At 36.4% G+C, this 128536-nt stretch overlaps 1 protein-coding gene across 7 annotated transcripts; it reads right to left on the bottom strand.

Annotated features, from left to right (window-relative positions):
* Nucleotides 1–14799: 14799 nt before the first annotated feature.
* Nucleotides 14800–97936, bottom strand: LOC132430955 (platelet glycoprotein 4). Of its 7 annotated transcripts, none has more exons than XM_060020329.1 (15): nt 97918–97936; nt 46728–46816; nt 46034–46242; nt 35131–35291; nt 30877–31024; nt 29932–30111; nt 28401–28492; nt 26264–26310; nt 23059–23128; nt 21998–22185; nt 20857–20975; nt 19823–19896; nt 19200–19254; nt 18219–18383; nt 14800–15726 (listed from the first exon to the last, which is right to left on the bottom strand). In XM_060020329.1, exons 3-14 carry the CDS (start codon nt 46151–46153, stop codon nt 18219–18221), a joined length of 1419 nt encoding a protein of 472 aa, XP_059876312.1. In that variant the 5' UTR covers nt 46154–46242; nt 46728–46816; nt 97918–97936; the 3' UTR covers nt 14800–15726. The 7 variants fall into 7 exon arrangements, with proteins under 7 accessions (XP_059876312.1, XP_059876311.1, XP_059876313.1 ...); XM_060020328.1 differs by lacking the exon at nt 97918–97936 and adding an exon at nt 76411–76435; XM_060020330.1 differs by lacking the exon at nt 97918–97936 and adding an exon at nt 76406–76424.
* Nucleotides 97937–128536: the final 30600 nt, after the last annotated feature.

The following is a 128536-nucleotide window of genomic DNA, read 5'->3' as shown; positions in this document are numbered from 1 at the left end:
GAGGGAGGGCAACTGTTTCAAATACTGAGCACTTTACATGTACCTCTTTCTGCCCTAGGTGCTTTATATTCCTGCACAGATTAAGGGTATTATAGTGATTTTTCTTAAACGACCAGGAAATAAATTGTGTGAAGCAAGCAACATAGCAATGTCCAGCAGTACTTTTGAAAAATGCACTTTGTATTCGTAAGTAATTATTCTTAAGTGAAAGGAATCCATGGTCATAAAACTTTGGGAAACAGTGTACAGTAAATTTTACCTCCTGGAATCTGAAAAATAATATATGTGTATAACTGAATCACTTTGCTATACACATGAAACTAACACAACATTATAAGTCAACCATAAGTCAATTAAAAAGAACTTAAAAAATTTTTTTTCCTCTTGGAGATTTACAGCACATTAATCACTCTGAAAATCCTCCCCAGAAGAAGTTAGTTTAATGTTATTAAACCCAAGTTTACCAAATTTTTTTATCATAGAGCTAAAAAGAGTAAAGAAAAATTAACCTATCACACACTGCTGGGCCTGGTGTAGAACTGAAAGAAGTAGTAGCCATGGGGCTTCTTGTTTTCCTACGTGTCTTGCTGGGTATGCCAAGAAGGAAAGGCGCTAACTGCTCGTTACATGAGCCTTTACCTGGGCTTATGTTTGCAGTGGTGAACCTGGAGGAATGATGTAATGTCTCACTCCTGCCCCCAAACCATAAGAGGCCTTGCTCACTGCTTGCTCTCAAAGTGGTGGATCCCTGAAACTCAGTCTTCCTGAGCTGCAGTACAATCTCACGATGTGCACAGCATCCCTTTGACCTTGTTGCATCTCCCCTGTGAGACTTGAGGTCCAGGGGAACTGACACGTGCTTTTTACTGAACTGTAATAAAGTCTTTTGCCAACATCCATGAACAATTTAGGCTAATTTATTAGCTTGTAAGTAGGGTAACTTCAAATCCAGGATGTAACAGTACAAAGTGGTAATAATAAACTTTCAGCTCTTTCCATAAATTGATTAATTTGAATAATCTTTCCAGGGCTACTAATTTTGACAGAGGAGAAGTATGAGTTACGAGATAATCAACTCACAGATGCTATGATCTACCAAAGTTACAAGGTCTTAATTAACATTTGAGTGCTTACTCTTTTATTCACTGTGGAAAGAACTTTATATGCATTAACTTGTTTAATCCTCTAAGCCACTGTATGATGGAGGTATCAGTACCTTCATTTTACAGATGAGGAAACTAAGACACAGAGGGCTTAATTATTTCATAAGGTCACACAGTAAGTTGTGGGCCTGGAATTCAAACCCCAGGCACCAGAACCAAATTTCTATCCATCACATTTAGAGAGAGGAGATATAGGAATTTTAAATTTATTCACAATAGAAACAAAGAACAATTGTCACAAAAAATAATAAAAACCCAATTAAAGAAGGATTTTTTTAAATATTAAAAACCTGAGTTTGCAAATGTCTACCCATAAAAAAAGCAAATCAAGATTTTATTGTCCAACAAGTGTAAAGAACACATGCGAAGAGAGCAAGTGAGTTTTGAGCTAGAAGGGAGGGCCTCACAAGTCAAGATACGGTTAATACTCCTTATTTAATCATTCAGATCGTATCAAGCAGAACAGCCCCATTCAGATGGTAACATGGGCCTCTAATCTCCAAAGTCCAGAGTTCATTGTTGGTGTGGCAAAGCAGTTCAGTCAGTTGAAGAATATCTATTTTGTGTAGCTCCAATTTTGCATAACATATACTTTACATAGCTGTGATAGCTTAGTATAATTGTAGTGTTATAGGAAACTCTCAGGTTAACCAAGCCACTCAAAATGATTACTCATGATACCAAGATTAAGCACCTTCAGCTACAGGGATCAACAAACTGTGGCACGTGGGCCAACTGTAGTCCACCCTCTGTTTTGTAAATTGATGTTCTTTGGAACACAGTCATACCCATTTGTTGGGTACCGTCTACGACTGCTTTGTGCTGCAACGACAGAGCTGAGTAGGGGCAACTGCTACAGAGGCCCTGTGAGCTGCAAAGCCTGCAATATTTCCTATCTGGTCCTTTACAGAAAAAGTTTGCTGATTTCTGTTTTAGTACCTTAAGCACATTTTCATCAGTGGTACATATCTTTGTTTTGTTTTTAATTTTTATTGGAGTATAGTTGATTTACCATGTTGTGTTAGTTTCAGGTGTACAGCATAGTGAATCAGTTATACACATACTACATATATCCACTCTTTTTTAGATTCTTTTCCCAAATAGGCCAGTACAGAGAATTGAGTAGAGTTCCCTGTGCTATACAGTAGGTCGTTATTAGTTATCTATTTTATATATAGTAGTGTTTATGTGTTAATCCCAACCTCCTAATTTATCTCTCCCCAACCCTCTTAACTCCTGGTAACCGTAAGTTTGTTTTCTTCATCTGTAACTCTATTTCTGTTTTGTAGATAAGTTCATTTGTACCCTTTTTTTTAGATTCCACATATTAGCAATATCATATGATATTTAAATACTTTATTCAGCATGTATATCAAAGTGAGTGAAACATGGAGCTTTAATGTTTCGAAGTGAACCCTACTATCAATATACTCTGAACTTTGAGTGTTTTTGTTTGTATTTCTACAATGTGACAGTGAATTAAACTAGTTGACCATAAATATTTATTCCATTTAACAGTGTTAGTGGTTAAAGCCAGACATCAAGTTGCCCATTTCATAGTTACCTTTAGGGATATTTTCCTTCCCCTAGGGATCCATGAATTTTCTCACTTAACTTTCTCATAATAGACCTTACTAAGTGTTCATGGCCTTTGGTCTACACAGATCTGGGCTGTTTAACTTTCTCAGTTTCAGTCTTTCTCCACCAAATGATTTCAGGTAACTACTATCAAATAGATGTTGAAAGAAACTTATTTGCCATCTGTGCCTTATACTGCATACACTATTTGTAACTTTTTGTTTATTTAGCAAGCCTGTTGAACATTTTCTTCACATTTTGCATGCTAAATTATTCCAAATAAACAGACACTTGTTTTTGATCCCAACGTAAGAACTATAGAGTTGTGTAGAAAATTACCTTGAGGCAATAGTGTCCTCCAAGTACACGTCCCGGCACTTTCCCAGAGGTCTTAGAACAAACAATCTCAGAGAACTTTAGATGCTCGAATTCTATAATTTTAAAATCAATTTAAAATACACAGTGAGAAGTTAGGAGAGAGAGGTGGGGTAGGTTTACAAATGTAGGACAGGTTGCAAGCAGGGTGAAAGCCTCACTGTACCTGAATCCTGAGGTACATGATTCAGGAGCAAGGGAGTCCAAAATACAGAAGGTGCTTGGTGTCAAATGCTACCCTTGTTGTATTGGAGAGACACAAGGACAAGTATAGCCCCAGCTCTAGACAATTAGTGACCTGATGGACAGCATAGTTTTTGTTTCTGTTTTTTACTTGCTACTGACAGGGGACAAATGGGATATCTTTATGCCTCCTATAAATGTAATGTCTTACACATTGACTGACTCATGTATATTTGGTATTTCCACCCTTCTGTTTTCAGCAAATGCTCTACTTTGTATCTAATGAGTCACACTAGCTTTTACACTTAGTTTCATCTGTCCTTGTTATTTGTTCTCTGATTAGCAGAGCTGAGTACACTTTTTAAAAAATTGTATAATTGACACACAGTCATCTCTCCATATCCAGGGGTTCCCCATCCACAGATTGAACCAAACTTGGAGTTTAGTCTGTGGTTGGTTGAATCTGGGAATGTGGATGGTCAACATGGAGGACCGATGGCCCTATGCCACTTTATATAAGGGACTTGAGCATCCCTGGATGTTGGTATCCGAGGAGGTCCTGGACCAATCCCCTGCAGATACCTAGGGATGACTGTATCACATTACCTTAGTTTCAGGTGTACAACATAATGATTCGATGTTTTTATACACTGTGCACTGATCACCACAATAAGTAGAGTGAACAACTATCACTGTAAATAGTTACAATTTATTTCTTGTTATAAAGACTCTTGAGATGTACTGTCTCAGCAGCTTTCAAATGTGCAATAGAGTGTTACTAACTAGAGTCATCATTGCTGTACAATACATGCCCAAGACTTACTTACTTTATAACTGGAGGTTTGTACTTTTTGATTCCCCTACTGACTTCACCTACCTCCACCCCTTGCCGCTGGCAACACCAATCTATTTTCTGTATTTATGACCTTGATTTTTCTTTTTTCTTTTGGATTCTGTGTATAAATGAGATCATACTGTGTTTGTATTTCTCTGTTTGACTTATTTCACTTAGCATAATGCCCTCAAGATTCGTTCATGTTGTCACAAATGGCAAGAATTCACTTTTCATGGTTGAATAATATTCCATTGTATGTCTGCTTGTCTATCTATCACAATTTCTCTATCCATCCATTTCTTAATCAACACTTAGGTTGTTTTGAGATCTTGGCTATTGTCAGTAATGCTGCAGCAATATGGGGAATGTATATATCTTTCAAAATTAGTGTTTTTGTTTTCTTCAAAAAATGCCCAGAAGTGTAATTGCTGGATCTTAAGGCATTTTTATTTTTAATTTTTTGAGGAACCTCCAGCTGTTTTTCCATGGTGGATGTTCCAATTTACATTTCCAACAACAGTGCACAATGGTTTCCTTTTCTCCATATCCTAGCCAAAACTTGTTATTTCTTGTCTTTTTGATAACAGCCATTCTAACAGGTGTGGTAAGATCTCAATGTGGTTTTGATTTGCATTTTCCTGATGATTAGTGATGTTGAGCATCTCTGAATGTACCTATTAGGCCATTTGTATCTCTTCTTTTGAAAAATATCTATTCAGATCTTCTGCCACTTTTGTAATAAGATTTTTTTTTCTTTTTTTTTTTTGCTATTCAATGTTATGAGTTTTTTATTCTTTACATATTTCACATATTAACCCATTATCACATATATGATTTGCAAATATTTTCTCTTATTCCATAATTTGCCTTTTTATTTTATTGGTTTCCTTTGCTGTGCAGAAACTTTTGAGTTTGATGTAGTTCTATTTGCTCATTTTTACTTTTGTTGTAAAATTTGAAAAATTATCACCAAGATTGATGTCAAAGAGTTTACTGCATATCTTTGCTTCCAAGAGTTTTATGGTTTCAGGCCTAACATTCAAGTCTTTAATGCATGTTGAGTTAATTTTTGTGTATGGACCAAGATAGTGGTCTAGTTTCATTCATTTGCATGTGGCTGTCCAGTTTTTGTAGCAACATTTGTTGTAGAGACTGTTCTTTCCTAATTGTATATTCTGAGCTACTTTCTTGTAAATTAATTGATCATATATGCATAGGTTTATTGCTGCACTCTCTTATTCTGTTCCATTAATATGTGTCTGTTTTACACTAATAACATCCTGTTTTGCTTTATATTACTTTGTAATATAGTTTGAAATCAGGGTGCATGATGCCTCCAGCTTTGCTCTTATTTCTCAAAATTGCTTTCGGTATTCAGGGTCTTTTATGGTTCAATAGAAATTTTAGGACGATTTGCTCTATTTCTGTGAAAAATACCATTGGAAGAATCTGTAATTTGCTTGGGGTAGTATGGACATTTTTACAATATTAATTCTTCCAACTCATGAGCATGGAAGTTCTTTTTTTGTGACGTCTTCAATTTATTTCATCAGTGTCTCATATTTTTCAGTGTACAGGTCTTTCACCTCCTTGGTTAAATTATTCCTAGGTATTTGGTTCATCTTGATGGAATTGCAAATAGGATTCTTTTCTTAATTTCTCTTTCTGAGAGTTCTTTATTAGCATGCAGAAACACAACATTTTTGTATTTTGATTTTGTATCATGCCACTTTACTGAATTTATTTATTAGTTCCAACAGCTTTTTTAATAAAAGTCTTTAGGGTTTTTATACATAATATCATGTCATCTACAAACAGTGACAGTTTTACTTCTTCATTTCCAACTTAGATATCTTTCATTTCTTTTTCTTTTATGACTGCTATGGCCAGTGCTTCCAATACTATGTTGAATAAAAGTGGAGAGAGTAGACACTCTTGATCTTGGAGGAAATGCATTCAGCTTTTCACCATTGAGTATGATGATAGCTGTGGGTTTGTCATAAATGGCCTTTATTATATTGAGATACATTCCCTCTAACTTTGTTGAGAGTTTTTATCATAAATGGATGTTGAATTTTAAAATACTTTTTCTGTATCTATTGAGATGATCACATGATTTTTTAATCTTTCATTTTGTTAATTTGCTGTCTAACATGGATTGATTTGCACATGTTGAACCATCCTTGTGTCCTTGGAATAAATTCCACTTGATCATGGTGTATGATCCTTTTAAAGTGTTGTTGAATTTCATTTGCTAATATTTTGTTGAGATTTTTGTGTCTATGTTCACCAGGGATATTGACCTGTAATTTTTTTTCCTGTGACTTCCTTGTCTACTGTTGGTATCATGGTTTTACAGGCCTCATAAAGTGAGTTTGAAGTGTTTCCTCCTCTTCTGTTTTTTGAAAGAGTTCGAGAAGCATTGGTTTCAATTCTCTTTGAATGTTTAGTGGAAAACAACAATGAAGTTGTCAGGTCCTGAACTTCTGTTTGGTGAGAGGTCTTAGATTACTAATTCAATCTCTTTACAAGTAATTGATTTATTCAGTTTTTCTGTTTCTTCATGATTCAGTCTTGGTAGGTTGTATGTTTCCAGGAATTTATCCTTTTCTTCTAGGTTGTCAAATTTGTTGATGTGTATTTGTCAATAGTAGTCTCTTATGAACCTTAAACCTTTGTACTTCTGTGGTATCAGTTCTAATGTTTTCTCTTTCTCTTGTGATTTTATTTATTTGAGTCCTCTTTTTTCTTGGTGCGTGTAGCTAGAAGTTTGTCAATTTTATTTCTCTTTTCAAAGAATCAGCGCTTAGTTTCGCTGATCTTTTCTACTGTCTTCTAGCCTCCATTTATTTCTGCTCTGTTTTTATTTCCTTCCTTCTGCTAACTTTAGACCTCATTTGTTTTTTCTTTTTCTAGTTCCTTGAAGTGTGAAGGTAGGTTGTTTGAGATTTTTCTTGTTTCTTGAGGTGGAATTTATCATTATGAACTCCCTCTTAAAACTGCTTTTGCTGCATCCAATAACTTTTGGTATTTTGTATTTCCATTCTCATTTGTCTCAAAATGTCTTTTGATTTCTCTTTTGTTTTACTTTCTGACCCATTGGCTATTCAGTAGCACAGTAGCATGTTGTGGAATTGGCACATATTTGTGAATTTTCCAGTTTTCTTCTTGAAATTGACCTCTAGATTCAGAGCATTGTGGTTGTAATAGTTGCTTGATATGATTTTAGTCTTTGTAAAGCTATTAAAACTTGTTATTTGGTTTAACATATAATCTATTCTGGAGATCCATGTGCACTTCAAACGAATGTGAATTCTGTTGCTTTGGGATGGAATGGTGTATATATATCTCTTAAGTCCATCTGGCCTAATTTATCATTTAAGGCCAAAGTTTCCCTATTGATTTTCTGTCTGGATGATATATCCATTGATATAACTGGGGCATTTAAGTCTTCTTGTAGTATTGTATTCCTATTTCTCCCTTTAGGTCTGTTAATATTTGCTTTATATATTTTGTGCTCCTGTGTTGGGTACATAAATATGTACAAATGTTACATCCTTTTATTAGATTGACTCTTACCATTTTGCAATGCTCTCCTCTTTCTCTTATTACAGTCTTTGTTTAAAGTCTTTTTGTCTGATGTAAGTATAGCTACCCCAGCTTTCTTTTGGTTTCCATTTCCATGAAATATAATTTTCTATCCCTTAACTTTCAGTGTGTATGCGTTCTTACATCTGAAATGAGTCTTTTGTTGGCAGCAGATAGATGCATCTTTAAAAAAAAGTCCATTCAGCCAATCTTTGTCTTTTGATTGGAGAATTTAATCCATTTACATTTAATGTAGTTATTGACATATATGTTCTTATTACCATTTTGTTAATTGTTATTTGTCTGTTTTATAGTTTCTCTCTGTTCCTTTCTTCTCTTCCTTTTTGGTTTCATAACATTTTTTGTGGTGTGCTTAGATTCCTTTCTCTCTATCTTTTGTGCATCTATTACAGGTTTCTGCTTTGTGGTTCTCATGAATCTTATATATAATAACATTATAACATGCACATAAAGGCTTACATATAACAGCGCATTTATAACAGTCTATTAGTTCATAACTACTTAAGTTTGAATACATTTTAAAGCTCTACATTTTTACTCTCCCACATGTTTTATGTTTTTGATGTCAAATTTACATGTTTTTATGTTGTAAATCCCTTAAGTAATTATTGTAGTTAGTTGTTTTTACTACATTTTTTTTTTTTTTTTTTTTGCAGTATGCGGGCCTCTCACTGTTGTGGCCTCTCCCATTGTGGACCACAGGCTCCGGACACGCAGGCTCAGTGGCCATGGCTCACGGGCCTAGCTGCTCCATGGCATGCGGGATCCTCCTGGACCGGGGCAGGAACCCATGTCCCCTGCATCGGCAGGCGGACTCTCAACCACTGCACCACCAGGTAAGCCCCTGTTTTTACTACTTTTGACTTTTAACCTTCATACTACCTTTAGTATATTTCGTTTTACCAGTGAGATTTATATTTTCATATTTTTTTTGTTACTGATTAGAACCCTTTTTTCATTTTATAAAAAAAACCCTTTAACATTTCTTGTAAGGCTGGTTTAGTGGTAATTTATTCTTTTAGCTTTTTTAGCATCTATTTTCTTTTTTTCTGATTTTTACTTATTTTTTTATTGAAGTATAGTTGATTTACAATGTTTCAGGTGTACAGCAAAGTGATTTAATTATACACACACACACATATATTATTTTTTCAGATGCTTTGCCATTATAGTTTATTACAAGATATTGAATATAGTTCCCTGTGCTATAAACTAGGACCTTGTTGTTTATTTTATATATAGTAGTGTGTATCTGTTAATCCCAAATTCCCAGTTATTCCTCCGCCCTTTCCCCTTTGGTAATCATAAATTTGTTTTCTATGTCTGTGAGTCTATTTCTCTTTTGTAAATAAGTTCATTTGTATCTTTTTTTTAGATTCCCCATATAAGTAATATTGTATGACATTTGTTTTTGTCTGACTTACTTCTCTTAGTATGATAATCTCTAGGTCCATCCATTTTCCTTCAAATAGAATTATTTCATTCTTTTTGTATGGCTGAGTAATACTCCATTATAAATATATATATATATATTTCTGTAACATCTTACAGAAAAATCAAAATGAACTTTTTGGCCAACACAATACATATATATATACACACACACCACATCTTCTTTATCCATTCATCTGGCAATGGACATTTAGGTTGCTTCCATGCCTTGGCTATAGTAAATAGTACTGCTATGAACACTGGGGTGCATATATCTTTTCTAATTAGAGTTTTCATCTTTTCTTGATATATGTCCAAGAGTGGGAATGGTAACTCTAGTTTTAGTTTTAAAAGCAACCTCCAGACAGCTTTTCCATAGTGGCTGCACCAATTTACATTCCTACCAACAGTGTAGGATGGTTCCCTTTTCTCCACACCCTCTCCAATATTTCTTATTTGTAGACTTTTTGATGATGGCCATTCTACCTGGTGTGAGGTGGTGCCTCATTGTAGTTTTGATTTGCATTTCTCCAATAATTAATGATGTTTAACATCTTTTCATGTGGCTGTTGGTCATCTGTATGTCTTCTTTGGAGGAATGTCTATTTAGATCTCCCGCCCATTTTTAATTGGGTTATTTGTCTTTTAGATGTTAAACTGTATAAGTTATTTGTATAATTTGGAAATTAAGAGCTTGTCGGTTGCATCATTTGCATATTTTCTCCCAGTTCCTAGGTTTTTTCTTTTTATTTATGGTTTCTTTTGCTGTGCAAAAGCTTTTAAGTTTAATTAGGTCCCATTTGTTTATTTTTGCTTTTGTTTCCACTACTCTAGGAGACAGATCCAAAAACATATTGCTGCAATTTATGTGAAAGCATGTTGTGCCTATGTCTTCCTCTAGGCGCTTTATATTTTCCAGTCTTACATTTAGGTCTTTAATCCATTTTGAGTTTATTTTTGTATATGGTGTTAGAGAATGATGTAATTTCATTCTTTTACATGTAGCTGTTCAGTTTTCCTAGCACCACTTATTGAAGAGACTGTCTTTTCTCCATTGCATATTCTTGCCTCTGTTGTTGTAGATTATTTGACCATTTGGGGGTGGGTTTATTTCTGGGCTTCCTATCCTGTTCCGTTGAGCTATGTGTCTGTTTTTGTGCCAGCACTATACTCTTTTGATTACTGTAGCTTCATATTACAGTGTAAAGTCAGGGCATGTGATTCCCCAGCTCCATTCTTCTTAAGATTGTTTTGACTATTTGGGGTCTTTGGTTTTACCATACAAATTTCAAAATTTTTGTTCCACTTCTGTGAAAAAGGCCACTGGTAATTTGATAGGGATTGCAATGAACCTGTAGATTGCCTTGGGTAGTATGATCATTTTAACAATACTGATTCTTCCAATCAAAAAACATGATATATCTTTGCATCTGTTTGTGTGGTATTCAGTTTCTTTCATCAGTGTTTATGTTTTCTGAGTGCAGCTCTTTTGCCTCATTATGAAGTTTTATTCGTAGGTAGGTCACTCTTTTTGATGTGATGGTAAATGGGATTGTTTCTTTAATTTTTCTTCCTGATATTTCATTGTTAGTGTACAGAAATGCAACAGATTCCTATACATTAATTTTTATCCTGAAACTTTACTGAATTCATTGATGAGCTCTAGTAGTTTTCCAGTTGCATCGTTAGGATTTTCAATGATGACTTTTCCAGGTAGAACATTCTTGGTTGAAAGTATTTTGTTTTCATTTCTGTTTTTGTTTTTTTCCAGCATTTTGAATGTATCATGCCTCCCCCTTCAGGCCTGCAAAATTTCTGCTGCAAATTCTGCTGGTAGTCATATGGAGTTTCTTCGTATAGACCAAGTTATTTCTCTCTTGCTGCTTTTAAGATTCTGTCCTCTTTTACTTTTGATTTTTTAATTATAATATCTCTTGATGTGGAAATCTTTGGGTTCGTCTTATTTTGCACTCTCCGTACTCCTGGAGCTGGATGTCTGTGTGCTTCCCCAAGTTAGGGAAGTTTTCAGCCATTATTCCTTTGAATAAGTTCTCTTTTCCTTCCTTTCTCTCTTCTCCTTCTAGGACCACTGTAATGAGAATGTTACTCCACTTGATGTTGTCTCATAATTCCGTTAAATTATCTTCACTTTTTCTCATTCTTTTTGATGTTCTGGTTGGGTGAGTTCTACTGCCTTGTCTTTGAGTTCATTGACTTTTTCTTTTGCTTCATCTGCTCTGATGTTAAACCCCTCTTAGTGTATTTTTCAGTCCAATTATTGTATTCTTCAGCTCTGTGACTTTTTTTCTACAAAGTATTTAATTTATTTTTTGGGAAGGGGCCTTCATTTTATTTTATTTTATTTATTTATTTTTAACACCTTTATTGGGGTATAATTGCTTTACAATGGTGTGTTAGTTTCTGCTTTATAACAAAGTTAATCAGCTAAACATATATCCCCATATCTCCACCCTCTTGTGTCTCCCTCCCCCCCTCCCTATCCCACCCCTCTACATGGTCACAAAGCACCGAGCTGATCTCCCTGTGCTATGCAGCTGCTTCCCACTAGCTATCTATTTTACATTTGGTAGTATATATAAGTCCATGCCAATCTCTCACTTTGTCCCAGCTTACCCTTCCCAGTCCCCGTGTCCTCAAGTGCATTCTCTGCATCTGCATCTTTATTCCTGTCCTGCCCCTAGGTTCTTCATAACCAACTTTTTTCTTTAGATTCCGTAAATATATATGTGTTAGCATATGGTATTTGTTTTCTTCTTTCTGACTTACTTCACTCTTTATGACAGACTCTGGGTCCATCCACCTCACTACAAATAACTCAATTTTGTTTCTATTTATGGCTGAGTAATATTCCATTATATATATGTGCCACATCTTCTTTATCCATTCATCTGTAGATGGACACTTAGGTTGCTTCCATGTCCCGGCTATTGTTAGTAGTGCTGAAATGAACATTATGGTACATGACTCTTTTTAAATTACGGTTTTCTCAGGGTATATGCCCAGTAGTGGGATTGCTGGGTCATGTGGTAGTTCTATTTTTAGTTTTTTAAGGAGCCTCCATACTGTTCTCCATAGTGGCTGTATCAATTTACATTCCCACGAACACTGCAAGAGGGTTCCCTTGTCTCCACACCCTCTCCAGCATTTATTGTTTCTAGATTTTTTGATGATGGCCATTCTGACTGGTGTGAGGTGATACATCATTGTAGTTTTGATTTGCATTTCTCTAACGATTAGTGATGTTGAGCGTCCTTTCATGTGTTTGTTGGCAATCTGTATATCTTCTTTGAAGAAATGTCTATTTAGGTCTTCTGCCCATTTTTGGATTGGGTTGTTTGTTTCTTTAATATTGAGCTGCATGAGCTGCTTGTAAATTTTGGAGATTAATCCTTTGTCAGTTGCTTCATTTGCAAATATTTTCTCCCATTCTGAGGGTTGTCTTTTGGTCTTGTTTATGGTTTCCTTTGTTGTGCAAAAAGTTTCATTAGGTCTCATTTGTTTATTTTTGTTTTTATTTCCATTTTTCTAGGTGGTGGGTCCAAAAGGATCTTGCTGTGATTGATGACATAGCGTGTTCGGCCTATGTTTTCCTCTAACAGTTTTACAGTGTCTGGTCTTACATTTAGGTCTTTAATCCATTTTGAGGTTTTTTTTGTGTATGGTGTTAGGGAGTGTTCTAATTTAATTCTTTTACATGTAGCTGTCCAGTTTTCCCAGCATCAATTATTGAAGAGACTGTCTTTTCTCCATTGTATATTCTTGCCTCCTTTATCAAAAATAAGGTGACCATATATACCCGGGTTTGTCTCTGGGCTTTCTGTCCTGTTCCATTGATCTATATTTCTGTTTTTGTGCCAGTACCGTACTGTCTTGATTACTGTAGCTTTGTAGCATAGTCTGAAGTCCAGTGATTCTTTAAGTGGAGTTGTAGACGGGCCAGAAAAGGCAGATGAAGAGAGAGCAGCCACCGTGTCTCTAATACATAGAACTTCAACCAGAAACACTGAAGTAAGAGGTGGAACACACCTGCAACAAATTCCAGCTCCAAAGATAATTATTGTGTAGCTCAGACATTGATAATGGGTTAAGATTGACAGATTATTGCATATGTAAAAATCTAATGTATAGCTAGGTTTTTTTTTCCTGAAATGATACCCCCTTTACCTCTTTCTGAGAACTAAAAGCTTTATAGATTGTTCTCTTTCTTCATGTACTTGTCAGCAACAATAAGCCTCAACCCATTTTAAGATGCTGTAGACTCTAATTTATGTTAACCCGTTTGTAGATGCTATACATTTTCAAACTTAAGTTTTGAACACCAATAGTTTTGTGGTGATTAAACAATTTTGAATGAATATATGCCTGTCTAAAATATGGGGTAGTTTTTCTACAAAACAAATTCATCCTTGTGTACAATTACACTTTCTCTGGGGCAATCAGCAGGTCAACGTTTAATGCATTCCCAAAAAGTGCTCCACTCCCACCTCAGCATGTGCACATGGGCACACACACACATATCCAAACCCATTTTTCACATAAATAAATCTATCTCCCATTTTTTTAAAGCAAGTATTATACTTTCTACTGGGCAGTTTTAATGTGTTTCACTTATCTCTGTGTATGGATATTTTTCCTCTGCATAATTTATAGAATTCAGGGAAAATACGGTGAGGAATGATAATGATTAGAATATACATGTATTTAGTTGAACGGTACTAAAGACATATAAGTCAAAACTTTTTTACTGATACCCAAATACTATGGAGGTGCATTCCTTTATGAAGAGTTAAAATCTGAGTCACTGACTGGTTATGCAATTCTACCATGAGGTGGATATGTAATTTCTCAACCAATTCTTTTGAACAGTTTCTACTTTACATCGTTCAGCCCTACTTAGTTTAAGATTTAAAGAAGTATCCTTTATATTCCTCCTTGATCAACATGTCCACAAATACCCTAATGCAGCAAGAGTAGTCTCAAGTATCAGAAGAGGATGTTTAGGATCTCATCTGTCTATATCTTAGGGGGATACTTTTTTCTGTTGCCAATAAATGAGAGGACATTATTACATCAGTATGTTTTGAGTAGCTTCAGATTTTCAAAAGATCCTTGGTTTGGGGTTTTCAGTATTTACCCTGGCAGCTAACATGAGGAGATTAATTATTCTTGATTTTAGTATCTCAACAAACGAATTACTAATAATTTATCCTAGAAACCTCTGTGTATAAAACACAAACAGAATGTGGTCCACCTTTCCTTTCTATGGGGAGCCTTTTTAGGGGGCCTAGTGCTCTCTGCCATAAGTGAACCCCTGCTAACGAAAGGGGTTACGTAACAATATATCTTCTAATAAAAAGGAAAGATCCTTCATAGTCTAGACTTTAAGTACTACAACTCTAAAGCATGACCAAGTATCTTTTTATTTCCTTTTCCCCCAACTAGCTCAAAAAATTACCTAAGGAAAAAATAGTCAAGGTTGAATTTAGAAATGTTTCAGAAGGAAATGTAGATGCATAAAGAATTAAAAATTCAGATAGAATGCATCAGTCAGAAAACTAGAGTAAATATTTTGTGACACAACAGGAACTAGGCAAAGCACAGGAATTTAAGGAAGAACATCTTTTAATGTTTGAAACCAGTCTTTCTGTGGTGACTATAAAAGCAAGAAATACTACAACAAATAACTATGAATGGACATTCTACTCTTTGTAATCTCCCACACAATAATTTCTGTATTATCATTTACATCTCTTAATACTAGCACAGCATTCTGAAGTTGCCAAGCATAAGTTGTATACAACTGAGTGAAAAGATCAAAATCTACTCAGATTTCCAAAAGAACTGCAGAACATGGAAAATGACAGTCCCAAAAATGTCCATTTGTATGATCATTGATAAAAATATACGCCCATATTGTTATAAACAGCATGGTTATAGTGCCTACTGATGCTGTACAAAGGATTCCATAGAGAAAGAAACTTAAGTAATGTATAATAAATGGTTCATAGGCCAGTCATTTAGTTTCCATTTTTAAACGTCTTTCAAAATGGCTCATGCTCATGAAATGCAATGTCCTGGCAGTTCTGGGGTCTGTGTATTGCAGGGACACTGATGAGGGTAGTGATGTTTTTCCCTTTGATGAGGACGACAAGAGTTCAGGGTCCAGGATTTGTTTAGAACATCCACCCCTTTGCTGAATTTAGCAAAAGGGAACCAATCAGTGAATCAGTACCAAATAAAAATAACTGGATCATGCTGAAGCCACATCTGTAGAAACTGAAATCCATTCCATTGTGAACATGTTGAATTTTAAAAGTTACTGCTTTTTGTTCAAAGTGTGGATTTTAATGACATCTTAATCCTTTAGAAACGTGCTTCTGCTCAGTGCAGAGAACAAAAGTGCCGCCAGTTCTTCAACTGTAAGATAAGGTGTGTTTTGCAAACATAAAGCACATTAAATCCTCATTTTGTAGGTCGATATTAAGAAAGGTCCTCATGTAGCTGGTGCATAAATGTCGACTCATTTGCTTCCTGGAAAGCAGAAGAAAGGTAAGTAAGTACTTACCAGAAAGTCGTGGAAAAATAAAACAGGTAATATTCAAATTCTAAATACTGAGGATGTCATGTTTTCTAGTAATTAGCCCAATTTCTCAAGCTGCAGAGAAAAATTCTCTGATGAACTTCATGGATAAGGCAGTTATTTTCCCATTCCAGGATACAAGGAAGGCTGCTTCCCAGCTCTCAAGAGCTGCGCGTGGCCAGATAAGGAGGGGTAGCTCGTTAAATCTGCTCTGGATGAGCATTTCCACTCTTTGCTGTCCCTTCAGACCATCCTCCATTTAGCGGTGTATATACTGCTACTTTCGAAAGGACTATTGGCTTACTCTCTTTGTGATGCATCGAGCAAAATCACACCTTAGCTCCACCATCTTTGCTTTACTCCCTCTTGTACATCCATCTCCTTATTTTTCAATTGTTTATAAATCTTCCCAGAGGCATAATTATTATAATATTCGAAACTGAAGCTTCTTTAAGGAAATCTATATCTGTGATTCTTCTAAACCTAGTAAATCAGGTAATCTACAGAGAACAGTGTTCTTCTGTATTTGTATAGAAAAGAAAACAGACATATCATTGTGTAAAGAGCAGTAACTTTTCCTTGTAACAGTCAAATGTTTAAGCCAAGTCAATATACTTGTTGATCAAGACACTCTAGAAAGTTTTCAATCTTTCACCTTAATTTAGCCACATAGAGACCCAAGATATTGGACATTCAGGGCTCATTAAGCACTGATGAAATAGATCATATAATTTTAATAATAGAGAATAGTATCAGAAAATTTTTACAACTACTGTATACTTCATTTTGAAAAGCATATTCTCCCACTACAACAAGGTTTTGTTGTAAATTGGCTTTTCAGTGAATGATCTCTTCTATCTGTTACTGGACTGATGACAGGTCTTAATGGTGATACCGTATTTCCTTTATTTATTATAATGTGAATGTATTAAGTCAGCATTTGGAATACATTCTGTCCAAAATGATTGTAGGCAGAATTGTTCAGTCTTCTTTTCAGGGAATAAATATAGGCTGAAAACATCAGAACAAAAGATAGAGTTGCCTTCCTAGGCCCAAGCTCTCAATCTCACACACAAAAAATATTGGTCCCAAAATGCCACTTCATTTTTTTTAATGTTCAATTTGACTGATTCCCATTTTGAAAATGGATAATTTTGCAGTTAAAATTTACAATTTTCTGGAACGTCTCCAAAAGACAGAAGTATGATGATGGATCCATGGCGATTGGAAACTCATAAAATTTTATTAGGGATTAGTTGTGATATTCATGTAAAATATTTAGCATGATTTTGGCACATTAAGAAGGTCAATAATTATCAGTGGCAGCTCCAGAATTTCTATATAAGACAGCTTACGGTCAACAACCTGATTGAAAGTAGAGTAAGAAGACTTGTTTTGAAATTGTAATTTTTCATAGTAAGTATATTGCTTTTATTTAGATTCCACATTTTTTTTTGATGTTCCCGGAAAGGAAGGGTGGATGGAAGCTATGGGTAAGTGGAAAATCACCCCCGCCCCCCGCTCAGGCCATACCAACGCCACGTATGATCATTAAAGAAAGGCTTCCATTTAGGAAAGATAGGGTCAGACATTCATTCCTCTATGTACAAGGGGGCACAGGCACTAATGTCTAAAACACAGAGGCCTGAACCGTCTCTTCAGTTTTGCTAAAACTCCTATCTGTCCACATTTACCTGATTTTTCCTGTAAACTCTGAGTAATTTGGTTTTACTATGTTGAACATTTTTTGTCTCTATTTTCTTGTACTGTTGTATTCAGTTCTAGCTCCCGAATTGTAAGCTCCCAAATTGTAATCATTCATCAGGGCTTCCACATCATGATTTTGGACAGCATATCTATACGCAGCAACTCTGTTTTAATATGCTATCTTCATTTTAAAACAGCATATTTTTATCTTATCTATATCATTTATTGAGTTTTTAATTCTCATTAATTTTTAGCTTAGCTAATCTAAATTTTCCCTTTTATTTTCTTTTCCTTTGTAAATTTCAGTCTCCCCTAATATCTACCATTTTCAGTTTCACATACCCTTTCCTAGTCAGAGAGATATTTAATTATTTGTGATTTTTTAAAATAACTAGCTAGAAATAATCAAGAAATAAAATTTAGTATATGTATAGCTTTTGTGCAACATTCTAACTTTTCAAAGGTGACAATTTCATAATTTAGCCCAGTCCTCCCAGAATAAAGATGAAATGTAGTGATCTGCTTAATATTAATAGGCCTTATTACTCATTCAGGCTTTGTTTATAATTTACATTAAGCATCTCAAAACTTCAAGGATGTGCTAAAAATGCTAGATGACTAGACATATCCAGAAATATTTGAAGCCTAGTTTATAACCTCTTTTTGATAAAATGAAAACAAGTAATATATAAACTAATGTTATTAAAGCCGTATATAATTTTTGTTATATACTTACTTAATTTACTCTCTTTGATCTGCATGCACAGTATGAAATCATAAAAAAAATAAACATCACCACACCAACACTGAGTAAGGTAATTTCTACCAGGCCAAGGAGGTTTATTTTTCCAGTCACTTGATTTCTGAACATTTCTGCCTTCTCATCACCAATGGTACCAGTCTGTAATCAAGTTAATAAATAACGTTATTTGGTTAGATTTGGGAACAAAATACTCAACTCTCCACTTAAGTGTATCACTTTTTTTTTTGAAACACCGCATAGATGTTAGTCATCTTTATCTGTAAGACAAGCCAATGGAATTCCCTTTGCATGCATGTCAAAGAAGGCAATAAATGCCAAGGTAGAATATTTAGAGAGAGAAATATAATCTTCCTCCCTTGAAACATGTCAGCTAGCATTCTTCAATATACTGATTTCATTGATAAATACAATGGTTTTACTGGAATGTTCTCCAGTTTTCTGAAGGTTGTTTCCTAGTGGCAGAGGAAAATGCCAAGGGTCAACAGTTTTCTTCCTCTAAAGGCTTATACAGTTCATTTCCTAATCCTGTGGCTAATCAGTTCCCTGATTTGTACTAAAAGATCTTGTCAGGCACTAGATAGACTGCCTACGTCTACTCTAACCTGGTTTTTGTAAGTTTGGTTGGCTTTTATTGGCACTACAACATTCACATGGAGTTATTTGGAGTTACACGTTTACATGACTCTTTCCTAACATATGCATTATGACAGGAAAAACTGTTTAATAAACATTATGAAAATAACACTGAAATCTAACATAAGCGTGATACTTCTGTGTGATTTGGTACTCTCAAAATAATTATTATATAATTAATAATATATAAATCTCCCATATATGCAATGGAAACACAAGTTCAAATACTATATATGTGTATTCAGTTTTCAAACAGCAAAAACTTTTTCTATCTACCAAGAAGTTTACTGTTTTTAGTGACTAAGAAATAAAAATACTAACCTCATTAAGCCAAAGAATAGGCACAAAATAGTTCTGCTTCAGACCCTTTAATGCTCTGTAATAAACATTGAAAATAATTATGAATATATATAATAATATACTACCCATATATGACAGAAATGTTAATAATTATTAGTGAAAATAAATTTTCAGAAATTAGCTGCTCTTGAAACTTGGTTAATAAGTACCTTGATGTTTGTTCCCTGTAGTGAATCATTTAAATTTTAATATGGCTGTTTCTCAGACATCTTTCACTCTTATAAATCTAATACACATTTCTAATTAGACTGACTTTTTCTAAGCACATGTTTTGTCCTTTCAAAAAATTATATGCAGGAAACTAAAATATGAATGCTAGAAACTATTCTCTTGAAAATATTTGGACAGCTAGCAAAATGAGCAGTGCCACAAATATTCCAAAATATGTGTAAATACCATTACAATACACACTAGATATAATTCTAAATTACAAATGAAAGTTATAAGCATTTAGTAATCATTTAATGACGTAAAGCCAAATAGAAGGTGAAAGTTTTATTATTTCCACTTCCTGTCATAGATATACCCACATTCTTACAAGGAGGTAGTAAAAATCATAATGAAACTTTTTCCAAGGGACTCACTCAATTTTTCTTGCTGGCTTGACCAATATGTTGATCTGCAGCCGTTTTGCAAATCGTAAGGTAAATCCAGTTATCTAAAAAGAGAACAAACTAAAAAATTACCAACTTATTTTAAAAACATTCTTTTATAATATCCAAAACTTATTTTTACTGTTATATAGAACCTAAGGTGAAACTGTTGTACTTAAAACTTGTGAAATTTATTAAAAAATTAATTGGACTTATTAAATATTACATACAAAACTGTCCATAATTACATTTTATGTGTATATGCCTGTATGTATACAGATGTATACACACATGCATATATATGTGCACGCGCACACAATTTTTTGCCCAAACTACTGTCAAGGTTTTAGTTAGATTTTTGATTTTTATCTGAACTGGTTTTGGCGAATCAACAACAACAACAGTAGTGAAACGTAGAACTCATGTAGTCAGTTTAAATCCTGAACTATATATTGTCAAATATATATTCAGTCAGAATCCATGTATCATCCGTATAATTATAATGCTACTTCTGTCATTATTTAAACTGAAACATGACTACTAAAATCCTGGCATTTCATTTAACTGTTGACAAGGGAATATTAAAATAAAAGTTAAAACTGTTACACTATAGGAAATTTAGTAGATTTTTTTTACACTAAGTATATCATAGATCTTGCCTCAAATGCACATATACCCATAAAACTTTTTAAATCCCTCATAGTCTAGTGTCCCTTCATGTAAGCAATACTTGCAGATAAGTATGAAAGAAGCCTAAGAGAGTACCTTATACCAAATTGTTTTAAACTGATTAGAATCATTTCCATCATTGCTATTCCTGACCTTTGCTGAAAAACTAAAATTGAATTACCTTGACATTTCATAAGCAACAATAGGAAGAAATCAACATAATTTTCATTGAAATAAAAGTAATTTATCAAGATTGTGATACAATAAATATCAATAAATGTGACTGACAAAAGGAGAGAATTTAATTTTTCCTTCATTTTAAAAAAACAAATGAGATAAATAATGTATTTGCTTACAGGTTCAACATCTAAGTACGTGCTGTGTTCTTCTTCATTTGGACTTAAGCCTTCAATAGGTTGTGAAATATCAGGACTTGCATATAGAAAATGAGGAAGTGAAATATACACAGGTTTTCCTGAAAACAAGGTTTAAGAGACAATTGGGATAAATTGTTTTCCTCATTTCATATACCACTTAGGAAAGACTTCCTTGAAAATAAAGCTTTTTAAGTTAGAAAGAGAAATGCATAAAGTTGGCTTTGAATACTAACTGGGGGATGAGGGTGAGGGAAAATTATTATATCTCATTGCTTTTTGATCAAAAATAAAATATAAATTTCTGCATCATCCTACTAACCATTCAGTTGATGTCTGTCGTTTATCCCTTAGGTGTTTATTTTCAATATGTAATGCTTAGCTGCTGAACGCAAAGTTACAACCATATACCTTCATGTTTCAGGCAGTAGTATGTCTATGGACTGAGAATTTATTTAAGAGGCTTTTGTTTCTTTATTCTCACCCATTCCAATATGAAGAAGGTGAGCAAAATAAGATAGACTCCAAATTTCATGTTTGAATCAATTCTTGTCTCAGACACCCTGAAATATACTTATTTTAATTTACCATTTTCTAGGGTAGAAAAGGTTAGAAAAACGTCAGATGGGTAAGTTACGATGCTCAGAATATTCTGGGAACTATTTTCATTTTACCCTAAATCTATAAGGAGCAACAGGGATTCTGCACAGCAAAGAAAACCATCAAAAAATGAAAAGGGTATCTATGGGATGGGAAAAAAATATTTGAAAAATGCATATCCCGTAAGTGATTAACATCCAAAATATATAAAAAATTCACACCACTCAAAAAAATAAATAACCCAATTAAAAAATGAGCAAAGGGCCTGAAGAGACATTTTCCAAAGTAGCACTCGGAAATATCAGTAGGGCTTTATCTAATAATAACTAAGTTTTGCAACACTGAAACGACTGGGACCTTGACAGCGGTACAAAAATCAAAACAAAAATATCCTACCACCACCTTTACTTTCTGCCCTCATTGCTTTCACACTTTAAATTTTTGCTGGAAAGGATTCCTGGGTGAAGTTTAAAGAAAACTACAGATTATGGCATGGATTGTGCCGTTGAGAACTTTTACTCACCGTCTTTGCATTTGCCAATATCTAGCACACCATATGAAGTACAATTTTTGGAGATAATTTTTTCTGTGCAGAAACAGTGATTGTCTGGATTTAGAACTGGAGATGCGAAAGCCAAGGATGGAAGACTAAATCTATACACAGGTATTCCTTTCAGATTAATTTCGGCTCCAAACACAGCATAGATTGACCTAAACACAGATAAAGATCTTCATTTATACTGAGGACATTTCTCAGAGTTTCCTTTATAGATTAAATATTTATATGACTCCCTCAAGTCCTCTATTTGTGCCCAATTTAAATTAAAGAAAAATAACATTTCAATCTTCTACAACTTAATCCTGGAGAGAAAGGCTGCTCACATGCTGGGGTGTGTGCCTATGGGTTTTGATATATGTCTCCTACACTCCTGCATTTACCAAGTGTCCACCATAACCCCGGCAACATACCGGGACTCAATACATGTTTTCTAATCCCCTGTTAATTCTAGTTGAAGAAATGCTGCTCTTTTCAGTTTTACAGATAAGGAAAAATTCAGAGATATTAAATGCTTACCCACACCACAAGCGTTTAGAAACAGGGCTAGGATTCAAGGATATCCGTGTGTGTGTGCCAATGCTTTTGTAATAGCTGCTAGGCCCCATCAATTTGAAAAGATGCTATACTGTCTGTAGAGCACATTAACATAGCCCTGTGACTGTGGTATCATCCTCTTTGGACATCTTTACAAAGACTGAACATGCCTTTCTAGAGTTGACTGTTACTACACATACTACTAGTTTAGTAAAAGAATGAAAATATAGTTCTCGCTTAGAAATAACAAAGAAGAAAATGATTTGCATTATGCAAAATATCCTCCTACATCTTTCAATTTTTTAAAGACTTATGAACACATTATGAATTCCATATTGTATTTCTTCTTAATACATCAAGAAAAGACTTCCCTAAATGTACTTTATTTTTCTCAAATAACATGATTATTAAGTATGAGCTTCTTGGTCTGTGTTTTATCTCTTAGGTAAAGAACTGTGACTTCGAGAAATACATCAATGTCTTTGTCTTACCTGCAAATGTCAGAGGAGAAGAACTGCAATACCTGGGTCTTCTCAATGAAAGGTGGAAATGATGCTGCGTCTGTTTAAAAACCAAGCCAGTGGCAAGGGATTAGGTGTAATGTGTGTCCTAGACAAATCTAGAAATCTCGATTCCAGCAGGGTTAAGAGAAATAAAATGCAAACTGTATATATAATATTAAAATTCTCCGGTAGCCACATTTTAAAAATGAAAAAAGTATCTGGTATATTTTATTTAACCCAATATATCCAAAATACCATTTTAAATACAATCAATATAAAAATTAACAAAAATCTCAAAATCCAGTGTGTACTGTATACTTACAGCACATTTCAGTTCGTACTAGCTGCATTTCAAGTGCCGAATTGTGGCATGTGCTAGCAGCTACCACATTGAACCAGTCTGTACACCGTACACAATCACTGGTATTCAATTTCATACTAAATTTTCCCACTCCTTAAAAATTAATGAAAGTTAAAAAACAATGGCAAAATCGCACGTTGTTAAAACTGTGATTGTGTGTTTTGAAATCCTCCACCTATCAGTAGAGTAGCACTTTTCTTACCTTGAGGTTCCTTTAGAACTCATTTTGGTAAATGTTGTTCTTACTTTTAGTAACGATTCATTCACCTACCCTAACGTCTGATTAATATTTTTTAAGTCACTTATTGAAGTTCTCTCACTAAACAGAATTTCATGCAAATGGTTGGAAAATGTACACATCAAAATAAAAAGGGCATTTGTTGAGTTTATTGAATCTCTCCTATGGTTATGACCCATGGCACACACTGGATATAAGCAGGAAAAATGAGATTATTCCTCCATTTGCTCCACAAATGAATATCACCAAAATGAGCCACCACTGAATGTGTCTGTTCAAAACAGTAAGACCTATCCTTCAACTATGAATACCACGCTCTTCTTCTGGTAACTGCACTAACCTTGTGATCTTATTACATTTCATTTATATTTTTGTGATAAGTGAAATGTAACAGAAGATCTCAATGAACTTGATACTGCCATTGAGAGAATGTTGGGACAACTGCTGTCCCAACATCGTAGCCATAAAAGGAAAAGAATACCTTGCAAAGCTTTAAAAATGATCTGAAATATCATCGAAAATTGTGTCATAATGACACCAGCAATTACCATGGGCCATGACCATAAGATAGCTGATATTAGCAGGGCTCTTTTTTGTAATACATTCAACTGTAAATCAATATTTTCATTTTCTGTCTCTTTAAACTTACTGAAGAAGGTAGAAGAGGTACATCTAAATCACGATAAAAAAACACCTTGGAACACTTTCCATTTCATTAGTCTCTTTTCCCTAGTGCCATAACTAAGAATCTCTCTCACAGGGATTCCATCAGAGTCCTCTGGCCTGTTCAGTCTACCTTTGCTCCTAGTTTGTTTCACTGCTTTTTCATTCTTAGATGATACTTTTAGCTTCATGCCCGATACACATGTATTTATATTATAGTCATTAACGAACCCTCTAATTCCTTTTTTTTTTTTTGAGGTACGCAGGCCTCTCACTCTTGTGGCCTCTCCCGTTGCGGAGCACAAGCTCCGGACGCACAGGCTCAGCAGCCATGGCTCACGGGCCCAGCCGCTCTGCGGTGTGTGGGATCTTCCAGGACCGGGGCACGAACCCGTGTCCCCTGCCTTGGCAGGAGGACTCTCAACCACTGCGCCACCAGGGAAGCCCTCTAATTCCTCTTTTAAAACTTCTCTGCTTCTCTGTTTTGGAAAAAATTTTAAAATATATTTTTAAGCCCATAAACAGTAGTTTACTAGAAGAAGCACAGTATATTTTTCTCTGTGTCTAAGGACTGAAGTTTATGCTTACGAAATTACTAGAGTTAGTGGTATTGGGACACTTGACTATTTGCAGAAATGAACTGCTGAGAAAGGACCTCCTTACCGATCCCCATGACTCAAAGCACTACAAAGCAAACTCAACGTTTGGTTTTGCTCTTTTCTTCTAGAAGAGTGTTAACAAAATTAAATAAACATGGAAAACTCAGCAATACGTTTGTGAAAATGAATATTCTGTTTCCTTTTTATTCCCTGCCTTTTACATAACTTTGTATTTAACATTTTTCATCTTCATTATATTACCGTCCTATAAAGCACTGTCTCACTGGCTTTGTAAACATTATACTCTGCTTCTGCTTCTTAGCAGCTGAAAGTTCACCTCTGATTTTAATTACCTCATGGGATTCGATTCCCATTGCTTTTTACAATCAATTCTTTTTTTATGCTATTTTTATTTTTTTATTATTTTTTATTTATTTTTTTTGCGGTACGCGGGCCTCTCACTGTTGTGGCCTCTCCCGTTGTGGAGCACAGGCTCCGGACGCGCAGGCTCAGCGGCCATGGCTCATGGGCCCTGCCGCTCCATGGCATGTGGGATCTTCCCCCACCAGGGCACGAACCTGCGTCCCCTGCATTGGCAGGCGGATTCCCAACCACTGCGCCACCAGGGAAGCCCTACAATCTTAATTCTTAAAATAATAGGCATATGTGTACTTTGCCTTTTTTTAAGGAGAATAATAAGCTGGATCTACCACACACTAAATCTAAATTCATAGTACCTTCTTTCTTCACAACTCTAATTCAGAATGTGCATTTCTGCATACATTTTTCATGGTTAGTACACGTATAACCTTGTTTTGTTGCTGTTTTCTCTCTCATTTCTGATCACCTCATTCAAAAATCCGTGGCTCTGTCTTAACAGCTTCACTGATTCTACCTCATATTGAAACCTCAATTTGGATGCATGTTTTACTTTTGTACTTATCTTGATTTTTTAATTCTTTCAGTTTTAAACCATTATGTACACAGTACTTACAAAAGGTGCAGACAGTGACGACTACGCTAAAACTTTCTAACCCCTGACTTCTGTGGCCAGGGAGGGAGTTCAATTAAGTAAAGCTTTTATGAAGCAAACATTTCCCCAGGAATGCAGTAAAGGCTCATCTTCAATGGTTGATCTTCAGAAATCCCATCACATTAGACAGACATTTACTAAGCCTACGTAAGAACAGAGACTCTGAATTATGTTGCAGGGATACAAAGATAGGTAAACGCATACCCTCAAACTCCAGAACACTGTAGGTACCCTGGTGGATTTGTGGGAGAAAGGAGTTGGTTTCACTGTGATTATTACCACAAAACAAATGCCCTTACCTGTACCATTAATCATGTCACAATAACTTGGCCAATAGGAGAGATTCCTTAGGAATAAAAAAAAAAAAAAGAAAATGATCAGTCTCATTTCAAGAGCACGTTTTCACATTACATTGTCTATTATGAGTCAGTACTCCTGCAAAAATAATATTGATTAGACTAGATGTATCAAATGCTAGGTTTAAGAAATGTTCTAAGTCATTTGGTCTATGTTTTGTTTGAAGTTTGCATCTTGTTGAGATAAGTGAAGCGCCTGATGCCATTAAGTGGCCAGATTATACAATAAAAGCTGCCAGAAGTTGGTAGTTAGAAACAACTTGGAACAGAGTTCTGCAAAAAGGAAATTGAGAAGCACTTATCAGAAATTTAGCTGTCTACTTAGGGGAAAGTTTTTTTTGTTTTGTGTGTTCAGCTGAATAGGAGGAAAATATTAACCAGATAACTGGTATAAACTCAGTATGAGGGAAGAGGGAAGTGTGGAGGAGGACAGAAAGAAGCAGATGTTTGATCAGTAGAGATTAGAAACATGTAGATAATCAATTTAAACTTTTCCTCTCTTTTACCTCTTACGTGAGTGGGCATTAAAGTAGGATGGAGTTTATTAATTTGTACTCTGGTATCTACATAAGATATATGTATCAACATATATATCTGGAAACAATAAAAACAACAGTAGTGATAGTTTCTCTGCACACTCAGCCACTTTTTGGTGATGGAAAGTGGGTTTTTCACACTCCCAACATACCATCCAATAAGATGTCAAGGCAAGCTGTTGATTCTTTGTTGTCGTTGTTGTTTTTAATTTAATTAATTTATTTTTATACAGCAGGTTCTTATTAGTTATCTGTTTTATACATATTAGTGTATATATGTCAATCCCAATCTCCCAATTCATCCAACCACCATCACCTCCACTGCTCCTGCTTTTTTAAACAGAGTAAACTTAATCATGCTCAGTCTTGCCATGGTCAGTTAAATTAACCTTGTCATAATCTTAAACTCATGGGAAATTCTTACTCCAATTTGGAGCATTTAGTAACACTCCTCAAAAACTCTCTGTAATATTGAAATAGAGGAAATGCTCACTTGCCTCAATATATAGTGATTTCCCCTAAAATGAGCATTTAGATGTGTTCATTTTCCTCCATTAGAATTTTCAACAAAAATACGTGACTATGAACTCTGTAGAAGAAAAAGGACTACACGAGTGTTTAACTGTTTTAAGCAACTTTTAGATAGGAATGCAGTGTGAGGTAATGCTTACTTAATAAAAATATTTCACCTCTTTTGATTTTGACTATTCTTTGTCAGAAAATCACTGACTTAAAAGTCATTTTAACTTTGAGGAGAAAAGGCTTTTCCCTTGATATTTATTGGGGTTCGTCCTATTTTAGACATATGATGAATAAATCAGGTGTACTCCAGATAAACAGGCACAAGCTAGGGGAAAGTAGGAAATCATGGCTATATGAACATATCTCATTCTACTACTGCTTCCCAGGAGGCATGCTCCTTATTTTCAAGTTTAATATGTCAGTTTTAGCACTTGAAATACTACTTCCCTTATTGCATTGATAAAGTTTTTAAAAGCTAAGTTACCAATATAGAAAATATTTCAAGAAAATTTTGAAGGGGAAAGTCATGAAAGTGTTGGCATGGATTCATTAAGCTTCCACCTTTATAGGCACATTTAGTCATGTCCTTGGAATGAACAATTTTTATTTGACATGCTCGGTTAAAATAAAAAAAGCAGAAAGATGTATTTTCCTACTTACTAGATGAGTTAATGTATTGATTTTCTTCCTTTTCATTTGTGGTTATGTAATTGTATGAGTGCACGATAACGCTGGTTATGCAGCAGAGATGGAAGTAGTTTCTTTAGATTTCTTTATGTAAGAGAACCTATGTATAAAGGTCAGCCCTCAGTGGGTCTGACACTCAGCACCTATGCACTAGTGTGACCAGTCGTCACAACTAAAGGGTTAACGCCTGGCAGAACAGGAGTTTCTAGGGCTGAGATACAGGCAGGTCTGTTCCACAGGTTGGTGTCTATGCATTACCAGTTGTTAAATAAGTTTCTTGCCTGCCTTAGAGTACCTTAGTGACACACACACACACACTTTGTGTGAATACTTACTTTTTGCCTTTATATGTGTCGATTATGGCAACTTTGCTTATGTCGTCCTTTCCGCTGAAAACTTTATAAACTCCATCTGCAGTATTGTTGTACTGAAAAGATGCGTACAAAGAAAAAATTACTTCTACAACAAGCCACATTTTCTAAGTTATAAAATATGTAATTAACTTACACATTTCTCAGTGGTTGTTCATAATTTTTTAATATGATTTGAAATATATATATGCAATAAAGTTTTTAAATTTTTGGTCTTTAACATTTTAAAAAGATATAATATAAAAGGTGCCTAGAAGTAAGCGCTAGATCCTCAGACAGAAGGAAACAAATAGCAAAGCTGACATCCCACTCTAGCACACTTTTCATAATTAAGCCAGAAAGGCCATCTTAATCACTACTCCTATTTTATTGAGGTGAGGGGATAATGAACAAAACCTATGAGAACTGTGACAGATTTCTAGAAGTATTCTCCATGTTATGATCTTTAATAAGAAAATAAGTGCTTACAAAATTTAAAGCAGAATTAGCCAAGGAAAGAATTAAGAATATTTGTGTTAAATAATAGTAACTGAATTTATTATCCCTTAAGGCTTTCTATATTCATATTTGATTGATCTATGAACTTGCAATCCTAAAAACCATCTAAAGTAAAATAACAACCACGAACTGGAGAATATAACTAATACGTCATATAGTGCCAAATGAAATCACCGTCATATTTTCAATGCAATAGTCACCTTGTCCTATTTATAATTCAAAACATTATGCTATAACTAAGTACATAACCAAGTTCACATTTTTCTTTATCTCCAAACTGCCATTTCATGACATTTGTAGATTCCTAGAAGTTCTTATCAACTAATTCTGTGAAAATATGACATTGCTGACTTATCAATCTGCTGTGCAATTTCTGGTGACTTTTAAATTTACATTGAAATAAATTTGTAACAGGTCTAGAAAAGGAAGAATGATATGATGAATACAATTAACAAAAATAAAAATATGGTATTAAACTTGATTTTTTTTTTTTTCGGTACGCGGGCCTCACTGTTGTGGCCTCTCCCATTGCAGAGCACAGGCTCCGGACACGCAGGCTCAGTGGCCATGGCTCACAGGCCTAGCCGCTCTGAGGCATGTGGGATCTTCCCAGACCGGGGCATGAACCTGTGTCCCCTGCATCAGCAGGCGGACTCTCAACCTACTGCGCCACCAGGGAAGCCCCTAAACTTGATTTATCAGACAGGAAATCAAAACCAAAAACAATGCTCAAAGTCTTACCAGCTTATAACCTTATTTTTGACAATTGTATATTTATCTAAGAGTGGAAACTTGATTAAGTGTGCTAAATTCAGATAAGTAAATTCTCCCAACTAGGAAAACTAAATCCATGTAGGTACTTTTTAAAAACTTAGAACATTTATTCCCATATCAGAAATAGGGTTAACACACTAAATGATAAAATTATGAATCGTCAGTGCCAGTATATTTATCCAATTAAAGTCTAACAGTATCAACATTCATACTTCGTACTCACAGGATAAAACACACCAACTGTAGTGGGAATAGGGTATGGAACCAAACTCAAGAATGGATCCTTATAGCCCCACAATAGTTCTTTCAAAGTTCTCTTTTGAAACATAGAAGATTTTGACTTTTTGATAAGTGAATTGAGTACTCCTTGAATAAATACGTTTGGGTAGAGGTGGGGTGCAGCCTGCAAAAAAAAAATCACCGTTTAAGACACCAATTGTAGTATCAGATTTTAAACAAATAAATGGAAAATACTAGAATTAAGCTTGATAAAAGTTTTCAACTGTATCTTTAAAATGACTGCCAAATCTTGCCAAGACTAAAAGTGTATTTTTTCTTCATCTCTGAATGATTACATTTCTCTGCCTCAGTGTGAGCCACAGGAAGAAGACTGTCAAAGTTAAATCCTACTTTTTAAGAAATAAAATTTTATTTATTTATTTATTTTTGGCTGTGTTGGGTCTTTTTTGCCGCACGTGGGCTTTCTCTAGTTACAGAGAGCGGGGGCTAGTCTTCTTTGCTGTGTGTGGGCTTCTCATTGTGGTGGCTTCTCTTGTTGTGGAGTATGGGCTCTAGGCGCATGGGCTTCAGTAGTTGTGGCTCACAGGCTCAGTAGTTGTGGCATACAGGCTTAGTTGCTCCGTAGCATGTGGGATCTTCTCTGACCAGGACTCGAACCCGTGTCCCCTGCATTAGCAGGTGGATTATTAACTACTGCGCCACCAGGGAAGTCCTAAATAATACACTTTAAATAGTTTTCTAATTCAGTTGATTATTCTATAATCTTGTTATCTTTCCAAATGAGTGTAATTCAAAATAATGCCGTAAGAACACATTTTCATAAACATAACAAAATAAATGATATCTAATAGTAGTTCTAATCATGAGATTAATTACAGAGGATTCTAGAGTATTTCAAAACCAGTAATTTCGCTGTTTGTCTACTCACTGCTACAGCCAGATTGAGAACAGTGAAAGTGTCATTCTCGGTTCCAACTGATAGTGAGGGTTCAAAGATGGCACCGTTGGGCTGTAGGAAAGAGACCGTGTGGGTCTCAGAGTCATGGGTTATATTTTCCTTGGCTAGATAACGAACTCTGGAAAAAAAAAGTAAATAAAATTCAAAATAATTGTTGCAAGTGAACATTAAGTCTCAAGTGCCGTTCATTCATGCAACAAATAATTTTTGAGTGCACAGACTATGTCAGAAATTAGGCTAAACAGGTGGGTTAAAATGATATATAAGCAAATGCTGAGTTTCTAGCAAATCAGAGAAGGTGGGGAGGGGTGGGTGGGGAGGTGTCTTAGAGGTGCAGAGCAGGGGAGAAGGAGTACGCGTTATTATAGGAGTTTACACAGTGTCTGTGGGAAAACACAGAACAGGTACAAACCCAGGCTTGGGATGGTTATGGGGGGATAATGGACAAGATACAATTCCACACAAGTGGTCTGAATGACAAGGAGAAATTTAGTTAGGTAAAATAGGGTAGAAAATAACATGTAGAAGGTTAAGGAGTAAGAACATGGTGTAATTTTAGATACGCAAACTTTTCACTATGGTTGGTTTACAGAGTTAGAGTAAGGAGAGTGGTGGAAATAAAGCCACTAAAATAAACAAGATCTCAAACATAAAAGGGTTGTGTCCTGTACTCAGATATTTAGCTTTTTATCCTGAGGGTCGGGAGGAGACAGCAGAGAGGCTGAAGGAAAGGAACAGTAAAAGCACGTTTCCGTACATTAGAAAGAATGTTCAAAGTACACAGCCTTTCCAGTACTGGCTTTTTCATAATCTCTGGTATTTTAATCAGAATTAAAATAACTAATGGAATATAATTTCCACTTTAGAGACCATTCCCCTCCATCTCTGCCTCATGTATTGTATACTTACGAGTTCTAAGCTCCTGGCTCTAAAATCTCTAGGCAAAGTACCAACTACTTTTTAGGAATGTGGTGAAGGGTTATATATGGAAAAAAATCTTTTGCAAGTATAAGATATTTACTGAGATGCAATAAGGTAGACATTATTCATTGCTCTATCATATATCTGAATGTCTATTATGTGAGGTTCTAATAGTTATCTGTTGTTATCTAACTAAGGTAAAGACTGAAAAAGCATGGGACTGAAATGGAAAAAATAAAATAAACCAAAAACACCTGACCTGATTTCAATCAGGTATAATAAAAATGTAAATTGCTATAACATAGGTAGTATGTGTGTTTTGTATCCCCAAGCAGTGTCTGGTACATGGTAAGTTCTTCGTAAATATTTTTGAATGAATAAATTTATTGTTCACATTCTTTAAAAAGAGAATTCACAAAAAATTGAAATAGATTTTATTTCTAATGTAATTTCATCAAGCTTTATTATTTATTCTTCTTGGAGTACTGTAGACATGCAAAGAATATAAAAATCTGGAACATCTCCCTGGAGAGTCTATTACTAGTCAATTACTCTTTTCTATTAGATAACTGTATATTAAAATTAGATTACATATTAACTTTTAAAATGAAAATACTTTAATTTTCAGGATTATATATATATATGTATATATATATATATAAAATAATTGAAATAGAAAAATAATTGTGACCCAAATTCTAGTTTACTTAGTTGTACTTACATTGTACCAGTAGATGGCACTGACTAACAGAAAAATCCTTTCAACTGAGGCCTGTGTTTAGAACGTACTTTTAAAAAGAGAACATGAATCACTAAAGTTTTTGTTTAAAAATTAGAATGTATACAGGTTTCAGAAAGTGTTGGTTAATAAGGCCAAAGGGAGGAATTTGCCTCCGATTTTGCTATGTACTCCTGCCAAAACAAAGTAATTAAAAAAAAAAAAAGATTGGATCTGAGAATATTCTGAAGGAGTTACCAGGTCTTCATAGAGATGGTGTAGGTTGGAACATATATCATTCAGATCTCTATCCAGGCAATTTCATGCTTTGACCCATGTCACATCTTGTCAAAGTTTCATCAAGCTCACTTTAGCAGCCGAAAGCCAAATAAGCCTGTGGTTTGAGGAGAGACATCCTCCTCCACTTAGAATTTCAACTGAGTTCAGGGTGTAATTGATGGGGAGGCAGGATCACCTCAACACGTGGAAGACTCTCAAACTATTAACTTTTTCGGAAAGGTAAATGTCATTTTCCCATCATTTAAGGCATCCAAGCAGACACTAAGGACCGTTTTGTTGACATCATGAGACAAGATGACTTGTAGTTAATCACAAATTCGTTTAACATTGTTATATAAATAGGAGTTTATTGTTTATGTACTTTAGCTGCAAATCCAACTTCTCTTCTCCAGGTAAATCAATTATATCTAACCCACCCCCTTTCATCCCTTCAAGAGCAAGGTTTAAGCCTCTAAGAATAAAATATGTATTAACTATCAACTATCAGAGCAGGACTAGGGCAGGATTCAATATTATGTTTATGTTTTCCACACCCCAATTAATATCTTTAAAAGTAAAAACCCCTCCAAACAAACAAAAAATTAAAAACTGTGATGAGTTCCCAAATTCTAAGTATTCTCTTTTATCACATGTATTCGGTTCTCTCAGGGTATGATTTTTAATCAGTTATGCATAGATTCTTACTAGGTCATATGTGAATTCTACATTTTCATAGGTACACATCACAGCTAACAACAGTTTTTGGGCGAAGGTATTCATACAGCTTTTCATAACAACATAAGAACTATAAGACCATGAAAAAATAAAAATATTTTCCAAGGTGAGGTGTTGTTTTGTTTTGTTTTGTTTTCTGGGTGTTTTTTTTTTTGTAACAATGAAAACCATGTCTTCTTTGACAGAGCTGTGAATAGTCACAGACCTGTGCCGGGAGACAGGAGACGTGGGGATAATTATTAGGACAGAATAGGCACCAAGGTGCTCTGCAGCTTACGTATCATGTGCTGCGGCAGCAGGCGTCACCCTCCCAACTACTGTTATTTCATTATATTTGCGTGTGAGCTGTCAATCTAGAAATATATTAATGCACGGAAAGGAAAGAAATTATATAATCATAGACTACCTGAAACAGAAAAGAAAGTAAAACTATGAATTAGAAGAAATCATTACAAATATGAAATTTTGTAATAATACTTGATCATGGCATATGAGTAGTTGTATTATTCTTGAGGAAAAACCACTCATGTGTATAACAAATGATACAGCAGGATTAGCTCTCTTCACATATGGGCACCATAAATATATTCCTGATACCTGGATAAGGTTAGTGTTTTTAGCACCTCAATCTCCCCTTTTCCTACTTTGATAGTTAGAAAATACACATAGTCTATAATTTACATAGGAGAAAATGTACACAAATATCTAAGAGTTACCTGTTCGTAGGTTTGTGTGAACAGGGACAAATCATTTCACTTACCCTGGTATCAGTTTGTTTTTAAATTTACAAAATGAAAAGTTCTGGCTAATTATTTCCCCCTACTTCCAATAGGCTATGATTCTATTCCAAAGTATGTTAAGGCATGTAGATAAAGGTATAGCTTATTCAGTCTCAGTACTGAAGAAAACATAAGAATGAAACTACTGAATAAATACAAACACCCACATGACCTGGAAATTAGTTTGAATAGAAGTCCTTAGCAGGTATTGTAGTTAGGTAGAAACAGTTTAATGCTGCGGTTCTCAGAATTGAGTGTGTATTGCAGTCCCCCAGAGTACTTGTAAAACTCATTACTGGGGTCTAAACCAAGTGTCTCTGATTCATTTGGTCTAAGGTGGGGCCTGAGAATTCACATTTCTACTTAGTTCCCAGGAGATGCTGATGTGGCTGGTTCAGGAGCCACCCTTGGAGAACCACTCATATAACCTACACTTTCAATTTTAGGATTTCAAAGTGCTCTGGTTTTAAAATTGTGATAGATGGTTTTTTATTTAGCATGCATATTTTAGACTTGTTGAAAATATATGCCACAAGTGTAAAACTCCTGTAACTTCCTAAATGTAGGGCAGTTAATTGGTGCTGGTAAATTCATAATAAAATATATATTTCTTATCATCATTAAATCCTTAGATTAGGGTTTTGTATAGGCAGAAACAGAATATTTCAATGTATGTTAATGGCAAGAAAATAATAAGTACATTTCAATACGATGGGAGTTGTCAAGTGGAAGCTTTTTCAGAAACACATATGGTCAAGGAAAGAGTGCCACTTTTTATGGGGACTCGCTCACCTGTACGTGTAAGGACCTCTTTGCTTAACTTTAATTTTGCTGCTGTTCACTGCCACCTCCTCTGGATTCTGCACATCAAAGATCCAAAACTGTCTGTAAACTGTGGTGCCTGTTTTAACCCAATTTTTAAAAGCAATTGTACCTTCCTCAAGGACAGTTTCCTATGAAAAAGAAAACAAGTTTGGGTTATTTCTTTGTAGTAAATACGGGCACTTGTGGGAGTTTAAAACCATTAATGAGTTAGTGAAAGAACCAAGCTCAAGTATCTTGTTTGTGAGAACCTCTGCAACCTGCCACAGGTTGCGGCAGAAATGTTTTCAACACATTTGATAGCAATCTCTTTTCGTCAACCCTTTACAAAGAGAATCAGTGTCTAATATTGCAGACCATGTCTGTCGATTGTAAGGCCAACCAGTAGCAAGCTTTAGAGTGACCTTATGGCAACATGCAACAGTTTATAACACAATTTATTAAGCTAATTAAAAGCTTTCCAAAAATTTATTATCAGGTCAAATATTAACTTCTCTTCTGCCCTCAGTGAGATGGATTGAAGAGGCAAAACAGAAAAACTGAGAGAAAATTCTAGTGGTATTGGAAGCTTTTTCACTTTCTTCAAAAGTTGGATACTTCAGGGGAACATCACTTAATATCTTTTAAATTAAGAAAAACACAAATTTGACTTCTCCCCTTCAAAACCCTGCTAAATGAGGCTTTCCCAACTCTCAGTACATTTGCAGAAACCTGCTAGTACATGTTTCCAAAAATTACAAGTTTAATTCATTATTATTAGGTTAATACTTTTTTTAATAAAAGGATGAAATAAGGAAGTTTTCATGTTATCCTTTTGTGAAATCCATTAAAAATCTTTGATGATCCTTGTAATAAAGATGGACAGATAGGAAAAATACCAATGACAGAATCAGAAAACCCTACATTAGAAATCTCTCTTGTGCTTCAGGAGTTGGGACTGAGTAGAAAGTCACCAAACCCCTTGGGTCAATTTCAGTATCTGTAAAACGAGGGAATTATCATAGATGCTCTCCTGGATTCCTTCCAAGGCTTTCACTCTCTGGGCAGGAAGCCTCTGGAGCTCTAGTAGCTAACGCAGACAAAGGTGACTTTGTAGCGGGCAGTGTTTCCAAGTAAGCACCTTGGGAGGAATGCCCAGGTGTCAAGTTCCAACTTACCTTGCTGCCAGAGGAAGAGGAAGGAAAGTATTTCACACAAAATGAGCCTAATAAGACCTAGGAATACAGGGACAATCTGACTTCTTTGTTTCTGTCACCTGGAAGCATCAATTCATAGAATGATGGATCAGGAAAGGACACTGGACATTAGCACATTTTCTAGGAGAGCGTGCTGAGACTCTGAGAAACCAGGTGTCTGGCTCAAGGGTAACTGAGGCAAATACCTAGAAGTAGAATCATGACGAGGATCCTAGTCTCTGACCCTTAGGCTGGTCCTCTTTTACACCGTGTTTTTACTATTTTTTGTTCCTGTCACCTCTGCACTTAGTTGGTAGAAGTCAAGTTAAGTTTCATATCTTCAGGAAACTTTACTTATTACTTAGTGGAGAGAATAAGGGAATTCCTTAGAGAAGAACAGGACATCAGCTAAAATGCCTTTACAAAACCCTGTGCTGTTGCAATCATTGCTGTTGCAATGCAATTGGAGCTGCTAAAGCGATGTTAGATCTTCTTACTTTTTACAAGCAATTATCCTTGAAAATCTTTTTATTTGCTCCTAAAAAGTCTATTTCCATAGCAAGCTCAAAATTAAGACAAAATTGTGTACAGATAAAGTATTAATGCTATTCTTTTAAATGTTAAGGTGTTTACCGTAAATGATGGGGCTTTTGAAGCTGAAATCTATATGGAAGCTGAAAGCTATGTTAATTTACCCATTTCAAGAGACTTTAGGAGGGGAAAACACACACGAACATACACACATACACATAATTACTCTCACCCTATAGAATGTTAAGGACTAATATATATAGTATCAATTGTTTATCATGTACCTCTCAAGGCACATACTTTATTTCAGTTCTTAATGAAAGGAACTCAATAATGTACTTGGCAGGACAGAAAACTCCCTAACTCTGATGCTTGTACATTTCATATCAAAAGACATTGTAACTGTATCGTGCCTTTCTTCTAACGCCATGAATTACTTTGTCTTATTTGTTGACCTAGAGATTTTTTTTAATGGGGAAATTGAAACACAAAGAGTTGAAATGAATGCATTGAATTACTAGCTTTAGAATTAGGGTCATCTAAACCCATCCAGTTTTTAGAAATAGAAGTGGGTCCTAGAGAAGCAGATGTCTGATTCATGTTGTAAGACAATTTAGTAATAGATAATGGAGAATCTGGCGTTTCACTCCAGTCTTGTGTGGTTTCCGTAACACCATGGTTTGTTCAGAGACACAGAGAAAAATATTGAAGCAGTCACAATAGGAACGAATTTCTTCTGATCCTAACATTATCAAATGTACTAAAAAATTGTAGAGGCCTCTTTGACTACCAAGGCTAAATATATCATAAGTTCCTGTAAAAGGAGCAAAAGTTTTTATGTTCTTTGTGAATTTAGGAGGCCTTGATTTTAAGTTGACTTTGGACTCTCTACCCCATTTTGCAGATCTTTTACTAAATTTGAAGTACAAAGGTGATAATTATGTGTACAGAAAAAGTAATATAATTTAACATCCTCTCACTTGGCTAATATGTACATCAGTATCTGTCCCTGACTTTAAGTGTTCAGACTATCCAGTCCTAGTAATGAGTGGATACCAGCCTGATGACTGCCACATGACAGGGTCTCCAGCTGGGTTTAAAGCCACTTACCTTGAAACTTCTATTTTGCTACATTAATTTAAAGGTAGATATATGGGACTGTAATGCCCTCTATGTAGTCACCTGGTCACTTGATTATTGCTGTTACGGGAAAATAGTACTCATCAACTTTAGTGTAACTATTAAAATGTCCTTGATATCTTCCTATGCCTGAAGTATATAGAATACATATGTAGAAAGCATATTGTCCCATTTCTCAGGGCTCTTACAGAGTACCAAGAGACGGAATCGTATATAGCAGATCTTTTTTTTTTTTTTGGCCACGTCACGTGGCACGCAGATCCCAGTTCCCTGACCAGGAATCAAACCTGCGCCCCCTGCAGTGGAAGCGCGCAGAGTCCTAACCACTGGACCACTGGGGAAGTCCAAGAGATTTTAATCTATGAGTAGATTTCCTTAGCCTACTCCCAGCCTGACCAAGTATATTGGCTTCTTCACTCAAAGCCTAGAGTGAAGTGGTTAACAATGAAATAGATGCTATGAGTTTGATTCCCAGTTTGGTCACATGCTAACCAGTTAAACCTGGGCAGGTTATTTAATTTCTTTGTACCTCAGTTTCCTTATCTGTAAAATAGGGATACTAATAATAACATTAGATTGAACTATATGAAATTAGTATTTTTTAAAGTCAAAATAAGTGGAATATTAAATATTTAATATTTAATTAATTATTTATCCTCATAGGTTAATTAAATATTTATCCTCATAGGTTATTGTAAGAATGAATAAATGTGAGCACTCAGAACAGTGTTAGCACATTCAGTAAACATTGACTATTATTATTATACAAATATTCTCCACCCCTTAGAGGGAGAACTCTCATCTCACTTACTTTCCAGATTGCTTTAACTACTTCGTTCATAGGATTCCTGTCTAAACCAGTCATCTGGCAAGAACTCATGTAAAATCCTGTGACACTACTTCTTCTATTTAATCACTCTTCTATTTATTCTCCATCCAGTGAAATCAAAACTTCCCTAGAAAGCAGAAACATGCTGAAAAGAGTCTTTATCCTCTCCACTCACTACTACAATTTGTTCTGTTTAGGACCAGTTACAAGCAGTCTTCCCATTTCAAAAAATATTCTCCTATGTGTGTACATGATGCATATGTGTGTGTGTGCGTGCTGAGAGAGAATGAATTAGAATATTAGTACCAGTTGTGTTGAGAGTCAAAAAGTGGTTTCAGTCTCAGGTTATCAAGTCAACAGTTAAACCACAGAATAATATTTGGTGAAATGGATCAGATCTAATGTGTTTCTGAAACTCAGAAATCAGCTGTCAAGAGTTTATGGAAGAACCTAAAATGGGAGATTTTGTATTTGGCATGAAAAGTAAACTATGTTGATATTAAATTGGGCTAGAGGAAGAAAATTACACATGCTGATCTGCTTTTTCTTAAAACATTTTAAAGTGATTTTATTATTGGAGCTAATAGGCAAATATATGTGTTTAAACCATGTTATTCTGCTCTTTAAATTTATAATTTGTTTTAGAGTATTTCATGTTCTCATATATTATCATTAAATTTAAAACAAATGCTACCATCTTTAACAACCTATACTTCTGGCACTTTTTTTTAGCTTTTTAGATACTATAATAATGTAAAAACTATTTTATCATATCTGGAAATGCTCTAAGCATATATTATGAAATTAATTTTACTATTAAATATGTACTGTTGATTTGAAATTCTAGTCATTTTAATGAACATAAATAATTGTTATTTCAATTTATTTTATCTGGAAGCACTTTTTTGGCTACTGAAGGATCATTCTTTTCAAGAATGGGGGAAGGAAATGATGGTATAATTGAATGATGGTATAATTGAACATTAGTTTTTAATTGGAAATAAAGGTATCTTTAATTTCCTTCTTGGTGTTCTACAGTTAATATCATAGGGAAATTAAATTGAAATTATTTTAAATTGCCTGTTATATAATATTCACCAAACATATATCAAGTGACATTAACAGTGTCAAGTGATAAGTTAATCTTTGTAAATGGTGGCAGAACTTTGACCTTTTTCTGAAGTCCTCTGGTAATTTCTACTTTCCACATTCGTGGCAGCTCATGCCATTGACTTTTAGTGTGTCTAGCAAGAGTGCATAAACCTGCTGGGCCCACACAAATCTATTAGGAATCAAAGTCTAAAATACTGGTAAAAAAAGTTTCCAGTTATAATGCATAAAAAGCACAAAGTCCCTAAAAAATATCCCTTGGAAATAACGAGTAAAGAAATACATATATATATACATATACACACACACACATATACACATGAAGTAAAATGTATGGACTAGTTTAGGCCATTTCAAAGGCTGGTGTCTGGTGCCATCTTTTAGAACTGGAAGGCATCATAGAGTCCCAATTCTATATTTAAAACTTAGGTAACAACAGGATATGATTTTCTGATCTTTTTAAATTAAGCACTTCTTTTTTTTTATGGTGCTTGTATACAGGTAATAACTTTGCCAAGTTGCTACTAGTCCATTAAATACAGCAAGTAATCTGCAATGAGTTTCAATTGTAGACAAAACTGACCAGTAGTAAAACTTGTATATATTTGTAAAATAACAGAATTAACCTAAGTGCTCTGAGTCAGTGGTAAGATACTTGGCTCTCTGGGATTACACATAATTCAAAGATTTGACTTATATTGCATGCCGAACAGATACATATGCCAATCTCATTTAAAAAATAATTTTTTAGGGCTTCCCTGGTGGCGCAGTGGTTGAGAGTCCGCCTGCCGATGCGGGGGACACGGGTTCGTGCCCCGGTCTGGGAAGATCCCACATGCCGCGGAGTGGCTGGGCCCGTGAGCTGTGGCCGCTGAGCCTGCGAGTCCGGAGCCTGTGCTCCGCAATGGGAGAGGCCACAGTGGTGAGAGGCCCGTGTACCGCAAAAAAAAAAAAAAAAAAAAATTAATAATAATAATTTTTCAAACTAAATAAAAAAGAAACAGTTTTATTTAAATAAAGAAAAAGTCCCAGCATCTTTACATGATTCAAATGGACAAGATCATCATGGATATATGAACATCCGAGAGCAAACTCAGGCTTAGTCTTAAATGTACCACACAGCCCCTAACCATTGAAGGTATTCTGATGATGTCTTAGTCTGTGGATATTGAGCTGGGTTACAATGTAAATCAAAGATTGCAGATAACCCTCATTTCAAAAACAAGAAGGGAAAACACTCTATTTATTTATTTTATCCCTGCTTTGTTACCCTGCCCTAGTGAAATTATACTTTCAAAGTCATTACTGACGATGTTCTAACCATTATTTCCTTAATTTTCATCTGCCTGAGATCATTTTATTCTTTCCCTGAAAATTGGCTTCCTATTAACTTCCCAAAAAATGCACTCTATTGTTTTCATTGCTCCATATAAAATAATTTTACCCTTTTCTGTTTTTGTCTTCCTACCTACCTCAGAATGCACATATCCTATAGTAATTTCTCTGCCCTTTTGTCTCTATATTCAAATTCTCCTTAAGCAAATCTACTGTTTAGTTTTATCTGTATTCCCTATAATAATGATCAAATCTCTTGAGCTCTGACCTCTGAAATATACACTGATGTTCATATCAAATCGCTTATAAAATGTCTGTTTTTTATTCTTCTAAGGTATACAGTTCTATCAATAACAACTGGACATCTTGCAGTTTGTTCTTTTTACTCCTCTCTCTCCCTGTTTAGTCCCTCTATCCCATTGTATCCCATCACCCATCAGTTCTAGGTACTCCACCACACTAAACCAGAGTGCCTTTTGTTATGTGCAGACTCTGCAAAGATCTTTCTAAAGGGAGTCTTAAATTCTCCTTGAAAGTGGTCATGTCCTACATAGCGCTTCCTGTTTTCGGTCTCCTCACTTTCCAGTACATTCTATTGTAGAATTATAGAGTACAAAACTGTGTAAATCATCTAGTCTCTCCCTTTAGATTGCCTAGGTATGGAAACTAACTCGTCCTCCTTTTGGCTAGGTGAGTTGGCAAGTTGATTTAGGGTCTTGTGACTGTAAAATGGGTAAAATAGTAATACCTTCTCATAGATATTTCTGAAGATTAAATGAATTAGTATATATGCAGCTCTTAGTAGGACTAAATAAATGCTTTATTAGTATATAGTATGGTATATTAGTATGTATGGTATATAGCATATTAGTATATAGTATATTTGATATCAATCTCTGAATGCAGATTTTGTTATATCTAACACCTACCAGAAAACATAAACCATCTACTATTGCCTATCATTTCATTAATTAGTCTTCTAACTGATGTTCAAAGCTTCCTAAATCTTACCCCATGTTATTATTTTTCTAATTGTCTCTCCTGTTAATCCTATATTTTTGGCACATTTTTTAATATTCCTCCTTCCCTCGTCACAACATTTACTTGCATTTCCACAACTTTTCCCATAGTATTAAACAGTCCTTTGACACTTTTATTGGAGCCTTCTTTGGACTTTCAAAATTTTGTACTTCAAAATCCAATTCAAATCTCACCTTCTTCCTGAAGTTATTGAACACTCTGAGAAAGTTCTCTTTCTAAATAATATTTATTTTCTACAGTATATGCTTTAGAATTCAATTATAGAGTTTCACAGGTCTCTGTAGTTTTTACAATATGCTTTCCCCAGTTAAAACTTATATTTCTTGAGATAAATATTTATTTTATTCTCTCTTGGCCTCTATACAAAAGCAAATTTCTGATGTCTGAAAACTCTTATTTCCTCAGGATTAGCCATTGTGAACTTAGAGATAAACAGTAAACAATTAAAATAGATGCTGGCACCCCTCATGCCATCTAACAGGGTCTAAATGAATAATACTGTTGAATAATAAGAAAGAACAGATGACCACTATTAAGCTACAGATGATCAATTATGTATCAAAAAAGTCTTAGTCTAAAATGCTGTGCACTGGAAGATTATTGTCACTTTTCTATTCTGAAGATTTTTCCACAAAATAAGTTATAGTCTCTGTGTTAGAACTGATCCTGTTCTCTCGCCCCAGAATATACAGAAGAGAAGAAAGTTTATAGAGCAGAAAGGGTGTTGAACAATGGCAATTCCCTCTCGCACTATTAGATTCTCCCCACCTCACCATCACCTGTCTGTCTCTATTGAACTGTATTAAAAATAGGGCTTCCCTCGTGGCACAGTGGTTAAGAATCCACCTGCCCATGTAGGGGACATGGGTTCGAGCCCTGGTCCAGGAAGATCCCACGTGCCGCAGAGCAACTAAACCCGTGCGCCACAACTACTGAGCCTGTGCTCGAGAGCCCGCGAGCCACAACTACTGAAGCCGATGCGCCTAGAGCCCGTGCTCCACAGCAAGAGAAGCCACCACAATGAGAAGCCCGTGCACCGCAACGAAGTGTAGCCCCTGCTCACCACAGCTAGAGAAAGCCCACGTGCAGCAACAAAGACCCAATACAGCCAAAAATAAATAAATATATAAAATATAATAATAATAATATCAAGAAAACTGGGAATTCCAAGGAAGGAGATGGAATTTAATGTATATTTTCAGTTAAATGCATGAGGTTGAAATTTTTGCAGTCTGTTAGCAAGAGAAAGGATAGAAATGACTATACTGTTATTAAGCAAATATAGCATGCAAGTATAGAAACTGTACCTAAAAATGTCCTATTTTTTAAAAATCTGTTATATTAAGACAAGAGCTATAATGGTACAGTGAGAAAAGTTTTTAAATTTAAAGACTAAGCATTTTAGCTAAACCGAAAAAACACTGGAAAATAGTAACTTCTTGTCCGGGGTAACTAGATTTGAAATTAAATCTTCATATTTATTTGTCAATTAGGTCAGTGCTTTAGTGAAATATAATTGTATATGTTTATACTCCTAGTAAGAGTAAGATGTTAAACATGGATGAATGGATGAGACAGATCAAGGTCTTAGCAGGAACAGAAACTTCAGTATGAGTTGGTAGTCTAGCCCATTTTCAGATTCAGTTCTTGTTGTTCTCCATGTGCACTGTGCTTACTAACGTCTAGACCGCTGACATCTGAATCAGGCTGAGAGCTGAGGCCAGCATTCAGATATGTTTTATTTGGCTAGCACTATATTTTATTTATTTATTTATTTATTTTTAGTGAATGAAATAATACTTTATAATTTTGATTAAGAGGTAAAGGAATAGAGAACAATTGAATTTGAGATATTCGAGAGAATAATTTGGAAATTAATCTTTCAGTGTTTACTTTCAATGTTCATACAATGAACTAGGCTTCTATTCAGCCTCACTATACATGATATGATGCATCACATAACTTTGTGTAAGTTGCCACAAATACAGGATACCTAATATACAATGAATGAAAGAAATTTTGTCAGCAAGACTGCCCTCATAGCTCCATTTCACTTTATATTTGTTTTTCAGTTTTCTTAGATTTTCAATGTATTTATACACAAACTCATTTTGTCTATAGCATTGAAATAGTAAAAAAAAAAAAACAAAAAAAAACAAACCAAAAGAATCAAACTTTTTTTTTTTTTTTTTTTTTTTGCAGTACACGAGCCTCTCACTGTTGTGGCCTCTCCCGTTGTGGAGCACGGGCTCCGGACGCGCAGGCTCAGCGGCCATGGCTCACGGGCGCAGCCGCTCCGCGGCATGTGGGATCTTCCCGGACTGGGGCACGAACCCGTGTCCCCTGCATTGGCAGGCGGACTCTCAACCACTGCACCACCAGGGAAGCCCCAAACCTTTTAATAAGAATATCAAAATTTCATCTTTTTTTTTTCTTTCACATATGTACTTCATTTTTCATCAATGGTAAAAAAAAAAGCCTAACCTGCTTCACCTTGTAAGATTTTACAAAAAGGGTATATACTTCCAAACATATGTACAACAGATTTTTTTTTACACAATCAGAGGAACCAACAAAATATCCACAAATGTTGCATGCTAATTGCTCATCAACTAGCTCCACACACTTTTTCATGGTTTTGCTTCACTGTCTCCATCTTCTCTTTGTGTAAAAGCAGTGTAGCATTGTATTTTAAAAATGAACATACATGCCTTTGGGCAGAGCACACACTTTTAAATTCACAATAGTCCTTGTCTTGTTTTTACCTTGTTCTTGGTAGTTCCCCATTTTTTTTTTTTTTTTTTTTTTAAACCTTGTCTCCAAACCCCTGAAGCCATTTGAATTTGCCATCCCTGATTTAGGACTTCAGCAGATCTACTTTCCTTTATTCTAGTCTTCCTTCTCTTTATCAATTAAAGTTGGTGAGTATGAAAGTGAATTAGAAGGAACTAGGGTGGGAGATAAATTCTAGTTTGTTGTACAAAGCCTATATATTAAGTCACTTTATTTTTAGTGACTTAACACATAGGTGACTAAATATATTTTAGTCACTTTTATTTTTAGTTTTGTTAAAACTATAGTCAACTTGTTACATATATACTAGGATATGTTCTAAATTACATTTCTGGAAGTATCTTCTAAAAGTCAATTATCAAACTTCATCAATAAGAAATGTTCATAAGACAATCATATATTATTACACATATCATATAGAGCAGTTTACCAAACAGAAATAATTTTTACCAGTTTTACCAAATATTCCTACATCAATATTAAACACAATTTTGTTTAAGTTATATATATATTAAATATGATTTTACTTTTCTCAACATTAATCAAACTGCACCCATTTTATAAATGTACCCTCACAAAATAACACTCATTTCTCATTCAAAAGCTTATCAGCATACTCTATTGACATAATTAAATGTAATTATTTCTACTTACCTGCATACCTATAATAGTTTTTTATCAGAAATTAAATATTTAGACCTAAGATGACAGTGCATTCATATAGAATATGAATGGTAGAATATACATCATACTGTGACCACTTCTCTATCATGTAGTTTCAGTAGTTCACAATCACGTTTGTGTTGGAGACACATTATTGCCAGTTACAATGAAATATCAAACAGCCACCCTAAGCCAAAAAGGGATGGAAGATAGAATGAATCAGGACAGCAAGAAATATTCTTGAAATTACTTGTACCTTTTTAATTGTCTTCTCAATAAGCATGTCTCCAACTGGCATTAGAATACCTCCAAACACAGCCAGGGCTGCACCAATGACAGCACCAGCGATGAGCCCACAGTTTCGATCGCAGCCCATTTTTCTTGTTCTGGGAAAAAACTAAGGTTCAGCACCTGCTTCCTTCAAACTCCCAGGTCTGATGAAGGTGGTTTCCAAGAGGTCTGGTTCTATCATTAGAAGGAGATCATAAAACAGAAGCATAAGTATCAAACAAAAAGATCAAAGTACAAGGAAAACACGCAACTGAAACAGATCATTCTGCCAGTTATAAACAGATGCTTTTTTTAAAAAAAAAAATAAAACTTTCTAGGTCTTGTCCTTTCTTGATTTGACCTACCTACCAGTGGTAGAAGTAATAAATAATGTCACATAGAGCAGTTCTTCGAAGTTCTCCTCTTTAAAATTTTCTTTCTATGGATGATTAACATTCTGAAATCTTATCTAAGGAGAATATGCTTACTGTACTCTCGCCCTCTGCTTACCTTGCATCAGCCTGGGACACTTACGGGCATCTTCACCCTCTATCTGGCTTCTCCACCCCAACACAACCATCTGCACCCTAACTGGAGTTCTCCTGCAAACTGAATGTGGGTGGACTGATGTCTATCACATCTAAATGCTAAGCAAGTTTGGTGACAGATGTTTTCTTTACCTTTTTCACAAATAGAGAGATACGGATTTTACAGGAAATGATCTGATGAGTCTCAGAGGAATCAATTCTTGTAATCAATTGTAAGCTATCTGTTAAAACAAAAAAGCATGAGTAAATTGGGAAAATACATTGCCAGAAAATTAGCACTAGACTACTCCCTAATAACATCAAAATTATAATTATTAAAAGAAAATTCCACTTTCATCAATATTGAGTTCATGCCTGCATTCTTTCTTATACACGGTGTTGAAAACATTGAAATATTTTAAAGAAGAGTACTTCATTTCTTTTTTTTTTAACATCTTTATTGGAACATAATTGCTTTACAATGGTGTGTTAGTTTCTGCTTTATAACAAAGTGAATCAGTTATACATATACACGTTCCCATATCTCTTCCCTCCTGCATCTTCCTCCCTCCCACCCTCCCTATCCCACCCCTCTAGGTGGTCACAAAGCACCGAGCTGATCTCCCTGTTTTATGCGGCTGCTTCTCACTAGCTATCCACTTTACGCTTGGTAGTGTATATATGTCCATGCCACTCTCTCACCTCGTCACAACCTCCCCCTCCCCCTCCCCATATCCTCAAGGAAGTCCATGCTCTAGTAGGTCTGTGTCTTTATTCCCGTCTTGCCCCTAGGTTCTTCATGACCTTTTTTTTTTTTCTTAGATTCCATATGTATGTCCATCGACAGATGAATGGATAAAGAAGATGTGGCGCATATATACAATGGAATATTACTCAGCCATAAAAAGAAACAAAATTTAGTCAATTTCTTTTTTTAATAACTGATTTTTAGGTAGTCTAAAGGTGAAAAGACTTTAAAGAAAATATGTAGAGGATGTCTAGTTTCTGTGATAGTCATTGCTTTCTTGCTGGTCTCACATATATATTTTTTAACATATTCAAGGGCAATATTGTTCATTCTGTCATGGGCAACTGACTCATGCCAGTTCTGTTAAAAGCAACTAGATTGTGTCAATATGTATTTCACTTAGTCAGTCTTATCTTTGCAAGAAAACTCTTAGTGGAATAAGTAGATCCTATTGTAACAAGGTTAATAAGACTTTATTATTCAAATATTGAAAACATACTCATTTGAGCTATTTTGGTTGCAATCGCATTTTTTATAATGGGGTTGACCTGACATCAATAAACAGAATGTGCTTTGTAGCTTATAAACAAATATTCCCTACTTCAAAATGCCCCTGGCCAAGGAAAACAAAAATGCCAACAGAATGGAGGCTACAGACAAAAAAGAGGCACACATAATATTTTTCTCAACCTTGTAAGTAGAATAATAATTATATTTTGTTATGGTCTCAGATTTTCCCTCCATAGCTTTGTTGTGGTTGAAGTACCACTCTGATGATTTTATTAGTAGTTCTTTCCACTTGAGGAAACATTTAGTTTTTTTAAAATATTCATTGCATAGCTAAGAAAATAGTGTTAAGACTAATGTTAAGAAAATAAGACTTTTCCCCAAAATGGAAAAAGATGTTATAAAATTTTTTCATGGCAATTTATTTATTTTTCATCCTTTAGGATTTCCCTTTACCAATGCCTTATAGCTAGGATACTTCCACTGTAAATCAGGATGAGCAAACTGATTCACACTGAGGTCCTCATGGCTAAGAAGCTTGAATAGTCATGAGTGTCACATGTTTTTTTCCAATGTAAACAAAACACACAAGCCTAAACAAGTGATTTATTTTTCCTGTGGAATTTTATGTGTCCCTGAGCAAGTAGAGTCGGCTTTTTATTAATTGCTTGGGGGTGGAGGGGGAAGAATATACGCTACCTCCTATGGCTTTGGCCAGGATTGTCATAATGCAATGGAACAAATTATTTAAACCTGATAATAATGACTAGATATTCACAAGTAGAATCTCCTTTGCAAAGGATAATTGTATAGCACCTTAAAATTTTTGTGAAGCATCATCCTTTTTGTTTTTGTTTTTTTCTGTTTTTTTTATTTTTGCAGTACGCGGGCCTCTCACTCTTTTGGCCTCTCCCGCCGCGGAGCACAGGCTCCAGACGCGCAGGCTCAGCGGCCATGGCTCACGGGCCCAGCCGCTCCGCGGCATGTGGGATCTTCCCGGGCCGGGGCACGAACCCGTGTTCCCTGCATCGGCAGGCAGACTCTCAACCACTGCGCCACCAGGGAAGCCCTGAAACATCATCTTTTAAACGATCATTGTAATTGCTGAGTAGAGAATGTCACCCAGGTGTTCTGTACTGTATACAAGTGATCATATTCAGGGGAGCTTATCAAGTAATATTTTACTGAATGCCTATTTCATAGACCATTCCCCAGTTCAAAATCTGCAAGTTATACTTAAGGTAGTCATCAAAATACAGGGATCGAGCCTGCTGTAACTGAGAGACTGGAGAATAAACTGAAGCGTGATGGGCTACTCTCTTGCCAGCTGACCTTGGGCAAGTCACTTAATAGCTCTATTCCTCAGTTTCCTCATGTGTAAAATAAGATGCTAAGATGAGATCCCCAGTTTTTAATTTAGGCAGCTGAACTGGTTCTTCACTCAAATTCTTACATGGAAGACCAGGCAGAGTGACTTTGATTACAGCAGTGGCAGCAGTGGTGGGAACCCCAAGACCCTGATTCCCAACTTGGTCTCCCCACTCCCAACTAACACTATCCTATCCCATGTTTAGGAAACTTGAGGAGAATCTCTGTAGAAACAAATGGACTGCAATTCATTAAAAAATTGGGACACGAAATCCCGAGGGTCAAATTCTAGTTTTGTTTCTATAACATCATGAATCTATTAAAAAATACAACTCAAAGATAAAATCATCTCTTTCCGAAAGATATTGTATTTTCTATAGAAACACCACTAAAAATTATTCAATATTAATGTTATTTGCAATTCTGACAGATGGAATATAAAATGAGTTAAACATTACAATTCTATGGTTTCTGAGATGGACAGAGGTGTGTATTATTTGCCCCTTTCCAGATCTATGCCATCACCTAGTTAAGAATCTACCTGACCTTTCCCAGAATCATTCTCCTTTATTCAAGCAGCCCCACGGACTACAGGAAAGAGTTTCTGCAAGGGGCAAAGAGTCTCAAGAAAGTCCACTGGACGACCCAGGGGGCAACAGGTTATTCAGTGCCTCTCTAAACATGAAAACTCATTATTATGACTTCCAAGGACCCTGAGCCCAGAGATGTGAAGTCATGGGCAGACCTGGGTACTGCCTAGGCTCTGTCTGCTTTGAATTTAAAACTGAAGTGAGATAGTATACACAGCCCACTGCTGTTGAGTCAAGTTCATCAGAAAACAAAAGTGTCAATAATTTTTGGGGTTGAATTGCATGGTTAGACAGTTCCTAGTCTGACACTGTCTGGATGATGCATAAGCAAAGATACAAGAGTTACTCTAACATTCCTGCATATGTGTACTGATATTTTCAACAGAAAAAGATTGAGTTTATCTAATTTTTCACATTTTCTATTGGCCGACATACTTTTGTTACCCTGATGTAAGTTTCCTTTTTTTTTTTCTCTCTAAGAATAGGCAAGGTATTTCACATGTGTAGTGTAGTCCTCCTTTATCAATGGCTTTGCTTTCCACAGTTTCACTTACCCATGGTCAAAAGTGGTCAGGTGAAGGTAACTGAACCTGTAGAAAGCAAAATCTTGGCTACAGGGGGACTACTTAGGGTTTGGTGCTATCTCTGGGTTCAGGCACCCAATGAGGGTCTTAGAAGGTATCCTCCACACCCGTGAATATGGGGGAACTACTTACTTGCATTCATTTATTATGCGTCAGTGCCCTGTCACCATAAGTTAAGTATTGCTATTATAATTATACTTTAACCTTATGCTTCATACTACAAAATTACAAATACAAGGTGACCCTTGAACAACGCAGAGGGGTTATGGACCCTGCGGGCAGTGGAAAATCCACATATAACTATACAGTCAGCCCTCCTTATCTGTAGTTCTGCATCTGTGGATCCAACCAACTACACACTGTGGATCAGGTAGTACTGTAGTATCTACTGAAAAAATTCTGTGTCAAAGTGGACCCACAAAGTTCAAACCTGTTCTGTTCAAGGGTCAACTGTAGTTTTATTCACCTGAAGCAAAGGAGGGACTACCAAATTAAGTAGGACATGAATTGAATACACAAAAGTTCAGGTTACTCAGGACATTCTATTCAAGAGCTTCATAAAAAAAGTGTAGTTATTCCCCACTCTCCTCTCACATGTAGCCATTTAGAGCACATAAAATTTGTGTTTTGCACACATGGTTTTCTCAGTAGTACAGCTTCTTACATAATAAAATTTATTTTACTTGCTAATATTAGATTAAGTTTTATTCTTTACTGTTATTTCTTCTTCATAATAAGACATTGAGGAGAGGACTGGCGGTGTTAACACAGCCTGCAGGGGGTTAGTGCACCACGGCTAGCCGGGAGGGAGTCCGGGAAAAGGTCTGGAGCTGCCGAAGAGGCAAGAGACTTTTCCTTCCCTCTTTGTTTCCGGGTGCGCCAGGAGAGGGGATTAAGAGCGCCGCTTAAAGGAGCTCCAGAGACGGGCGCGAGTCGCGGCTAAAAACGCGGACGCCAGAGACGGACATGAGACGCTAAGGCTGCTGCTGCTGCCACCAAGAAGCCTGTGTTCAAGCACAGGTCACTATCCATACCTCCCTTCCGGGGAGCCTGTGCAGCCCGCCACTGCCAGGGTCCCACTGCCAGGGACAACTTCCCCGGGAGAACACACGGTGCGCCTCAGGCTGGTGCAACGTCACACCGGCCTCTGCCACCACAGGCTCGCCCCGCATCCATATCCCTCCCTCCCCCCAGCCTGAGTGCGCCAGAGCCCCCGAATCAGCGGCTCCTTTAACCCCGTCCTGTCTGAGCGAAGAACACACGCCCTCCGGCGACCTACATGCAGAGGCGGGTCCAGATCCAAAGCTGAGCCCTTGGGAGCTGTGCGAACAAAGAATAGAAAGGGAAATCTCTCCTAGCAGCCTCAGGAGCAGCGGATTAAATCTCCACAATCAACTTGATGTACCCTGCATCTGTGGAATACCTGAATAGACAACGAATCATCCCAAATTGAGGAGGTGGACTTTGAGAGCAAGATTTATGATTTTTCCCCCTTTTCCTCTTTTTGTGAGTGTCTATGTGTATGCTTCTGTGTGAGATTTTGTCTGTACAGCATTGCTTTCACCTTTTGTCCTAGCGTTCTGTCCGTCCCTTTTTTTTTTTTAACTTAAAAAGTTTTTTTTTCTTAATAATTATTTTTTATTTTTATAACTTTATTTTATCTTACATTATTTTATTTTCTCTTCTTTCTTTTTCTTTCTTTCTACTTTTTCTCCCTTTTATTCTGAGCCGTGTGGATGAAAGGTTCTTGGCGCTGCAGCCAGGAGTCAGTGCTGTGCCTCTGAGGTGGGAGAGCCAACTTCAGGACACTGGTCCACAAGAGACCCCCCCAGCTCCACATAATATCAAACGGCGAAAATTTCCCAGAGATCTCCATCTCAACACCAACACCCAGCTTCACTTAATGACCAGCAAGCTACAGTGCTGGAAACCCTATTCCAAACAACTAGCAAAACAGGAACACAACCCCACCCATTAGCAGAGAGGCTGACTAAAATCATAATAAGGCCACAGACACCCCAAAACACACCACCAGACGTGGACCTGCCCACCAGAAAGACAAAATCCACCTTCATCCACCAGAACACAGGCACTAGTCCCCTCCACCAGGAAGCCTACACAACCCACTGAACCAACTTTAGCCACTGGGGACAGATACCAAAAACAATGGGAACTACGAACCTGCAGCCTGCGAAAAGGAGACCCCAAACACAGTCAGAGAAGCAAAATGAGAAGACAGAAAAACACACAGCAGATGAAGGAGCAAGATAAAAACCCACCAGACCTAACAAATGAAGAGGAAATAGGCAGTCTACCTGAAAAAGAATTCAGAATAATGATAGTAAAGTAGATCCAAAATCTTGGAAATAGAATAGAGAAAATGCAAGAAACATTTAGCAAGGACCTAGAAGAACTAAAGAGGAAACAAGCAATGATGAACAACACAATAAATGAAATGAAAAATACTCTAGATGGGATCAATAGCAGAATAACTGAGGCAGAAGAACGGATAAGTGACCTGGAAGAATAAATAGTGGAAATAACTACTGCAGATCAGAATAAAGAAAAAAGAATGAAAAGAACTGAGGACAGTCTCAGAGACCTCTGGGACAACATTAAATGCACCAACATTCGAAGTATAGGGGTCCCAGAAGAAGAAGAGAAAAAGAAAGGGACTGAGAAAATATTTGAAGAGATTATAGTTGAAAACGTACCTAATATGGGAAAGGAAATTGTTAATCAAGTCCAGGAAGCACAGAGAGTCCCATACAGGATAAATCCAAGGAGAAACATGGCAAGACACATATTAATCAAACTGTCAAAAATTAAATATAAAGAAAACATATTAAAAGTAGCAAGGGAAAAACAACAAATAACACACAAGGGCATCCCCATAAGGTTAACAGCTGATCTTTCAGCAGAAACTCTGCAAGCCAGAAGGGACTGGCAGGACATATTTAAAGTGATGAAGGAAAAAACCCTGCAACCAAGATTACTCTACACAGCAAGGATCTCATTCGGATTTGATGGAGAAATTAAAACCTTTACAGACAAGCTAAAGCTGAGAGAGTTCAGCACCACCAAACCAGCTTTACAACAAATGCTAAAGGAACTTCTCTAGGCAAAAAACACAAGAGAAGGAAAAGACCTACAATAACGAACCCAAAACAATTAAGAAAATGGGAATAGGAACATACATATCGATAATTACCTTAAATGCAAATGGATTAAATGCTCCCACCAAAAGACACAGATTGGCTGAATGGATACAAAAACAAGACACATATATATGCTGTCAACAAGAGACCCACTTCAGACCTAGGGACACATACAGACTGAAAGTGAGGGGATGGAAAAAGATATTCCATGCAAATGGAAACCAAAAGAAAGCTGGAGTAGCAATTCTCATATCAGACACAATAGACTTTAAAATATAGACTATTACAAGAGACAAAGAAGGACACTACATATGAGCAAGGGATCAATCCAAGAAGAAGATATAACAATTGTAAATATTTATGCACCCAACATAGGAGCACCTCAATACATAAGGCAAATACTAACAACCATAAAAGGGGAAATCGACAGTAACACATTCATAGTAGGGGACTTTAACACCCCACTTTCACCAATGGACAGATCATCCAAAATGAAAATAAATAAGGAAACACGAGCTTTAAATGATACATTAAACAAGATGGACTTAATTGATATTTATAGGACATTCCATCCAAAAACAACAGAATACACATTTTTCTCAGGTGCTCATGGAACATTCTCCAGGATAGATCATATCTTGGGTCACAAATCAAGCCTTGGTAAATTTAAGAAAATTGAAATTGTATCAAGTATCTTTTCCGAGCACAACGCTATGAGACTAGATATCAATTACAGGAAAAGATCTGTAAGAAATACAAACACATGGAGGCTAAACAATAGACTACTTAATAACCAAGAGATCACTGAAGAAATCAAAGAGGAAATCAAAAAGTACCTAGAAACAAATGACAATGGAGACACGACGACCCAAATCCTATGGGATGCAGCAAAAGCAGTTCTAAGAGGGAAGTTTATAGCAATAAAATCCTACCTTAAGAAACAAGAAACATCTCGAATAAACAACCTAATCTTGCACCTAAAGCAATTAGAGAAAGAAGAACAAAAAAACCCCAAAGTTAGCAGAAGGAAAGAAATCATAACGATCAGACCAGAAATAAATGAATAAGAAATGAAGGAAATGACAGCAAAGAACTATAAAAGTAAAAGCTGGTTGCTGGAGAAGATAAACAAAATTGATAAACCATTAGCCAGACTCATCAAGAAAAAAAGGGAGAAGACTCAAATCAATAGAATTAGAAATGAAAAAGGAGAAGTAACAACTGACACTGCAGAAATACAAAAGATCATGAGAGATTACTATAAGCAACTCTATGCCAATAAAATGGACAACCTGGAAGAAATGGACAAATTCTTAGAAATGCACAACCTGCCAAGACTGAATCAGGAAGAAATAGAAAATATGAACAGGCCAATCACAAGCACTGAAATTGAGACTGTGATTGAAAATTTTACAACAAACAAAAGCCCAGGACCAGATGGCTTCACAGGTGAATTCTATCAAACATTTAGAGAAGAGATAACACCTATCCTTCTCAAACTCTTCCAAAATATAACAGAGGGAGGAACACTCCCAAACTCATTCTACGAGGCCACAGTCACCCTGATACCAAAACCAGACAAGGATGCCACAAAGAAAGAAAACTACAGGCCACTATCACTGATGAACATAGATGCAAAAATCCTCAACAAAATACTAGCAAACAGAATCCAACAGCACATTAAAAGGATCATACACCATGATCAAGTTGGGTTTATTCCAGGAATGCAAGGATTCTTCAATATACGCAAACTGAACAACGTGATACACCATATTAACAAACTGAAGGAGAAAAACCATATGATCATCTCAACAGATGCAGAGAAAGCTTTCGACAAAATTCAACACCCATTTATGATAAAAACCCTGCAGAAAGTAGGCATAGAGGGAACTTTCCTCAACATAATAAAGGCCATATATGACAAACCTACAGCCAACATCATCCTCAATGGTGAAAAACTGAAAGAATTTCCACTAACATCAGGAACAAAACAAGGTTGCCCACTCTCACCACTCTTATTCAACATAGTTTTGGAAGTTTTAGCCACAGCAATCAGAGAAGAAAAGGAAAAAAAAGGAATCCAAATCAGAAAAGAAGAAGTAAAGCTGTCACTCTTTGCAGATGACATGATACTATACATAGAGAATCCTAAAGATGCTACCAGAAAACTACTAGAGCTAATCAATGAATTTGGTAAAGTTGCAGGATACAAAATTAATGCACAGAAATCTCTTGCATTCCTATACACTAATGATGAAAAATCTGAAAGAGAAATTAAGGAAACACTCCCATTTACCATTGCAACAAAAAGAATAAAATATCTAGGAATAAAGCTACCTAAGGAGACCAAAGACCTATATGCAGAAAATTATAAGACACTGATGAAAGAAATTAAAGATGATACAAATAGATGGAGAGATATACCATGTTCTTATATAGGAAGAATTAACATTGTGAAAATGACTCTACTACCCAAAGCAATGTACAGATTCAGTGCAATCCCTATCAACCTACCACTGGCATTTTTCACAGAACTAGAACAAAAAATTTCACAATTTGTATGGAAACACAAAAGACCCCGAATAGCCAAAGCAATCTTGAGAACGAAAAACGGAGCTGGAGGTATTAGGCTCCCTGACTTCAGACTATACTGCAAAGCTACTGCAATCAAGATAGTATGGTACGGGCACAAAAACAGAAATGTAGATCAATGGAGAAGGATAGAAAGCCCAATGATAAACCCACACACATATGGTCACCTTATCTTTGATAAAGGAGGCAGGAATGTACAGTGGAGAAAGGACAGCCTCTCCAATAAGTGGTGCTGGGAAAACTGGACAGCTACATGTAAAAGTATGAGATTAGAACACTCCCTAACACCATACACAAAAATAAGCTCAAAATGGATTAAAGATCTAAATGTAAGGCCAGAAACTATCAAACTCTTAGAGGAAAACATAGGCAGAACACTCTGTGACATAAATCACAGCAAGATCCTTTTTGACCCATCTCCTAGAGAAATGGAAATAAAAACAAAAATAAATGGGACCTAATGAAACTTCAAAGCTTTTGCACAGCAAAGGAAACCATAAACAAGACCAAAAGACAACCCTCAGAATGGGAGAAAATATTTGCAAATGAAGCAACTGACAAAGGATTAATCTCCAAATTTACAAGCAGCTCATGCAGCTCAATAACAAAACAACAAACAACCCAATCCAAAAATGGGCAGAAGACCTACATAGACATTTCTCCAAAGAAGATATACAGATTGCCAACAAACACATGAAAGAATGCTCAACATCATTAATCATTAGAGAAATGCAAATCAAAACTACAATGAGATAGCATCTCACACTGGTCAGAATGGCCATCATCAAAAAACCTAGAAACAATAAATGATGGAGAGGGTGTGGAGAAAAGGGAACACTCTTGCACTGCTGGTGGGAATGTGAATTGGTACAGCCACTGTGGAGAACAGAATGGAGGTTCCTTAAAAACCTGCAAATAGAACTACCATACGACCCAGCAAACCCACTCCTGGGCATATACCCTGAGAAAACCATAATTCAAACAGAGTCATGTACCAAAATGTTCATTGCAGCTCTATTTACAATAGCCTGGAGATGGAAGCAACCTACATGTCCATCATTAGATGAATGGATAAAGAAGATGTGGCATATATATACAATGGAATATTACTCAACCATAAAAAGAAACGAAATTGAGGTGGATGGACCTAGAGTCTGTCATACAGAGTGAAGTCAGTCAGAAAGAGAAAGACAAATACCGTATGCTAACACATATATATGGAATCTAAGAAACAATAACAATGTCATGAAGAACCTATGGGTAAGACAGGAATAAAGATACAGACCTACTAGAGAATGGACTTGAGGATATGGCAAGGGGGAAGGGTAAGCTGTGACAAAGTGAGAGAGTGGTATGCACATATACACACTACCGAACGTAGAATAGATAGCTGGTGGGAAGCAGCTGCATAGCACAGGGAGATCAGCTCGGTGCTTTGTGACCACCTCGAGGGGTGGGATACGGAGGGTGGGAGGGAGGGAGACACAAGAGGGAAGAGATATGGGAACACATGTATATGTATAACTGATTCACCTTGTTGTAAAGTGGAAACTAACACACCATTGTAAAGCAATTATACTCCAATAAAGATGTAGAAAAAGAAAAAAAGAAAGCACATTTTACTCAAACATAAACAAAAACTAAGATATTGATATCTGTAATAACTTATTGCTTGCTTAAAGTACTTAAATTTGGAAAACCAAAAATAATCAAAGGTACAGGGAAGAAAACATATTTTTGAGACCAATAAGAAGAAGGAAGAGAAAATAAAAAGAAATGTTTTAAGATATCACTAATCCCATAACTTTCTTCAGTCTCTATGGAGATCAGCTGTATCCTATCAGTTCACAGACATTAAGTCCTATTCCTTTTGTAGAATTCATGAGTATATGTACACGTGGCTGTTTCTTTTTTTGCTGTCATATCTACGAAATGTTTCCAGATGAACTTATGAGATTTATGGCATTCTACTATGTTGGAAACCTGGTGATAGGAACTGAGACTGAGCTATAAGAAGCGTCTCCATTAGTAGGTCAGAAAAATAAAGTTCCCAGAGAATCTGTAATTATTCCCATGTGCAGATAGAGCTGTGTTTCCTGGGAAACTCCACTCAGAAGAGGCATGGCCCAGAGGTACAGTTTCCTGGGACGTGAACTACGAAACTTTTTCAGATTATAAGAGTATGTACTTGTACCATAAATGAGTGCCAGGACCTGGATGACATTTTCTAACTCATGAGTGAGTTAGAAATTTCCTATTCTCTCCATAAGCCTTCCTTCCACTTTTCCTTGGAATAGGAAACCAGATCACACACCTCTGTTTTCCACTAGACACACACTGTGATTCTTTTGATACACAGTCTTCCTCACCTAATAAATACAGTATCTGCCCACAAAACGCAGTTTTAGAGTTCTGGGGGTGATTAATTCAACAACAGGTTGAATATGAATGATGAATATTAGCTTTCCAAATTAAGTTCCTGTTCACACTCTTACTTTATATGATATCTAGGTGTGTTTAAAAAGCCATGATTCCCTAGCCATGAGGAAGATGCAGATTCACATCAAACTAGTTAAGTCAATCATTTAAATCTGGTTGTGTTTCATTATGTGGAAACAGAAGGGAATTAGACTAGCACTTATTTTACACACAATCCCAACATATAAAGATAGTTAAAAGAATAGCTATTGTGGTCAAAGTTGGCAAGAACTGTGGCCCTTTCCCCTTTCCGGTCACATCTCATTTGGGCTCTGAGTCATCCCCACAGAACCCAACGGCTATGTGGAAAATATTTAAATAACTAGATTAGGAGATCTCCGACACCTTCTCTTATTCAAGTTACCATAATCCTTTTAATTTATATGGGCATTTCCATCCTATCAGAATATATGGAGCTAAACATATATAACAGAAAAAAGTTTATAGACATCTATTATACAAAACAATAATATACTTTACTAAATTATGCCTTTCAAATATAACAAGTTAATACTTGTTTTGGTGGTAGTCTTAGAAAATTAAAACAATAATTACATTGACTTCATTATTACACTAAATGTTCTTCTAGAAGCAAACCAACCTTTTTGGGGTAGTTTTTGGAGTACTTAAATATAGAGATTACTATAGGTTTGAAATGATTCTCTTAGAGTCATGTCCGTTTAAATAGGATTATCTAGAGCCATTCTTTTGTTTGTTTGTTTGTTTTTGCGGTATGCGGGCCTCTCACTGTTGTGGCCTCTCCCGTTGTGGAGCACAGGCTCCGGACGCGCAGGCTCAGCGGCCATGGCTCACGGGCCCAGCCGCTCCGCGGCATGTGGGATCTTCCCGAACCGGGGCACGAACCCGCGTCTCCTGCATTGGCAGGCGGACTCTCAACCACTGCGCCACCAAGGAAGCCCTAGAGCCATTCTTGATTGTTGAGTCCTAGATAGAAATGCTATTACCTCTTTTTTCCCAGCCCAACTCTTACTGTAAACAGTAGAATACTATAAGATTTGCAATTATTCTGAGCTTTGAATTCAAATAATTAGGTTCAATTCACAGTCTAACATTATAGTTTTCTGTGGCTCAGTTTTCTCTAAAATGTGTATAAATACATCATATATGGTTTAAAATGTCAAATAAAATTCAATGAGGTAATGAATAAAAATTCCTATCATAGCACATGTTATGTTATTTGAAATATTATGGAATATTATTTTGAACAATAACCTAATAGTAAAATGTTATTGCAAATTGGCCAAGTATTATTTTTTAAAAATCTAATAAATGTGTATAAGTTACACAAAGAAGAATGATTATTTCCAAAACTCTTAGGTTACAGTAAAATCTGATGAAATCGTTTATTCTTATGTATACCAGGATTTAGAATATTATGCAAATGAAAAGGCAGCTTCTAGGTTAGACTAATGCTCCTTGAAACTTTCAGCCATGACTTGGGCCAGTGAATTAAAACACGTTTGGATTAAATCAGAAAATAGTTACAGAATCCATTCCTTCAGGAAGAAAAAAAAAATCCACAAGTATTTTTTGCTAACATTTTCTTAAAAATTAAGTGTAGCAACTATAACTCCCAAAATAAATTCCAAAATTTTTAGTACACTCTGTCCAATACCTCTCCAGTTGTAATTATGTTATTCCTCCCAGCTTAACTTCTGATGAGTTTGTATTGGATTTATTGTTCCGGTCTCATAATGATTTTGGTAAATGAAAAAATTTCTATGTATTTTTCCTCTCATAAAATCCAGTCCACCACTGGACTCTCTACATAACAAAATTTTTAAAAATTATTATTTTGGTTATTTTTTGAACGAATACTAAAAGCACTGTTTCTTTTCCTAATTTAAAACTACACAGTCAAGGACTGAAAAGTACATGAAAAGATTTCAAAAACATCTTTCAATATGTTACAATTCTAGAAACTGTTAGAAATTTACTCTAGAGAACTTATGCCATTTACAGTTATGTATGAATTCACTTACTATAAATTACTATAAATTAAAACTTTTAATTTCTCTAGAATGATCTGTCCTTTAAACTTTGTATCATCATTCAAGAAAATAATTTGCTGATATTTGTAATAAGCTTCCTAAATATCCAAAAACTTTAATTTTGTTTTTTTATTCTGTTACCAAATTTTATATAATTTATAAACATTTATATAAATCAGAATCATTATTTGGAATTAATACAATTAACCATCCCCAGTAGCAATTACAATATCTTTGTTCATTTAAAAAAAATGCTTAATAAGAATATATCCAAAACATGCACTGCATTTAACCATGTAGACAAAGTCAGGTTCACTAAAAGTTGTGAAATTAAGATAGAAGATTAAACAAAATAATGACTCTCTAAAATAATAGGTAGTTAACAATTGCATATTAGAAAGCATGTTGGCATAGAGTGGCAAGTCATTTATAAGAACTAATCCTACTATACTGGTTTTTATTTATGTTGATTTTCATTCATAATTTAAATTAAAAATCATGTATAAATAGCCTAAGTAGATGATGAAAGTTCTGCAATAATCAAATTGGATAGTACATCATTTTAAATATTAACAAATAAATATTTACAAATAAACATAAGATTTTAAACATCAAGAAACAAAATGTCATAGGCTGGTGGACAAGGTTTCAATATTTTTTTAAACATAAAAGGTAAGAAGATTGATAACTTGGAAAACAACACAAACCTATGTTTTAAAAAAAGCCTAATGACTTCAAGAAAACAGTTCCTGCTTGCTGTTGCTGTTCTATAACTTCTAATGGGTGTTTATATAGTAGTGTCATCTCCTATCATTTGGGAGATAGAAATCTTTTTATTTAAAAAAAAATCATTATGACTTACCTTTAAAAAGGCTAAGAAGGATTTTTCAATCAAATGCTCCAACATTTGAACAGTCAATTCTTAGTAGGACCAAATGGTATTCTGCAGAAAACCCTACACTGAAATCCCCATTATAAAAAGTGAGTTTAAATATGCTTTAAGAAAAAAAAAAAGAGAGACAGACAGACAGACGTCAGATCCCAGTGAGTGTTCTGTTGCAAGAGTAATTAAAACAACAAACAAACAAACAAAAACCCACACACACATCCCACCACTGATATGGCTCCTACAGGTCTATTTTTATGTTCTGGTAAGGACCCATTACCTATATCTGAGATCCTCTGCAGTACTTTTTTTTTTCTTTTGGCCATTTTCCCATCCAAGTAAGTTAGAGGCCAGAGAGACAAAAGGAACTAACTTGTTGAGTGGCCTCTAATATACTCTTTTACTACAGAATCATTATTCCAGATGATAAACTGGGCCCAGGGGTGGAAAGTGTAGATTGGGCAGAATTATCAGAGTCTAACTTTCCTGCTTGAAAACCTCATTTCATAAAGTTTAAACAAAATGTACTTTTCATAAATCTAAAGTGTGTTGAGCCTAATAATTGCGAAAACGACTGGAGACTCTGTCAATCAACAAGGATAACAAACAGACGTTTAAAAAAGGAAATAGCCTATTGTTCTAACTGGAAGTTCTTCACTATTTATTATTTTCTCTTAGTTTTATAGAAGTTTCACGAGCACAGCAAAATCCTTCTACGAAAACACCCAGAATTAAATTTCTCTTAGATCTCTTCAGATAAAAAGACAACTGTTACATAACATTTAAATAATTCTACTATTTAGGATGACCTTTTAATATAAAAAAGCATATACTAAAGTTACTTTAAAAGAAAGTAATTATTTTAAAATCTAACCAAATCTTGCACTTTGGGAGGATAAAAAAGACCCTCAATATTAAAAATACATTTTTACAAAGAAATTCTCAGAAACATACAGGCAAAAATCAAAATCTTCAGAAGGTTAAACTGTCATCTATCAGACAGATCAGCTAAATAAATGCCTCTAAGTCAGCCTTGAAAGACAACAACCTAACAGTAATAGGCAGAAATACATTTAGTTCATCAGATTGTATTTAAACCAGTCCTCATTGGATTGCTTGTGCTGTCACTTCTGGGCATGTGTTGGATCCTCTCATTTGCTAGCTGTGCAATACAACTGGAAAGGAATCCAAAGCACTTTTTTTCCTCTAGCATTGCTTTCTTTCTCCAGGATATTTTTACAGACACATTTATTTAAAAATTAATAATAAGTTATAAAAGTCTTCAGGTATATTAGAATTTTAAAAAAATATCTGATCATTTAATTACAATAAAGTAGAAATGGCCTTGTGTAATCTCATTGTGATTGATGCTTTTCATTTAAAAAGAATAACTTACAGAGATTTCAGATAATTTAAAAAGATGATTCCCTTATAATTGTGACCTTTTAACTTTGTGGTATTAATAAAAAGGTAGTATAAAAGCTAATTTAAAAATTATTTTGATTAAGAGTATCTATTTTATTGTATGTAAGCTACTTTGATACCTTTCCTTCTCAGCCTTCTCACAGATACACACACATACACACACCCTCCAGTGTGACAATTCAGAAAGAGTCCACCAACATAGGAGTTCAGATGCCATTTTAAACAGCATATCTTAAATATATTGAAAGGCTAGTTAAATTATTATTTTTTTAAATTTTGGTTGTGTCAGGTCTTGGTTGCAGCATGCGGGATCTTTCATTGCAGTGTGTGGGCTCTTCGTTGTGGCGCATGGGCTCAGTAGTTGTGGCACGCGGGCTTAGTTGCCCTGCAGCATGTGGGATCTTAGTTCCCTGACCAGGGACTGAACCCACGTCACCTGCATTGGAAGGCTGATTCTTAACCACTGGACCGCCAGGGAAGTCAAGGATAGTTAAATTATAATGAAAATTTGAACACTGTTAGAGAAAGATGATTCAGAAAAAATACGTGTAAAATAGATGCCTAAGCTGACACTGAACTTACTTGGATCACTATTTACTCAGTAGCCTAATGCCATCCAAATCCTCTCTCTCTGGAGAGGAAAATGTCACACCCTCCCATGAGCAGCCCAAAGAATCAAATTTACATTCCCGGAGGCAGCTGCTAAGTGTTCAATCCCATAGGCAACCGTTCTGAGTAGCTTAGCACACAACACCCAGGAAATCTAGAGCTAAGTAAAATCTGCAACCATATATCTACATTTTGAGCAAAATATTCACCTTGAACAAGGCAGAAAACTGCCGCACCCATTTCTGAGTAATGCGTGTTGGGGTTTTCATTTTAAAAATATAATGTGTGTGCAATATTTTGAAGTGATATTTTTATATGAGGCTATATACCTTGCCTTCTGTAAATCCACTACAGCACTAGACAAAATTTAGTAGAATGAAAGATAAAACTGTCAATATGCTTAAGTCAGCTTAGGCACAGTGCTTTGGGAAGTCTTTTTTTTTCTGGAAGACCACTTAGAATTTGGAATCAGACAGACATCCATGACTTCTGATGTTACCATTGCTAGCTATACTGACTGGGGATTAGGAGTTAAATAACTACTTACTCTTATTTTCTTAATCAGAAAATGGAGAATGAAGTCTTTATTGAGTTTGTTACAATATTGCTTCTGTTTTATGTTGTGGTTTTCTGGCCGCGAGGCATGTGGGATCTTATCTCCCTGACCAGGGATCAAACCCACACCCCCTGCATTGGAAGGTGAAGTCTTAACCACTGGACCACCAGGGAAGTTCCCATATAGTTTTGTTTACTGTGCTAGGACACTAGTAAATAGCAGAAAGTGAAATTTATAAGTATGTACTTTTTTTGGCAGGGGGAGTTTTACCAAATTTCTGTTCATACATGTACACAGCAATGTGTGAAAATGCCTGTCTCACACTGGTTTACACTAAACTTTGTTTTTAACAAGTACTTATTTTATCGGTAAATATTTAATTGAGTGAAGGTTCACCTGTTTTCTTAAGCGTATTGGCATTTATATTTTTAAATATTTGTGATAATACCTTTGTTCATCTTTTTTATTCCCCTGTGGGTTTGTTTGTCCTTCCTTATTAGCTAGTAAGGCAATAGCCAGTCTTCTGACATTTGACAGTTTTTAAAACTTTTTTTGACTATTTTAAACTTTATTTTTATTGCATTTTTAAATTACTGACAATTTCAATTTTTATGCCATTAACTTTCACAGCAATTCCTTTTAGGTATTGTGTCATGCTTTGAAAGTCTTTCTCGAAGAATATAAAAAATAATAAACTTTCTTCTAGCATTTGTATGGTTTCAAAAAATCCTTTAGAACAGTACTTCTAGATGAGCTGATTCATGGAATTTAACACTTGTGAAATAAAAGAGGAAGAGTAAAGTATGTTGAGTAATTATAAACATTGCAACATATGTGAGAAGCAGACAATGTAGGCATAATACGAGTTCTAGAAGAGGAATCACACAGCCCAAGTCCTGACTACAGCTCTTTTAATAATAATAGGTTTTGTGAACTGGGCAGCACACAGTCCTCATATTCCTGATTTCCTTTCTTGTCAAAGAGAATAACTACAGAGCCTACCTACAGCCTCAAGCTGAAGATCAAATCATATGTTAGATTTAAATTTAAAACGTAAAGATGTATGCAGATTCTATATAGTAGATTAAAATTTTTAAGTGATTCATTTTTTTTTACAGTCTAGCAAATGAAAAGAATTTTGGTATCATATGCTTTGCAATTCTAGATTGTATGGGCAATCAAAGACCTATAAATTATGATGATGATAAGGTAACAGAGTTAACATGTATTGGGGGCTTACTGTCTGCCAGTTGTTGAAATAAGTGTTTCACATAAGTTATCTCACTGACCCACCACACCACCTTACTATTTTCTTTAGATAACTAGTTGAGGTCACACAGCTAGCATGTGCCAAAACAAGGATTAAAACCCTGAAAGATTGACTGAAGGGCCTATACTCTTTTCTGAAATAAAAAAAATATATATAAATAAGTTCTTGGTCAATACCTCATTTACGTATTCTTTTCAACACATTTGTTCAAACTGAATAACAATTATAAATAACCTCCTCTTAGAAAATGATATCTAAGTACAATAACCAAGGAATGAACAGTGAACATATTCTGTAAGTGGCAGTTAACAATTATTTTGAGATTAGCTAAAACAAAATTCATTCTGAAAACCTATAACACATAACACTGTAAAGTATCTCAAAACATTAGTCACCAGTGTAAAACCATAAGGCAAAATTCGTCTTATCACTTTAATCCTTGGGCTAACTCATCATGAAGATCTATACACACACACATATTTATGCACATGCATACGGCACCTGACTGTGTGTGTTATATAAACAAATACCTAGTTTTTCAATTGCTGCCTTACATTTATGGAAGTATTAAACCAATGGCAGGTTCTACCTGCTTCATGTGGTGAGGAGGGCCTTCACATGCAGGAATAAAAATAAATATATACGTACATAACTTTAAAAGAGAATATTAAATTCACAAGACATAGCAGTACACGGTAATGCCAGCGAAAGCTTGAGAGATTAAAATGGAAGTTTTTAATATCACGTTTAAAGGAAAAATTGAAAGGACATCATTAAAGGTAAAATGCAGAATATCAGGGTCATTAAAGTTTAGACTTAAGCTATGTCGTCTAATGAATAGAGCACACAATGAAAGTAAACTTACTGCATTAGTGATATAAAGTAAACTTCCCCATATGTCTCATAGAAGTCATGGTAGGAGCTGTGTGTAAAAGACAGATTAAAGAGAGCACCTCTGTATATGCGGATAGTCTCATGTGGGCTGGGCCAGATCAATATGTAAATTTCACAGGCCTTCTAAGTATGTTGGCGGCACCTATCTTTACTTGAACTGTTTGCAAAACAGACTTAACTCTCTAAGGAGAGTGGGGAAAAGTCAACATTTAAGCAATACTATGAACCTTAAGGAAGTGTTAAGATCAGCATAGTTGTCAGGACAATTTGTCTTCATACATTAGAAAGGAAATTATTAGGGGGAAAAAACAGAAATCTTCAGGTAAAAGAATAACTAGACCTCAAAGCATGTTGTTATGAAATAATAAGAAAAAATCAATAATCAATTACAAAAATAAGCGTTTAGCTAACCAAATACCAGAAAAAGGTTGAAAAAAATTATGTGAGCAATTAATTTATAATTTCACATGGCAGAAATATAAAATTCATTGAATTGAGGGTACAACAGAGTTTTGTGTTGAGAAATGTCATCTACACTATAAATAGTCCCTGAAGTGGGGTCTTAAAAAGGAAATCAATAAAATAATTTTAAGGGTTACAGAAATCAATTTACACATTCACATTAGCTGATGGCTTGATCAAGGTGATATGCTATAAAAGGCTAAGAAGCTTTCATTGTGATGAATGTATAAAACCAGAAAAGAAATCAGAGGGATAATGAGACTTAAAGTGATTTTGTTCCATGTAGTAAATAAACAGACATACTAACCATACTCTCTAGTCTGTCTTTTAAACAATTATATTGACATCTATGCCATCTGACAATCTGTTAAGTTCGGAGATACACAGCACTTGGGTGTCAAATTCCTGAAAGAGTTAAACTCACATACATGCATGCACAGGCGCACGCACGCACGCACGCACGCACGCACACACACACACACACACACAGACACTTTTCCAGGGACATGGAAGCATACCTAATTAAATTCTTTTTTAAAGCTTAGAAATAAAATACTTTCTAAGAAGTATGTCACGTAACAGTAATTTATCTTAGAAATCGCCACACAGGAAATAAGATATTTCTGATGCCTTTCTTTTTCTGTTTGTTTGCTTGAAAATGGAAAAGTTTGATCCTTCTGCCCTGACACTTTGAAGAAACATTTGGCACAAACCTTGCATTTGAGTGGCACAGCAGCTTCTGCTAGAAGCTTTAAAGAAATATTAAACAGCCTATCAAACCCTATAGTGAAATCAAATCATCATTTTCCAGGTTGGTTCTCAGTGGGCTTAAGGGAAGCATTTGCTTGTGGATAAGCCAGAGTTTTCTGTCTTCCAAGAAACCAAAGTGTTTGGTTTAGAGTTCTGCTTCTGAAATGAACTCCTTAGAAGAACTTGAAATAAATTCTTAAGATTTCCAAGAATCCATAAGGATTCAAAGTGGGAACATCCTGCTCTAAATGTATTTTTCAGTTTGAACAAAGTCTCGTGTAATAGTCTGTAAAAACAAAACAAAAACCTGTGTAACACACATACATACCCACATATAGAGTGTATGGGTGTGTGGCTATATATCTATCTAATATATCAAATAAAACTTCCAGAAGCAAATATTTTCCTGGAAATGTTATACATCATTTAAATTTCTTTCTATATATCTTATCTTCATGACTATATTCTATAAATCATAAACATTAAAATCCAAACAGAATAAAAGTGACAGACTACTATACTATCATGCATAAGGTAGATATCATAAAAATTCAGAATTCTAAAATATCAGAACCCTGCAACTGTTCTGCATGTTTCTCTGTGACAGTTGGTTATCTGCTTGAATGAAAGAAATGACAACTAGTCAGGGGTACAGTAAAACCTTCCCTTTAGTATCTGCACACTTAAACTTTGAATAATAGAGAAGTTCAATTTACCTATTAAACTTCATTTTAGCCCTAACGTTTTTAGTAGCATCATTAAAGTTTGTTTCACATTAGGGGGCACTGACAATGGACTTGATAAAGGAATTTACCTTATGGTTAAGTAGAAAGAAATCTTCTATTCTGAAGTAGGTTTAAATAACATCAGCCGTGTCTTTATGCAAGTGTCTGTCATCCTCATCGTTCTCCAACAAGCGACCAAGGACTCAAATCATGTTCATTCTCACCATCCCCTTTCAGATTCCGGAAAGCTGCTCTTCTCTTTTCTCCGGAGGTTGTGACTTAAGTAAACAGTAGCAGGTTATGGAATCTGAATTGCTAGGGAATGTCACCCTAAATGACTCTACTGGTCCTCCTAGTTTTGCACTGGCTGATTAGTACATTTATCCTCAGAGATTGCTAACGCAAGTGTTTTCCTGGCTTTCAGGGCCCAGGGCCCTCAGTTGTGGTATTTGGCAAGCAAACTGTCTTACTCCACATTGCTTCCTGTTCATGGGTAAAGGTACAAATGTGAATCGAGATGTTTATGTTATCCAAGTGCGTTTCAGTGTACTCTGTAGTACACCTTTTGTTAAGGACACAGGGCTTTCCTGTTGAGAGTGAATACGCTGAGATCCTCATTGTTTTCCCAATCTGTGCGTACAAGGCTTGGGGCACCATCCTCCATGTAGTCCAAGGACTAAAAACATTTTCTGGACATGATCCAAGACTGCTGCAGGCCTGTTTTTCCTTTCATTTTCTACAACTCCTCAGGGAAAACTGGATAATCACAGTAGGTTGAAGAAATGAGGACTACAGTGATTAATAACTGGAGGTGAAATAAGCCCATAAAAACATGGAAACCATACCATTTCATGCAACTCAAAATTAAAAACCACTAAATATTTCCCATGTTATAAATAAGTCTGTCCCAAAATATTATTTTTATAGTAAGTTTCAGTATAGACTTCTCTCCTCCACAAGATTCCAGTTTTCATTTTTCCTTCTTTTCTTCCTTGGTTTACCTTGCATTTATCTGTCCTAGTTGATTTTTATTTGACATCTCATTTTAATCTAATAGTTTTTCAAAATTAAATGTGGTTTTAGGTATGTAAGTTTGAAATTGCATCCAGATTAACTTACTGCAATTATACTTACAAAATCACAGCTATTCCTAAATCAGCAGAAACCATGAATTCATTTGTTCCTTCACTCTTTTTTTTTTTAAACATCCTTATTGGAGTATAATTGCTTTACAATGGTGTGTTACTTTCTGCTTTACAACAAAGTGAATCAGTTATACATATACATAAGTTCCCATGTCTCTTCCCTCTTGCGTCTCCCTCCCACCCTCCCTATCCCTCCCCTCCAGGCGATCACAAAGCACCGAGCTGATCTCCCTGTGCTATGCGGCTGCTTCCCACTAGCTATCTACCTTACATTTGGTAGTGTATATATGTCCATGCCACTCTCTCGCTTTGTCACAGCTTACCCTTCCCCCTCCCCATACCCTCAAGTCCATTCTCTGGTAGGTCTGTGTCTTTATTCCCATCTTACCCTTAGGTTCTTCATGACCTTTTTAATTTTCTTTCTTAGATTCCATATATATGTGCTAGCATACGGTATTTGTCTTTCTCTTTCTGACTTACTTCACTCTGTATGACAGACTCTAGGTCCATCCACCTCACTACAGATAACTCAATTTCGTTTCTTCTTATGGCTGAGTAATATTCCATTGTATATATGTGCCACATCTTCTTAATCCATTCATCTGTCGATGGACACTTAGGTTGCTTCCATGTCCTGGCTATTGTAAATAGAGCTGCAATGAACATTTTGGTACATGACTCTTTTTGAATTATGGTTTTCTCTGGGTATATGCCCAGTAATGGGATTGCTGGGTCATATGGTAGTTCTATCTGTAGTTTTTTAAGGAACCTCCATACTGTTCTCCATAGTGGCTGTATCAATTTACATTCCCACCAACAGTGCAAGAGTGTTCCCTTTTCTCCACACCCTCTCCAGCACTTACTGTTTCTAGATTTTTTGATGATGGCCATTCTGACCGGTGTGAGACGATTCCTTCACTCCTTTTACTGATACACTCACATTATCCACTTAATGGGTATTTCTGTTTTGAAAGACACCTACCTCCTGATGGCAGTTCAATACATAACCACGGGTTTCCAAATATTACCAAAAAATATTTTAGTTATAACTGAACCTTATTCTGCCACTTATCCTTTTAAGCTCATATTTATTTACCATCCTGTGTAGTAGAAAATATTTAAATTCTTCAAGCTATGAAACTAAAAAAAATAAAGATTAAACTAAATTTGTACTGTTTACTAAACTTTCTCTGGCTTATTTGCCATGTCATTTAGGTTAGGGAAAAAATGCTGTGGTGATTTGCCTTTTTAAGTCTTTTGGTGCCAATTAATTACAGGGAAAACCTTTTCTTTCTATAAAACATTCTACCATTGAAGATGTCACCCTTTCAGGCAATCTTCCTCCAATCTTAGGTGAATAAAATTAAAATTGAAAATAGACAATATCTGTTTTTTGAAAAATTCCAACGTGCATGTGTTAAGACATGCTTTAGGAGATTGGCTTCAATTTTTTAAAGATGAAACATAATGAATAAATATAACCAAATTCATCCATTTTGATTGACTAAGTCATAATCTCGATGGGACATTTCTACATGCTTAAGAATTTCCCAGAGGAAAGGAAGATAGTAATGTTTCTTCAAGAACTTATCCTCAGATCCTTAGTACATCCTGTGTAGTGAGAAGCAACTAGTGTTCCGGAAGCCACAAGCAGCTGACTTTGCTTTCAGAGATGCGCCTCAATACTGAGTACAGAAGGAAAGATTCAAAAGCTACCTCCAGGGCTTCCCTGGTGGCGCAGTGGTTCAGAGTCCGCCTGCCGATGCAGGGGACACGGGTTCGTGCCCCGGTTCGGGAAGATCCCACATGCCGCGGAGCGGCTGGGCCCGTGAGCCATGGCCGCTGGGCCTGCGCGTCCGGAGCCTGTGCTCCGCAACGGGAGAGGCCACAACAGTGAGAGGCCCGCGTACCGCAAAAAAAAAAAAAAAAAAAAGATTCAGTAGCCCAAGTCAGGTATACAAGATGATGACTAAGTTTCCCTAACCTGAGGGTAAAATAAAATTGCAAAGTCACCTCTCTAGCAAGTCACAGTGACCACTTGCTGACTAGATCCATTCCAGGAATGCCCCAGTAGAAACTGCCTGTGACCTCTACTGGTTACTGTTGACTATAAGAGATGGGGGAGGATAGATTCTTCTTTCTCCACGACTGGGAAGACAACCACTCTGCCTTACAATCTTAATATAAGAGACTCCAAAACATATATAATAATATTCATTCTAAGTGCCTCTTCGGGTAAAAGTGGCCATCTATAATTTAACAGTCTTCCTGGGCATATATCTTCTTAAGAATAAAAGGTAGCCGCACATGAATTTGCCCTTTTAATATGGTGCTCTATTAAGATATTCCATCGTTGCACATATACAAGCATAGGTAAGTTGGAGGGTTTGGACAATTTCAAATATTTTTGAATGTCATCTTATCACTTAGTATTGTAGTTATTACTGACAAGATCACAGTAAAATTACAACACCTGACCAACTCCTTCCATTTTCTTTTAGACACAATTTCTTATCTAAAAGCTTGGGACAGGGTGCCTGAATGTCTATACCATCTCATATATTCTATTCCTTAAGAGAAGAGAAAAATGCACGTATAGCTTAAACTGGACAAGAACAAAGCAAAACTCAGAGCAAAGTAAGAGATTTTAGTATTGCAGGCACTGGTCTTGAGTCCTACACTGTTAGGCTAGATAACTTCACAGTGATTATATAGGTGTAATTACCAGTTAGAAGTCCGATGAAAAAGTGCAAGGCCACCGATGTCAACGCACTTTCAAAATGCTGGTTGGAGGATACGGAATTAACACTGATGACTCTGGTTGTGTTTGCCTTAAGTGCTGGGTCAGGTCACCGCTGTACATCAATCAGCCCCACCTCCAAGTATCCAAGAATGGCTGTGATTGACCCTCCAGTGAGGCAGTGGGATTCCTAAACCAAAGTAAACCCTGCAGCCTATATTTGCCAAGCTCTCCAGCTTGAAAATAAGCTGCTCTTCCCCCTGGTTCTTTCCTTAAAAAAAGAAACAATTACTCTGTGACATTTAAAAGAACACAGAAGCAACTCCTTCTCCAGGGATATCCCTACTTATTTTCTCATAGCAATTCCCTTGACTCTTTTCATCCTTCGTCTTTGTTTAGGACATTACAGTCTTCCTAGGAACCACATAACAACATGCACACTGGTCTTTAGGATAAGAAACAAAGCATCAGGGAATATTCTAGTTTGTGGAAAGCTGGAGATGCTAGGAACGTTGGGCACGGTCTTGCAAAATGAGCAAGTTCAAGTTTATGATAGTTATGACATTCTTTTGCCATGTAAGATTAGCAATATTTGGTGAGTATGCTATTATATTTGCAACTCATTAGAATAAAGAAACTAAGACAAAAATAAAGATATTCTAAAAGCAAATCAAGCCATTACAGTATATGCTACATTAGACAAAAAAATGTATGATTTTCTCCATATCTCTTAAGGTAATAATTATGTAAAGGTTAAAGTTGATGACATGCATCCTCATACACACACACACACACACACACACACACATACTCAATGAATATTCATGATGTGGCCACTGTGTGCCTAGAATCCTGTCACAAAGAAGAAGAAAGCATGATCCCTACAGGAAGGTTTTCTGTAATGAACTTCAAATACTCGCATATAAAATGCAATGAGGGAGTACTGAATACTTTTAATCTACCATCTCGAAATGGGCAGCTACCCTAGTTGTGAATATTCATTCTAGAACTGTTTACTTAGTGTGTAATCAAAATCTGTAATTTAGTTATCTTTATCTCCTAAAATCTGGAAATTTTCATAATAAATGTAACAATGAGGTTTTTACTGCTGGAATTAATGGTCTCAAAGATTTACGAATTGGCTAGAAATATTACTGGCCTAAGTCTCTGCCTTTACATTATAGGCTATAAAAACCCACTAAGCCCAGTTCAGAAATGGCCCATTGTCCAGCTCTTGATTTCAGGGCATTCCTGGTTGCCTGACTGGGACTGGATGGTTAGCTGAATTCTGTAGTTAGTATGTTAAGTCTGTGCCTCTGAGGAATCTTCCATGCAAGAACTACTGGGATACTTAAAAGGACTGGGTGGGGACTTCACAGAGCACATGGAGCAGGTTGGGTTCCTGCTGGCTACTTAACTCCTTCCATCAGAAGCCAATTCTGAGAAGGTTTCTCTGTAGCTGTCTTTCGAAGAGATCTATAGCTCACCCTACTGTTGTTTATTGGAAGCTACCAATATTTACCAAGATAACCCAATAATAGTGTGTGCCCAAATTGGCTTGGATAGTTTAGCAACGCTTACCTTCAAGGAGGTCATAGTTTAGAGGTGTAGCTCAGACACAGAGGACAATTCTACATAAAGATTCCAGTGTAAACAGCCACAAGTCTCCAGGCTCACAGGACATTCACATTTACTCAGATATAAATAGCTGTGACTGTTAGTTCAAAGACCTTTTACCCACTTCCATGTATGACACATTTTTTCTCTCTCTCGTTTGTGACCTTTATGCTACAAAATGTGAAGGAATTTTAAGAATCATCTAGTCTTAATCACTTAGCAGATGAAGCTTCAGAGGTCTGGGGAAATGCTCTTTTTACACTGCCCTAGTGGCAGTTAAAAAAAAAAACTCCTCAGCTAGAATATTGCTCTCTTTTTCTCCTTTTCACATATCTTGTCCCAGGATCTGGCCTGATATTTGCTAATGTATTACTTTAGTTTTTTTGTGTATGTCATTATACTCTGTTCTTCTTCAGCAGTGCTAGTCAGTTTAATATTAATTTCCTGGATAATTGGAATAATTTACAACTCTTCGATTCCCACACACTGTACCCTGTTACTAGAGTGAAGTTAGTTTTTTTAAATTATTCTGGTTCCAATGCTCTTTTGGCTTTTTAAATTTTACTTTGTTTTAAATACGTTTTTTAAATTATTTAAATTAAATTATTAAATATAAAAGTAGAATACTATTTCTTCTCCCTTATAAGGACAACTTGAAAAGTTCTAAGAAAGGATAAGGGGGAGGACAAATATTTGTTAACATATTATCATGCTAAATGCTTCCATGTCATTATTTAAGTCTACAAAAAATTCTGTAGGGCTTCCCAGGTGGTGCAGTGGTTGAGAGTCCGCCTGCCAATGCAGGGGACACGGGTTCGTGCCCCGGTCCGGGAAGATCCCACATGCCGCGGAGCAGCTGGGCCCGTGAGCCGTGGCCGCTGGGCCTGCACATCTGGAGCCTGTGCTCCGCAACGGGAGAGGCCACAACAGTGAGAGGACCGCGTACAGCAAAAAAAAAAAAAAAATTCTATAATTAGGTATTGTTAACCACATTTTTACAGAGGGCATAACTGACAAAGAAAATTAGAAAAATTAGATAAATGCTAAGATTTCCAGGATTTGTATGAAATAGGTCACCTTGGGTTTATGTATCCAGGTGACAAGTAATATCAAAGATTAGTCAGAAGACATAAGGATGCATGATCATGTAAGGCATTTTCTTGCCCATATCTAAATCCTTACCTTGTGTCAATATAAATCTCCCAGCAAATGCATTGTGCTATGCTACTGTGATGTTTCAGAATTATTTTCATTTTTTTCATATGCAGATTATAGTTAAAATAACTCATTTGTTCACAAAATTACTCAATTTAATAAACTATTCCTCCTTGTACTAGATATTTCTGGGTCCAGAAATTATGAAAATAAAATAAATAAAACTCTAGCTTCATGGAATGACAGACAGACATATAGAAAAATTATTATAAAATCAAACAATAGATGGTCTAATGGAAGGTTTATGGTACAGTGGAAAACCTACAGAGCGGGGAGGTTTTAGAAGGAGAGATGACAAACTTCTCAGAGAACCTGATATTCCAGCTTCTTCCTCAAGCATGAGTCAGAGAACAATTAACCATGTATTGGCTAACACAGAGAACACACTGGCTAACATAAAGGCAGAGAATATTTCTCCATCTTTTGAAGGATACAGGAGTTTCTACCAGAAGCCAGTGACTTCAAGGAAGAAAATGTAAAAAGTTGCTGTGGCAACATCAAAATATATAAGATTAGAGGAAATTCAATGCAAATGAATTGAGTGTCTGCTATGTCCAGGCACTGTTAGGGAAAAAAATGTAGTTTCACCTTAAAATTTAAAAGAAATTTGTATTAAACTACCAAAAGTTATAATCTTTTATTGCATAAAAACAGTACAAGTAAGAACTAAAAATTCTGCTTCAAAGCACAAAAATTTTACCGCATACGGAAAAAAGAAGAAAACCATACTGGATGCATTTTACAAGCATCTTTGTTATGTTACTATCTGGTGCCTATATAGATAAAGAAAGGCTCATTTAAATTTAGAAAATGAAAGCAAATATGTTGACTGTTATAAAAAAAAACCTACCAGTTTAATTTGAAAATGATGGAGATTAAAAGTAAAGGTGTATACATAACTTTGGAAGCACTTCAATGATTTTTAAGTTGAAAACTAGTCAGACTAAATGTATCAACGGTAAGTGTTTAAGGTAGTTACAGATTTCTTTGCTGTATTAAGTAATGTAAATTTTAAAAAAGATCTTAGTATGTCTCTATGTCTCTTATTATAGATAAAACTTATCACCTTACTATGAATGTTAGGGATTAGAGAAAGCAAACATTCATACTCAGGGCTAAGGAAACAAGAAACCTGAGGTTGTATAAATACTAATTCACAATAAGATAGAAAATTAATAATGCATTCTTATTTAAAAAAAAATAAACCTGGGGGAAAGTTATTTCCATTTGAAAGCACAGAGGAAAAATATTTTAAAATAAAAATTTCTTGCTTCTTCTATTTTTCACCATAAAACTTTCTGAAAGTATGTAGAGCCTAGATTGTAGCACTATGTCATGGAAGTTGGCTATTTAGAAGTACTGCTTTTCCTCTAATCTCCTTTATTCCCCTCACTTTAAAAGTTTTTTCACAATCTCAGATCACTCATTTTAAAATGGGCTCTACAGGTACCACCCAATTATAATGCTTTCTGATTATATTCACTTCCAAACTCTACTAACCTTACCAGACTCAGAGGCAACATGAGGACAGCACACTCTCTCCATGTGTAACCCTCTCTCTGGCGTCTGTTAGGCAGTTTGTCCTGGAGTCTCTCCCTCTTCTCTATCGCTCAACTGGATTAAGTAAGAAGCAGCAGAGGTTTGCTCTTGCCTATCTAATAGGTAACTCCCAGAGTCCCTGGGGGCACGGAGTGGACTCTTCTTGCCTTGAAATTCACTGAGCTTCAATGTCTAAACTCACAAATCAATGTTCAGGTACATGGGCAACCTCGTAGATTGAGACAACAGGTCAAATAATTATTTAAGTCTAACTGTAAATACAACCTAAATGGTATCTTGTGTCCTTTCCTCCTTTAGGCTAAGTGTAACCAAAGCTATTTCTGGCGAGTACTTTTAAAAGTCATTGAATTTATCTCCAGAATCTGTCTGGAGGGCAGTTGACACACTTGTTGCGTGTTGACTGACTTTTAAAATAACCACATCACCATTTTTATTCCTTGGAATATCACTTGGCATTTAATGTGTGAAATGATAATCTTATTAGAAGCTCATTTTTTGAAAAACCCAAATTATGTCATGTTATACATACGGCTGACACTGAGGGTGCTTACCATAGGCCAGACGCCATTCTAAGCACTCTATATGGATTATCTAAATTAATCTTCATAAAAATGACTTGAAATAAGAATTACTGTTTTGCTAATATTACAACTGGCAAAAATACTAAAGCACTGAGAGGCAAAAGGACTGAGAGGTTAAGTAAACTGCTCAAGGTCAAAGAGTGCTGAGCTACTATGGTTGTATCAATTAGGATGCTTTTGCCTGCAAGTAACATAATACTCCAATAAAGTAGATCAGAACATAGTGGGAACTACTCTACTTGTCAAGTAATAAATATTAGGAAATAATTATCAGCTTCCAAAATGCTAGCTTTTCTCCGAAGCAGCCATTTTACAATATTGGGCTGTCATACCATCTTGATAATACAGTTATTCGCTCAAATTGCACATACATGTGTATGTATATGCAATCAATGCTAAACAAAGACCGTAGAAATGCCACCACCTCTCCTGTCACAGAGGGGTATATTTCTTTAAAGGGAGAAAAAAATTACATGTTAAGTTTTCAAAATCAAATCAAAGTTCAAAATAAAAATCAAGTCGAAGTTTCCATCACTCCCAGAAAACAGAATTGTCTATCCTGACAAAGGGAATGTGAAATATAAAATTAACGAATCTAAAACAAAGAAAAGTTATCATGGTTACCTGATAAACCATGAAAACCCATGGAAGGGTTTTCCATTTGTTTTGGCAAGAAAGAAACTTTGGGGATGGCTGTATATTACTGAAGTGGAAATGAGTGTTATAGTCATAGACTCAGGTCTGCAAAAATGAAATTTCATTTTACCTCAAGCCTCCATTCTGCCTGGTCCAGCATAATTTAGTCACTTTTAAGAAACTTTTCATTTTTGATATTTCTCAGTCATTTCAAGTTTAAAACTGTGTTATATTTTTCTCAATAGGTGCTATTTTCAGAGGAGGAGATGAGAACACAGAGCATGCCCTCTCTAAATTTGTGGCTATAACTTTCCCTCATCCTGGTCCTGAGCACTTTGCAGGTGATGGCTCTTTTTCTCAGCTGACTTGCACAAACGTCAAGGGTCTTAAGCTCAGTGTTGGGGTCCCAGGGGCTCCATAACACATAACTGCCTACACACTACACACACAGCCCAGGATACTCCACTGCTCTGGTGCCATGACTGATGCAGTGTTTTCTGAGGCTTCTCTCTGAGTGACACTTCCACTCTGAGATCCTCACACTTGTGGGGTGAAAGGGGAGAAAGAACTTGCCTTCAGGAGTGAGTCTGCAGCGGGGCAGATCACAGCAGCTCTCTGGGATTTATTCACATCTAGGCTCCCACGTTCTCACTTCTATCCAAGCTTATGGCCATTTTTATCTTTTTTAGGACAGTGTTGGAAAACAGCGGTTTCAAGTTGACCATAACTATTTTCCAAGTCTTTATTAAAACCGAATAGTAACATAATGTCAGTTCCTTGTCTCCACTAAAAGTCCTCCCTCAATTTGCTGCTTCATATCTTGCAGTTAAAAAAGAGAATGAAGTGGGAGGAACAAAACTATATGGATTAATACCTCACAATATCATTTTATCATAGTATAAAAACTATAAATTCTGGGAAACAAACACATGATAGAAGTTTAGCTAAGAAAGAGATCAATGGGGACTAAATTCCTAAGAATACGGTCACAGAACTCTTAGATCCTTAATCGTCCCTAGAAGATTAGTTAAATGTGAAAAAGTGGAAGGAAGTGGGATTCTCAGCCAATAAAATTAGATAATCACATAAAGCATTTAGAAATGTAACTGGGATGTTTGAAAAAAGGCATGTGCACAAGCTAAGCCTGGTGTGCCATGAAGGTTCATATCTACAAGTAGAGAGAAGTATATTAGACCAGGTTATAGGAGACTTAAGTATCTGAACATAATCTGACAGAAAAGATTGAAGAAGGGAATGGCAAGATGATTTTAAGGTTTAAACGTGGCAGATTGAATACATTTTCACTTGCACCTGAAATCTCTTTAAAATGCAATTAATAGAGTTTACAAAAATATGAACACACATGTTCAGCTCAAAGATTTAGATGAGAGAAGACAGGAAACCAGTCAACATAGAGAAAGCCATAATGGACTAACAGTAATTGCTCAGCCTAACGTGTCATATTCTAAACATCTAGACATAGAGCAGAAGCCCAAAGAATCTACTATACAATCCCAGATAGGACCATGGGTGCATGGGAAGCAGAGTCTAACTTGGTTGAATATCTTTAGAAGTCCTAAACCCTAGATCTTCTCCCCATATACTCTGCACAGGCTGCTCCCTCTCCTTCCTCACCTGTCAGAAGGTGGGGTGTTTCTTTGGAGACTTGGAGTAAGAGATCTCTGGACCTAAGACCAGGAGGCCCAGCTAAGGCCAATGTTGAAATAAGTTTAAGTGAAAGTTCACATGCTGATTCCTCTTCCACTTTCACTTCCAGAACTCTACCAAGCAAAAGATTCCAGGATTCAAAAGTAGTGTTGATACTATTTTTTTTACATCTTTATTGGAATATAATTGCTTTACAATGGTGTGTTGGTTTCTGCTTTGTAACAAAGTGAATCAGTTATACATATACATGTGTTCTCATATCTCTTCCCTCTTGCATCTCCCTCCCTCCCACCCTCCCTATCCCACCCCTCCAGGTGGTCACAAAGCACCGAGCTGATCTCCCTGTGCTATGAAGCTGCTTCCCATTAGCTATCTATTTTACTTTGGTAGTGTATATATGTCCATGCCTCTCTCTCGCTTTGTCACAGCTTACCCTTCCCCCTCCCCATATCCTCAAGTCCATTCTCTAGTAGGTCTGTGTCTTTATTCCTGTCTTACCCCAAGTTCTTCATGACATTTTTTTTTTCTTAAATTCCATATATATGTGTTAGCATACGGTATTTGTCTCTCTCTTTCTGACTTACTTCAACTGTATGACAGACTCTAGGTCTATCCACCTCATTACAAATAGCTCAACTTCATTTCTTTTTATGGCTGAGTAATATTCCATTGTATATATGTGCCACATCGTCTTTATCCATTCATCTGTTGATGGACACTTAGGTTGCTTCCATGACATGGCTAATGTAAACAGAGATGCAATGAACATTTTGGTACATGACTCTTTTTGAATTATGGTTTTCTCAGGGTATATGCCCAGTAGTGGGATTGCTGGGTCATATGGTAGTTCTATTTGTAGTTTTTTAAGGAACCTCCATACTGTTCTCCATAGTGGCTGTACCAATTCACATTCCCACCAGCAGTGCAAGAGTGTTCCCTTTTCTCCACACCCTCTCCAGCATTTATTCTTTCTAGATTTTTTGATGATGGCCATTCTGACTGGTGTGAGATGATATCTCAAGGTTGCCCACTCTCACCACTCTTATTCAACATAGGTTTGGAAGTTTTAGCCACAGCAATCAGAGAAGAGAAGGAAATAAAAGGAATCCAAATCGGAAAAGAAGAAGTAAAGCTGTCACTGTTTGCAGATGACATGGTACTATACGTAGAGAATCCTAAAGATGCTACCAGAAAACTACTAGAGCTAATCAATGAATTTGGTAAAGTAGCAGGATACAAAATTAATGCACAGAAATCTCTGGCATTCCTGTACACTAACGATGAAAAATCTGAAAGTGAAATCAAGAAAACACTCCCATTTACCATTGCAACAAAAAGAATAAAATATCTAGGAATAAACCTACCTAAGGAGACCAAAGACCTGTATGCAGAAAATTATAAGACAATGATGAAAGAAATTAAAGATGATACAAATAGATGGAGAGATATACCATGTTCTTGGATAGGAAGAATCAACATTGTGAAAATGACTCTACTACCCAAAGCAATCTACAGATTCAATGCAATCCCTGTCAAACTACCACTGGCATTTTTCACAGAACTAGAACAAAAAATTTCACAATTTGTATGGAAACACAAAAGACCCCGAATAGCCAAAGCAATCTTGAGATACTACTTCTTAGTGGAAGTGGGGAGTTCAGAGAGCATAATGAAATGGTCAGACCCTTATCTGATCACTCCAGCGCAGTACTGCCCCATGGAAGTGTGATACGAGCCTCATGCTAAATATTCTTTTGAAATGTCCAGTAGCCACATTGAAAGTATAAGTAAATAGGTAATATTAATTTTAATATTATGTATTACTTAGTCCAGTATCATAACTACTATCATTTCAATCCACATAAATTATTAATGAGATTTTTTTTCAGCACAAAGTCTTGAAGTTTGATCTTTACTTCACTCTTGGAGGACACGTCCATTGGGATTAAGTACATTTCAAGTTCTCAATAGCCACCAGTGGCTAGTGGCTACCGTATTGGACAATGCAGCTCTAGATGAAATCTGTATTCATTTGGCCACAATCTTCAATATAAAGGGGCAATTAGCAGACATTTGAGGAATACTTCCAACTTGCGTGAAAAAAGTTAAAAACAAATCAGCAAACAATAAGGCTGAATACAAGAAAAGGGAATTAAAAAACACTAAATATTTTTGTGATTAATATCTTCAGACAACGAAGAGATGATGTTACATCATGAAATCACGAAATCCTGAAACCCAGAGAAATAAAAGGTAGCAATCTGGAAATTGAAAACCATGATTGTAGAAATAACACAGTCAAAAGAGCAAGCAGTTGGAATATCTGAGTACAGAGGAGCCTCTGGAGCAGCGTTAGAGTAGCCGTAGAATAGATCCAACCTCCACATAACAGGGTTTCTGAGAAAACAAGATAAAACCAGACAGACAGTGGGGAAATACGACACCGTGCATGAGTATTTTCTAGAATCCAAGGACATAAGTCTCCAGAGTGCAGGAACCCACCCAACTACAGCACAGTGGATAAAAAGGGCCACAGGACGTGGTACCTGCCTGTCTTCACGTCACAAGTACCAAGAATAAACAGAAGATCTTAAAACCTTCTGGTGGGTTTGGGAGTAATGTCACATATAAATCAGAAAGACAACAGACAGTAGCACTGGGAGTTTAGAAGTCAAATGAGCAATCTCTTCAAAAATCTGCAAAACTGATTTCCAACTGTTATTCTATGTGCAAACACATTTTCAAGAATGAGGATATAGACATTTTAATATATGCAAGGTCTTAAATTTTACTTTTCTTTTACTCTTTCTTAAGGAGCCCAAGAAATCCCAGAATATAAACTTTACCGAAACAAGGAAGTAAACGAAGAAATCGGAAGACGGGGGATTAAGGAAATAGCTAATCTGACAAATGAGGGGCAGAGGGAATTTCCAGGAAGAGCTGAAAGGAAGTTTCAGGGTAAGAAATATGTTACAGGTCGAGGGGAAAAAGAAAACCAAACAGTTAGTATTGGACCAGGAGGACAGAGGATTTAAGGATGCAATTATCACCAGGAAAACATAAATTGTACCAGAAAGAAAGCACTCTTCGTTTATTTCTTGGCTCTGCTGCTCAGAAAATTCATAATAATGATTTAAACAGTCAATAATATTAAAAAATAACTACACTGATTGGGTGGAAGATGGGAAGCATGTATATGGATGTGGTGGGTGGTGTGGTATTGTGTGTGATAACTATAAAAGTTAGATCCTTCTCTTCCACAGGAGGAAATTGTGTAAAGCAAAGCAATTTGTTTTTTTAAATCAAGGAGTAACACTTTAAGTATGTTATCTAGAAATGGTTCAGTGTCCTCCTTGGAAAGAAACATGGGGAATGGGAGACGGTGGGAAAAATAGGGCAATTGTCTTTTTATTTTTCTTCAAGCTTTGAAATACTATTTGACCGTTTTTTTTTTAATAGCAAACGTTCATTTGACAACCACATACATTTTTGAACAAATTATATTTGAACTGAGCCACGCTTACCAATCCTTTACTTTTTTTCCTATCTTGTGACTCTTATCTTCACTCTCTTGGCTTTGCTGTGGCTTCTTCATTTTCCTAAGAATTTCCCTGGAAACCTATGTTCTCAGGATACAGCTTTATTTTCTACTTTACTGAAAAGTTTGAGGCCATCTACTGTGTATCTCTTAACATCTCTCTAAAACACAGTACCTCCTTCACCCAGAAACTATAATCCCTCACCTGGAATCCTGAGCTCTTGTGAAGGTATTTTTGTGCATGGATAGTTCTTTAAATTCATGTTTCTGGTAGGGGATGGGTGTCGAAATTCCTGTAACGGCCATTTTGCTTACATCATTTCTGTTTAGTCTAAAAATGTTATTGAAGTCTTCACAAACAGTTGCTATATAATTCTATAATCAGAAAGTCAACACCAAAAATGCAATTCTTTCTTTGGAATTTGGCCAAGATATTATTGCCAGTTGCTTACTAGCTCCCAGTCACCGGCCCTGTAAATCTAGAACACTTTCTCCTGTTGAAATTATGTTCATTTGTCAATAATTAAAAAAAAAAGTACTTGGGAAACTTTAGTGTAATAGTATATACACAAAAGGAAGGAAATGGAAACACAGATTCACATAATAAATAATCAAATAAACCTAGCATTGGAAGATTCTTTATAGATCATCTGGAACAACTGCTTCATTTTAGCTAAGAGGCAGAGATAAGATGTTAGAAATTACTTTTTCAGTGTCACAGATAGTAAGAGAACAGAGACCAAGTTAATGTCTCCCAATTCTGAACGCTGAAAGGGGTATTAAAAATAATTAAATGATTTACTTTTCTGATGAGGAAACAAGAGTGTTCCTAATTGTTCATATATAGTTTGATTTAAAATCTTAACCATAAGATAATTTTGTAGCCATTTTACAGATGGGAAATCTGAGACACTGAGAGGTTACATAATTGATTCAAGGTCACAAAACTAATATGTGGTAGCTAACACTTGAACTCAAGTCTATCCAATGCCATGTAACCTCTAGTTTTTACATTTGGGAACTACTATCAGGAAAAACCACTGAAGCTTCCTCACTAAGCCTTCATGGGAGAAATTATAAAAAGTAGAAGTAAACAGAATTCCAAGCTTTGGGTTAAAACAAAGGAAAGGTGTTCAGGAACTAATTTATTCATCTGAACACTTACTGACCATCAACTATATATAGACTTTGAACTTGGCAATGGGACACTAAGATGAATAACATAGGGTCTTTAATAGATTGTGGTTTTGTTGAGAGAAGTTAGACTATAAAATAATGGAAGGGCTTCAGTGACAAAAGACATTTTCTAATCACACAGGAGGGAGAAAGGTCAGTACAAGCAGAAAGAACAGCATGCCTAAATTCAGAGGCGGGAGGGAATGACATATTTGGAAAATCATAAACCTTGATTTTTAGGGCAATAGCAAAAAGTGAGACAAATGGCTGAAGACCAGATGTTGAAGCTCCTTGTATAATATTCCAAGGAGCTTGAACTTTATTCTGGGAGCAGAACAGAATCGTTAAGTAATTGTAATTAGGGAAAGGGACAGGATAAGTGTTTTCACTTTTAAAGGGTCCAATTAAAAGCAGTAAATTGGGATGAGAATCTACATAGAAGACTAATAAAATAATACTGGAAAGACATATAGCCCTGAACTAAGACTTGTGTTCAGTCTAATGAAGAGAAGGTGTCCACCTTCAGAGTTTGGATTAGTGGGAAAATGGGCGCAGTTTATGGCAGCAGCCGTTGGAAAGAGGGCTGTAAAAATAAAAAGCAAGCCCTTACAGCCATCATCTTGAGTGGGAGAAATGCGCTTGCTAAGGGTTTTTGCTTTTTTTTCGATGGCACTCTGGAGCATAACAGCAGGGGTACAAAGAGGCGAAGTAATGAAAACTGGCTAAAAACTGAAGTAACAGTCCTGGTACAAGCAGAGACAATACACTAAAGATCAAAGGAACTGAGGGACTTAGCACTTCTTTTATACTGGCTCTGGTTGAAGCGACAAACATAGTATCTGCGCTACAAACAGCAGACCAGATAACAAGAGCAAGCACAGACTTCAGTTGACATTAAGAAGTATTTAATCTCCTAATTTCTCAATTTCCCCACTTCACATTCCAGGCTGAGGTTTGTGGAATTAGGGCCGTGTTCGACATCTTTTCCCCGGGTTGGGGGAAATATGTAGAGGGTGAGGAACAAAGGTCAGGAGATGGAGAGCTCTGATGCAAACGGCCACGGAACAGTAAGCAGGAGACATCGATCATTTGATTTACTTAGTCTAGGGTCAATAACTGGCCCTTGTCAGGAAGAAGATAAAATGATTATATGAAACTCCTTTTTGTTGAACATATTTATAATTTATCTTGTTTGGCCAGTAGGTGTGTAAAATGTAAATGCATTATGGCAGTTCAAAAAGGATAGGATGAGAGAGAAAGAGAATCTAAGCCTGAAGACAGTCAGAAAGAAAGGAGACTCTCCAAGAAATCATCTGGGTGGTTTTCGCAGATGAAAACAATTGCCACTGTTTGCCTCCAAGCCTGATATGCTCCGAGCAGCAAGGATTATATGTAAGCAAAAAAGAGAAAGCTGCCATTTTATTCTGGCTTAAGTCGTACGATAACTATTTTGAGAATATCTGTGATGTGTAAAGAATTTGCAGAAGCACACCATGTGCAGGAATATTTCAGGTAAGAAAACTGACTGACTCTAATCCTTTTGTTTTCATTTCAAATAGGTGCCTACTGCTGAAATGGGTACACAAAACACTCCTTTTGACAAAAAGCAGTAATAAATGTTCATCTGCAGCAAACTTCCAGACAGTAATATTAAAGAATATACATATCCGAAAGCACATTATACAAATCTGACCGCACATAAAATCGACTCTAAGAATAATAAGTTCCCAAGTAACCAATGGATATTTATTGGCATTATTCCCCTTTTATTACTGTTAACAAAGAATTAAATCAATTATCAGGATTCGGATGTAATTTAATTGAACCATTTAGATTTAAGGATCCAAAGTGCTGTCATTGGTTGTACAAGGCTTGAATAAACCCACCTCTAGGCCCATGACAGGCATCTGTAATCTTTAAAATGATTTAAACCTTGTTGTTTAATTAAAAGTTAAAATGTTTAACTGGAACTTTAACTCCTCAATTTCAGTTTCCCGTTCAGTAAATTATTATCTCTGGCTCACGTAAAATGTAGCTACATGTTTTACTCGAAAACAGGAAAGATGAAATAGAATCATACAAAAGAGTAAACCGTAAGGAGAAAGTGAAAAATGAGCATCTTTCTTTGTTTAGATCATATCTTCAAGGGTAACTAAAGGGCAAAGTCCATGAAGTTCAATAAGACATCTTCTCCTTATTAACAAGATAATATGATAAATAACGCAGAGCTGGAAAATAAATAGCTATTTCTTCTGTGCTGCCTTAATTCTATTTTAAAACCAACCAAAAGAACTCAAAGATGAAGAAACTTAATTTTACTTATGGGACTGTAACCTCGAATTGATTATATAGCTCATGTTTAAAGAGCATATATGTGTAAGTCAAAGAAAGTGTTATATTTAACAATATTCTAAATACCTTAAATATTACATTATGGAAAGATGTTTTCTCATGCATGACTAAGCCTAGTTTATACAGACTCATCTCACCTCCTCCCCTCCTCAGAGCCCCACAGCACTGCCTCTACAGACCTATGACAAGTTACAAAGCAAATTACCAGCACAGGACATTTGTCAATGGTTCTACCTATTTTAAATCCACACATTACTTAAATATTGAATATTACTCAGTCATGAACTTGAATCACTCACAAAATGTTCTTTTCTTTAAGCAAAACTTATGGTAATGATAGTCTATTATGTAAGAGAAAAAGTAAGATTATCCCATTTATTTTAGGAGGCATCTAGAATGTCTAAGTAGAAAGTTTTTTAACCACATTTACATTAGTTTAACTTAGATGTATATTTCCGGAGATATGTTGATTTATGATCATTCCCAGCTCCAAGATTCTACAGTCTCTGATTATTAAGCTCTTTCTCTCTGTAGTAAGTGGAAAGGCCCTCTAATTTCTTCACGAGTAACTTTCACTAAATAAAATTAAGATTTTATTCCATCTATTTCTTATCTGCCAATGGTATATATTTTCAGTTATATAACAAATCAGTGTTTATGGTATAAGTATGAAAAAATTAATCAATTCCCTAAGCAATTTGTATACTTTTATTATACCCAGATTAATCTTATCTTGTGGTTCTTATTGGTCACCATCGTACTGCTAGCGTAAGGGAATGAAATTTTGTATTAAAATACCCAGTGTGTTGAGGATGCCGTAGCACTTAGGGAGGAAATTACAAAGAAACTGTATGAAAATCTTATTGCCAAAGTAGTGGAAAGTGGATTTCATGGAAGTAGGTTTAATTACTGAAGTAGCAAAAAATTTTATCATGAGATAGAGAAAACAGCCCCTGACATCCAGGACCTGGCCTGGTGCTATCTGTTAGGTCTTGTTGTTTCTGGACACTGGCCTGGCACTCACAGCCTGGCCTTGGTATCCTCTTGTTGAATGTAAACAATTTCACAGAACATCGACGCTAGACGAGGGCACTCTATGATCATGAAGAATCAAGACAAAAACAAGACACTCTGTAATTGTGTCTGAATACAGACCAATCATGAACACTGTCTAAGCCACAGACACCACATGTCCCCCTTTCCTAGCTAATATGGGTCACCGCTGCTTCATCACCCAGCCAGTCTCCTCTTTCCTCTTCCTAGATAAGACTTATCAAGACACCACATGGTAAAAATCACCCTGCTTCCTAACGACATTCAAGTCAGAGCAGTGCTCTACTTCCTTAAACCCTCTCCCCAAATCACTCAACCGAAGTTCAAATTCTATAAGACATCCTTTCTGAACACCTCAGACCAAGTCACCATTGGTTCCATACGGTTTACACTTCTCCCTCTTTGCAATAAGTAATGAATTCAACTTTTTCAACTCTAGGCATCTTTCTGGCGGTCCCTGGCTGAAAGGCATGTACAGTAATAAGGCAGCTAAAAAGCTTGACTCCTCATGCCAGCGTTATCAGGAGGCTCTGACATATTTGGTAGCATAATTGCCTAGAATTTTGGAACAGAGTAAATAGAACTTCAAAGAAGGAAAATTAGAAGATGAGATAGTGATGAGGAACGGGAGAGATTATTATGGGGTTTGCAAAATGACGCTGGACAAAGATTTTGAGGTACAAGTAGCAGTTTCAAGTACGGAGTAGAAGATCCCTGCTGAGATGAGGACCACGGGCCAGGGCACAGGGAAGGGCAGGTCATCAGCCGAAGGACCATGAAACATCAAAGAGCTTTATAACCCTGTTTCAAAAGTATCAATAGGGCTTCCCTGGTGGCGCAGTGGTTGAGAGTCCGCCTGCCGATGCAGGGGACACGGGTTTGTGCCCCGGTCCGGGAGGATCCCACATGCCGCGGAGCGGCTGGGCCCATGAGCCATGGCCGCTGAGCCTGCGCATCCGGAGCCTGTGCTCCGCAACGGGAGAGGCCACAACAGTGAGAGGCCCGCGTACCGGAAAAAAAAAAAAGTATCAATAGCTAGAAGAGTATTTTAAGTCTGAACCACCAAGTCCCAGCCACTATGTTGAAGATATTATACTATTCTTATATCTGCAAAAGAGCACAAAAGAATAGCATAGTATCACTAGGGGACTAGGGACCCTCCCGGGAAAGGGCTATCAAGATAATAGTAGGTGAATTTTAAATGATTTAGAAGGGATTAAGACAAAGTCAGTATGTAGAAGGGATTAAAATTTTAGGTAATCATGGGCTTCCCTGGTGGCGCAGTGGTTGAGAATCTGCCTGCCAATGTAGGGGACACGGGTTCGATCCCTGGTCTGGGAAGATCCCACATGCCGCGGAGCAACTGGGCCCGTGAGCCACAATTACTGAGCCTGCGCATCTGGAGCCTGTGCTCTGCAACAAGAGGGGCTGCGATAGTGAGAGGCCCGTGCACCGTGATGAAGAGTGGCTCCTGCTTGCTGCAACTAGAGAAAGCCCTCGCACAGAAACGAAGACCCAACACAGCCATAAATAAATAAATAAACAAAACAAAAAAACGATATTTAAAAAAAATTTTTTTTAGGTGATCAGTGAGGTGGGGAGAACAGGGTACAAATGTAGATTAGGAAAACAATAAGAGTAATGATGATAATGATGATGAAGATAATTATAACAACAATGAGTTTCTTGAAAGCAGGCACTATGAGTACTGAGTTAAGCACTGTTGGGCTTCACCCCGCAGGCCTGCAAGCCCTGTGCTTGTCCAGCCTCAAGACTAGAGAAACAGCCTGGAGTCAGTGACAGAGACATCAGTGGTTCAGCGGATGAGGGATCTTACATGTGTGAAGCAAGGTCCTGGAGTGACAGTGCAGCAGACAATGAGCAGGACACACAGCAGTCTCTGCTGGGTGCAGGGGGTGGCACGGGAGGAAGGTTACCAGTTGACATCAGGTTGGGTCACTGGTTACCACGGAAACCAGCAGAGGAGCACATCCTTCACTTCCCCCTTTGATAAGCTATCTTGGTGGAGATGTTCTGATCCACAGATTAGAACAATCACTAGCTGGGGCCTGGGACAAGTTTGTAGGCGTTTATTGATTAGACTCAATGATTAACAGGGAAGGTCAGTCATGTGAGTAGGATGTAGGTGGGCGGGGACTGGTTGAGCAGTGGATGTACAGAGAGCAAGAGAATAGCCATCTTGCGTGGCCTGATCATACAAGCATTCTTGGTTATTCTCATGCACACCAATTTTTTGAGATCTGTGCCGAAATCTAATCTGATTTAAACAACTGTTAAAACTGAGCTGAGTGCCGTGAGATACTACTTCTGACTCCCTAGTTTCCAGCACTCACTTGCTAGTCCTTATTTTCCCAGAGAAGGAAGAATTTAGACTCGGAACTCGCCTTACCCATCATAGTACATGTCCTTCCCTAATCTTATCTTGCCCTCAACCTCTTGCCTACATGGCAAGCACCTGCCAGGCAGTCACGCCTGCAACCTGAACCAACTTCTGATCTGGCTCCCTTCACAGCCAGATCACAACCCAGAAGAGAAGCAAACTCTGTCTGCAGTCTTTCTGCAATGATCTTTACTGGTTCTCATATTGGATCGTTTCCCCTATCAAACTCTTCTGCATTTTTGAAAATTTCAGATTACTTTTGAAGCTACTTTCCTAGAACAGTTTGAATCATTAACTTTGCTTTTCATTTATTTATGCTTTTATTCCTCCAATGACACTCGCACATGTGTCATTAACCTATTGCCCTTGCAAGAGTAAAATAAAATAAATTCCTTAAGCATTCTTAGCCTGGACTTTTAATTGGGATAAAATGAGAGAATCAAAACAACAAAAACCTGATATATTTTCCTGCAAGTAGCTCACAGCATGCCTAGGAAGACAGATTTGTAAACAGACAATTATAATACATTGTGACACCTACACGCAGGTGGGGAGAAGAATGGTGGGTCATGGAAGGATGTGAAAGGACAGCAAAGGGATCAAAGGCATACCCCCAAAATACAGATGCATAAGAAAACATAAAACTACGGAAATATAAATAGTTTGGTATGGCTTTGGTTCAATGTGCGAGTTTTAGAAAAGACAAGAAAGGACATTGGAGAGGTGGGCAGAAATGACATCATGAAACCCTAACACGCATAATATACCACTGAGGGTTGTGCTTGAACACCTAGGAATTCATTCTCTCAGGAATTTCTCTTGAAAGCAATATAGAATCACTCAGGCATTTTAGGGAAGGAGTATATGATAAAAGTTGGATTTAGAAAGATGGTGGTGGTGTAACATGGAGAAGAGATTGGAGCTAAGGCATGAGAAAGTCTTTTGAAATAATCTAGGTAGGAAATGATATGGTCTGAATTCATGCAGTGGTTGAGGAAGAAGACATTGGGAAAGATTTCAGAGATATTTAGTAGAGATGAGGAGATATTTAGAAGGTAGCATGAACAGCTAACCTTTGGTGATTTACACTGCCTGTAGCAAAGAACAAATACTATACATACTGTGGTTTCCCAACAAGTAAGAAGTAGAGAAATCAAAATCTATTCATTGCCTGTTAGCAAATCTTAATGAGCTAGGTAGAGAGGTAAAAAATCAAAAATGGATTCTAGGTTTCAGGCTCGGAGTAACAAGATAAAAGGAAAGAATGGAGAGGAAATAAGAGATTTGGGTGGTGGGAGAGGATAGTTCTATCTAGCATTTTCACAAACTAGCTGCAGGACCCTGGGCCAGTATCTTAATCTCTGTGAGTCTGTTTACTCAGTCTTATGTGAGGGTAACACTGCCTATTTAAAATTATTGTGAGAATTAAATAATAATAGTTAACCCTTCTATAGCACTTGTGCAAGGCACTTGTGTAAGTATTTTACGTATAGTCACTTGTTTATTTTGAACTACTGAGCCATGAAGACGGTACTTTTATTATTCTTATTTAACAGCCAAGGAAGCAGAGACACAAAGAGGTTTACTATTTCGCCCAAGGTCACACAGCTGGTAAGTGGCAGATCCCAAGTTTCAAACCTTTTCAATCTAGCTGCGAGTGCATCTCAACCAATAATTTACACTGCCTCTCATTAAATACTAGGCATTTTGCATAATTATTATCAGAGTGCCCTGAGCCCACCAGTAGGTTATAATTAGCTCATATAATTTAATCCATCCTATTTGTTTAAAAGTATTTGCACAGTACATGCACGTGCACATATTGTACTGAACATTATAAGAGATTCAAGCAGAGGAAGAAACACACCACTCTTGGGTTTGTTTACAATTTAATTTTGAGCATAAAATGCACATCATGAATCAGAACAGAGTAACAAGGTTATGTGTTGAAAGAGGTTACAAACTTTCAGCTCCAGAGTAGGGCATCCCTGTCTACAAACTTGACCAGCAGGCACATAAATGGATAAGTCTAAAGCCCAGGGAAGAGAATGGGGTCATGAAATGCAGATGTGGGTCTCTTCAACATCTAGGTTATAGGTTGAAACCATAAAAACTAGATGTTGGTGTTGATGGGAAGGGGGGACCTAGAAAAACTGCAGAAAGGGAAATGAGAATGACAATCCAATGGCTAGGCCAGGACACAAAAGCTCACTTCACTTCTACGGGCCTCAGCGTCCTCACTTATAAAAATGAGTGGATCTTGGTTTAAGACTGTGCCAAGAACTATTCCCACTTCCAATGTTTGCAGCTTTTTCCATGAACAAATGTGAACATCGGGAGACCTGCTAAAAGTTGACTTCTAGCCTTAAGCCGCAGAAAAAAGCCAAGCTTCATAGCTGCTGCTCTGCCATGGTCAATAATTATTAACCAAGTTTCCTCCTCACAAAAGCCCATTCAGATGGTTTCAATTGCTTTTCTTTATTCTACAGGATTGCAGCTTCAGAAGTGCTCTTGCTGTTACTATGTACAGAGTTCCGCATGGGAGATGTGAGAGAGAAAACAAAATGGCATCTTTCAAACTCAGGAGGAATATTAATGGGGTAGAGAAGATAGTGGGAGTCATTATAGTAAGCTTCCTTTCTGCTTGCCTCTCAACATTAGAATTCACTTTTTTCCTTGCCTAATCCTGTTTTTCCTGACTTCGTCTGGTAAAACAGAACTTTGCTGAAATACTGTAATAGGACTGCAGTATAAGAATGCAAAACACAGAAGTTTGGCTAACTGGAGGCAAAGAAACTCTCAACGAGGTCTGGAAGGAACTCTGACCGGTGAATTGAGGAAGAGAACAGATAATGATGTCTGCATCTCTACTACCCACTGGCTTCTACATCCACCCCAAGGGAGGGTTTTGGAGGTATGTGTGATCAGGCTAGCAAAGAACAACTACTATACATACTGTGGTTTCCCAACAAGTAAGAAGTAGAGAAATCAAAATCTATTCGTTGCCTGTTAGCAAATCTTAAAGATGACCATTGGACCCAGAGTGCAACAACTGAGCAAAGAGCTCTTCTTTGGCTCTATCCAGAAACTTGGTACATGTAGTGAAGACACCTAAGAGACTGAACACACCAGCAAGCGCACCTAAGCTTTCCATGTAGATTGGGGAAAAGGACTAAAGCTTCAGTGGCATTAGCTGAGATGAATGAGCTTCACAGACTTGACTCACTGAGAAATTATCCCTGTCTGTGAGTTTACATACTTAGTGTAATATGAAATATAGAATGTTTCTGTGTTAAATTTTGTAATTAATTTTTTTTTTTTTGTGGTACGTGGGCCTCTCACTGTTGTGGCCTCTCCCGTTGCGGAGCACAGGCTCCGGACGCGCAGGCTCAGCGGCCATGGCTCACGGGCCCAGCCGCTCCGCGGCATGTGGGATCTTCCCAGACCGGGGCACGAACCCGCGTCCCCTGCATCGGCAGGCAGACTCTCAACCACTGCGCCACCAAGGAAGCCCTGTAATTAATTTTAATAGATGATTGCCCTATACACCCCCCTCCACCAATTGAAAAAAAAAAAAAAACAGACATTCTGGGAAAGGCGGGGTTGGTGCCAGTGATGGTGACTGTCCATGAAACTACCAACCTGAGAATTTCTCACTCAAAAAACTGCACACATCTATATATTACTTTAGAGTAGAGATTTATGTCAATTTGGATATTTTAAAAAGTGCTAAGTATAAGAGATAGGTAAAAAAACAAAGGTTTTAGATTATTTTAAATGACTAAAAATTCTTAAAATTCTATTCATAGACCTCATTGGAAGGTGAACATTTTGGGTTAGAAAAGATTTAGACCTAGTTGACATATATACACTACTATGTATAAAATAGATAACTAATGAGAACCTACTGTTTAACACAGGGAACCATACTCAATGATCTCTGGGGACCTAACTAGGAAGGAAATCTAAAAAAGAATGACTATATGTATAAGTACAACTGATTCACTTTGCTGTACAGCAGAAACTAACACAACATTGTTAAAGCAACTATACGCCAGTAAAAATTAATTAAAAAAATGATTTAGGGCTTCCCTGGTGGTGCAGTGGTTGGGAGTCCGCCTGCCAATGCAGGGGACACGGGTTCGTGCCCCAGTCCGGGAGGATCCCACATGCCGTGGAGCGGCCGGGCCCGTGAGCCATGGCCGCTGAGCCTGCGCGTCCGGAGCCTGTGCTCCGCAACGGGAGAGGCCACAGTAGTGAGAGGCCCAAGTACCGCAAAAAAAAAAAAAAAAAAGATTTAGACCTATTTTTGAATAAATGGATACAATCTGTCTATTGAGTGCTTACTATGTGTCCGGCATTGGATATTTCTAAGTTACAAATGACTCCTGCCTTCATGGAGCTTACATCACAGCAGGAAGTATAGACTCTACCTAAGAGCAAAGTTCTGTAAACAGAGCCCTTATCACTGAGCATTGCCCTTATCACAGCTCATGTTCTCTTGCACTGTAATTGCCTGTCTAACCTGACTGCTTGGATGTGACTTTTGACCAAGCAGCTCTTAAAAGGATCGGGCTCATATCAACTAGAGGTTTCCATGCAAACTAGAGGTCTTCCCCCCTAACCAAGAGACTCAGCTACAATTTAGATTATATATGTTCCCCATTTCAGACAAAAATAGTTCAACCAGAAATAAATTTAGGAAGCTATGAAACCTAAGCCTTCATAGTCTACAGTGCAGTTAGTTTTTTCTGGAGGTATTTCCATGTGCTGTATGTTAGTTAATTAGAATTTTAAGAGTTAATTATGCATTTGGAAAGGCAATGGCGAGAAGCTAACTCTGCCCGGTATCTTCCTTCTACTCCTCCTCTACATATAGCATTATTTTTAAGTCACTTGTTTAGCCTATTTTCTTCAGGAGACTGACCGCTGCTTAAGGGGTCTGTTTGTGGGCAGTGGTGGGAAAGTATCCACAGAATTCAACTTACGTCTTCATCGTTTACTAACTTAACTTTTTCTTTTTTAATTTTCATCAAAAGGTTTCATTCCATATAAACAAAATGTAGAACCACCACCTGAAAAAAAATCCTGGATCCTTATAAATGTCCAGCACAGTAAGGTTTCTAATAATGTTCTCTGTAGCCTACAACATTGTCTGACACACAGTAAGTGCTCATAAATATTTTTCAACAAATGCGTCAGTGAATAAGTGTATCTGAAAGATAGTGACTCCATTATCTATCCAACCAAAATAGCTTTTTGCTGTTTTAGGGTTCTGCCTTAAAGTAAGAATACTTGTAGAAAAGATCCCACTTATTAAAATGTATGCCTGCTCTGAGAAGGCCTGTTTAGGGTCCATGCTTTGGGCTCACTGTACTGAATAACCTTTTATTACTTTATTTCTAAAGCTTCCTAGAGTGAGACACAAGAAAGACCCCTTACAATAGCATCTGTTACATTTCAAATAGAGTAATGATGAAGTTCCACATAGAACAAAGTGAGCCTCCAAATGAATTTCAGTAAGACTGCGTTCTCATGACTACTACTATCCCTTTTGATTTCCTAAAAATTAAAGTGGGAGAAATGTAAGATATAAGTTTGGAAGATTTAATAAGAAAAAAACCAACATTAAGAGATCAAACTAATCATTTTTAAAACTGTTCTCATTCCACTTTTAAACTTCACAAACACTGAAGGGTGAACAATGCTTTTCTATTATGAGCACACTCTGGAGACCTTGGTGACTGTAGCCAAGCTGTCTGCTATGTCCCCTCCAGAATGTTTGCCAGTTTTCTGTCATTTCCTCCTTCAGATGCTAGTGTTTGTGTGACAAAGGTCTCTGGGTATATTTCAAAACATCTTAAACTATTAACAGTGTACTATCAAGCACCGATTTAACAGTGTTATTTATTCTCCACACGACTAAATTTGTCAGAAGACACAAAGCAGAATTCACCTTACCCTTCTCCATAAAGAAATGGCTGGAAAGTTCATTGTGGAATCACTGGCATACCTACTAACTGCCCTTTGTAATGGAGAAAAGTTTCCAGTGGCTTAGCCAATACCTATACTTCAACATAAAACACACGAAACAGTAAAACTATTTACTGAACTATATTTCTCTTTTTATTCCCTGGGCACTTAAGCTAGCTTTAGACTCTTTCCTTTTCCTGACAATTCATTGTTTGTGATTGAGAGAATCGTTTTGGATTAGGCATTATTTCTGATTCCAGGAACCTGATATGGAAATAGCATCCCTCCTCCACCAGCACCGCCCTGCTTCTTACTCCAGATCTTTTAGGTTGTAGTAAAGTGGCGACACACTTTTCAATTTTCATCCAAAAGCATCAAAACATATAAACAACTGACCAATAAAAAACACTTCTCATTTTAAAGCATTTCTTTCTCATTTCAAAATTTTATGAATTTTTTTCAAAGAATTCAACTGTGAAGCTTCGATTGTAAACACTATTAAATTCCTTAATTAGTAATCTCAATCAGCAATCTGTGCTAAAGGCAAAACTAGCCTTAGTCACATCAACAGCAATATATTACTCTGTATTTTTTCGCTCTAAGAAAAATATATTCTTCCATTTGATTGGTCCACTCTGCAGTCTCACTAATTTGTTAGCACTTTAAAGCCTTTTGCTTTTTCCTTTTCTTTTTTTTTTTCCTAACAATGATTCTTCTGAGTTCAGGAGCTAACCTTCTTTTCCCAGGTGAAAATCATTTTATTACCGTCAGGTGTTGGTTTTCTTTCTGAAACTCTGGGAACAGTTCATTGCAAAGTCCTGATTGTCCTTTACAAAATGATCCTATTCCAAATAATTACAGTTTGTGTTGTACGTCATCTGAAAATATCTCTCCTTTCCCCTTGTCAGGATTGCAGGAGTCTCATATATGGCCCCACAAATCGCACTTCTATTACTTAGTCAGGTATACCTGAGAACAAGACGGGTTGCCTATTTCTCTTCATCTGATCCTGATTCTACCTGAGTTCTGAATTCTCTCACAGGAAGTGAACAAAAGTTAATACTTTTATAAGTATCAGTCTAGAATGCTTTCCCCTGAATTCAGCACAGCTCCAAGAAACCATTCTCCAAAGAATAAAAGGAAATGACCTTCTTTAAAGGTAAAGAAACCTGTCCAATTCATTCTCAGACTTCGTAGCATAGCATAGAGAGTCAGAGGGGACTGCTTTTTTTTGTATCAGCACTTAATTTTGTCTCTAAATAAGTATATCCTTAAGTTTCCTGTCTGAGTAAGTCATTACTCTAGCATTCTTTGAAGTGTTTCCTGGTCTTATATAGCCATTGTATGAAACATACCATGTAACAAAAATTCTTCTATGTAACAAAATCCCCTCCCCTCAAATATCTGGTGCCCACAGTCAATACAATTTCTGTGATCAATAAGCTTATGTATGGAATGATTTTTTTTCCTTCTAGGAGTCAGTTTGTAAAGAGGATTGAGTCTTTTAAATTATCAGTCCTGACAACACACCAAAAAACATTTTTAGCTCCCATGAACACAGGTCATTCAACTTCTAGTCTCATTTAAAACATGTTTTTCCAGTTTGGAAGCAAAAAACTGAACTGGTCAGAATTTTAGAGCATCCTTTTCAAAAGAGTAACATTTTTAAAAGAAGATGCACAGAAATTGAAATAAAATAAGAAATCACTTTAGGTTAGGACATGCCAGATCAACTAAGAGAATCTGAAGGAAGAAAAATTTCCACTAAAATTGTACTTTTTAAAATAATTAGTTCAAGTTTCTGATATTTTCTAAATAAAAGGTAGGAAAATATGCAAATGGAATTTCATAGGATGAATTGAGAGACTAGTGGAAATGAAACATTTGTGTTAAGTCTGTCCATTTAGTTGAAAGTTTATAACTCTGTTAAAAGAAGCATCATAAACTAATTATACCAGTTAATGTTTATCTTCTTAAGGAGTTAGAAATAACAATTACTAATACTTACTAGATGATAGTCCATCAACTACAAAGACATTTATAGCCACACCCCTAAACAAATAATTGTGCTCACCAACTTCTAGAGGCGCTTGCTTGCCCAGAGGTAGGATCTTAAAACTGGCTTCAGGGTGACTGTTGTAGGAGGAGATGCAGAAAATAAACACATGATTTCCACAGCACAGCAGCTGAGAACTCAGAAATGAGGCTCAGGGTCCTGACGACTCCTCTGTATTTAAGGTTATCCTGACATGTGAAAGCCATTGACATCCTGAGACTTCCAGTGCTTCAGACGCATGCCTAAACCGAGATAAATATAGATCCCTGACACCTGAGCCAGATGAAATGAAAATTAACTTGAAAAAAAAAATCTCACTCATTTTGTGCCTCAGGTGAGGAAAATAAAACCCTTAATCCTTTTCCTTTTAAAACCTGTTATGCCCCTTAACAGATAGCTGCTTTGCTTCTGAAACACGGGAATTCAGATCATCAATCTTAAACAATCAATCTGCTTCCCTCTATGATTAGCATTTGCTGTGATAGGTTTGAATTTTCCTTGATGAAGTATGAAAAAACATAATAGTGAATATTAAATATTTATTCAACAAACTTTTGGGGGGAAATTTTGCAGATGAGTCCTTGAAACGTGAATATCTATTTGGTAAACTTTCTAGTATTTTTTATCCTACATGGGTTAAGTAGTAATTTGGTCCATTTTGGTTTGCCTCAGTTAACAAGGCAGAAAGCGTCACGCATTGCCATCGTGCTTCGTTTTAAGTTAATCTTTTGGTATAGGTGTATAATGTAGTAGATTTAAATTGAATTTTGCTTAGTCCTGTTGGTAAGCATATGAATAAGGCTCTACCCTCAGCCTGAGCAGACTCTACGATTAAAGTTATTACCCTGAAGCTAGAATGGCAAGATTTCTAACAATAAGTCACTTCCTGGGATTCATACATTAAGGATCTATAATAATACATTAGAACAAAGTGACTAGAGAAACTAGAAAAGTCATGCTGCTTTCCTGAGATTTTGAGGTATTAATTATTTTTAGTTAATACTGTCTTTACAGAATGGCATTAGAGAAAAATGATGGATGTGGGAGTTACCACTTTCTAAATGAACTGATCTTACCTACTGTATTATCTATCATCCCAGGAAAGAGAATGACTTTTTTCAAATTACCAAACCTTGTATTTTCATATCTTGATAATAGATCCCATGCACCGAGCACTGTCTACATGCTTGGTACTTTGCTAAATTAAATATTGTACAATCTCATTCTCTTTTCCTAATCCCCCAAAATCCTTTCAAATCAAGTTAATATTTTTAGGTCCAAATGTTTACAGAAAAGAAAACAAACTCAAAAGGATAAATATTGACAATGGACACATGGCTAATAAGTAGTTCATATGAGAGTCTAACAGTTTTGACTGAAAGCATGTTTCTTTCCCACCCTAAAATATATAACCTATAACTATAGGTGAAAAAGGAATTTCAACCACACATTATCTGTGTCAGATTAACCATCCTATGAGTAATGAATGCCAAGGCTGCTTTAATTTTTTTCAAACAAAGTTAGGAAAAGTACAGAAATGGTCCCTATGGAGTATTGCTATGACACCAGGAAATCCCCAGAAGCATTATGTCCGTAACACAAGGAAAAGATCGAAGATCTGTAAGGCACAACCTTACTACCAGAGATATTTCTCATCTCTTGCATTTACTTTTCTCAACTTGTCCTCGTCAGTTTGCATAAACAGAGTTTGACCTACCAGAGCCTTGAGGGTCAGTCTCATGGCCCCTTCTCAGCCATTAATATCATGTTTGGCAGTCGGAGGTTGGATAACTGGCATAGGGGAGTGACATCCAGGTGGCAAGGAGTCAGCTGGTGAGGTCAGGACATCAGAGAGATTTTGGCATGAGAGGGAAGGCCAGGTTCTCATCTATCATAGAACGTGACCCCTTTCTTTATAGGAAAAAAAATATGTTCTGTATGTATAAAAGGTTTTTCTATTGCTTGAGCTAGGAACTTGTTAAACAAAATGTTTCATCAAAGAGGTCAAAGGACAAACCACAAATTCTGCAAACTCAGGATCACACACACTTTCTATGAATCACAATAAATATCACAGCATGCCCACACCCGACTCACCATTATCTTTGAATGTGGATTATGTCCTACAAATAAGAATAGGAAATGTGGAATATCCTTTCTATGAGTTATGTATTCATTATCATTAAATTTTTCACTCCCTGCTGGCATTGACTTCTGAAGCGTGGGTGGTGAGGGAGAGGGAAGAATAGTGGTGGATTGAGATAAAAAATAACTGGGCTCGGGCTTCCCTGGTGGCGCCGTGGTTCAGAGTCCGCCTGCCGATGCAGGGGACGGGGGTTCGTGCCCCGGTCCGGGAAGATCCCACGTGCCGCGGAGCGGCTGGGCCCATGAGCCATGGCCGCTGAGCCTGTGCGTCCGGAGCCTGTGCTCCGCACAGGGAGAGGCCACAGCAGTGAGAGGCCCGCGTAGCCCAGAAAATAAAAATAAAATAAAATAACTGGGCTCTAGGGTAACTAACTCCGACAAGACCTCTGACCCTCTTCAACCAAAGAATCGGCATTCTTCAGCAACTATCTTCAAAATTCAACATTTCGTCACAGGATGTTAATTAAACCTAGGACTTTTTCACCCCAAATTAGTTGCCTTTCAAGTGTTTATGAACCTAAAGTATTAAACTAGGCAAACTCAAAGCCTCTCCCGGTTTTTATTGCACGATGAGTGCCATAAACTGTAAGGCATGAAAGTTGAACCAACAGTCCTGCTGCCAACAGCAGCTTTTGCCAGCTGTCGATAGTATGTTCTTCACAGGACATTATTGCGAAATGTCCCCTTTCTATGTGAAATTTTTTTCTCAGAACAGCAATCAAATGAATCCATCCCTACACTTAGCATCACAGTTACAGTGGCAGTAGTCACAATCATATTTTCTGTCCTTCCTTGCCCCAACCCCCAGATCCTCTTTCCCTGACGCCCTCAGGGGCCATCTCTCTTTCAGATATCTCTTCTCCATCTGACCAGCACCACCTAGGGCGCTTCATCAAATACTATTACCAGCAATGACTTCACCCCTAAGTACTATGTCCTGCGGAACATGTTTAGGCCTTTTCAATGAATAATATGATGCTTTTAAAAAATTCCCTTCAGGACTTCCCTGGTGGTGCAGTGGTTAAGAATCTGCCTGCCGATGCAGCGGACATGGGTTCAAGCCCTGGTCCGGGAAGATCCCACATGCCGCAGAGCAACTAAGCCCGTGCGCCACAGCTACTGAGCCTGCGCTCTAGAGCCCGCGATCCACAACTACTGAGCCCGCGTGCCACAACTACTGAAGCCCACGCGCCTAGAGCCCATGCTCTGCAACAAAGAGAAGCCACCACAATGAGCAGCCCCTGCTCACCGCAACTAGAGAAAGCCCACGCACGGCAACGAAGACCCAAAGCAGCCAAAAAAAAAAAAAAAAATTCCCTTCAGAAAAATTCAAGTTTTAAATCAGAGATTCACCCCTTTGTATATATTCCTGTCCACTGTATAAGTGTTAACAGCAATCTGTTCTTGAGTCCCTGGTTCTGTAACATAACAGGGAAGGAATGGTTGTGGCCTTAGGAGATTTTGGCATAAACCCCTGTACACACTTGAAAACAATGAGAATATTCACCAATATACTTTAACATGTGAACCTTGCTAACTTGTTTTTAGGAAAAACACATTTGAAAAACGCCCTTGGATTATCATCAGCTTGCGTAAAGTATATATTTAGGATCTGAAAGACATTTTGAGGACTAATTTTTCACTGATTCTAGTAACACACCCTTCTTTCTAGGTTTTTCTGTTTGTTTGTCTGTTAGCTTTCCCATGTTAGCATGGAATAAATAATTTCACTCAGACATTCTTTGTAAGGACCATTTTCTTGCAGAAAAGCTAGGGCAAAGTCTTTTTTTTTTTAAATTGTGGTATAGTTGCTTTACAATATTGTGTTTAGTTTCTGCTGTACAACAAAGTGAATAAGCTATATGTACACATATATCCACTCCCTCTTGGACCTCCCACCTCCCCCGATCCCACCCATCTAGGTCACCACAGAGCACAGAGCTGAGCTCCCTGTGCTATATACCGCAGGTTCCCACTAGCTATCTGTTTTTCACATGGTAGTGTATGTATGTCAATTCCAATCTCCCAATTCATCCCACCACCCTTACCCCCCTCCATGTCCACACGTCCATTCTCTACGTCTGCGTCTCTATTCCTGCAAATAAGTTCATCTGTACCATTTTTCTAGATTCCACATATATGTGTTAATATATGATATTTGTTTTCCTCTTTCGGATTTACCTAATCTGTGACAAAGGAGAAAAGAATATACAATGGAGAAAAAGTCTTCATATTAATCTTCTCTGCTTACCTTGCTCTCCTCAAATCTATACATGTGTGAAATGTCTTTATTCCAAACATCAGCTTGAGGTAAATGTTTTACCACCATTTCCTCTCAAAGCTGACTTTAGAGGCGAGTGCTGGCTTTATGTTTGTCATCCAAAGTAATGAGGATTGGGACTTCCCTGGTGGTGTAGTGGTTAAGAATCTGCCTGCCAATGCAGGGAACATGAGTTCAAGCCCCGGTCTGGGAAGATCCCACATGCCGCGGAGCAATTAAGCCCGTGTGCCACAATTACTGAGCCTGCGCTCTGGATCACGCGTGCCACAACTACTGAAGCCTGTGCACCTAGAGCCTGTGCTCCGCAACAAGAGAAGCCACCACAATGAGAAGCCTGTGCACCGCAACGACGAGTAGCCCCCACTCGAGGCAACTAGAGAAAACCCACGTGCAACAACGAAGACCCAGCACAGCCAAAAATAAATAAATTTTTTTAAAAAAACAAAAGTAATGAGGATTGATGGAAATCTATACTAATAAAAATGATCTAATGGAGTGGTGCTCTTGTCTTTGACATCTAAAATTACTGCTCAGTTGTGTATCTTTATTTTTTTCTCCCTTCCAGTGTCATCTTCATTAGTTGTAAAAGCCTTACCAATAATTTGCAGTGTGAAGGATACTCTAATAAAAATTAATTTAAAATATAATTTGCAATGAAATATTATAGCTCCAAAGCAACATTCTTCCCTTCTAGGGTGGATGGTTGATCATTTAATCATTCATCCATCAAATAGCAAAACACTTTGAGATTCTGTTTATGTGTATGGCATTGTGCTACTCCTTTGAGAAAAAATGGTGAATAAAGGGCCAAAGTTTGTGCTCTCAGTATCTTATTGTTTAGTGAAGGGAGACAAGTAGTATTTCACAAATCATAATGTATTATCATAAAGTGGGATAAATAATGAAGGAAAGTTTTATTGTGATAAGCTAAGCTAAAAGATCAGAGAGTTTTCCCTAATATACATATACATTTGAATGTATATATATGTGTGCATATATGTATATATACATTGTATTTGTTTATATATGTATATACACGTGCATATATGTATACATCTATCTATTGCATGCATTTGTTTATATGTGTGTATGTGTGTATATATCTATATGGATATATGCAGATATTGTTTATATATATGTATATAAATATACATATTATACAGGGAAGCCTATATATAGATATATTAGGGAATTCTCTCTGACCTCTCAGCTTATCACAGTGTAAATTCCTTCAAAAATTATCCTTGTTTATCTCAGTTTATTATAATATATTAAGATGTCTTAAATACTGCTTGTCTAAACAATAAGATACTTGAGAGCATTAACTTTGGCTCTTTATTTACCATTTAGTTCAACCATATATAAATACTGACATATAATATATTTATATGTATATCATATATATCATACACACACACACACACACACACACACACACACACACAAATATCTAAAAATGAGTTGCTTTTAAGTGGCAAAGAATTAGGAAAGCATTCAAAGGTAGGGGTCCAGCAACTCTAAGGAGGCTGCCATGGTCAGGAAGGAGCATGGTAGAAGACCAATGTGACTGGATGAAAGAGGGCAGGGAAGAGTAATATGAGATGAGGCAGAAGAGCTGAGGAAGAACCAGATGTCATAGGGATTTGTAGGGATTTATCCTAAGAACAATGGGAAGCCTTCGAAAAATTTTAATCAAGAGAGATACATGATTGGATCTGATTAACATTTAAAAACAAGCTCTCTGATAGCTTCATGGTTAATGGACTAAAGAGAGGTAAGGATGGATGTGGGGAAACCATCAAGGCAACTATTACTGACTTTAATAGTAACGTCCTAAAATGACTGAAAAAAATGGAGAAAAAACCATGGATTTGTGAAATATTTAGAAGGTAAAATCAACGGAGTTTGCTGTTGTGGTATGTGAGGAAAGGGGAAGAAGAGTAATTGATAAACTGTTTAAATTGAAGCTATTCTAGAAATTATTCTACACCCTAACATGAACACTTACTCTTCAGTTAACATATGAGAACACATCTAGCTCAATGACTGGCATATTTCAGCTGGTGCTGAAACAACATTTCTTGAATGACAGATTACATAAATGAATGACTGAGCGGAACTGAGTACAATGTGAACAGGAGTGAACGCTTACTGCAATGTCAATTTATCTTTTTTGTTTGGGTTATCCTACCAAGCTTTCACAAGGAGAGTCACAGGGAGAGTCACAACACAAGTGACACCTTAGAGACTGGAAGTCCAGGGAGATGATTAATTCTCATGGAGGAAGGACTAAAGGAAACTGAATGAACCTAATACTAAAAGCAAAAAAATTTTAAGTGACTTAGAAATTGTGCAAGAGTCTTGCACACATCTGGCTCTGTGTATAAAGCTTGTAATCTAATGGAAACTTGAGTCCCCCTGGACCAGGAGCAAGTAACATCCACAGGACATAAAGTCCTTCTAGTACAACAAAACAACAGGCTGGTGGCCAATTATGGTAGCAACCAAGCAGATGTCCCACTGGTTTTTAAATCAGACACAGAGCTTTGGTTTTTTATAATTATTACTTACATGTTGTAGCACTTTCTGTTTATGAAATTTTGTTTTGATGTTATCACGTGATAATCAGCTAATAATCAGGCAGTTCTTATGTACTTTTTTGGTAAGCAATTGTACAAAACACTATCTAGTGTGCTGTAGCTCTGTTTTCTTTGGGAGAGACAGGGGAAGATTAAGTAGAAGGATACTGAGACCAATCAAAACGTACTAACAAAGCTCTAGAACCAAGATTTCCAGCCCTTAGATCATACTTCAAATAGGATTCCTCTATTTCTGCATAAATTCTTCATACCATGTTCTTGATTGTCCTTTCCCTGTCCATTTTTGTGTTCCCCTTGCTCTATCTGCATTCTCAAAATAGGTATCTTCTGTGTTCTAGTCCTATCCATTCTCTTCTTCCTGTACCTTCTCTTCCTGGGCAATGTATGCTACTCTATGGGCTCAATTTAGCACCTCTGCACAGTTAATCCCCAAATCTATTTTTTACCCCTAAATTCTACTCTAATAGTAAATTTACTTAGCATTTTTGAGAATTCTCTATACACCAGTAAAGTGTCTCTATTAACTCACTTTTTCAAAATTCTGGATATAAAACTAACATTTACCATTTTACACATTCAAATGAAAGTTTAGTAAAGTTAAATAACTTACTTCACTGTTACAGTGCTCCAAGTAGCCAGATTTGGGCCCAGATCTCCATGGCTCCAGGTCTTAAGCTCTTAAACACCGTGTTTTGATTGACTCACTGTGATATAACTGCACGTCAACCTTCCGTGCACATCTCTACCCTGCTGCCGTAAACACAACTCCCCTTTCCTACCTCTACATCTGTGTTCTTCATCTCTGTAAAATTACATCACCATACCTCCTGTTACCCAGCCTAAAACTGTTCCCCATACACCCAATCATCTTCCAATTCCTAACAACTCTAACCTCACCATATATTTTCCATTTGTCTCCTGTGTTTTGTTTTCACTGCCTCTACCTAAGTCAGGTTTCAATCACCACCTACCTTTAACCATTACCATGGTCTCCTGATCGATTTTTCTGCATGCAGAAATACTCCCCTCTCATTTATCCTTCTCACTGCTTTCGGGGTAATCTTTCTAAAACCCAAATTTGATTTTATGATTTATTTATTTAAAATAAAACATTAATAGTACCCATTTCCTAGAGAATGAACTTTAAACTCCTTAGACCAGCACAGAAGTTTCTCAACTATTATTCCTATTCCTGCATGAAGTCTATTCTTCAATGAAATATTCTCTGCATTTTTTCTTGCATTTTCCACTGCTTTAAATATTTCCTCTATCTAGAATTTTCAATTCTCTACCTAAATATTACTCTCCAAATTCAATGATCCTTAACATGGTGTGGACACTGAAAGCTTTAAAAAACATAACATGTTCATTCTTCATCCCAGACACATTGAACTGGAATTAATGGATACTTTCATGTTTAAAAATTACTGTTTGTGCTACTATTGGCCTATGTGGTTACTTTGTGCAAATGAAAGGAACCACTTCTTCAAAATACTTTGAAGTACCCTACAAGAAAATTGCCGTTATATATGTACATATATTATATCATATATAATACATCACATATATATATATCACGTATACAATGTGAATGACACCATTTAGTACTGTTCAGTGTATAATGAGTCTTACCATATTCAGCAGGAGTCTTCCTTTAAGCTCCTCCTCTCTGTGATTTCTTCTTCAATTCCCCTTAGCCAACAAAAGCTCTTCATGAACTGACCGCCCAGAGTGTTATATATGAGACTTTAATTCCCTGTAAGTTTAAATCTTATTTTATTATACTTAGCATACAAATTTATCTCTTTGATGGAATCGAGGGCTTATTCATTTAATTTAGTCCATAGTCTCTAAATACTAACCAATTGTTTAATAAATGGATGTCATATGAATCATAGTTTTAGATAGAAAGATCTCTGATTGGCAGATTTGGTCTTTTTTGTATTATACCTATTTCCAAAAGGTATTTAAAGCAACAATAAATGACAGAAAATTAATGAAGATGTGAGACAAATAAAAAAAATCGTGAAGGAGCGGAGATGAGTTTACCCAAAACCTTAGCTGAGGAACATTCGTTCACTCAAGCCCAAGCTTGGTGTCTCCTGGCAGCCATGACCACAAGGGTACTGTTATGTGTTTTAAAACTCTCATCATAAAAGAAAACTTAGCAGTCCTTCAGAAGGCATCAAATTTCTTCATGAACCAAATTTTAAGATAACTTGATTACTAGATCTTTAAAAGAGATATACATTAAAATGGACAGTGTCATCAAAGAGTTCTAACAAAAGGTTCAGAAGTAGAAAGTATCTTCAAAGGTTCAGAATCTAAAAGACCTCATATGGTTGGCCATTGACTTCTCCTCCACCTTTATCTCTTACTATCTTCTACTTCATTCACTCTGCTCACACCACTCTGGCCTTTCTGGAACACGTCAAAACACATCCTACCTCTGGACCTTCCACCGGCTGTTCCCTTGACCTGAAACCCTCTTCTCCCAGATATTTGTGTGTTGGTTCTGTTCCCCCTCTTTATTCAGCTTCTCTGCTCAAATGTTATCTCTCTAGTGTCCAATGTATTTAAAACAGCAATCTCTCATCATACTCTATCTTCTAACTCCACTTTGTTGCATTTATTATGCTACTTGATTTTATCATATATTTCTTTGGTATTTTTAAAATCTTTAGTATATATTATATGAAGATGTAAAGCCCTTGGGGCCAGGGAATTTTCACTCTCTTGTTCACTGCCATATTCCACATTGCTTAAAAGAGTACCCAACATGTAGAAGGCATACCAGAAATATTTGCTGACTAGCTGAATAAACTATTTTTATATATTTATTTATGGCATTAACCTGCAACTAAAATGTTTAAGATTTAACATGGAACCCTTAATTCCATGAAAGAATTTCTGTGGGGAATGGAAAGTCTTTAGTCCCAGAAATAGCTTTCAGGTTATTTGTTTTGATATAAGAAACAATGGGAATTAATGCAACAAAAAAAAACAAAACAAAAAACCCTATCATATTAATTTTCTGTTGCTTCATAACAAACTTAGTGGCTTAAAGCAACACCCATTTATTATCTCACAGTTCTGTATGTAGTTCGAGCATAGAGTGGCTGAATTCTCTTCTCACAGTTTCACACAGTTTCTGCTGGGCTACTTTCTCATTTGAGGCTTGAGGTCATCTTCTACACTCGTATGTTTGCTGGAGAAAGTGAGTTCCTTGTGGTTGTAGGACTGAGATTCCTGCTTCCTTGCTTACTGTTGACTAGGTGTTGTCCACAGCTACTAGAGGCTGCCTTCAGGTCCTAGCTATATGTGATCCTCTCAAAACATGGCAGATGACTACGTGAAAGCCAGCAGTAGAGTCTCTCATACTGCATAATTTTAAGACATACGTTCTTATTCTAATGAAACTTTTGATCCTAAAATTCCAGTCATTATAGATATATTTTGTTATTTGATAGTCAACATTTAAATGTAACTTCAATCCATTTCCTCTTTTTAGAACAGCATTCTCAGATATGTTTGTGGGAAATAATGGAGAAGAACAGAGAGAACTGAGACTTCTACTATCTCTTGGCCAATCCATAGATCTATCCAGCCAAATATAACAGAAGAAACTAGAATGGTGCTGCTGACTTTGAGGTTTAGGCATGAGAAAATTAAGAAGATTATCTGAGCTTATGAAAAATATCTAGGTGATAATATCTAATTCCCTCCCTTAATTAGATGAATGATTATTGTTTATTAGATAGAATTTTATAAATTTTTTATTTGTTACAATGTATTATAAAAGGTAGATGAGATGGAGGACTAAAAGATTAGTCTTAGTCTTTTAGTCCTCCATCTCATCTAGGAAAGTAATGGATGATATCAAAGAACAGTGGGAAAAAATGCAATTGAATTTGGATAAATGAGGATTACACAAAAGAAAGCTGGGAAGAAATACTAACTTCTAGGATTTGTGTCTTTCTCCTGAACATTTCAACACAGGTTGAAGCCATGTGTATACCACATGCAGGCTGAAACTACACTCAAACTAGAGCAAGAAAAGAATGGGATAAAAACTTTGCATAAGGACTACTGCATAGGTAGGTATATTACTGGAACTGCCATATCTATTATTTTTATAATTAACTTGTGCTCAAAGACTTTTGGTGGGATATCTTTCCTAAGGACCTATAGCTCATAAGTGGCAGTTTAAAAAATTCAAACCAGGTCTATCTGGCTTTACAATCAATTTCTTCTCTAACAAATCTTGCTCTTCCCTCCTCCTTCTAATTCATGTATTTATTCATCTATTGATTTATTTATATATCACATTTCTAAGTGAATATAAAGTATTAATTTGTTATATTCAATTTTTAATTATTTTTATTTATCAACTAACATTTCCAAACCTTTTCAGACCTGTGACCCATTTTCATAGTTATATCTATAGCCTGTCATGTTAAAAAATTTTATTCATTTTTAATGATATGAAGAGTCAGATTTCTAATTATATTAGGAAATTATTAAGGATTGTGTATTCTGTAATATAGCCATAATAGAAAACTAAATTTGATTTTTCCTACTAAAAAAGGAAATTTTACCTCCAAATAATTAATAAGAAGCTTAATTTGTTAATGCATAAAGTTTTAATGTATTGTATTTCAGTACCAAATATATAGTGAAAGATGACCTGAAATTTAACAATTTTTTGTCATCAAATATGGACAAAAACAACGTTTCCTTAATTGATATTTGACTTTTTGTATTTCATACTTTTTAACTATATCATACTATTTTTTATATTTATATTAATTATTTAATTTCTTAATTATGAGATAAGAAAGGAGGTTAGAGGCTGCTTTATGAAAACACTTCTACATCAATAACACTATTTGGACGTGTCTTGCTTTTGTACCTAACAAGTAAAAGATTAAATATATGTGACACATATATTTTCTTTGGTTACTGATCTTGAATTTCCAGACACAACTCTTTCTTCTTTATCGAAATGTGAATTGCCTGAATGCACTTTTCAAACCTGATAAAGATGGTGTTGGTGCGAATTTGCAGATATACAAACTTCCTTACTTCTACTTTCACCTCTGGTTTTCAATACCCTTAGGTCTCTCAATATCTTTAATCAATGATTTATAAAATAGTTTTAAAAATAAGAATAATGGTAGTTTAAAACTGAATAGAGTTTAAAGCTCTTCCTTTCAGCTGGCATTGTTCAGTTTTGATAAACTGAATGGGTATTCATTTGACAGTGTTTGAGACCTCAAACTTTTTTTTTCCTCTTTTGAATAGTTATATTTCAATTTGATTTTAAAATTGAAATAGAAATGGACACATTTACCATCTTTATCATTGTTAATCCATGAATATTTTAAATCAGTGGTTGGAAAAACTGCTTTACAGTAATAGATAGGTAGCTAGTTTTACAATCATAGGATATGCATAACTAATTTGCTTTGAGACCTCAGAGAGAGATAAGGAAATGCAGAGATAGCACATTATGTTAAGCTTTGGAAAATGAGTAGGATTTGAACAAGTGGAAAAGGCGGAAAAAATGGCTTCTAGGTAGGGCACACAATGTTAAGAAAAATTCTGAGGTCCTTAAAGATGTGGGCTGTGTACAGAAAATAGACGGGCAATCAATTTGCCTGACGTTCTGCCAACTCAAGAAGTAGGAGATAATTTTTAAATGGGGAAAAAAAGGAAAAGAAAGTCTGTATGTTTGCTGATCACAGAAGCAGTTCAATGCTTGGCCAAAGTATCCATTCAGGGACTGTGGAGATATCAAAGATTTATGAAAGAAGTTGGTAGAATTTAATCTCTGTATTATCTTGGCTCATACATTCCCTTTGCTTTCCTTTTTTTTTTTTCTTTGCTATTTTTAACTCCCATTATTCTCCTTGAAAATTATAAGTATCTCAGGACAGTAATAAAGAACATTAGAATGATATTCAAGATGCCTGTACTACCTTTTGGCCTGATATTGCTGTTATTATTATCCTAAATTTTGCGATCCATTACTCTCCATGATATTCTATTTCCTTAATCACATATTGGCATTCAAGTACCAAATTTCTGTTTTTTACCTTAGAACTCTAAGCATATAAATTGAATATTCTTTGCCACACCATTTCCTGAGTATCACCTACATACATGTAAAGAGTATTTTTATTTTAGCAAATAGTTTGTAACAACTTACTACTAGAGGGAGATAAGGGATAGCCAGGTCAAGTTTATGTACCTTATTACTGAGTTCAGGTCATATCACTGGTCCTGTCCATGATTCAGCTGGAGACTCAACAAGTAGCCAGAAATCAGTCATAACTATAAGGGTATAAGAAACAGTTTTGCCATAAAGCCTAAAGACCTAATAATAATATTATATAAGAGGATGTTTTTATATTTTTGTATGAGATAAAGTTCAAGTAACTGTTTAAAAATTACATAACATATCACAATAGTCTCTTTTATTAGATGATAATGAAAGCCTGTATGTTTGCTGATCATACTTGTTTATTATCGAATTTCGGCACTCCAGTAATACATTCCTGAAAGACGTGAGCTAAATTCAGTTTTAACTTTTGCCTGTTCATTTGTAGATAAGATACCTTTAAGGGTATATGACACCAATAACAGCTTTCTGTTCTTTATTTCATGTATCTCTGATGAGGTTTTTATTTTGCTTTTTTTCTAGAAGTTATTTGCTTTTTTTTATTTTTGCCTTTTCAAGTACAAATAGATAGACTGACTAACTTATACACAGTACTCAAAGGACACTGTTGTCTACAATTGCTGATGGTGGTTAAAATGGCATAATGAGGCAGTGATCATTCTGCCGGAATGGAGGCCACATCAAATTATATTTGAAAGTGCACAGATATAAAGGGGAAACTTTATGGAATGACTGTAGATTTACTACATGGCTGTTAGTCCAAAGAGACAAAATATAAAGGCCAAAGCATAGAAGACTAACTAGGTCATCTTTTGAGCAAAGGTCAAAGGTCTGAAAACTAAATGGATCCCCTGTAGCCATGGAACTGTGGAACCATTTTTTTGCGATCCTATCAGTTTTCTTAATGTATCCTTCCCATGATGGCTCATTCTGCTGTGCATTGGATGTGAATCACTAGTATGTTTTTTAACCCTGGATCCCTGCAACTTTTCCTTGGGTGACTTTTTGTCACCCAACATGACTCTGAAACCTGAGAATATTTTTTCTTTAATGTTCCCCTAAATAATATTTCAACAGCTAGCACAGAGAGTGGCAATACACTCAGTGGGGACCTACCATGCATTTTTCAGTGACTGAAGACACTAGAAGTTATTGAATATAAACTTTATGTGATACGCCTGATGTAACTGCCACAAACCTTCCAGCAGGCAGCTGCTAAGAAATTGTTGAACACGCGATAATGTAATTTCTTTCCTTTTACTTCCAGTTTAAATAGTCTGATTTGTGTGTGGGGTGGAGGTGGGGGGGCAGTTAGGAGGTCTGAGGCCTTCATTGAGAACATAGGTTATTATTTCTGATGGAAAAAGAGCACAGCAGAAAGCAAAGAGAATGTGTGTGGGGGGGTGGGTACGCGGGCCTCTCACTGCTGTGGCCTCTCGCACTGCGGAGCACAGGCTCCGGACGCGCAGGCCCAGCGGCCATGGCCCACGGGCCCAGCCTCTCCGTAGCATGTGGGATCTTCCGGACCGGGGCACGAACCCGTGTATCCTGCATCGCCAGGCGGACTCTCAACCACTGCGCCACCAGGGAAGCCCAGCAAAGAGAATTTTGCTAAATCACTGCATCTAATCACTAGCATAGATTTCCATTCAGAATATGGGAGAAATTAGTCTGCATCACTGGCACCTGAACTCTGCTGCTCAGCTCAGACAGCCTGTGAAACTCAGACCTGTTGGCTCCTTTCCAACCTGTGTTCGACATTGCTCATTTCCAGTCTGTTTGCTCATTTCCAGTCTGTGTTCATGACATTGCTCATTTCCAGTCTGTTTCCTCATTTCTAGTCTGTGTTCATGACATTGCTCATTTCCAGTCTGTGTTCATGACGTTCTCTCATCCAGCTCTGAATACTTCTCTGATTTTAACTTTAAGCTTCATCACTGGATGTAGTGTTCATAGGTGCTTTGCCTGGAATATTGATCTCAGCTTTATCTTATGCTTTGCTTAGGCTCATGCCATTGGCAAATAGGGTTTCCCAGATTTCTGAGTGGGATATTTTCAATGAGGTCTTGGACCTTGGAAAAATCATTCTTCTTTCTCGACACTCAGATGGTGCTTCAAATGATCAGCTTGTGTACAGTTTGGGGGTTAAAAATGAAGTCTAGATAGGTCTCCTGAATTCATTTATCACCTATTAAAATGCATTTCAAAAGAGATATTTGAGTATTTAAAGTCGTTTTAAGAATCTGTTTATATACTGTGTATATGTCTATAAAGTTACTTGATAGCAAAATAAATCCAGTTTCCTCTGAGTTGTGAATTGGCATGTATGCAAAACAAACAAAATTTAATGACTCTTTTTCCCTAGTGACATGGCTCCTCATCAGTTTCAATGAGACCTACTTTAAAAAAGAAAAAAAAAGATACTGTCTTGTCATTTTTTTCTTTTGGAAATATCCTGTTTCTAAATCTAATAGGTTCTTAAGAAATAACGTAGTTTTTTAGGCAAAAACATTATGTAGCCACCACTGAATTTTATCTAATGAGATTAGATAAAATTCGGCACTCAACCATTCAACACATTTGAAAATCAAATGACAACCAGGTTGAGATTCACTTACATCTTCTGTGGAAGACTTTTGAAAAGCTGGGGGAAAAAACCTGGAATATATATTTTTAACTGCTATGTTTCTTTTATTGTCAAAGGAAACAAAAGTGCTTTTCACTAATGGGATCCCTTGAAAATTAAACAGTTCTGAATCAGGAGATCTGGGAGTGCTTATAAGGGGAGTACAGTTCTCCCACTTCGAGATGTGTGAGCATAGGCTACTTACCCTCTCTAAATGTTAATTTTATCAACTGTAAAATGCAACAGAAAGATAATAACTTACAGGACCTGAGGAACTTGGTTTTTGTAGCAGCCAGTATAATCCTGAATGCCTTTTGATGGTGCATATATTCTATTTGATCACACGGAACAAAAGTTACATCAAAAGAAGCATAGTGAATGACATTGTCAGTATTTTGTTTTTCCCACTAAATGATATATAATATAAAATTTAATGACACAATGAGAACATTAAGCCATGGAAATAGTCATATTCTAAAAGAAAATTACTAAAAGTTTATCTGAATATTAAAGGAACCTAAGAAAGCAGATTGGAATGTTTCCCCGTAAGGTTTTTTTTTCCTTCTACATCAAGATCACAGTTCAACAAGTTGTGAGAATGTTTTTTTTTTTTTTTTTAGCTTCATCTGGTACATCCATACACTGTGCTTGCTTCCATTTTTTTCCTTCCTTTTCCACCATACTTTTCTCTTAGAGCTTCCTTCCTTGTCCCTGAGACACTATTCCAAGCTTCCAGCTCAAGGACTCTACGCTGTAATGTCTCTAAAACAACCTCGTGGAAGACGTATATTATAAGAAAAACAAGGGAAGCAACTAAGAAGCCCTACCCTGATCTAGAGGGAACATCTGGTCCCTAACATTAGTGGTATGTTAAAAAAGAAATGCAGACCTGTAGAATTTTAAATGTAAGTTAACAACAATGACCACAACATAGAAACTGGTGAATTTAGCAGTTAAGATTCCAAGGCCTGTTGACCAAGATTTATATGACACCACTCCATCAAGGAAACTTGGAAACAATTAGAGACTGACAGTCTTTCATATAAAGACTTGACTGCACACAACTTCTTAAAGCAGAAAATCCTTGCGGTTTTTGATAGACAGAGGTAGCACAGTTAGGCCTGTGAGTCTTTCTCTAAACTTCTCTCTTCCTGTAAAGTTAAACATCAATTTCATACTCATCTGGTTCTCATACACAATATCTGAAAGTCACTTCTATTATGGTTTTCTTTGTCTTTTGACTTTCTCTTGAACTTTTCAAAAGTGGAAATAAGGGTATAACGACCTTGTATGACCATCCCCCAGCTTCAATGTTTATCACCATTTTGCCATTTGGACAGCAAATAATTTTGGATCTTCAGTCCTAAAGGCCTTGATGAAAACAAAGGGAAACATGGAAGACTCATACAAAATAAATGGTTATGTAAATACTGGGAGTTGGACCCCAAGTCAGAGATTAGATTAAAGTCACAAAGACCAAGGTCTGGGGTCACCAGGAAAAAACAGTTATGAACTGTATGTTGGTTTTGTACGCATGCCAATCCACAAGCCAGAAGCCACTGTAGATCTATTTCACAATAGTATGCTATAGTGTTAAGAAATCTGTAGGATCAGAGAGATGATATAAATCACTGAACCTAAAAATGTCAACTCTACTCTTCTTGATGATACCTCAAATGAGAATTCTATTCCATTGCCTTAATGTCACCTAGGGGTTTGTCACATTGTAATACAAATTGCCTTGGAGGTTTGGTTCAGTTTTTTTTGCCAGCGTTAGTGAGTTTACCCTTGTTTAGCACAGAGCCTGTCACACTGAAAGCTTTCCATGAAAATTTACTGCACAAATTAGTTCAATGAGCCATGTAAGAATACGTGTTCCTGGGCACCAGAATAGGCAATTGAGAGATTAGTGTGCTACCAAGGTGACAAGAGCCATTAAAGGGAAGGCTTGCCATACTCTGAGGACAAAAGTCACCCACTTTACATCTTTGAGCCATGTCAGCACTGGCTCTATGAGTGAACTAGCTGAGTTCACCCGATGACATTAGCAAACCTTCCCACGCTCCAATGAGCATTATAGAAGCCCTAAGAACAAAAGGTGTATGTGACCAGTGCCGCTCCATCTTCCTTTTCTCCTACCTAAACCCAGCCTCCCTTCCCCATCTTTGAAAATCTTTCCAGACCATACAACTAAATCAGATTTCTAGATCCCCTTCCTCCTTTCCCATGATCAGGATTTCATTCCCAACTTCACAGGAAGAAACTGGAGAAAATCAGTAACTTGCACAGCAATCTAATCTGTAAGGAGCTTGCAAATATCCTGAGGAGAGTATCAACACTCATGTCACTTGTCTTGAATCACTGATCAAAACTTAGATATCCTCTAGAAACTATAAGAAGCATTTAGATATGGTACATAAAAATTAGAAAAGATATTATATCCCTACATTATGTGAGGTATCTCAGTGTAGGCCTTTGAATGATTTCATGGAGTCAATGAACATTACTGCCATCATCTAACTTTCCATTCATCATTCTATGAATTCAAAAACTTTCTTTTGCAGTTCTTTGAATAACTACCTTACAAACAGCATGACACATACGCTTTTCTATCATGGTTTCCCTCAGGAAGGACAGTTAGGTTATCTGTTCTGGTGGCTTAAAATTTTTTTTTAATGTATTTATACAACTGCAATGTAAGAGAATGATCAAGACGTATTATCAAAGCAACTTCGTTTTTCTTTCACCAAGAACCTAGGTCCTAGATAAACCTTCACATTATTTAGTTTATCAGTAGGCTTGATGTTTTTCCGTATTTATTATGAGATGTAAGAGTTTCCTTTTCAAGAAAAATTTTCACATTTAGTCAGGTAATAGAAACTTCTGGTAATTTTGCATCATGGCCTAAAAAATATGTTTTTAAAAGACACAAATGAAATATGTTCAGGGAATATTACTAATGTCTTCATTTGTTTGTTGCTGCTCCCAGCCATGTTATAAAACACAAATAAAGAAGAAGTTGCTTATGGCAATAATAAAGCCAAAAGGAATTCTATATAAACACCAGCTGGTTTTCCTTGGGGAAGAATTACATTTAGCTGAACATTTCGCTTCCCATGAGGCTGGACAAAATACTGTCAAGAAGCAGAGAAACTTTATGAGCCCCTCTATTCAAAGAGATTGTTTCTTCTGATGAACGCCTGGAGAATTTACTGTCAGTGACACTCATTTCAAAATTAATGAATGCTGTTTTGTGTTATTAATTATCATTATCCACTAAATTAGAAGCCTCTGGAAGGACGTGATTGTGGCTTCATAGTCGTCACTGTGTCTAGAACATAGTGGATGCTCAATGATATTTTTGAATATATGGATTCATCAATACTTTAAGGGAATAATCAATTATCAATCAATACTTTGATTGAATCCTGATCATCTGTTCTATCAGAATCCTGCACAGTGAGTCTCCCTCATGTATAAAGATTTCCTATTGCACAATCAAGCAATTTTAAAGTTTAGTTTTAAGATCAAGCTAAACGATCCCTCCTCTTGGATCTCAGAATTCTCTCCAATGTCAAGCCATTCTTAGTGACTTCTTATGTTTGCACTTTGCAGAGTAAGGCTGAATTTTAAGAAAAACTCTTCAGATGACTTGTGACCATAAAATCCAGACTGGCGGACACATATACGTAAAGCAATTTATTCACGGTGAATGCATATTAATAGTGCAAACTCAAGTCACATATGGCAGAGGAGGAAACTTAAATGCCTTCCTCAAGGTTCCACAGCTATGAGTGAACAACTCCATCACTAACTCCTGGTCTCTATACTACACTGAGTTTAGGTCTCAAGGTATAACTTATGACTGATGTTCCTTCAATGTGCAGTTTATAACCACTCTTTTACCACTCCTGCCCCTGCTGCTACACCCCACCTTAAAGCTACTTAGCAGTCACAGAACTAACTCATTAACCATCTCACTTAAGCCTCATGACGTCTCCTTTGAAAAGAACACTATAGTGCAGGTAATCTATGAGATGAGGAAACTATCCTATATATTAGCCAGACATTGCTCATTACCATTGCTATTAGAAGAGCCACTCATCAGGTGTCAAAATCTACTTTGATAATAACATCCTTATGCTAGTAGTCAGTTCTTACTGTCTTTACCCTTACAACTACAGTTCTGGAACAGGAAATGAATTTTTAATGGATCACCCATGAGTCTATGTTTTCCAAACACTGTCACTTGGGTGATTTCCCAATACTCAGCTGCCCCAACCCACCTTCTTTTAAAACCAAGGACCACTCTTCCTCAGCTCTGAGCAAGAGCTATGAATCCGAGGCCCTTGAAGGTTAGATTGTGGGTTACATGGATTCTAAATTTGGCCTTGGACTTATCACTATATAAATTTGAAATTGAGATGTGTGAAGGGCCTGAAATCAGAATCAAGGGTGTTTTTTGTTTTTTTGTCTTGTTTTGTTTTGTTTTACTATGCTCTACAGATATTTGCTATGATAATATCTAGGAATAGTGGTCAAAATGAACCATAGTAACAGATATTTAGAACATCAGAAAATACTACAATCAGAAGAGAAAAATGAATCCAATAGATGCAAAGCCTAAATGAATGAGAACTAAGTTGTCATGATAAATTTAGTTAAGTATGACTATTTTATTTCTATCATTTCTTTCAAATCCTAATTAATAACACTGGATTTCTTAATTTTTTGATGCTTTACAATAATTGATCATCATTAAGTGCTACTCTTAAGCAATAAGAAATAGGCTTTTCATTGGAAGAAAATATACAAAACCTTTAGAGTGGTCACCTTTAGTTAGTGGAACAAATAATAGATATATATGTTTTTCATTTTTAAGTATTTCCCTAATTACATTTAAGGAACATGCTCATCTTTAACACAAAAAAACCCCAAAATATTAGTTTTAAAGTTTTAAATAAAATATTAGTTTTAAAGTTTTAAATAAAAAGTATGAAAAAACAGTATGAAGGCTATGGTTTAAATATTTTTCCAAGGAAATGTCACTTTATGCTACCTGCCAGAACTATACTTATATTCTTAGTTTATGTAAGAGTCTAAGAAATAAAAATATAAATGTTTATTTACTTATAGTAGAATAAGAAATAGAACCAACAGTGCCTCATAAACAATATTCTATGGTTTTTTATAACTACTTTATGAGTATTAATTCAGTGTAAAATTAGTATTCATTCCGTTTGGGGAAGTTGATCATGCAAGTGAAGATTCCTTAAGGACTTTTACAAGAAATAGCATGTCAAATCACTTCATAGCCTGTGTACCCTTTTTTCTATCTTGTACCTTCTTCTCCAAAATCATCTACCTCCTCCAAGATATATACAGCTTTGGGGAAAAAAATCAGTTTTAAGTCCAAGAACTTTGATTGAAAGAGCTGGGAGAATGATCTAAGAACAATTATCTTTCACCTGGGAGATCCTGTAAATAAAAAGGGAATACATTTCCTCCCTAGAGTTATCAAGCTGTAAATAAACAGAATGAGCTCAGATCCTAAATTATCTGACATCCAGACATCTCTTACATACCTGCTCCCAGAACATTTCTTTCTGTAATGTTAAAACTATTTCGAAAATCTTGGGTACAGTTAAGTGGTGACATTAAGGTTCCTGAGAGCAAAGTTTGAACAAGATGATTTGAAAAAATATCATCTCAAGGCTCTTTTACAGGAACATGTAGAGATGTTAGTGTCTTCACCAGGCACCCCTTACCACAATCATTTTCTAATCTTTACTGTATATAAAATTACAGTGTATTGGTTATCCATTTTTTGCCAAATATGCAAGAGTATTAGAAAACAATCACTTGAGGGTAAGCAGAAAACAATAGTGCCTAAAATGGGGAAAATGCGCTATGAAGTGAAATCCCTTTCCTTTCAGATTTTTAAAACAAATGACATTTCATAGATTGCATTCAAATACATTCTAAAACTTTTCTTATTTCTCCTATAATCCCTTGGAACAAAATCTGTAATAAATTTCAGAGAAAAATGAAGTACAAACAGTATTAGTGAGTGATCCCGGCCTCTACCATAGCTTTGTGTGTCCCAGCTATACTAGGGCGATCACAAGCTCTGTGCCACAAAAGGAAATGTCTATTTCTTGTCTTTGATCTTCGATCAAGTGGTCTAATAACTCTTCTCACAGTTAGATTCTGGATTTTATTTCAACCTTTCTCTATCAGTAAACTCTCTGACAGCATGGCTGCGGAAGAATCCGACAGCCTCCCCTGCTTCTAGTGCATTGTGGTAGCAGTTCTCTGGTTTTCTCCTTTCCCCTTTCACTCTGTCTTACTTCTTTGGCTTCCCCTGCTCACTTTGTTCCATGTCACAGTATCTGATTACATGATCCAGACACTTATGCAATGTGCTGGCACGCCTCCTAACGCCCTGGCACGTTGGCCAACATGCTTGTGGCAGAGATTATCATGGGAACCTCTGACTAGGTCTATTTAAAATATGATGAAACATATTCAATATCTAGGCCAAGGGGAAAAGGTGCTTGGGAAATAGGGGGAAATGGAGATAAATGGAGAACATTACTGCAATAAGCGAAGTGAAAAAGAAATCGTACATTTATTCTAGAAACACTTATTTAGTACATTCTACATTCCAGGCATGGAAGATGCAATATATATATTCCAGGCCCTTAAGAAGTTCAAAGTCTGGTAAGGAAGACAGGAATAGTATATACTGTGGCTCCCTGGTTCTTGAATAATTGACTCCATAATTTTGTCTTCATAAATCCTTTTAGGGATTAGATTTTTTAACCACAAAAATCGCTTTGAATGAACTAAAGTCCCCAAACTTGTTTTCTCCTAATTGGGCCTTGGGCAGCTGCTACGGATATCCCCTGATACATTATTGTACTTAATATAAGAATATTGATTATCTATTTGTACCAGACACGAAGGTGCTTACATAGGCCACTTCATTTAGAAAACTTGATATTATCCACTGAATGCCATTCAAAGCCTAAATGAGTGTTTCTTGTGGCCTCTTGTGGTGGGGGTCAGTGTTAGACACACACATGAGACAGCAAGCCTCAAGACTGATATTTACCAGTCTGATCTCCCTTTCTCTTTGACATGTCCCATCGAGGAACTTATAGCTTCATGGGCATCCAAATGTTTTTTTTTTTTAATTTTTATTTATTTATTTTTGGCTGTATTGGGTCTTCGTTGCTGCATGTGGGCTTTCTCTAAGTTGCCGCGAGTGGGGGCTACTCTTCGTTGCGGTGCGCGGGCTTCTCATTGCAGTGGCTTCTCTCGTTGCGAAGCACGGGCTCTAGGCGCGCAGGCTTCAGCTGTCGTGGCACAAGGGCTTAGTAGTTGTGGCTCGCAGACTCTAGAGCACAGGATCAGTTCCTGTGGCGCAGGGGCTTAATTGCTCCGTGGCATGTGGGATCTTCCCGGACCAGGGCTTGACGGATTCCGCCGACCCTTGGCAGGCGGATTCTTAACCACTGCACCACTAGGGAAGCCCTCCAAATGGTTTATACTCTCTATTTTAACGCCGAATTATGTCATCAGCACTGAGTGTATCTAGAGTATTCTTATTCTTGGGCTTCTTTTTCTTTTTTATGATAAAAATTTTTTAAATGGGGATTGGTGCCTTCATCAGCATTACCGTGGAAATTGGGAAATATCTAAGTATCTAGACTTGACCATTAACCAACATCTCTAGAATTGTTCTGATCCACCCAATCACACTATTCTGTCCATATTCTAACCTCGTTTGACTTGGTTCCTCAACTCCAAATTCTTTTCTTAAGAGCACTAGCCTTAATCTTTAGAGTCAGACACACGCAAATACCTTGTCCTTGTAAATCACCTTGGCTGATTTTTTGATATTTGCCCTCTGGCACCAAGCACAGTGGTGTGAAAGACACTCTTAAAACTCTCTGCACTCTCCCTTCAGACCTGAGAAGCTGGGTCCTTGCGTGATCAGCCTTCCCACTTGGTCAGGAAACAAGATAGTCTCTCTTTTCCTGCCCTTCTCAAAGAGGAAACACCCCCAAGAGCAACCGCAAGGAGTTTTTGCAAGCATACACAACTCTTTGTGGGAAAGAAGAACGTCAGGGTGAACCACACCCACCCAAGAAAACAACACTCAGCGGATACTGATGGAATAAAGCCATAATACTGTTTTGAGCAACTGACATTTTCAGGTAAGCTAGAGCGAGACCACTCTGCCCCTAAGCAATTATGCACCATAACTTTTCATTCTTCTCTCACCCTTTAAAGTCTGATCCTCAAATGGGTGAGATAAAGAGGCCAAACTAACTTAATCTAGGAAAACATCAGCAGGAGATCTTGATACAGGTATGGCGGAAGAAAAGGGATGATTAGGAAGATGACATTGTATTGGTGGAGATAAGATTCAATGCTATAATTGCCAGTAATAAATATAAGCTTTACATAACTGCATTTAGGTCAGATATGCTTATGTTTAGGACAAACACCAGTGAGAATAAGTGGGGCCCTAGAACCCTTCTAAGACTGAAACCCTGGGTGGGATGGAACTGGTGGTGGGAGAAGGAAGATTAAGAAAAGTGAGCTCCTGAAAGGGGTCGTCAAACATTATCCTGGCACCCAAGCTCACCTTCCTAGTTCTTGAGATGTCGACAGGCACTGTTTTGTGTACATGTCACACTCTGGGGTAACATCTACATACAGGATGACGTGTACATGTTTCAGCTTTCTGGTGGTGGTAGAGATGGTGACTGTGATAATGGTATGTGGTCACACAGGAATGGGAAACAAGTGTTCTTTGAGAGGACACAAAGGTTTTCTAGTGGTACAAAGTGACTAGATAAATTATTGAGTTATGTATATGTGACTGACCTCCATTTTTTCCTTCCCTTATTTCTAAGCATGTTGTTGTGCCCTTTGAATGTTCTTACCATAAAGATTTTTGTAGAGCAGAAAATAGAACTCACTTGAAGTTAACTCCATGTTACAGCTTTTTAAGTGTTCAAACACATTTGAAGAGATTATGCTTGATATCATGGAGAAGAATTGACTTTGGTAGAGGGTGGATAGGCAGGACTCTAAAAGGCAAAAAAAAAAAAAAAAAAAAAAGAGGATTTTTCTCCATTTTCATTACCCCAGGGGGAGTGGTAGGATTTCAGTGGCTGTAAGCAGAGCCTGAGGAAGCATCTAGCATCTCCAGATCTCCCACTTTCCATAAAGGTTTTTTGTACCCAAAACATAACACAGAAACAACAGAGTCCCAGAAACCCAGGGTACCATGAAGACTTGGTCATTGGACATTTTAGTAATAATCAGTGAGAACAAAGTACATGAACCGCCTCTGAGGCTTTCATGCAGATTAACCTTCTAGAATTTATCCATGACCTTGACAGGAAGAAAGAGAATCTCCAAAGTCAACAAAGACTCAATTCTCCCAGTTGATTGGGTTCTCAGAGTTTATAAGAAGAAGGCATAGGTATATGACATATTTCTCACTCTTCAGCTTGTGGCTATTAAAGCCATATCCACTACAAACCATGCCTACAAATATTGAAGGTGATTTCCCCGAGCCCTAGTTCTGCTAACTCCCACCGTGTGGTTTGGTGATAAGAATTCACTAAGTGAACTTGCCAGGGAGTGATAGAACATTCACCAGTCACTCATAACTTAAATACTTCTGCTTTCTTACCCCTTTGAACTCAGTTCCTTTCCTTAGAGAAATAAAGGCTCCCGCTCACATTAGTCATTGGCTCTGCCTCTTGATGATGGGGTCCCAGCTCCTCAACTTCATGTTTCTAAGAAAAACTCCTCTTCTTTACCCTTTCCTGAATTTTACTATTTTCTTCCGTCTCCACCTTGTTCTGTTCTTTATACAATTTTTGAGAGCCTAATCTACTCTGCTGCCAGGATTTTCATTTACATATCTTGATTTATACCTACAGAGAACACTGTAAGTCTCATCTACCATTTCTCCAGTCTTTTCTAGTGTTTTGCGCTTGACTCGGTCTGATCTCCTTGATACTGACCTACAGCATATACTGTCTTCTATTCTAAACTTGGAAACTACAACTAAACACCAACTCTTCCTAACATCCTCATACTGCCTATTACTCAGTGTGACATGAGGACGTTTTCAACTTAATAGGTGACTCTATAAAACCAAAACACTTTAAAGATATAAAAATAATGGTGGTATTTGTTTTTATTGATTTTCCCCCTTTTTTCTTGTTTTGTTTATTTGTTTTAAAGCAAAGTACATGCCCCTAATCATGTGTAGCCAATCACATCTATTTCTGCCTACTAATAAGCTCCTGATAGAGATCAAATTGATTTAAATCACCAATATTTTGTTATTTCTAAAAAAAATTTAAATGACATTAAAATGTTAGTGAACAGAAAATTAATGAATTGTAAAGGAATTCCTTTATGGCCCCTATTAACCATATTCATTGTCCCACCTTTGCAGTTTGGCTTCTACATTAAGTGAAATTTGAAGAACATAAAGTAGTTCAAGAGAAAGACCTAAAAATGACTAGAAGACTAGTGGTATAAAGAGAAGCAAAAAAAAAAAAAAAAGTTGGAATAAAGAACTAATATGAATATAGTACAAAAGGCCACATAGTTGAGTGGAAACCATCAATGAACATATGATTTGTTAATCTAAAAAAACAAATAGATTTGTTTTACCTTAAACATTGGTAAGCAACACTATGAAGCATTGAACATGGTTTTTAAAATTGTTTTAGTTTTTTTTTTCATTTCAAAGAAAATCATCTACCTTAATAAATCATCACAATCCAATAGGCAAATAAACTCAAAGGTCAGCAAGAAAGGACGTTCTAGTAGTTAACTAATGCCTGCACACTAAAACAATGTTCTTGAAACAGTTATTCAGAACTAAACCCATCTTCCAGTAATACTAAAATGTGACTGTATGTTTAGTGATGACTCATCTACTCTTTTATGGAAAGCCAGTATTATTGATATGACATAAAATATATGGTATGACAAGAACAACAGCATTTTGGAGATCACGTACACCATTCTTTTCAGCTTACAAACAAAGCAAATGGAATACCCTAGGATTCAGTGACTTGCATAAATACATATTCTTATTTAATAGAGTTGGATGTGTCCTCATTTCTAATATAGTGTCCAGTTGCTATGTAGGACACTGATAGATTCAAGGAGCCTATGTGGAATAGATAGAAAACCACAAACACTAGCAAGGTGACCATCATAAATAAAATTTGAATGCATTTAAAGGTTTTTAAATTTACTGTCATTTTTAAAATTATTCAAAGAGCTCATCAGCCTAGAAATGTCTTGAAGCCAATAATTTATTATAATTTTTAGACTGTTTCATAAAAATGTCATAAGATTTGCCATTGAGTTCAGAAAATATTATTCTTTTTCTTTTTTTTTTAAACACCGTTATTTTTGCAAGCACTCTAGTCAGCACTGGGGATAAAATGGCAAGGCAGACATGTTTCCTGCTCTGTAATTGCTTGAAGACTAGTGGGGATTTGAAGCAATTAAACAAGCAATTAGAATCAAAGTAAAAACCTTTTTGTTTTATTTGAAATATAGTTAACTTACAGTATAATATTAGTTTCAGGTGTATAACATAGAGATTCAATATTTTTATAGGTTATACTCCATATAAATTAGTATAAAATGTTGGCTATACTCTCTGGATTGTACATTACATGCTTATATTTTATTTATTTTAAACCTAGTAGTTTGTAACTCTTAATCCTCTTCACCTATCTTACCCCTCCCCTGCCTCCCCACTGGTAACCACTAGTTTGTTCTCTGTATCTGAGAGTCTGTTTGGTTTTATTATATTCATTTTTTGTTTTATATTTTAGATTCCACATATACGTTAAAGTATTCAGTATTTGTCTTTTTCTGTCTGACTTATTTCACTGAACATAATATCCCCCAGGTCCATCCATGTTGTTGCAAATGGCAAAATTTCATTCTTTTTATGGCTGAGTAATATTCCATTGTGTATATATACCACATCTTCTTTATCCACTCATCTGTTAATGGACACTTAGGTAGCTTCTATATCTTGGCTATTATAAATAATTCCACTATGAACACTCCAGTGCATATATCTTTTTCAATTAGTGTTTTCATTTTCTTCAAATATAACCCAGGAGTGGAATTGCTGGATCATATGGTAGTTCTATTTTTAATTTTTTGAGGAACCTCTAAACTGATTTTGATAGTGGCTGTACCAATTTACATTCCCATCAGCAAAGTACTAGAGTTCCCTTTTCTCCACATCCTTGCCAACACTTGCTATTTCTTGTCTTTTTGACAATAGCTATTCTGACAGGCATGAGGTAATATCTCATTGTGGTTTCGATTTGCATTACCCTGATGATAAGTGATATTGAGCATCTTTTCATGTACCTGTTGACCATCTGTATGTCTTCTTTGGAAAAACGCCTATTCGTGTCCTCTATCCAATCTTTAATCAAGTTGTTTTTTTTCCTTTTTTTGATATTGAATTGTATGAGCTCTTTATATATTTTGGGTATTAACCCCTTATTAGACATTATCACTTGCAAATATCTCCTCCCATTCAGTAGGTTGCCTTTTTGTTTGGTTGATAGTTTCCTTCTCTGTGCAAAGCTTTTACATTTAATTAGGTCCCATTTGTTTATTTTTGTGTTTTGATCCAAAGAAATATTGCTAAGACCTTTGTCAAGGAGAATACTGCCTGTTTTCTTCTAGGAGTTTTATGGTTTCTGGTCTTACATTTACGTCTTTTATCCATTTTAAGTTGATTTTTTATATGGTATGAGAAACTGTTCTAACTTTGATTTTTCATGTGTAGCTGTCCAGTTTTCCCATCACCACTTATTGAAGAGACTGTCTTTTCCCCATTGTAAATTCTTGCCTTGTTTGTTGTAGATTAAGTGACCATAAGTGCATGGGTTTATTTTTGGGCTCTCTATTCTGTTCATTGATCTACATGTCTGTTTTTGTGCCAGTCTCATGCTGTTTTGATTACTACGACTTTGTAGTATAGTCTGAAGTAAGGGAGTGTGATACCTCCAGCTTTGTTCATTTTTCTCAGGATTGTTTTGGCTATTCAAGGTCTTTTGTGGTTCCATACAAATTTTAGGACTATCTGTTCTAGTTCTGTGAAAAACGTCATAGGTATTTTGACAGGGATTGCGTTAAATCTGTTTTGGGTAGTACGGATTTTATCAATATTAATTCTTCCAATCCATGAACATGGATATCTTTCCATTTGTTTGTTCAATTTTCTTCAACAATCTTCAGTTTTCTTTATCAATATCTTATAGTTTTCAGAGTATAGGTCTTTCATCTCCTCTTTTCATCTCCTAAATTTATTCTTAGACATTTTATTTTTTTTATGTGGTTGTAAATAGGATTGTTTTATCTTTATGATAGTTTGTTTTTAGTGTGTAGAAATGCAACAGATTTCTGTATATTAATCTTGTATTCTGCAACTTTACTGAATTCGTTTATTCTAATAGATTTTTCAGGGGGAGTCTTCAGGGTTTTCTATGCAGTATCACGTCAGCTGCAAATAGTGGCAATTTTATTTCTTCCTTTCCAATTTGGATGTGTTTTATTTCTCTATCTTGTCATATTCCTGTGGCTAGGACTTCCAGTTCTATGTTAAATAGAAATTATGATAGTGGGCATCCTTGTCTTGTTCCTGATCTCACAATGTGAGATCCTTTTTGTGTTTGTTGAACTTGGTTTGCTAATATTTTGTTGACGATTTTTGTATCTATGTTCATCAGTGATATTAGCCTGTAACTTTCTTTTTTTTGTAACGTCTTTGTCAGGTTTTGGTATCATTTAATGCTGACCTGGTAAAGTGACTTTTTAAGTGTTCCTTCCTCTTCAATTTTTTGGAGTAGTTTTAGAAGGATAATTATTAGTTCTTCTTTATATGTTTGGTAGAATTCCCCTGTGAAAGCATCTAGCCCTGGACTCCCAACAAAAAGTTTGGAGAATTTTGATTACTGATTCCATTTCAATACTAATAATTAGTCTTCAGATGATCTATTTCTTCTTAACTCAGTCTTGGAAGACTGTATGTTTCTAGGAATTTATCCATTTCTTTCAGGTTGTCTAATTTGTCGGCATATAAGTGTTAGTGGTATAGTCTTATGATTGTTTATATTTCTGTGATATTGTTTGTAACTTCTTTTTTTAAATTAGTTTTGCTAGAGGTTTAACAATTTTGTTTATCTTTTCAGAAAGCCAGCTCTTAGTTTCATTAATTTTTTTTTTGGTCTCTTTTATTTATTTCTGCTCTGATCTTCCTTTTACTGACTTTGGGGTTGGTTTGTTCTTATTTTTGTAATTCCTTTACAAGGAAAAGTAGGTTGAGATTTTTCTTATTTTTTGAGGTAGGCTGGTATCTCTCTTAGAACTGCTTTTTCTGCATCCCATAGATTTTGGAAGTTTGTGTTATTATTTTCATTTGTCTTAAGGTATTTTCTCATTTGCTCTTTGATTTCTACATTGACCCATTTGTATTTTAGTAGCAAATATTTAGTCTCCACATGTTTGTATTTTTCCCAGTTTTCTTCCTGTAATTGATTTCTACTTTCATACTGTTGTGGTCAAAAAAAGATGCCTGACATAATTTCAGTCTTCTTAAATTTACTGAAACTTGTTTTGTGGCCTAGCATGAGATCTATCTGGGAGAATATTCAATATGCACTTGAAGAGAATGTACATTCTGATTCTGGATGGAATGTCCTATAGAA

The sequence above is a fragment of the Delphinus delphis genome, chromosome 9 (assembly GCF_949987515.2).
Source record: "Delphinus delphis chromosome 9, mDelDel1.2, whole genome shotgun sequence".
Lineage (NCBI taxonomy): Eukaryota > Metazoa > Chordata > Mammalia > Artiodactyla > Delphinidae > Delphinus > Delphinus delphis.
Note: the sequence above shows the minus strand (reverse complement) of the source record. Positions and strands in the feature narration are given on the sequence as shown.

Bases quoted from the DNA above. Each gene is read 5' to 3' on its own strand.
- LOC132430955 (XM_060020329.1), bottom strand. From the start codon at position 46,153: ATGGGCTGCGATCGAAACTGTGGGCTCATCGCTGGTGCTGTCATTGGT. The intron at 30,112-30,876 runs GTGAGTAGACAA...TTTTTTTTGCAG, and splicing joins TTCTCAATCTGGCTGTAGCA to GCTGCACCCCACCTCTACCC. The intron at 22,186-23,058 runs GTAAGACAAAGA...ATCTGTGTTTAG, and splicing joins TTCTCCTCTGACATTTGCAG to GTCAATCTATGCTGTGTTTG.